The sequence below is a fragment of the Salmo salar genome, chromosome 22 (assembly GCF_965601325.2).
Source record: "Salmo salar chromosome 22, fSalSal1, whole genome shotgun sequence".
Taxonomy (NCBI): Eukaryota; Metazoa; Chordata; class Actinopteri; order Salmoniformes; family Salmonidae; genus Salmo; species Salmo salar.
This window is the reverse complement of record NC_138312.1, coordinates 40,134,760-40,261,097: the sequence shown is the minus strand read 5'-3', so window position 1 is coordinate 40,261,097 and position 126,338 is coordinate 40,134,760. Positions and strand designations below refer to the sequence as shown.

The 126,338-nt window shown below is 42.7% G+C and overlaps 2 protein-coding genes across 11 annotated transcripts; one reads left to right on the top strand and one right to left on the bottom strand.

Moving 5' to 3' along the window:
- Positions 1-8,202: 8,202 nt before the first annotated feature.
- LOC106583533 (prostacyclin synthase) lies at positions 8,203-23,628 on the bottom strand. Its single transcript, XM_014167834.3, has 10 exons — positions 23,504-23,628; positions 21,124-21,247; positions 20,663-20,838; positions 19,590-19,736; positions 19,238-19,365; positions 18,581-18,789; positions 16,111-16,276; positions 15,453-15,634; positions 11,302-11,453; positions 8,203-10,267 (listed from the first exon to the last, which is right to left on the bottom strand). Exons 1-10 carry the CDS (start codon positions 23,572-23,574, stop codon positions 10,117-10,119), a joined length of 1,506 nt encoding a protein of 501 aa, XP_014023309.1. The 5' UTR covers positions 23,575-23,628; the 3' UTR covers positions 8,203-10,116.
- A 12,714-nt stretch (positions 23,629-36,342) lies between these two features.
- Positions 36,343-97,543, top strand: LOC106583535 (SLIT-ROBO Rho GTPase-activating protein 3). 10 transcript variants are annotated; one of them, XM_082967608.1, is made up of 21 exons: positions 36,354-36,822; positions 56,245-56,440; positions 64,510-64,672; positions 68,541-68,603; positions 73,079-73,264; positions 73,596-73,724; positions 73,992-74,213; positions 74,397-74,498; positions 76,739-76,936; positions 78,349-78,433; positions 80,753-80,780; positions 84,167-84,197; positions 85,773-85,833; positions 86,128-86,205; positions 86,712-86,846; positions 87,332-87,437; positions 89,981-90,208; positions 90,459-90,713; positions 94,413-94,580; positions 94,828-95,128; positions 96,085-97,543. In XM_082967608.1, the coding sequence occupies exons 1-21, from the start codon at positions 36,756-36,758 to the stop codon at positions 96,586-96,588; spliced, it is 3,306 nt and encodes a 1,101-aa protein (XP_082823734.1). In that variant the 5' UTR covers positions 36,354-36,755; the 3' UTR covers positions 96,589-97,543. The 10 variants fall into 10 exon arrangements, 4 of the variants coding, with proteins under 4 accessions (XP_082823735.1, XP_082823734.1, XP_082823732.1 ...); XM_082967606.1 differs by lacking the exon at positions 84,167-84,197 and adding an exon at positions 83,023-83,173; XM_082967607.1 differs by lacking the exons at positions 68,541-68,603; positions 84,167-84,197 and adding an exon at positions 83,023-83,173.
- Positions 97,544-126,338: the final 28,795 nt, after the last annotated feature.

Here is a 126,338-nt window from a genome sequence, read left to right as displayed (position 1 = left end):
AAATAAAGTTAAGTAAAGGTTAAATAAAATAAATAAATAATAATGCCAAACATGGGTATACAGCACAAACAGATCTGGGAGCAGGCTAGTCATGTCCTAGTTCTATTGCAGCAATTTGTATTAGTATTTATTATGGATCCCCATTAGCTGGTGCCAAGGCAGCAGCTACTCTTTCTGGGGTCCAGCAAAATTAAGGCAGTTTATACAATTTTAAAAACATTACAATACATTCACATATTTCACAACACACTGTGTGCCCTCAGGCCCCTACTCCACCACTACCACATATCTACAGTACTAAATCCATGTGTATGTGTGTGCATTAGTACATATGTTATCGTGTGTGTGTGTGTGTGCATGTGTCTGTGCCTACAGCATGTTTGTGTTGCTTCACAGTCCCCACTGTTCCATAAGGTGTATTTTTAATCTGCTTTTTAAATCAAATTTTACTGCTTGCATCAGTAACTTGATGTGGAATAGAGTTCCATGTAGTCATGGCTCTATGTAGTACTGTGCGCCTCCCATAGTCTGTTCTGGACTTGGGGACTGTGAAGAGACCTCTTCTGGCATGTCTTGTGGGGTATGCATGTGTGTCCGAGCTGTGTGCCAGTAGTTTAAACAGACAGCTCGGTGCATTCAACATGTCAGTACCTCTCATAAATACAAGTAGTGATGAAGTCAATCTCTCCTCCACTTTGAGCCAGGAGAGATTGACATGCATATTATTAATTTTAGCTCTCTGTGTACATCCAAGTGCCAGCCATGCTGCCCTGTTCTGAGCCAATTGCAATTTTCCTAAGTCCTTTTTTGTGGCACCTGACCACATGACTGAACAGTAGTCAAAGTACAACAAAACTAGGGCCTGTAGGACCTGCCTTGTTGGTAGTGTTGTTAAGAAAGCAGAGCATCGCTTTATTATAGACAGACTTCTCCCCATCTTAGCTACTACTTTATAAATATGTTTTGACCATGACAGTTTACAATCTAGGGTTACTGCAAGCAGTTTAGTCTCAACGTGATCAATTTCCACATTATTTATTACAAGATTTAGTTGAGGTTTAGGATTTGAGGTTTTGACCCAAATACAATGCTTTTAAGTATTAGAAATATTTAGGGTTAACTTATTCCTTGCCACCCACTCTGAAACTGACTGCAGCTCTTTATTAAGTGTTGCAGTCATTTCAGTCCAATCAAATCCAATCAAATCCAATTTTATTGGTCACAATCACATGGTTGGCAGATGTTAATGTGAGTATAGCGAAATGCTTGTGCTTCTAGTTCCGACAGTAGAGTAATATCTAACAAGTAATTGAACAATTCCCCAACAACTACCTAATACACACAAATCTAAAGGGATGGAATAAGAATATGTACATATAAATATATGGATGAGCGATGGTGTAAGAGGTGCGTAACTGGCTGCAGAGAAGTCAGGCGCAGGAGAGCAGAACTAGGTAACAACCAGAGCAGTTTAATGAAGCAACACAAACTGCATTCAGAACAACAAAATACGGGTTAAAAATAACCCGTGGCAAACCAGTCTGAAGTGCACACACACTTACAACAAACAATTCCACACACAGACATGGGGAGAACAGAGGGTTATATACACGTCAAGTAATGAGGGAAGGTAAACCAGGTGTGCGGGAAAACAAGACAAAACAAATGGAAAATGAAAGGTGGATCGGCGATGGCTAGAAGACTGGTGACGTCGACCGCCGAATGCCGCCCAAACAAGGATAGGAACCAACAGCAGCGCCGACACCGGCCTCGGGGACGACCCGGAGGGCGAGGTGCAGCACGATCTAGACGGGGACGGTGGAACTCCCGCAGCATTGAAGGGTCGAACACGTCCTCCATCGGAACCCAGCATCTCTTCTCCGGACAGTACCCCTCCCACTCCACGAGGTACTGAAAGCCCCTCGCCCAACACCTCGAATCCAGTATGGAGCGAACGGCGTATGCCGGGTCCCCCTCAATGTCCAGAGGGGGCGGAGGAACCTCCCGCACCTCAGACTCCTGGAGCGGACCAGCCACCACCGGCCTGAGGAGAAACACATGGAACGAGGGGTTAATACGGTAATCGGGGGGGAGCTGTAACCTGTAACACACCTCGTTCAGTCTCCTCAGGACTTTAAACGGCCCTTCCAACCGTGGACTCAGCTTCCGGCAGGGCAGGCGGAGGGGCAGGTTTCGGGTTGAGAGCCACTGCGGTGATGGTCTGCGCTGGCTTTCTGGTGCAGCACGGTGCGCTGAAGGTGAACATGGGCGGCGTCCCATGTTCACCACGCGCCGGAACAAGTCGTCCACAGCAGGAGCCTCGGTCTGACTCTGATGCCAAGGGGCCAGAACCGGCTGGTACCCCTGTACGCACTGGAAAGGGGAGAGGTTAGTAGAGGAGTGGTGAAGCGAGTTCAGGGCCATATCTTCCCAGGGCACGAACGCCGCCCACTCCCCCGTCCGTTCCTGGCAATAAGACCGCAGAAACCTACCCACATCCTGGTTAACTCTCTCCATCTGCTCGTTACTCTCGGGGTGAAAACCTGAGGTAAGGCTAATCGAGACCCCCAGACGCTCCATGAACGCTCTCCAGACCCTCGGCGTGAACTGGGGACCTCGGTCAGACACTATATCCTCAGGCACCCCGTAGTGCCGGAAGACGTGAGTGAACAAGGCCTCGGCAGTCCGTAGGGCCATAGGGAGACCGGGCAGAGGAAGGAGACAGCAGGACTTGGAGAAACGGTCCACAACGACCAGGATCATGGTGTTACCCTGTGAGTGGGGAAGATCTGTGAGAAAATCTATCGACAGGTGAGACCATGGCCGTTGTGGAACAGGTAAGGGGTGTAACTTACCTCTGGGCAGGTGCCTAGGAGCCTTACACTGGGCGCACACCGAGCAGGAGGAAACATAAACCCTCACGTCCTTGGCCAAGGTGGGCCACCAGTACTTCCCACTCAAACAGCGCAGTGTCCGACTGATACCTGGATGACCAGAGGAGGGTGACGTGTGAGCCCAATAGATCAGCCGGTCACGGACAGCAGAGGGAACATACAGACGCCCAGCGGGACACTGGAGGGGAGCGGGCTCTGCACGTAACGCCCGCTCAATGTTCGTGTCCAGCTCCCATACTATCGGCGCCACCAGGCAGGAGGCCGGGAGTATGGGGGTGGGATCCATGGGCCGCTCCTCTGTGTCATACAGCCGAGATAGTGTGTCTGCCTTGACGAAAGGGTGAAAACAAAGCGGGTAAAAAACATGGCCCACCTTGTCTGGCGAGGATTCAGTCTCCTCGCTGCCCGGATGTACTCCAGTCTGCGGTGGTCAGTCTAGATGAGAAAAGGGTGTTTAGCCCCCTCAAGCCAATGTCTCCACGCCTTCAAAGACTTGACGACAGCCAACAGCTCCCGGTCCCCCACGTCATAGTTTTGCTCCGCCGGGCTGAGCTTCCTCGAGAAGAAGGCACAGGGGCGGAGCTTCGGTGGCATACCCGAGCGCTGAGAGAGTACGGCTCCTATCCCAGCCTTGGACGCATCCACCTACACTGTGAACGCCAAAGAGGGATTCGGATGGGCCAGCACGGGAGCCGAGGTAAACAGAGCCCTTAGGTGACCAAAAGCCCTGTCCACCTCAGCCGACCACTGCAAACGTACTGGGCTCCCCTTCAGCAGTGAGGTAATGGGAGCTGCTACCTGACCAAAACCCTGGATAAACCTCTGGTAGTAATTGTCAAACCCTAGAAACCGCTGCACCTCCTTTACCATGGTGGGAGTCGGCCAATTACGCACGGCTGAAATGTGGTCACTCTCCATCTCCACCCCTGAGGTGGAAATGCGGTACCCTAGGAAGGAGACGGACTGCTGGAAGAACAGGTATTTCTCAGCCTTGACGTACAGGTCATGCTCCAACAGTCGACCAAGCACCCTGCGCACCAGGGACACATGCTCGGCGAGTGCAGCGGAATATATCAGAATGTCATCAATATACACCACTACACCCTGCCCATGCAGGTGCCTAAAAATCTTGTCTACAAAGGCTTGGAAGACTGATGGAGCATTCATCAACCCGTACGGCATGACGAGGTACTCATAATGCCCTGAGGTAGTACTGAATGCCGTCTTCCACTCGTCTCCCTCCCGGATACGCACTAGGTTATAAGCGCTCCTGAGATCTAGTTTGGTGAAGAAGCGCGCACCATGCATTGACTCAATCGCTGTGGCTACGAGAGGTAGCGGGTAACTGTACTTCACAGTGATCTGGTTTAGGGCTCGATAGTCAATACAAGGGCGCAGACCAGTGGGGTCATGACAGGCTAACCAGGGTAGGCCTAGCACCACGGGAAACGCAGGAGAGTCAATGAGGAAGAGACTGATTCTCTCCTTGTGACCCCTTGCGTCACCATGCCCAGGGGAGCGGTGGCCTCCCTAATCAACCCTGACCCTAATGGTCGACTGTCTAAGGCGTGAACTGGGAAGGGCACAGCCACTGGAACAATGGGGATCCCTAAACTATGGGCGAATGATCTGTCTATGAAATTCCCAGCCGCGCCTGAATCGACGAGCACCTTATGCTGGGAATGCGGGGAAAACTCAGGAAAAGTAACAAACAAAAACAGGTGTGCAACAGAGGGTGGTGGGTGAGAATGGTGCCGACTCACCTGGGGTGACGCCAGAGTGCCCTGCCTGCTGCCTCGACCCCAGAGGAACTAACCTGGCACTGACCGGCAGTGTGACCTCTGCGGCCACAGATGGTGCACATGATGGAACCTCCTCCGGTCTCCCTCAGCGCAGCACCCCCCAGCTCCATGGGCATCGGAGCGGTGGTGCTGGGGGATGGAACCGACAGACCCCGCTCTGGACGTCCGCGGGTAGCCAGCAGGTTATCCAGCCGAATGGACAGGTCCACCAGCTGGTCAAAGGTGATGGTGGTGTCCCTGCAGGCCAACTCCTGACAGACGTCCTCGCGCAAACTGCAGCGATAGTGGTCGATCAGGGCCCTGTCGTTCCATCCCACGCCGGCAGCCAGGGTCCGAAAGTCCATCGCGAACTCCTGGGCACTCCTCGTCCCCTGCCTCAGATGGAAGAGATGTTCACCTGCCGCTCTTCCCTTGGGTGGGTGGTCAAACACTGCCTGGAAGCGTCAGGTGAAATCCTTGAAATGGTCCAGCGCTGCATCTCCAACTCCCCACACGGCGGTGGCCAACTCCAGGGCTTTCCCTGAAAGGCACGAGATGAGGGCGGACACCCTCTCACGACCCAAAGGAGCCGGGTGGACGGTTGCCAGGTATAGATCCAGCTGCAACAGGAAACCCTGGCAGCGTGTAGCCGTCCCATCGTACTCCCGGGGAAGGGCGAGACGAATCCCACTGGGACCAGGTGCAGGGGGGGCGAGTAGTGGAGACCCTGGTTGTGCTGGTGGGGGCGCTGGAGGAACTCCCTGTCTCTCCCAGCAGTCCATGGTTTGGACGACTCGGTCCATGGCGGCGCCGAGATGGTGGAGCATCGCCTCGTGCTCCTGGACGCGCTCCTCGACCCCTATAACAGGGGCACCTGCTCCTGCTGACTCCATATATAGGTGTGGAATTCTGTAAGAGGTGCATAACTGGCTGCAGGGAAGTCAGGCGCAGGAGAGCAGAACTAGGTAACAACCAGAGCAGTTTAATGAAGCAACACAAACTGCATCCAGAACAACAAAATACGGGTTGAAAATAACCCGTGGCAAACCAGTCTGGAGTGCACATACACTTACAACAAACAATTCCACACACAGACATGGGGGGAACAGAGGGAAATATACATGTCAAGTAATGAGGGAAGGTAAACCAGGTGTGCGGGAAAACAAGATATAACAAATGGAAAATGAAAGGTGGATCGACGATGGCTAGAAGACTGGTGACGTCGACCGCTGACCGCTGCCCGAACAAGGAGAGGAACCAACTTCGGCGGAAGTTGTGACAGATGGCCGAGCGTCATAGGCAAGATGCAATAGATGGTATAAGATGCAGTATATACATATGAGATAAGTAATGTAAGATATGAAAACATTATTAAAGTGGCATTGTTTAAAGGGACTAGTGAGTCTCTATGTAGGCAGCAGTCTCTCTGAGTTAGTGATTGCTTGTGGAATTTAAAACGTTCCACCTTCTCCACTACTGTCCCTTCGATGTGGATAGGGGGGTGCTCCTCTGCTGTTGCCTGAAGTCCACAATCATGTCCTTTGTTCTGCTGACGTTGAGTGAGAGGTTGTTTTCCTGACACCACACTCCGAGGGCCCTCCCCTCCTTCCTGTAGGCTGTCTCGTCGTTGCTGGTAATCAAGCCCACTACTGTTGTGTCGTCTGCAAACTTGATGATTGAGTTGGAGGCGTGCATGGTCACTCAGTCATGGGTGAACAGGGAGAACAGGAGGGGGCTGAGAACATACCCATGTGAGGCCTCAGTGTTGAGGGTCAGCGAAGTGGAGATGTTGTTTCCTACCTTCACCACCTGGGGGCGGCCTGTCAGAAAGTCTAGGACCCAATTGCACAGGGCGGGGTTGAGACCCAAGGCCTCCAGCTTAATGATGAGCATGGAGGGTACTATCGTGTTGCATGCTGAGCTGCAGTCAATGAACAGCATTCTTACATAGGTATTCCTCTTGTCCAGATGGGATAGGGCAGTGTGCAGTGTGGTGGCAATTGCATCGTCTGTGGACCTGTTGGGGCGGTATGCAAACTGAAGTGAGTCTAGGGTGGCAGTTAAGGTGGGGTGACATGATCCTTGACTAGTCTCTCAAAGCACTTCATGATGACAGAAGTGAGTGCTACGGGGCGATAGTCATTTAGTTCAGTTATCTTTGCTTTCTTGGGTAAAGAAACAATGGTGGCCATCTTGAAGCATGTGGGGACAGCAGACTGGGATAGGGAGCGATTGAATATGTCTGTAAACACACCAGCCAGCTGGTTTGTGCATGCTCTGAGGATGCGGCTAGGGATGCCGTCTGGGCCGGCAGCTTTGCGAGGTTAACACGTTTAAATGTCTTACTCACATCGGCCACGGAAAAAGAGAGGGGGGGAGGGCGCAGTCCTTGTTAGCGGGCAGCATCGGTGGCACTGTATTATCCTTTTCCGTGGCCGTCGCTGTAGTAGCTGACGTGTATAGTGTTGAGTCATCCGCATACATAGACACTCTGGCTTTACTCAAAGTCAGTGGCATGTCGTTACTAAAAAATTTTAAAAGCAAGGAGTAGCCTAAAAATCTACCCCAGGGAATTCCTGATTCTACCTGGATTGTGTTTGAGAGGCTTCCATTTAAGAACACCCTTTGTGTTCTGTTAGACAAGTGACTTTTTCTACACATTATAGCAGGGGGTGTAAAGGCATTACACATAAGTTTATCCAGCAGCAGACTACTGTATGATTGATAATGTCAAAGCTGCACTGAAGTCTAACAAGACAGCCCCCACAATAATTGTATAATTAATTTCTCTCAGTCATTTGTGTAAGTGCTGTGCTTGTTGAGTGTCCTTCCCTGTAAGCGTGCTGAAAGTCTGTTATCAATTTGTTTACTGTGAAATAGCATTGTATCGGGTCAAACACCATTTTTTTCCAGAAGTTTACTAAGGGTTGGTAACAGGCTGACTTGTCGGCTATTTGAGCCAGTAAAGGGGGCTTTACTATTCTTGGGTAGCGGAATGACTTACACTTCCCTCCATGCCTGAGGGCACACACTTTCTAGTAGGTTTAAATTGAAGATGTGCAAAATAGGAGTGGCAATATCATCTGCTATTATCCTCAGTCATTTTCCATCCAGATTGACAGACCCCGGTGGTTGTTGATAGACAACAATAATAGTTTCACCTCTCCGCAGTGACTTTACGGAATTAAAAAGTAAAATTCTTGTCTTTCATAATTTGGTCCAATATACTTGAATGCGTGGTGTCAGCATTTGTTGCTGGCATGTCAACCCTAAGTTTGCTTATCTTGCCAATGAAAAAGTAATAAAGTAGTTGGCAATATCAGTGGGCTTTGTGATGAATGAGCCATCTGATTCAATGAATGATGGAGCCGAGTTGGCTTTTTTCCCCAAAATGTAATTTAAGGTGCTCCAAAGCTTAATACTATAAATCTTTATATAATTGATCTTTGTTTCATTGTATAGTTTATTTTTATTTAGTTTAGTCACAACTTCTATCACGTTTAGGTAAGACCCAGATGCAGACAGTGTAGAAGTAACAAGAGTTTATTACAACCACAGGCACAGGTGAACGACAGGTCAAGGCAGGCAGGGTCAATAATCCAGAACGGTGGGGTAAGGTACAAAACGGCAGGCAGTCTCAGGGTCAGGGTGGGCAGACCGGTCAAAACCGGGAAGGACTAGAAAACAGGAAACAGGCAGGAGCAGGGAAACAAACGCTGGTAGGTTCTACGAACAAAACTAACTGGCAACAGACAAACAGAGAACACAGGTCTAAATACACAGGGGATAATGGGGAAGATGGGCGACACCTGGAGGGGGGTGGAGAAAATCACAAAGACAGGTGAAACAGATCAAGGTGTGACAATTTCTTCATTTGCAGTATGTTTGCCAATCAGTTGGGCTGCCAGACTTATTTGTCATACCTTTTGCCTCATCTCTCTCAACCATACAATTTTTCAATTCCTCATCAATCCAAGGGGATTTAACAGTTTTTACAGTAATTTTCTTAATGGGTGCGTGCTTATTAGTAACTGGAATAAGCAATTTCATAAATGTGTAAAGTGCAGCTTCTGGTTGCTCATCATTACACACCACAGACCAGAAAATATTATTTACATCATCAACATATGAATCACTACAAAACTTATTGCATGACCTCTTATACACAATATTAGGCCCAGCCTTTGGAACTTTGGTTTTCCTAGATATGGCTATTATATTGTGATCACTACATCCTATGGATTTGGATACTGCTTTAAAGCACATTTCTGTAGCATTAGTAAAGATGTGATCAATACATGTTGATGATTTAATTCCTGTGCTGTTTGTAACTACCCTGGTAGGTTGACTGACAACCTGTTCCAGGTTGCAGGCACTGGTTACAGTTTGAAGTTTTTTCTTGAGCAGGCAGCTTGATAATAGCCATTCAATATTTAAAATCACCCAGAAAATATACCTCCCTGTTCATATCACATACATTATCAAGCATTTCACACATATTATCCAGATACTGACAGTTAGCACTTGGTGATCTATAGCAGCTTCCCACAAGAATGGGATTTAGGTGAGGGAGATGAACCTGTAGCCATATTACTTCAACAGTATTTAACATTAGATTGTCTCGAAGCTTTACAGGAATGTGGTTCTGAATATAGACCACAACACTGCCTCCGTTGGCATTTCTGTCTTTTTGGTAGATGTTATAACCATGTATTGCTACCACTGTATCATCAAAGGTATTATCTAAGTGAGTTTCAGAGATAGTCAGAATATGAATGTCATCTGTTACAACCAAGTTGACTTCATGGACCTTGTTTCTTAGGCTACATATGTTAATATGGGCTATTTTTAGCAATTTTCTGGGTTGCTTGATTGTTTATAATGCTTTACTGAGAAGCTTATCAGAAGTAGACTTACTCATGTTATTTACATTGTAGCTGATGGTGAAGGATGTGCTGCACAAAGTGGTCTTCCTTCTAGGGGACACCGCCTCAGTGCTAACAGTGTAACTCTGGTTCGTAGGCTCATGATTACTGCATGCAATAGCTGTAGGATAAACAGAATTATTTGGTGCAATTAGGGGTACATCAATTAAATTACTTACATTGTGTTTGCCAATGCCCCTAGGATCATGTATATTTGATACAGCATTATGACGACTCATTGTCACAACGGTAGGAAAAGTCATTGTTTCAACACAGCCTTGAAATGCATGGACAGAGTCCAGGAGCCAAGATGATTTGGATGGACTCCGTCATTCCTGTAGAGTATCTTCTGTTTCCAGAAGGTGTCAAAGTTACTCCAGTATGTGTAATGCCAGCAGTCTGCTGAATCTTTCACACCCGCGGCCCAATGATGGTACTGGACCTGAAATGATTGGCCGTTTTTTGGAGTCTTTTAATGCTAAAATCAGGATGGTGTGTGGGGTCAGGGGTCATGACCTAGTGCAGAGTCTTGAGTCTGTAGTGGACCTCCAGGTCTCCATCGGGCTGGAGCATCCCGAATCCATATCGACTGGGGTTGACCGGAGGAACGGTGGCAGTCGGGTCACACAGCTCCAGGTCCAGCCGGGAGAGGACCATGAACGCAAACCTGACAGTCACAGAGAGGGGAGAGAAGCATGAGGTGAGAAAAGATTCAGACTTGAATGCATCTTTGAGTACACAGTTGTAGATAGAATGTAATCTGAATGCAGTCTTCCATGTAATACAATATTTGCATATCTCACATATGGTAAAGCCTAGAAATTGCGACCCCATACTGTATGTTTACAGCTGTTCTACCACCTGCCTCTTACTCTCACTGTGGATTAGTAGGATTTGACATTTAAACTACTAATATCTGCCACAGAAAGGCACACTCATCAGCAGTTTATGATTGTCTTCGAGGACCCCTATACAACTACACATCGATACAGCATTAACTATAGCACTCACAGCCGTTAATGGCCATTTCAATAATTTATGACAAATTTTAACTCTATAGAGATACAGGTGTAGGATCTTAATTTGAGTCAGTTTGCTACAGGAAAATAATCCTACAGCAACAGGACAACAATTATTATGTTGATTATAATTAATGGACATATTTGTATGGATTGATAATTTTTTTCTCAAGGGAAAAACAAGTCTGAAATTGCAAAATGACAAACTTCAGAATCCTTTTTAAACCTCAAAAACACTACAAGTAAAGAAATTCCTGAATTACAGGTACATTTTCCTACAACAGAGTGATCAAATTAAGATCCTACATCTGTACCAAACATTTGACAGCTAAGCAGACAGAATGATTAATATAAATAAAGAACAGATCCTGAGAAGTGGATTTGCTTAGTTGTTTTATACAGCACTACACACTACAGCTACATAGCCTAAGGTAGCGATCTTGATGTGGTTGTAAATGCCTCATGAATCATTAATACCTTACTAATGAACTCCTTCATTAGGGAAACATCCATCTTAAAAACGTTATGCAATAGCATAACAAACGTGGAGTGGTTAGGATGTACTAAGCTTAGTGTGAGGTAACCTGCCTCCGGATCTGATTGTGCTGTCTTGCCAACACCTATGGTCACTGTCAATAACACTGTCAATAACAACAGGTGGAGAATGTCATATTATACTCACTGTTTGATGCCACTGACTGCAAAGTGTCTCCCAACACACATGTTCTTGTCTGCACCCCATGGCATGGTGTAATATTTCAGTCTCTCCCCATCTTTATAGAACTTCTTCTTCTCTGTCCCGTCTGCGTTTAGGAAGCGGTCATATTGAAATGTCTGTAAAGCAGAGAAGAAGAAAAGACAAGTAAATTTGATGATGACACTGAGGTGCTACAGAACAGTGAGTGGTACAGTGCTGTGATGACACAGAGGTGATACAGGACAGTGCTGTGATGACAGAGGTGCTACAGAACAGTGAGTGGTGCAGTGCTGTGATGACACAGAGGTGCTACAGGACAGTGAGTGGTACAGTGCTGTGATGACACAGAGGTGCTACAGGACAGTGAGTGGTACAGTGCTGTGATGACACAGAGGTGCTACAGAACAGTGAGTGGTACAGTGCTGTGATGACACAGAGGTGCTACAGAACAGTGAGTGGTACAGTGCTGTGATGACACAGAGGTGATACAGGACAGTGCTGTGATGACAGAGGTGCTACAGAACAGTGAGTGGTGCAGTGCTGTGATGACACAGAGGTGCTACGGGACAGTGAGTGGTACAGTGCTGTGATGACACAGAGGTGCTACAGAACAGTGAGTGGTGCAGTGCTGTCATGACACAGAGGTGCTACGGGACAGTGAGTGGTACAGTGCTGTGATGACACAGAGGTGCTACAGGACAGTGAGTGGTACAGTGCTGTGATGACACAGAGGTGCTACAGGACAGTGAGTGGTACAGTGCTGTGATGACACAGAGGTGCTACAGAACAGTGAGTGGTACAGTGCTGTGATGACACAGAGGTGATACAGGACAGTGCTGTGATGACAGAGGTGCTACAGAACAGTGAGTGGTGCAGTGCTGTGATGACACAGAGGTGCTACAGGACAGTGAGTGGTACAGTGCTGTGATGACACAGAGGTGCTACAGGACAGTGAGTGGTACAGTGCTGTGATGACACAGAGGTGCTACAGAACAGTGAGTGGTACAGTGCTGTGATGACACAGAGGTGCTACAGAACAGTGAGTGGTACAGTGCTGTGATGACACAGAGGTGATACAGGACAGTGCTGTGATGACAGAGGTGCTACAGAACAGTGAGTGGTGCAGTGCTGTGATGACACAGAGGTGCTACAGGACAGTGAGTGGTGGAGTGCTGTGATGACACAGAGGTGATACAGGACAGTGCTGTGATGACACAGAGGTGCTACAGAACAGTGAGTGGTGGAGTGCTGTGATGACACAGAGGTGCTACAGGACAGTGCTGTGATGACACAGAGGTGCTACAGAACAGTGAGTGGTACAGTGCTGTGATGACACAGAGGTGCTACAGGACAGTGCTGTGATGACACAGAGGTGCTACAGAACAGTGAGTGGTGCAGTGCTGTGATGACACAGAGGTGCTACAGGACAGTGAGTGGTGGAGTGCTGTGATGACACAGAGGTGCTACAGGACAGTGCTGTGATGACACAGAGGTGCTACAGAACAGTGAGTGGTACAGTGCTGTGATGACACAGAGGTGCTACAGGACAGTGCTGTGATGACACAGAGGTGCTACAGAACAGTGAGTGGTGCAGTGCTGTGATGACACAGAGGTGCTACAGGACAGTGCTGTGATGACACAGAGGTGCTACAGAACAGTGAGTGGTGCAGTGCTGTGATGACACAGAGGTGCTACAGGACAGTGAGTGGTGGAGTGCTGTGATGACACAGAGGTGCTACAGGACGGTGAGTGGTGGAGTGCTGTGATGACACAGAGGTGCTACAGGACAGTGCTGTGATGACACAGAGGTGCTACAGAACAGTGAGTGGTACAGTGCTGTGATGACACAGAGGTGCTACAGGACAGTGCTGTGATGACACAGAGGTGCTACAGAACAGTGAGTGGTGAAGTGCTGTGATGACACAGAGGTGCTACACGACAGTGAGTGGTACAGTGCTGTGATGACACAGAGGTGCTACAGAACAGTGAGTGGTACAGTGCTGTGATGACACAGAGGTGATACAGGACAGTGCTGTGATGACAGAGGTGCTACAGAACAGTGAGTGGTGCAGTGCTGTGATGACACAGAGGTGCTACAGGACAGTGAGTGGTACAGTGCTGTGATGACACAGAGGTGCTACAGGACAGTGAGTGGTCCAGTGCTGTGATGACACAGAGGTGCTACAGAACAGTGAGTGGTACAGTGCTGTGATGACACAGAGGTGATACAGGACAGTGCTGTGATGACAGAGGTGCTACAGAACAGTGAGTGGTGCAGTGCTGTGATGACACAGAGGTGCTACGGGACAGTGAGTGGTACAGTGCTGTGATGACACAGAGGTGCTACAGAACAGTGAGTGGTGCAGTGCTGTGATGACACAGAGGTGCTACGGGACAGTGAGTGGTACAGTGCTGTGATGACACAGAGGTGCTACAGGACAGTGAGTGGTACAGTGCTGTGATGACACAGAGGTGCTACAGAACAGTGAGTGGTACAGTGCTGTGATGACACAGAGGTGATACAGGACAGTGCTGTGATGACAGAGGTGCTACAGAACAGTTAGTGGTGCAGTGCTGTGATGACACAGAGGTGCTACAGGACAGTGAGTGGTACAGTGCTGTGATGACACAGAGGTGCTACAGGACAGTGAGTGGTACAGTGCTGTGATGACACAGAGGTGCTACAGAACAGTGAGTGGTACAGTGCTGTGATGACACAGAGGTGCTACAGAACAGTGAGTGGTACAGTGCTGTGATGACACAGAGGTGATACAGGACAGTGCTGTGATGACAGAGGTGCTACAGAACAGTGAGTGGTGCAGTGCTGTGATGACACAGAGGTGCTACAGGACAGTGCTGTGATGACACAGAGGTGATACAGGACAGTGCTGTGATGACACAGAGGTGCTACAGAACAGTGAGTGGTGGAGTGCTGTGATGACACAGAGGTGCTACAGGACAGTGCTGTGATGACACAGAGGTGCTACAGAACAGTGAGTGGTACAGTGCTGTGATGACACAGAGGTGCTACAGGACAGTGCTGTGATGACACAGAGGTGCTACAGGACAGTGAGTGGTGGAGTGCTGTGATGACACAGAGGTGCTACAGGACAGTGCTGTGATGACACAGAGGTGCTACAGAACAGTGAGTGGTACAGTGCTGTGATGACACAGAGGTGCTACAGGACAGTGCTGTGATGACACAGAGGTGCTACAGAACAGTGAGTGGTGCAGTGCTGTGATGACACAGAGGTGCTACAGGACAGTGCTGTGATGACACAGAGGTGCTACAGAACAGTGAGTGGTGCAGTGCTGTGATGACACAGAGGTGCTACAGGACAGTGCTGTGATGACACAGAGGTGCTACAGAACAGTGAGTGGTGGAGTGCTGTGATGACACAGAGGTGCTACAGGACAGTGCTGTGATGACACAGAGGTGCTACAGAACAGTGAGTGGTACAGTGCTGTGATGACACAGAGGTGCTACAGGACAGTGCTGTGATGACACAGAGGTGCTACAGAACAGTGAGTGGTGCAGTGCTGTGATGACACAGAGGTGCTACAGGACAGTGCTGTGATGACACAGAGGTGCTACAGAACAGTGAGTGGTGCAGTGCTGTGATGACACAGAGGTGCTACAGGACAGTGCTGTGATGACACAGAGGTGCTACAGAACAGTGAGTGGTACAGTGATGCTGCATCATCCTCACCCCACAAGTAAGCACACACACACACACACACACACACACACACACACGCACGCACGCACGCACGCACACACGCACGCACGCACGCACTCACGCGCACGTACGCATACATACACACTGTGTAGACACGCTCGGCTGGCTACTGCCATCACACTAGGTAATAATTCAAAGCTATTTTGAAATGAAGGACTCTCTGATCCACCTAGTAGTCAATAGACCGGAATAACTAAGTAGGGTGGAGGTTAAGGTTAAAGACACTGTCACGCAGAGTCATTGTATTAGATTCATTGTATTAGCAGGTGGTGGATTAGACTGAATAGTAATGTAAAATACATCTGTATACTGGTATGCTTCCAGTGCTTAGATTATTATGACATTATTTCAAAACCAACTGGGTGTTTGTCAGGTAATAGTATTGTGCTGTATTACCTGTGGGTCGTGGTGTATCTGAGGGTCCATCTGCGGGCTGAGGAAGGGGAACAGACATACCCTGTCCCCCTGTCTGAGGTGGTACTCCTGTCCACTGGCCAGACGAAGGGTCGTGTTCTGGATCACCTCTCTGTTGATGAGGGCAGCAGCAGTCAGACGCAGGGTCTCGCTCAGAACACTGTCTATGATTGGGGAAAGGTATCATACACATGATGAGAGAGGGTTGGGAGTGTGTGGGAGTGAAGGGGATCATAATCATTACCTTTGGCCCAGATTGGTTTATAATGTAAAGCCAACTCCAGTGGTAGACAATGACCATATGAGTTAGCTATAGCACAAACAGACCTGGCACCAGGGTACTTAATCATAACACTAGAGGTATTCCCTTCTGGAAAGCTGTGGATACATAAGAAGAGGATAATATCACATATTTTAACTTCATTAAACCACTGCTAAAAACATATTCATCCATCTTTACTTATTCAGCTCTCTGAATCTCTTTCATTTTCTCACTGGTTATCCCCCCCTCAGTTCAGAGCTTCAGTTCAATATTTTACAGCATGTCTTTGGCTGGCTGGCAGAGCTAGGCAGAGAGCCCTGAGAGCTCTGAGGTGGAAGGGACAGCGAGTGAATAATAGAGGTTGCCTGGGGCTCTTACCAAAAACAGGTGTGCTGTGGTGCTCCAGTGTGTCCAGAAGGTGGTGCTGTAGGGAGCCGTCCTCCTGCAGAGCCAGGCCTCTGAGCTCCTCCTTCACTGCTCTCATGGCCTCAGGGTTGGTGAGCAGGAAGCCCAGCAGCCAGAAGGCAGCAGGCCCAGCGTTACCCTGGAATAAAACACAACATAGACTCAGAGTCAGTTCAGAAACAGCAGGTGTATTACAGAGCATAACTCTAAGGTTAGACATATCCAACACAGCACTTACTCTGAGCCCATCAAAGACAGTGAACCCATTACCAAGCATGATGTTGCAGTTATACTGTAAGGTTAGACAAATCAGACAAATCAGAGTACATATACTGTACTGTTTGAACACACTGCCAGAAGCCTCAAGGAGAAAATGGAAGTGTGTTTAGAGAAATCTATAAATGGATGTTCTCTTTTCCCCCCTTTTTTTCAGTCTTTTATTCTCAGTTTTAATCCTTCCTTACATCATGGTACTGCGGTAGTGTACTGTAGAAGTGTTCTGATCTGAGGGGCAGCGAGGAGCCTTTAGAGCTGTCAGGTCTGTGTAGACCGGGCGGTCAGAGTCTACAGAGGGCTGAGAAGTCTGTCTGAACAGTCAGACGATAATTGCTGTCGGTTCAGGGAGCCTCTCTCTTCACCATTTCCTCTCACAGGTCAGGTCTTCACTGATCCAATGACAGCCAGGGCTAATGCAAGGCAAAGACCAGGTCCAATGGCTCTCTGGGTGACTCACTGGCCTGTCCCATCACAGATCCCATATGATGAACACTAGGCTACACAAACTGGAAGGCTTCATCTCAGTTTACTTTAGGGGGAACAGTAGGAGTCTTACAGTATAAATAGTCAATGAATATGCTGCATGTTTTTACTGACACTTTAGTGTTTTCCTGCAAATCAAGAATAAATTAAGATTCAACAACTTGGAATTCCAATTGAAAATTCACTGGTCTACACAGTAAGACACTTTGTCTCCTCCTCAACTCTTCTGAGTGTGTATTTGTGTACTGGTGTAGTTGTGTTGACAGCAGGGGAGCAGTCAAGTGTGTGATGGACTGAGTATGACACTGGCTCAGAGATTCACTGGGCTGTGGAACTGCCTCCACCCCAATCCTCAACAACACATACAGAGCCATAAACATAAAGCTCTCATAACTATGTTGCAATACATTTTTATATTTTGTATCAACATGAGAGCATGTTGGGTGTAAAGCATGTGACGAAGCATCTGCGATGGAAGAGACTGACATTCAGTCAGTATTGTATTTTATACTGAGGAAGCCTACCTCTGCTCTGTGTGACTGGTCATGACAGAAACTACAACGCACTACCTTCTCCTCACCCTCAGTTGTAATATGTTTCAGTGGTGCTCCTCTTCCTGGCACTGTCTGACTGTGACTGGGCCAGATTCCCAGCAGAACAAACATCTATAAGCAGGATACACTGATGCTAAGGGACAAGCTGCCCTCTCCTATCCCAGCCTGGCAAGAGATTCAAGGTCCCGAGAGGCAGAGGTACCGTCTTGGCCAAGCACTCTCTAGCGCTCCCCTGGTCTGAGTGGGCCGACTAGGGCTCCAGTGCTCCAGGTTGAACAGAGCAGCCAAAGTGCCAGAGGGAGCAGAGAGGGCCTGGTACAAATTGCACCTGTGCGTCTTTGCTGCTCTGAAACTGATGGTGAGACAGACAGACAGACAGACAGACAGACAGACAGACAGACAGACAGACAGACAGACAGACAGACAGACAGACAGACAGACAGACAGACAGACAGACAGACAGACAGACAGACAGACAGACAGACAGACAGACAGACAGACAGACAGACAGACAGACAGACTAGCTCTCCCATCTGGTTTGAGGAAGGAAGCCACAAGGAACCTGTTATTAAACCACCTCTGGAGCTCATGAATATAGAGTTGGAGACAACTTCATTGATGTGATCTATATTGGATTTTGACATCAACATTTACAGATGATACCTCTAAATTGTCCTTCAATTTGCACACTAGGCCTATTGCTTGATATCATTTTGAGAACACATTCTGATGCCTCAGATGTATTCTGGCACATTTGTCCATTTCTGTTTGAAATTAGACAGGTTGGTTTGGGTGTCCTGCCAACTCTTCTTTTTTCCACAGAGGGCTGGGATCTGTGCTGTTCTGGAATGTGTGGACCCATTGTCTAAGACAACACATAACTCCAAACAGGTGCCATGGAAACACATGAATGGAAACTTTTTTCACATTTATTACTTCTCACATAATGGCATCATGAGTCAACTGTGCTGACATGGACATTATGAGTCATTGGGAGAGAAAAATCCTGTGAACTCATTCATGCCAGGGCCACTAGTAGCAAAGAAGGCACAGGAAGAGAAGGTGTATTTGGTCATCGGGGTGTGCCAGAACATTGTGTGAAAGGATTAGTCTGTTCTGTCTTCTGTCACCTGGGTGGCCCAGAGCTGAAGCAGCATGGCTCGTCTCTGCATCTCTGTGTCCACTCCTTCCCTCTGTAGATGCCTGAGGTAACTCTGCTGCCAGGAGCTGCTGTTTAACCCATGATCTATGCTCTCTGACCCCTTTCCTCTGCTCAGCCAGGCTGGGGACAGCAGCTCCCACAATCGCTCCTGGGACAGGCTTGCTGTCCTCTTCTCCTCTATCAACATAGAGAGAGAGACACAGATTAGAGAGGCCAGATCACACACAGAGAGACAGGCAGACAGAGAGACAGATAAACAGAGATATGTACACAGAGAGACAGGCAGGCAGAGAGATGTAAACAGAGACAGGTACACAGAGAGACAGGCAGACAGAGACACAGGTAAACAGACAAGTACACAGAAAGACAAGCAGACAGAGAGACAGGCAAACAGAGACAGCTACACAGAGAGACCGTCAGACAGAGAGCCAGGTAAAAAGAGACAGGTACACAGAGATGACAGGCAGACAGAGAGATAGGAAAACAGAGACAGCTACATAGAAAGACAGGCAGACAGAGACAGGTACAGAGAAACAACTGGTGTTTATGAATAGATAAATACTGTATACATATGAGTAATGTACGACTACATATTGTATATTAGATTAAACTCTGTATTATGTACCTTGCTTAAGGGTTGAACGAGCCAGTTTTGTGAGAAGACCATCAAACTTGCGGAACTCTTTGTAGACAGCAGCGAGTTCAGTGACGTTGCTGCTTTTCTCTGTACCAAACAGTGTGAGATACCCAGCCCTATAAGGACAGAAATAAGTGTAACTCTTGTGTAAGAGTAGGTCTTAACTATTCTGTGTAAGAGTTATGCAATTTGGTCCAAGCATGATACTCTAATTTGACCCTAAATTAACCCCCAGGCCAGTGACTCTGAAAAATGTCTGATGTTACCTGAAGAGCAGGATGACTATTAACACATGTACAGTAGCTGGCCAGCACAGACAGAATGTAGTTCTAGTTTTTACCTGAAGAGCAGGCTGTAACAGAGGCTGAAGAGTCCGTCCTGCCTCCACTCTGCTGGGCTACAGCTCCTCTCCTCTTCCCTTAGCAAGGTCTGGAGGTGGAGGTGCATGCGGCTGCTCAGTCTGGCCAGGCTGGGGCCTTGGAAGTGCCTGGACAGGGATAAGATGTAGAGGACATATTACAGCATGTTAACACAGAGGGAATTAGATGAATGTGCATGTAGTCTTCTGGTGGAGAAGAATTTCTTATTAGTTACAATATAAGAAAATAGAACATAAACTATTGTCCTTGTCAGGGAACTGTACATTACGGTGTGAGGTCAGGTGTGTGTGGATAGGTGTGAGATCAGATGCAAGGTCAGGTGTGAGGTCAGGTGTGTGTGGATAGGTGTGAGATCAGGTGTGAGGTCAGGTGGGTGTGCATAGGTGTGAGATCAGGTGTGAGGTCATGTGTGAGGTCATGTATGTGTGGATAGTTGTGAGTTCAGGTGTGAGGTCAGGTGTGAGGTCATATGTGTGAGGTCAGGTGTGAGGTCAGGTGTGAGGTCGTGTGTGTGGATAGGTGTGAGGTCAAGTGTGAGGTCATGTATGTGTGGATAGTTGTGAGGTCAGGTGTGAGGTCAAGTGTGTGTGGATAGGTGTGAGGTCATGTGTGTGTGGATAGGTGTGAGTTCAGGTGTGAGGACGGGTGTGAGGTCATGTGTGTGTGGATAGGTGTGAGGTCATGTGTATGTGAATAGGTGTGAGTTCAGGTGTGAGGTCATGTGGGTGTGGATAGGTGTGAGTTCAGGTGTGAGGTCATATGTGTGTTGATAGGTGTGAGTTCAGGTGTGAGGTCATGTGTGTGTAGATAGGTGTGAGTTCAGGTGTGAGGTCATGTGTGTGTGGATAGGTGTGAGGTCAGGTGTGAGGTCATGTGTGTGTGGATAGGTGTGAGGTCATGTGTGTGTGGATAGGTGTGAGGTCAGGTGTGTGGTCATGTTTGTGTGGATAGGTGTGAGGTCAGGTGTGAGGTCATGTGTGTGTGGATAGGTGTGAGGTCAGGTGTGATGTGCATACAGGTCTAGAACACCTACTGTTCCATCCAGGCCCTCTCTGTGTCTGGGTTGTGATTGGGTAGTCTCAGGTTGAAGATCCTCTGCTTCAGGACCTGGGCGTAGCGACTGAAGTCCAGAGAGGCTGTGTCATCGAGGACCGCGTCATAGGAGTTAGGGTCCAGCAGTACAGTGACGTAATGACCACAAACACGCACCTGGAAGACATTATTTCAAATGTTAAAGTCATGGCATTGTCTATGCACGACTGTCAGAGTCACATTACACATTACAATAGTATTGTTTGTGAAAGCAAAAGCAATGTGAATTGGAGATACACATAGCACTAGATGCCATAAAGATGAAAGAAGCGTTTGAAAGTCAAATAACTTCTACAGGTTCACAGCAACCCTTTCTATGTCACTAGCAAAGACATAAAGAAAGTGTTGAAGATTGACGAGGTAAACAGGTACCTGTACACAAAAATGTATAGAGAATCCTACCGTAAAAATGTCACCATGTTTTTGTTTCATCCGTGTTAGGAACTTTGCAGCATCTTTTCCAAACTCCAGGGCATGACCCAGCCATGGAATAATGCCTTTGACTAATGGTGGCTCATTTTTCTTTCTGGGAGAAACAGACATACAGTTGCCAACCAAGACTAACACTTCACCTCCCACACAAAACCAACTGGTTTCAGAGCTACAGTTCGGGAGATGCCCTAAAGTAGTTGGATGTGTGGGCTCTCCTTGAGCTGTTCTTGTCTATTAATATCCTGTATCATGTTATGTTTTATGTTTTGTGTGGACTCCAGGAAGAGTAGCTGCTGCATGAGCAACAGCTTATAGAGATCCAAATAAATACAAAAAAAATACTAACAATAGTACTGCAGTGTAGACATATGAAATATGGTTAACAATGGGTTTTGGATAACCATATAATTATGGTCTAATGGTCTATGCTGCATGTTCAACAATGTTGTATATTCAGTGAGACATTTATAACCCTGACATTCTTTTCATGAATTGATTTCTGTGTAGAAAGTCAATCTCTTTGTAACTGAGGAAGTAAGCAAAATGTTAGACATTGGTTACGGTTTTCACAACAATGTTCAATATTAGAAAGAGAACACGTTTACAATATCTTAAATATACAGTTGAAGTCGGAAGTTTACATACACAAGGTTGGAGTCATTAAAACTCATTTTTCAACCACTCCACAAACTTCTTGTTAACAAACTATAGTTTTGGCAAATCAGCTAGGACATCTACTTTGTGCATGACACATGTCATTTTTCCAACAATTGTTTATAGACAGATTATTTCACTTATAATTTACTGTATCACAATTCCAGTGGGTCAGAAGTTTACATACACTTAGTTGACTGTGCCTTTTAACAGCTTGGAAAATTCCAGAAAATGATTTCATGGTTTTAGGAGCTTTTGATAGACTGATTGACATCATTCGAGTCAATTGGAGGTGTCCCCGTGGATGTATTTCAAGGCCTACCTTCAAACTCAGTGTCTCTTTGCTTGACATCATGGGAAAATCAAAATAAATCAACCAAGACCTCAGAAAACAAATTGTAGACCTCCACAAGTCTGATTCATCCTTGGGAGCAATTTCCAAACGCCTGAAGGTACCACGTTCATCTGTACAAACAATAGTACGTAACTGTCATACCGCTCAGGAAGGAGACGCGTTCTGTCTCCTAGAGATGAACGTACTTTGGTGCGAAAGTGCAAATCAATCCCAGAACAACAGCAAAGGACCTTGTGATGATGCTGGAGGAAACAGGTACAAAAGTATCTATATCCACAGTAAAACAAGTCCTATATCGACATAACCTGAAAGGCCGCTCAGCAAGGAAGAAGCCACTGCTCCAAAACCACCATAAAAAAGCCAGACTAAGGTTTGCAACTGCACATGGGGACGAAGATCATACTTTTTGGAGAAATGTCCTCTGGTCTGATGAAACAAAAATAGAACTGTTTGGCCATAATGACCATCGTTATGTTTGGAGGAAAAAGGGTGAGGCTTGCAAGCCGAAGAACACCATCCCAACCGTGAAGCACAGGGGTGGCAGCATCATGTTGTGGGGGTGTTTTGATGCACGAGGGACTGGTGCACTTCACAAAATATATGGCATCATGAGCGAGGAAAATGATGTGGATATATTGAAGCAACATCTCAAGACATCAGTCAGGAAGTTAAAGCTTGGTTGCAAATGGGTCTTCCACATGGACAATGACCCAAAGCATACTTCCAACGTTGTGGCAAAATGGCTTAAGGACAACAAAGTCAAGGTATTGGAGTGGCCATCACAAAGCCCTGACCTCAATCCCATAGAACATTTGTGGGCAGAACTGAAAAAGCATGTGCGAGCAAGGAGGCCTACAAACCTGACTCAGTTACACCAGCTCTGTCAGGAAGAATGGGCCAAAATTCACCCAACTTATTGTGTGAAGCTTGTGGAAGGCTACCCGAAACGTTTGACCCCATTTATAGGCAATGCTATCAAATACTAATTGAGTGCATGTAAACTTCTGAACCACTGGGAATGTGATGAAAGAAATAAAAGCCTTAATAAATCATTCTCTCTACTATTATTCTGACATTTCACATTCTTAAAATAAAGTGGTGATCCTAACTGACCTAAGACAGGGAATTGTTACTAGGATTAAATGTCAGGAATTGTGAAAAACTGAGTTTAAATGTATTTGGCTAATGTGTATGTAAACTTCCGACTTCAACTGTATCAAATTACACTGACTTCATCCTTGAAATATTGTAGGCTATCCTTATTTGAACTCAAATAACCAAAATTATTTACAATGTTTTGTTTTGCAATCCAAATGTTCCAGAAATATGAAGAACAATTACCTTGAGCGGGAAGAGTAAAGCATGATGAGAGCGAGCAGACCACTGACCGTTAAAAGTATAGTCCATAACATGGTCCCTGTTAAAAAAGAGATTGACAGTGTTATGCGTTCCTCTGGAGTTGTTGGCTTTATAGTCAAGTGGCAGCCCTACAGTAGAACAGAGGCGTGGGGTGGAGGTGGGCGGGGTTGGTGACAGGTGTGTGTCATCTTTGTTTCTCTCTGTCAGTGAAGCTCTACCAACATGTTGTCTGCATGACAACAAGGGTACTGAAATGAACATCCTCCATAAGTATTTCTCAAGAATGATTCAAACATATATATTAGAGGGCTTTGGTCATTCTCTGCAGATGTTCCTAACAGAAAAGTTAATTGTCTTAAACATCTCCTTACTATTGTGTGTGAAAAAAAGGTAATAATTCTTGTCCTAAAATCCCATTTAGTCATATAATTAAAGGGCTTTGGAACTTGGCAGTTGCTTCTGAACAGAAAAGTACCCAATCTGAATCATCTCTCCTCTGTTGACTTATCCTGTCTCACTCAACCATCAGAGTAAGAACATTCCATTACAATGAGATAACCTAAATAAAGGGACTCCTCCTCTTCTAGTTCTAGAGCTCTTGTAAAGACATGCCTCTCTCTACTCTGCTGTCTACTTTTTCACAAACATCATTTTCAGCAATAAATCTTTGCAGCAAGGATTCCCACTGCCTTGAGAATGGTTGTGAATATTGTGTGACAGTTTGGCAAATGGCAGTTTATTTTTCCACACATGCTTGCTGATTAAGCTGACATTGAACCCACACAAAGCAGAACTTGTGCTGTTTCGATTATGCAATAATGAGAAGAAACACAGGAATCTCATCACTGAATTTTCCCTGGAATGAATTGTCATTAATTCCATGAACAAGAGTTAGTTGAATTTCCAATGTGTTATCACTATGCTTTCAACCATCCAAAAGCATAACCAAATTCCAGTGGAAAAACAATGTCTGATTTTGGTTTAGTTGTCACCCAAATGTCTATCACTGTGCTTTAAACAATTTAAAAATGGTTGAAAGTTCAAATGGCAATACAATGTCAGATATTTTGCTTATTTTTTCATCAGACTGAAGTGTTATCCCTGTGCTTCCTAATAGCAGAACCAAATTAACTGGATTGCAGATGAGAATACATTAAAACCTGTTGGGGATAGGGGGCAGTATTGAGAATTTTGAAAAAAATATGTGCCCATTTTTAACTGCCTCCTACACCAACTCAGAAGCTAGGATATGCATATTACTGTTCAGGTTTGGATAGAAAACACTGAATTTTCTAAAACTGTTTGAATGGTGTCTGTAAGTATAACAGAACTCATATGGCAGTCAAAACCCTGAGACAAATTCTGACAGGAAGTGGATACCTGATGTGTTGAATTACTTTTAAGCCTATGCCATTGAAACACACAGGGGCTTATTAATCGTTGAGCACTTCCTATGGCTTCCACTAGATGTCACCAGTCTTTACAAAGTGGTTTGAGTCTTCTACTGTGAGATCTGACCGAAAAAGAGCCTTGGAACGGTGGTGGCCGATAAGACTCTGGCACGCGAGTTCATGTTGGGTACTCTCGTTCCAATACATTTTAAAAGAGAATGCAATCGTCCGCCTTGAATATTATTCATGTTCTGGTTGAAAAAGGCCCTAATGATTTATGCTATACAATGTTTGACATGTTTGAACGAACGTAAATATTTTTTCTCCCCTCTTTCATGAAGACAAGTCCGGCGGGCTTAGATCATGTGCTAACAACACGGAGTTTTTGGACATAAATGATGAGCTTTTTCGAACAAAACTACATTTGTTATGGACCTGGGATTCCTGGAAGTGACATCTGATGAAGAGAATCAAAGGTAATGGATTATTTACATAGTATTTTCGATTTTAGATCTCTCCAACATGGCGGTTAGTCTGTATCGCAAAGCGTATTTTTCTGGGCGCAGTGCTCAGATTATTGCAAAGTGTGATTTCCCAGTAAGGTTATTTTTAAATCTGGCAATCCGGTTGCGTTCAAGAGATGTAAATCTATAATTCTTTGAATGACAATATAATATTTTACCAATGTTTTCGAATAGTAATTATTTAATTTGTTGTGCTGATTTGACTGGCGGTATTGGAGGGAAAAGATTTCCTCAACATCAACGCCATAGTAAAACGCTGTTTTTGGATATAAATATGAACTTGATAGAACAAAAAATGCATGTATTGTCTAACATAATGTCCTAGGAGTGTCATCTGATGGAGATTGTCAAAGGTTAGTGCATAATTTTAGCTGGTTTTCTGCTTTTGGTGACGCGTGTCTTTGCATTGACAAAACATTACACACAGCTATTTTCAATGTACTGTCCTAACATAATCTAACTTCATGCTTTCGCCGTAAAGCCTTTTTGAAATCGGACAACGTGGTTAGATTAAGGAGATGTTTATCTTTCAAAGGGTGTAAGATAGTTGTATGTTTGAGAAATTTGAATTATGACATTTAATTGTTTTCAAATTTGGCGCTCTTGATATTTCACCTGTTGTTGATAGGGTGTACCAGGGGTGGGACGCTTGCGTCCCACATAGCCCATAGAGGTTAAAAGTACATGGTGCAAGTGTTCCAAGACATTCGAGATTCTGTGCAGATTATTACAGCATTTGTGAAGATGTCCACAGACCTGCGTTGTCCTATGTATGCTATCTTGAACATGCACGCTTTATATGATTGCATAAGAAGACATTTAAAGTTATTGTTACCTCAAAATGTGGCCATGGATGTGTTACTCATTTTAATGTTGAATGTTAATGTTAATGTTGAATATCCGGTTGTAGCAAACTGGCTCTAACTAAGATCCTACGTATGGATACTCAGAGTCGATATTCACATCACATGAAGGATTTCCCTTCGACCCCGCCCACAAATTGGGGAAAACAACTTCATCGTAGATTTTTTGTTATACAGAAAGAATAAACACGAGGAAAAGCTGCTGTTGTTCCTCTGTGGAGAAAAGGTACAATCTCTCCAGCACACCACAAATCAGGCCTTTATGTTCGAGTAGAAAGACGGAAGCCACTCCTCAGTAAAAGGCACATGACAGCCCGCTTGGAGTTTCACATGACAGCCCGCCTAAAGACTTTCAGATCACAGAAACAAGATGCTCTGGTCTGATGAAACCAAGATTGAACTCTGTTCTGAATGCCAAGAGTCACACCTGGAGCAAACCTGGCACCATCCCTACCGTGAACAATAGTGGTGGCAGCATCATGCTGTGGGGATGTTTTTCAGCTGCAGGGATTAGAAGACAAAGATGAGCGGAGCAAAGAACAGAGAGATCCTTGATGAAAACCTGCTCCAGAGCGCTCAGAACCTCAGACTGGGGTGAAGGTTCACCTTCCAACAGGACAACAACCCTAAGCACAGCCAAGACAACACAGGAGTGGCTTCGGGACGAGTCTCTGAATGTCCTTGAGTGGCCCAGCCAGAGCCCAGACTTGAACCCGATCGAACATCTCTGGAGAGACCTGAAAATAGCTGTGCAGCAACGCTCCCCATCCAACCTGACAGAGCTTGAGAGGATATGCAGCGAAGAATGGGAGAAATTCCCCAAATACAGGTGTGCCAAGCTTATCAAGCTTATGCCACACATATCTCCCTCACTAGCCTGTTTAGGATAGGGGGCAGTATTGACACGGCTGGATAAAAAACATACCCGATTTAATCTGGTTACCACTCCTACCCAGTAACTAGAATATGCATATACTTATTACATATGGATAGAAAACACCCTAAATTTTCTAAAACTGTTTGAATGGTGTCTGTGAGTATAACAGAACTCAAATGGCAGGTCAAAACCTGAGAGATTCCTTTACAGGAAGTGGCCTGTCTGACCATTTCTTGAACTTCTTTTCCATCTCTATCATTTACTAAGGATCTCTGCTCTAACGTGACACTTCCCACGTCGTCCATAGGCGCTCAGAGCCCGGGAAAAAACAGAATGTCGTCATTCCAGCCCCAGGCTGAAACACATTATCGCCTTTCTCAAGTGGCCGATCAAGGGACACTGGGCTTAGGCGCGTGACCCGACCGCCCCCGCCTTTGGGATTTTTTCCTCTGTTTGCCGAAAAGGAGATTCCCTGTCGGAATATTATCGCTTTTCTACGAGAAAAATGGCGTAAAAATTGATTTTAAACAGCGGTTGACATGCTTCGAAGTACGGTAATGGAATATTTAGAATTTTATTGTCACGAATTGCGCCATGCGCGCGACACTTCTTTACTATTTCGGATAGTGTCTGGAACGCACGAACAAAACGCCGCTATTCGGATATAACGATGGATTATTTTGGACCAAACCAACATTTGTTATTGAAGTAGCAGTCCTGGGTGTGCATTCTGACGAAGACAACAAAAGGTAATCAAACTTTTATAATAGTAAATATGATTATGGTGAGTGCTAAACTTGCCGGGTGTCTAAATAGCGAGCCCGTGATGCCTGGGCTATGTACTTAGAATATTGCAAAATGTGCTTTCACCAAAAAGCTATTTTAAAATCGGACATATCGAGTGCATAGAGGAGGTCTGTATCTATAATTCTTAAAATAATTGTTATGCTTTTTGTGAACGTTTATCGTGAGTAATTTAGTAAAATGTTAGCGAATTCCCCGGAAGTTTGCGGGGGGTATGCTAGTTCTGAACGTCACATGCTAATGTAAAAAGCTGGTTTTTGATATAAATATGAACTTGATTGAACAAAACATGCATGTATTGTATAACATAATGTCCTAGGGTTGTCATCTGATGAAGATCATCAAAGGTGAGTGCTGCATTTAGCTGTCTTCTGGGTTTTGGTGACATTATATGCTGGCTTGAAAAATGGGTGTCTGATTATTTCTGGCTTGGTACTCTGCTGACATAATCTAATGTTTTGCTTTCGTTGTAAAGCCTTTTTGAGAGTCTTGTCTTTAAATAGCTGTAAAATAGTCATATGTTTGAGAAATTGAAGTAATAGGATTTTTAAGGTTTTGAAAATCGCGCCACAGGCTGCCAGTGGCTGTTACGTAGGTGGGACGAATTCGTCCCGCTTAGCCCAGAGAGGCTAGCTTTAAGCACCAGCTGTCAGAGCAGCTCACAGATTACTGCACCTGTACATTTCCCATCTATAATTTAGCCCAAACAACTACCTCTTCCCCTACTGTATTTATTTTGCTCCTTTGCACCCCATTATTTCTATTTCTACTTTGCACTTTCTTACACTGCAAATCTACCATTCCAGTGTTTTACTTGCTATATTGTATTTACTTCGCCACCATGGCCTTTTTTGCCTTTACCTCCCTTATCTCACCTCATTTGCTCACATTGTATATAGACTTATTTTTCTACTATATTATTGACTGTATGTTTGTTTTACTCCATGTGTAACTCTGTGTTGTTGTATGTGTCAAACTGCTTGCTTTATCTTGGCCAGGTCGCAATTGTAAATGAGAACTTGTTCTCAACTTGCCTACCTGGTTAAATAAAGGTGTAATAAAAATAAAATAAAATAAAATAAATTATAGCATCATACCCAAGAAGACTCAAGGCTGTGATCGCTGCCAAAGGTGCTTCAACAAAGTACTGAGTAAAGGGTCTGAATACTTATCTAAATGTAATATTTCTGTTTTTATTTTGAATAATTTAGCAAAAATGTCTAAAACCTGTTTTTGCTTTGTCATTATGGGGTATTGTGTGTTGATTAATGAGAGAACAAAAAAAATTAAGACATTTTTTAGATTAAGGCTGTAACCTAACCAAATGTGGGAAAAGTACGGAATACTTTCCGAAAGCACTGTACATGTAATCAGGACAAAAATCCTGACCTATGGTTCGTAATGTACCCATGTAGGGAAATAGATCCTGCGAGAAGAGCCTCGTGGCTTCAGGCTATTCGGTCTACACATAGGTGTGGCTATGTGTGTGGAAAACATTTAATCAGAGGTAAGACATTTAACTTGTTTATTACAGTCCATTTGTAACTCAACTCACTAATTGTAGATGTTCAGTCTAGCTTAAAGGTGCTACACATAGGATGTTTTTTTGCATTATAATTTCAGAAAATGTCCATAATACCCAAAACATTAAGTACACTTCCTCTTTCCATGACATAGACTGACCAGGTGAATCCAGGTGAAATCTATTATCCCTTATTGATGTCACTTGTTAAATCAAATTCAATCAATTTAGATGAGGAGACAGGAAAAAGAAGGATTTTTAGGAAGGATTTTTAATCCCTGAGACAAGTGAGACATGGATTGTGTATGTGTGCCATTCAGAGGGTGAATGGGCAAGACACTAAGATTGAAGTGCCTTTGAACGCTACCTTGTCTCAGAACATTTTGTATTATTCTGTACGTAAATCTAAGACATTCCATTTAGTATCATATGCTACGTTTGGTATGGTTACATAAGATAGACGGTTACATAAGGAAAAATCAAAAGTAGGGTGGTTGGTCTGGTGGATGATTGGGGGTTGCGAGTTCAAATCTCATCACAGACAACTTTAGCATTTTATCTAATTAGCAACTTTTCAACTACTTACTACTTTTTATCTACTTTGCAACTACTTAGCATGTTAGCTAACCATTCCTCTACCCCTACCCCTAACCTTAACCCTTTAACCTAACTCCTAAACTTAACCCTAACCCCTAACCCTAACCCTAACCCTTACCATAGCTAAAGTTAGCAAGCTAGCTAACGTTAGCCACCTAGCTAGAATTCGTAACATATCATACCTTTGCAAATTCGTAACATATTGGACATTTGCAAACTTGCAATATATAACACGATTTGCTAATTCATAACATATAGTACATTTTGCAAATTCGGAACATATAATACGAATTGTAATTCTTAACATATCATCTGAAATGGGTGATGGACATTCGCAAATTAATATACCAATACGAAACCTAACATATCATACTAAATGGAGTGTCTCAGATTTACATCACAGAATAATATAAAATGCTCTGGTGCCAGGTTGTTGAACAGGGTATGGTAGTAGATGCCAGGCGTACCAGTTTGTGTAAAGAACTGCTACGCTGCTGGGTTTTTCACACTCAGCAGTTTCCTGTGTATCAAGAATGGTCCACCACCCAAAGGACATCCATTCAACTTGACAGAACTGTGGGAAGCATGGGGAGTCAACATGGGCCAGAATCCCTGTGGAATGCTTTCGACACCTTGTAGAGGCCATGCCCAGATGAATTGAGGCTATTCTGAGGGCAAAATGGAGGGGTTCAAGTCAACATTAGGCTGGTGTTCCTAATTTTTGGTATACTCAGTGTATACCTGCAGTAATAGTGGAATTATAGTTTTTCACAGAATTACTTACCCGCCAGTGTTGTGATTGGCTGTAATATTCGCCTTTTGATTGGACCAAAACAGAAAGTGAAAGGCTCAAGCACTAATTGAGCCTTTTACTTTCGGGTTTTGGTCCACCAGCTTCGAACAGCTATAAAAACAATATATATTTTTTAGATGGTACAATGATTCCCTACACTATTCACTATTCTTGTTTTCTCACATAAACTGAAATTGAGCGAACAGTGTAGAATTTTAGCAACCAGGAAATGATAGAGGGATTTCCACTAGATAACACAGCCACAATGTCAAAACAGCTTTCCCATTTTGACAACAGATGTTGCTCCAGCGGGAGAAATCAATAGGTGAAAATCACAGCCAATCACAACACTGGCAGTGAAGTAATACTGTGTAAAACTATCTTTCTACTATTAGCGACAGATATGTCATTATCCAAGAAGCCCTAGACCCACTCCAATTTGCAAACCGCCCAAACAGATCCACATATGATTCAATCTCCATTGCACTCCGCACTGCCCTTTCACACCTGGACAAAAGGAACACCTATGTGAGAATGCTACTCATTGACTACAGCCCACATTCAACACCATAGTGCCCTCAAAGCTCATCAATAAGCTAATGACCCTGGGACTCAACACCTCCCTCTGCAACTGGATCCTGGACTTCCTGACGGGCCGCCTTCAGGTGGTAAGGGTAGGTAACAACACATAAGCCACGCTGATTCTCAACACAGGGGCCCCTCAGGGGTGCATGCTCGGTCCCCTCCTGTACTCCCTGTTCACTCACGCGCGGCCAGGCACGACTCCAACACCATCATTAAGTTTGCCGATGACGAAAAAGTGGTAGGCCTGATCACCGACAGCGATGAGGCAGGCTATAGGGAGGAGGTCAGAGACCTGATCGTGTGGTGCAAGGACAACAACCTCTCTCTCAACATGATCAATACAAAGGAGATGATTGTGGACAACAGGAAAAGGAGGACCGAGCACGCCCCCATTCTCATCGACAGGGCTGTAGTGGAGCAGGTTGAGAGCTTCAGGTTCCTTGGCGTCCACATCACCAACAAAGTAACATGGTCCAAGCACACCAAGACAGTCGTGAAGACTGCTGCTCTTTAATTATATGTTATTCTTATCTCTAACTTTTTTTTAGGTATTTTCTTAAAACTGCGTTGTTGGTTAAGGGCTTGTAAGTAAACATTTCACTGGAAGGTCTACACCTGTTGTATTTGGTGCATGTGACAAATACAATTTGATTTGGATTTCATATGTCCAGGCTGTCACGCCCTGATCTGTTTCACCTGTCCTTGTGCTTGTCTACACCCCCCTCCGGGTGTTGCCCATTTTCCCTATCATCCCCTGTGTATTTATACCTGTGTTCTCTGTCTGTTTGTTGCCAGTTCGTCTTGTTCGTTCAAGCTAACCAGCATTTTTCCTGTCAGTGCCCATCGTTTCCCAGCCTCTCTTTCATCGTCCTCCTGGTTCTTGACCTTTGAATGTCCTGACCCTGTACCCGCCCGTCTGACCTCTCTGCCTGACCCTGAGCCTGCTTGCCGTCCTGTACCTTTGCTCCACCTCTGGATAACAGAACTCTGCCTGACCCTGAGTCCGCCTGCCGTCCTGTACCTTTGCCTTACCCTGGATCTTCGACCCCTGCCTGCCGTGACCTGTCTTGCCTGCCCCTGTTGCTACAATAAACAGTGTTACTTCGACAGTCTGCATCTGGGTCTTACCTTGATTCCTGATACAGGCTGTATCACAGCCCAGCGTCGTCCGGGTTTGGCCGGGGTAGGCCGTCATTGTAAATAAGAATTTGTTCTTAACTGAATTGCCTAGTTAAATAAAAAAAATATACACATTTGTAAAAAGTATTATGGACATTTTCTGAAATTACAGTGCGAAAATAAAATAAAAATCCTAATTGTAGCACCTTTAATGTTGCATAGTGTGAACGCTCAGGAGCAGGCAATGTTGAAAATGAGTCTTTAGACATGTTGAACTTTTCTTTAATGTTATCTTGTAATTAACTAAAACAAGCAGACAACAAGAAAATTGTGTTTGAAAAATGTGAGTTTTTTTTCCTATGAGCCAATGGGGTAACCTAGGTAACCACAGCTTGTTTCCCCACAGGCGGGCGGGACCATAACATTCTATCTAATACTGACTGGGACTATAGAGGGGCTGGAATATGTGAAAACCCACATTATTTATATAGATTATGTGAAATCCTATTTAGATCACTGTCTCCTTGGCTCTGTTTACTGCTGAGTGTTCTGTGGTGTGTACTATGATGTGTACTGGTACTGCTCAGTATGCTGTGTGTGTGTCATGGTAGAAGTTTCCACTTGAAGCATATTCTGTCAGTGTATGTTTTTCCCAGCAGAGGGCAGCCTGATGCTGGTTGACCATGTAGACGCAGCACAGTGAAATGCCATGCTTTGTAACCACTTCAATAACCTGCCAAAATAAATATCAGGAAATCTACATACACTGATAAAAACACATGTGCATGATAAAGACTGTGTCCAGAGAAGTAGGGGACTCATACATAGCCTAAACCTATAGGATGCCAGGGGCTTATAATGTGATAATAGATTATAAAATAGGCTTACCATTTCCACAAGACAACACCACATTCCGTTGTGCTTTGGAGCAATCACAGTGAACGCTGACATTACACAAAATCCACTAGTATTATCAAATGTAATATTTGTCTAACTTATTATGGACCATCTTCAAACAGTCGAGTCATGAAGCACTAATACAGAAGGGAGTTTAAAATGTAATCCAGTTGATTTAAGTATTTTCTCCCAAATCTACTGAGGCATTATTAGACTATGCCAAGAGGCCCTGTGGAGATTCCGAAAGAATATTGTAAGTGAAGAAGAATACTACTGTCACTCAAGAGGGTTCTGTGCAGTCATGGAAGTGGTGGACTCATAAGAGCAGAAAATGTGTCTGTGCCTGAAGTGAACCGTTGCGGCTTAATGTACTGTGTTTCATATAATGTGCATTGTGCACAAAGTATTCAACTCTGAGCACAGCAAGTGGAGGTTACTAACACACACTGTAGTAAAATGTATACACCCAGAACAATGATAGGCAATCTGCTGTTTAGAAATTTGTTCATTTCAATGTGTCCTAGGCCTAATATTTCCTACTAGGAAATCCAAGTAATAAAGTTCTCACCAAAGTTATAGACTACAATCTCAATAATATAGCGACTAGATCAGGATCTAATCAGTGCTATAAAGTCACTGTAAATGTGACAGATTCCACCCCATACTGAGAGGAGACATATTACAGTAAAGTGTCTTGAAGAAACCTTGACATTGTCATCCTTTTTCAACCTAAAGTGACCTGTACTAATGATCTGGCACTTAACCTTGTGTCAGCAGTCTAACCTATCAGTGTTACCATCCCAGGGGTCAGTTCAGGGTCAGTCATTAAAAGCCTGGGTGTCTCTCCTCCACTAGTGGCTCATCTCACGGGTCAAATGTCATTTTACCAGATCCTGGCTGTATCTAAAAACATACAGTTGTTCACTAAATAAATTCCTCACCTCCCTCTCAAATCTTATCCGAGAGCAGCCAGACCTCCTCCAATGAGCTTTGAGAGGGAGGCAAGGAATTGAGGGATGAAGCAAGGATTTTACAGCTAGTAATGTTTTCAGACAGTCCCACCACACTGCATGGGATCCCCTGCTCCCCACTGGTCAGTCAAGAAGGTAAAATGGATAGAGGTCAGTTCCCATTGGCAAGGGAACCACTGTATTAATGAGACCATTGAGAGATATGAAGAGTAGAGTGAGGTATTACTCAAAGGATATGTTATTACCAGGATAAATACCAGCAGGACAGTAAATTATGTGAATTAAAGTGGCATGACTGAAAATAGAATTGGGTAAATGTAATGCAAATGCTCCAGTGCCTCGCTCGCTTTCTGACTTCTTATTGTGCATTGTGCTTAAATATTTTTTATTAAAAACCCTGGGAGTGAGAGAGGATATTATATATAATGTGTTAGTCTTCAGACGCTCACTACAGTAGAGGTTGACCAGCATGGGCTCCCAAAGAGGCTAATGTGTTAATGAATTACTCAGGATGCGTCCCAAATAGCACCATACTCCCAATGTAGTGCATTACTTTTGACCAGAGCCCTATAGGTCCTGGTCAAAGGAAGTCCACTAAATAGGGAATAGGGTGCCATTTGGAATGCAGATTGAATGGGAAATGGACAATGGAGCCTTGTTGGGCCTCAAGAACATTGATGATGTCATTGTTTCCCAGGATCCTTCACTGCAATACCTTGGGGCTCTGAGTTGAGTTAGGAGAGATTGCATTTGGGAAAGAGAAGCTTCTCATTCAAGATTCACAGAAATTGCTTCTTGGCTATGTTCAAAGTCCAGTTGTTGGCTGCCACAGGTCAATATCTTGTTCCAAGTGTCTGAAAGAATGCTCTTCTAAAAAATACCACTCTGGAACCATGTGCTCTATTCATGATTTCAAATGCAGTGCCACTGCCAACATACTATACTGATTTTGATCCTGTCTTTTACTGTGATTTTAATGCTGTCTTTTTAATGCCCTTCATTGCATGACTGCTTATTTTGGATGATATTACAACTAATATCCTAACAGGAGTCATAGCTTTACTTGGAATCAGATATGACATGCAGTAATAGAATTTTAGTAAACTCTTCATATCATTCGTAGATAACATGAAACCTCCAGGCAATACAAATCTGTGGAACATGTCTTTAGACATTCGACCCTGTGCACAAGGTTTTGAGAAACAGCAATGCTCAAAAACAGAACGCCTCATGACACAGAATGGTAACAGTTCAAAGTCATCTTCTTTCACTGACTTAGTGGTAAATCTAATCTTCAAACTGTCTTTGAAATGAAGGCTATGTGAGTCATACAGAGTTATTGCTGAGTAATATTTTCCACTGGAGAAACATGAAAACCTATTAGCTTTCATCATTCAGACAGCTGTGTCAAAACATAGCATTCAGTATCATTGACAATTTTTACAACTGTCAACATTGTTGTTAAAAACATCAGCCATGTTGAGGTTAGTGATATTATTAGGCCTACATCAGATAACAAAAAAGCCCTGTCTGTTATGAGGGACATATTCAGAGGGCTGAATTGAGATCTATAAAGCAGCCTTTCCAGGTCACCAGTGTCTGTGTGCTAACGATGATGTGCCTCTTTCAATCTCATCATTTTGAAATCTGTCAACGTGTATCAGCAACACTGCTAAATATCTTTGTCAGATTCATGTGCATAACCACTGTAGTGTAATTACCCTCTCTGCATGTGTGTGTATGTGAGGGAGTGTGTCTGCATGCACGTGTACGTGAGGGAGTGTGTATGTGTGAGTGAGAGACTGAGAGTGTATGTGAGCGTGTGAAAGAGTGTGTGAGGGAAGGCGAGTGTGGGAGGAGTCTGAGATGACTTTAGCATCCAACTCTTCCTGGCTTGCTGCAGCAGACCGAGAACTTGCAGGAAAAAGGGCGGCTGGAAGACGCATTGGAAATCGCACGATGCAACACTTGCGCATACACCCTGCTTCAAGGCAGTGGTTATATTGAAACATATCATTTACTGAACATGCAGTAAATGCAGATTTTTTTTATTTTGTATTTTTACAGACATTCTAAAATGTTATGTTGACGAGGGGAGTTATCCTTATTTGTTTTGCAGTTCAAAATCGCATTGATCGCCTTGCAACCTCAAGTGCAATTTGGGACACTGAAGTTCTCTGAAACGCATGAAGCCCACCCTGCTTTACGCATCTGCCGAAGAGATTTGTAGGGTACGTTGTGGTGTCTTAAGGCGAAGTCTACAGGCTTCCATAATTAATACCTAAAGAATCATGTCATCTCATACGAGAGTCAAGAAGGACAAGGAGATTGTTGGGGATTACGAGACTCAAGTGAAAGGTTGGTACATAGAGATCCCATCAAATTACAAATGTCTATCTGTTGGTATTTGCTTGTGTTTTGACGGTTAGGTTAGACTAATTTATTAGCCTAAATGCATCTAGAGGGAGCAGCAGTAGCCAAGAGTAAACTTGCATAACTTGGAATTCGGGAGTGAACGACATTGATGTTATCAACAAGATGTTGTTTTTACTTCACCATAAATATAAGCATTTCTTTTACGCGCAATGGGCTGTTTTTTGTTGTCGTGTGAATTCCCATGGTCAAGAGGTCCCTGAAGCCAGATAAACATCTATTTTCATCAGATAACTCCAATTCAACATCATTTCAGTAAAAGCTCTGCACAATGCACCTTACGTATTTGCTAGGTGAGTAGGTCTAGTCTGCCCTACCAAACAAAAGAGACAACTGCATTTTATACATTAAATGCATGCTTTATCTTGTGGACAAATATCCTGCCTCCATTGTGTTGTGTATTGGAGAAAATGGGGGGTCATGTTTGCAGTAACTGCAAAAAGTTAAGGTGAAACCAAGGAAAAAGTCAGTAACTGTCATCACACACGTCAGTTACTTACTGCCTTTTACCTTGGTTTCACTGAGCTTTGTGCTGCTGTGTCTACGCTTGACCTTGGTATTATTTATTGTTCTTCGTTGATACAAGTATCAAACTATATGACAAGGACAGCCACATACAAATAAATATATTAACACAAGTTTACGTTAAAAACGTATTCCAGTGGGTGTGCCAAGCAAGAAGGCAGTAACTGCCGTCTAGGGACAAAGGTCATGTTAGAGGGCAGGGTCAATATGAATAAAAAATAACCTCATAGTAAGACAACAGACAACCACATCTCCAATGTTCTGCCTACAATTCATTTGGCTGGACAATAAAAAAAGTCATTTTTCTCAGTTTCACTCTATGAGCAGTTACTGCTCTTTTGCTTGGTAGGGCAGTAGTGCATGGACACTTTCCCACGGAATAGTGAAAATGCATAACCCCACATTATGCAGCAATAACATGGTCCACAATATGTGGGGAACTTTATCATTAATTTGTCCTTAACAAGGGAGAGAGATAGAAAGTGTGTTTGTGTGGCCCGTTTTTCCTTCATTTATAGAATGTAATAGATTACTTTCAGAGCCGAGGTCATCATTACACCAGCTGGTCTGTTGTAGTAGCCTAGTGTCTCAGAGACTAAAGGTCATGACCTCTGACCTGATCACAGCCTTCTCTGACCTATACAGTGGATCATCATCTTAATGCATGACCTGGTGAATCCCAAAGTAGCCCCTCGCCACTACCAACTCATTCTGAATGGCCTCCGTGTCACGTGTTGGTGACAACTCCTAGGGGTGACTTAAATAGAGTAACCTCGTATGAACCATCCTGATCACGCATGCTTACATTCTGTTTGCTACACAGATAGCAGAATGTAAGCTCGTGAGATCAGGGTGGTTCTATGGGGCTATCAATAGAGTGGCGAGGGTATTATTTAATAAACCCATCAACTTTTGGACACACTTGTGATGCAATTTATTTTCCACATTTAAATAATAATGAAATTCTAATTAACAAATCCCCCTTGCCATTTAACAAGAAGTAAACCTCGGTAACAGTTAAACATTCATTTGGGAGGTATTTCATTGGTTTTATGTATCAAGCCTCAAAATCAGGCACAAACAAACATACCTGTTGGGTGTCCAATCAAAAACATGTATTTTGACCAATGGGTAAAATAATATGTAAATTGTGTAGATAATCCTTTAAGAAAAACAATGGTCCAAAGCTCATGTCTCTATTACCCTTGTAGGATGTTTTACCCATGTAGGATGGCCAAAATTCGGGTGACTAAATCAATGGCCAGAGAAAAAGGTGGTCAAAAATAAAGACCATTGCAGAGCATTGTGTCAGCTAGGCTGGATGCTTTGCGAGAATGAAGGCTACCTAACAGGCTTACTTTCCTGTTGAATTCGTCATATTTCTTCTCGAATCCGCAGGATTTTAAACTATATAGAGGTCAAATATATATTGATTTTGAGACATGACATGTAGTATTTTCACATTTTAGTACACGCTTTTCATATTAATGCTAAATTCCTGTTCTTTTTCTATGATTTGTCACAAAAACAAGTGTATCTGTGTGAAATGTCAACAGAGCAAGGAGCACACCACAAGCATTTTATTTACAAAGCCTTTTACATTTATTTCAGCTCATGTTATGCTAATTTAGCTTTTTGCGACCGGCGGAAACAACTTTGAAGACGCCCACCACAACATGTAAAAACCTTATGTCGCTGCGAGAAAGCTGCATAATCATATGTTTTCCCGCACTTTGGGCAGACTGGGTGGACACCATAGCACATGTAATATAATTTGGCACACCTCTCAATTCTTTAGTATGAAATTGCGCAAACTCCAAACATATGTGTTGGGATAGCACTTTGCTCTGGAACCTGCATCCATGCTGGCTCGGTTGAAGTGGCTATCGAAGGGTCTAGTTAGCCAATACACCCTCGATTATTTTCACTCTCTAAGCTTTGGGACACTTGCGCATATTGCGGAGGTGAGTGTGAACACACAAATGGAGGGCCTACGGGAAGTGGGTGATTTGGGATTGAGCCACCATCTTTTCACTTCAGTGTCATTTCAGTAGAATTCATATGATATCCATCTATTCAAAGAAAAAGATGGGATGAGAAGAGATCTTTCAAAGATGTCTTGGGATGACAGTGACCAGGGATGGCCTTGTTAATCAGTAACATCCTATCATGTTAGGCCCCAGAGTAAGTTAATGCAACATAAAAAAAAATGTACACTCACAAATAGGAAACTGTTAGTGCTGGAACTATAGAGGGTCTGGCTGCGTAATCTCTCTACCAGCAAATAGCTCAGAAACACCATAAATAATATATGTTGTCAGCATAAATTATGGAACCATGAAAGGGTTTTATTGTCTGACTACTGCTGCTAAATATGTGAGTGCATCTCAAATGGCACTCTATATCCCTACATAATGCACTACTTTAGGGTGCCATTTGGGACTCCGCCTGTGACTGTAGAAGACCATCTATCTAATTTGTGGTCTCCTGAGTGGCGCAGCAGTCTAAGGCACTGCATCTCAGTGCTAGAGGTGTCACTACAGACCCTGGCTCGATTCCAGGCTGTATCACAACTGACCGTGATTGGGAGTCCCATAGGGCGGTGCATAATTGGCGCAGTGTCGTCCGGGTTGGGGTTTGGCCAGGGTAGGCCATCATTGTAAATAAGAATTTGTTCTTAACTGACTTGCCTGGTTAAATAAAAAAAGATCTAAAGTCAACCCAGCAGAGTTTAATATAGTGTAGCTAGCTGTAGATATCTCTACTGCACTCCTCTAAAGCTGATCGCTGCTCCAAGTTGATGCATTAAGAGGATGAAGGTTCAGTACACCCTCTTATTCATGTAAAAAGCCACTTATAGTACAGTGAGTGCATACATTTTTAGTAAGTGTATATGATCCCTATAATAATTGAACCTACAACCAACCTTGGCATTGCTATAGCCGTGCTCTTACCAACTGAGCCACACAGGATCACATATAGAATCCTCTACCCTCCAGCATGTTTATTGAAGAAGCTTGTGGAAGAACAGCTGAGCAGACAATATAGCACTCAAGACAATAATAGTCTAATGAAGTCCAGAATTACATAGTTTGATAGATGACACAATGGAAAGACCCTCTGTTAGAAATGTTTCTAACCAACAACAATCTACACACTTTTTCTCTGTCAATCTATCTTTTACTAAAGAAAGATATACATTGATCTTTTCTCTCCACCAAAGTGTGAGATGCTGTGTTAAGTAGATACCAGACACGTGTAGGGTATTATCACACTTGGATTGAAATATTGTTACTAATTTTAGACTGTACTTGCAGCAAACACTGAAATCCTTTTATCACCCCTTGTGGGGGCAGGGTATGACCGTAGTGCATCATGGACAATTTGAGCTGCTCTCGCTGCTTTTTAATGAGACATGGAGGTACACACTGTAGCATGTTGTGTAGTTTACTGAAGTCTTGGTTGACTCCGTGAGTGTGTGTTTGTACGCTCGTGCATGTGTGTGCGCATGCCTGCATTAATCAATGTCTGTGTACGTGTGTGTGCTTGTGGGTGTGAGAGGACGTCTCAGTTTCAGGAAAAGCTTGTAAGTTGACAGCTCATTTGCCAGGCTGTCTGGGATCAGTTCAGTTGGGTGTAAGAAGGGCTATAAGGGCTACACTCTGGCATCGGGGTCAAATAGTGCTGAGTAGGTAGCTGACTAAACAGAATTTACTGTAGTGCAGTCAGCTGTCAGCCCTCCATTTATAGACCTGCAGCAGATTTCTATACAATTATGTGTTCTTTCTTGGTAGCCTGGTCTCAGATCGGTTTGTGCTGTCTTGCCAACTCCTATGGTCAATGTCACGTCTCCAACATTGACCATAGGAGTTGGAAAGACAGATCTGGGACCAGGCTACTTTCTTTGGAGAATTTGTCTTCAACATTGTTGAAGGACCAACCGACAGAACGTTTCCATGATGAACAGTCAATGGCGCTATACCTGGCTATGTTGACATGTCATGACAGATGATGTCATTAGTTACCTTGTCATGACACTGGATGTTGTATGTATGGTATGTGGTCCAACCACTTATTAACAAGCCAGTCACTTCCTATGAATGATACGTCAACTGGTATGTGTCAGAATGAACCGAAACCAAGCGCCATTAATGGTGCAATGTGTAAATATACAGTATAGTACAGTACAGTGTGAATATACAGTATAGTACAGTGTGAATATACAGTATAGTACAGTACAGTGTGAATATACAGTATAGTACATTGTGAATATACAGTATAATACAGTACAGTGTGAATATACAGTATAATACAGTACAGTGTGAATGTACAGTACAGTGTGAATATATATAGTACAGTACAGTGTGAATATACAGTATAGTACAGTGTGAATATACAGTATAGTACAGTACAATGTGAATATACAGTATAGTACAGTACAGTGTGAATATACCGTAGTGATTACACAGTATAGTACAGTACAGTGTGATTATACAGTACAGTACAGTGTGAATATACAGTATAGTACAGTACATTGTGATTATATAGTACAGTACAGTGTGATTATACAGTACAGTACAGTGATTATACAGTATAGTACAGTGAGATTATACAGTATAGCACAGTACACTGTGATTATACAGTATAGCACAGTACACTGTGATTATACAGTATAGTAAAGCACAGTGTGAATATACAGTATAGTACAGTACAGTGTGATTATACAGTATAGTACAGTGTGAATATACAGTATAGTAGTGTGAATATACAGTATAGTACAGTACAGTGTGAATATACAGTATAGTACAGTGTGAATGTACAGTACAGTGTGAATGTACAGTGTAGTACAGTACAGTGATTATACAGTATAGTACAGTACAGTGTGATTATACAGTACAGTACAGTGTGATTATATAGTACAGTGTGATTATACAGTATAGTACAGTGATTACACAGTATAGCACAGTACTGTGTGATTATACAGTATAGTACAGTACAGTGTGAATACAGTATAGTACAGTACAGTGTGATTATACAGTATAGTACAGTGTGAATATACAGTATTGTACACTGTGAATATACAGTATAGTACAGTGTGAATATACAGTATAGTATAGTACAGTGTGAATATACAGTATAGTATAGTACAGTGTGAATATACAGTATAGTACAGTGTGAATATACAGTATAGTACAGTACAGTGTGAATATACAGTATAGTACAGTACAGTGCGAATATACAGTACAGCACAGTACAGTACAGTGATTATATGTAATGTACAGTGTGATTATACAGTATAGTACGGTGTTAATATACAGTATTGTACAGTGTGAATATACAGTATAGTACAGTACAGTGTGAATATACAGTATAGTACAGTGTGAATATACAGTATAGTACAGTACAGTGTGAATATACAGTATAGTACAGTGTGAATGTACAGTACAGTGTGAATGTGTGAATGTACAGTATAGTGTGAATATACAGTGTAGTACAGTACAGTGTGAATATACAGTGTAGTACAGTACAGTGTGAATATACAGTATGGTACAGTACAGTGTGAATATACAGTATAGTACAGTGTGAATATACAGTATAGTACAGTGTGATTATACAGTATAGTACAGTGTGAATATACAGTATAGTACAGTGTGAATATACCGTATAGTACAGTACAGTGGGAATGTACAGTACAGTGTGGATGTACAGTACAGTGTGAATATACACTGTAGTACAGTACAGTGTGAATATACAGTATAGTACAGTACAGTGTGATTATAGATTATACTACAGTACAGTGTGAATATACAGTGCAGTACAGTGTGAATATACAGTACAGTACAGTGTTAATGTACAGTACAGTGTGGATGTACAGTACAGTGTGAATATACACTGCAGTACAGTACAGTGTGAATATACAGTATAGTACAGTACAGTGTGAACATACAGTATAGTACAGTACAGTGTGAATATACAGTACAGTACAGTGTGATTATATAGTACAGTACAGTGTGAATATACAGTATAGTACAGTGTGAATATACAGTACAGTGATTATACAGTACAGTAGTGTGATTATACAGTATAGTACAGTGTGAATTACATTTACATTTACGTCATTTAGCAGAGGCTCTTATCCAGAGCGACTTACAAATATACAGTATAGTGTTAATATACAGTATAGTAAGTACAGTACAGTGTGAATATACAGTACAGTACAGTGTGAATGTACAGTACAGTACAGTGTGAATGTACAGTATAGTACAGTACAGTGATTATACAGTATAGCACAGTACAGTGTGATTATTCAGTATAGTACAGTAGTGTGCATATACAGTATAGTACAGTGTGAATATACAGTACAGTACATTGTGAATGTATAGTACAGTGTGAATGTATGTATAGTATAGTAGTGTGAATATACAGTATAGTACAGTACAGTGTGAATGTACAGTATAGTACAGTACAGTGTGATTATACAGTATAGTACAGTAGTGTGATTGTACAGTACAGTGTGCATATACAGTATAGTACAGTGTGAATATACAGTATAGTACAGTAGTGTGATTATACAGTATAGTACAGTGTGAATATATAGTACAGTACAGTGAGAATATACAGTATAGTACAGTACAGTGTGCATATACAGTATAGTACAGTGTGCATATACAGTATAGTACAGTGTGATTATACAGTATTGTACAGTACAGTGTGATTATGGAGCAGTTAAGGAGTTCAGACTGGAATAGACCACATTCCCTTGTTCTGTGCACTGATGTCTTTGCATGAGCGCATGTACAGTATATGGTATTTTGACAATACATTAATGTTTATGGAATTACTCAGCCTGCTTTCATATTAATTTCCAATTTTAGCTCTAGCTCACTATACTAGCCAGACTTGAGAAAACAGTTTTGAGTGTGTTGGAAATGGAACCCAGCTGCAGTCTGTTAGCTAACCTTGGTTTGCTTCCATACACATATTTGCCTGTATTCCAAAGAATCTCAGTCGACCAGCTCGACTCCAGTCACACGCCGTTAAACAAACCTCTGGATGTACTGCATGCAGCAAGGCACTGCCGTCTACCCTCAGTAGCACTATCTTCTAGTACCCCCCCACTCCTACTCAACTGAATGAGGGTTGTTAATTGACCTGGATCATGGGTCATTTCCATGCCTAGAGAATACTCCCTCTAATGTCATTAGACCCTTTTGGAGTCAATCCATTTAGGTCTTACGCTTAAATGCTTCATTTGGTTTGATCTAATTAGATGCATGCATACATTTCATAGATAGATAAGCACATAGAAACCATGGCAATTCAGGAAGCATTGGTGTTGTAGATCTGCCCTTACCGAAAGATCTTTCAGATTGGAGGATAAAGTAAGAGCAACACATTTTCCGACAAACTGCCTTGTTGGCGCCTTGGGTCGTAAAAATGACTGTGGTGTTGCAGCACGGTTGCGCAATATGTTAATAAGTAAAGGTACTTTACAGTAGTCTTGCCACAGAGGAAGACATTATTGCAGTTTTGTTTCCTTTGATCATTGTAGGAAGAAAAATGAAGAGGGTGTGTTTGTGTGTGTCTAGCTTGTGTTCCTCCTGTCTGTCTCCACCCCATAATACATGTATTGCAGTAGATCTGTATTCCATGACTGTCTGGGCCAGTTAACACCCTTCTGCTCATCAGTATTATTCATGATGGAAACATGCTATGACTTACACTGTCATGAGACATTATGGTTTAATTGGAATAATGTACCCTGGTCTTATATCTGTTTGAACTGCCTTGCCAATTCCTATGGTGTTTGACGTGACAATTACCATAGGAGTTGACAAGGGAGCACAAACAGACCTGGGATCAGGCTAGCAAAAATGCTACCCCCCCGTTCCCACCTATACTGCAGCCTGCCACCCACTCTGTGTGCTATGCTTTCACCCTCACCCCTCTCCCTTCTCCTCTCTCCTTCTGCACTTCTGGTTTTATGTCTGCTGCTATGGTAACATCAACAATCAATGCAAAAATCAGCAACAGATTAAGGCTGAATTGAGAGAGAGGAGTAGGTAACTGAGCTGCACTTCCTAACCTCCTGCCAAATGCATGACCACATTAAAGATACATATTTCCCCACAGACTCACAAATAATTTGAATTTGTGAATTCAACCAAAGAGTGTGTAAAGACATACAGTACTATAGTAATTACTGGTCACCCAAGACAAGCGTTCACAGGAAACGGCCTCACTGCCATGCTTTGTGCCAAATGATGTTGGAGTGTCAGTCTGTGTTAGGTGTCATGTGATCAGCCACGCATGGATAACAGTGGAGAGCGAGACAAGCCCAGAGAGAATGACACTGGCCCACAATGTAGGCTACCCCTCTGCCTGTTGGCTTATTTGCATATTCAAGCCTGTCTCAAAAGACGGCTTGAAATGTAGCCTACACGTTTTGTGCTTTTGTTGGAAGCAGTAACTCCCCATACGTATCTATAACTGGGCTAATAACTTGCTAACTAGCAAAGAACATCAACAAATGGGGTGGCAGGTAGCCTAGTGGTTAGAGCGTTGGGCCAGTAACCGAACGGTTGCTAGATTGAATCCCTAAGCTGCCAAGGTAAAAATCTGTCGTTCTGCCCCTGAACAAGGCAGTTAACCCACTGTTCCTAGACCGTCATTGTAAATAAGAATTTGTTCTTAACTGACATGCCTAGTTAAATAAAATGTGCACACTCTGTGCTCTTATCTGAACTGATCTGAAATGCGCATTCACTGAAAGACCGCTCATGGGCTACCCCTGCCAATAGAATTTTACTCTGTTGCTCTTTGGCTCTGCCTACAACAAAATCACAGACTCAATCTTGCAAAGTTAGATTTGTTTGTTGCATTGAAAAGGGGCTGATAAAATGTTGATTCGATCATAGAAAAAACGTTGATCTATGTAGTGCAAACTAATGGGGTGAACTCAGTGAAGTTAAATCTCTTATCTTCTGCTTCTTCTATGATATCATGGCAGTCCAGTGTACGATCGATCATGATCTGGCCAATTCTGTACTACCATGAAAAAAAAAATCTAAACCAAATAAATCCCTAACTTCTACCACACCCTCCCCCCCAAAAACCCTCCCCAACCCATTAAACTTCATCTATATCATGCTGAAACACTCCACCCTGTTCAGTATGTCAACCATTTCAACAGTAACACATGATACTCCCAATATCTCTTTTGCCATCTCCACAATAACCTTCAACCTGGCATTTCTGCTTTCCACAACCCGAGTCGTATTGATAACCTTACCAATACAAACTATGAAGTCAACTTTATTCATTATCAAAGTGTCCTTTGACACCACACATTCATGAGCACAAGATTTCTGAACAGGCCTCTTAACCCTGCCAGGACCATCAGAAGCACCATCCCCGACAGTAGGTCCACTTCTGTCCATGTAAGCTCCGTCAGTCCGCACTGTAGTTCTACCAATCTTTTTTACGGCCTCTGCATATGATACATCATGAATGGTGCTATGTCTCTGAGCCTCTCTAGCCTCTCTCTGTACATGGCATCCACCAAATGCTGCACGGTGTTCTACCCCACAGTTACAGCACTTAACCTTCACATTGCTTCCACATTCACCGTAATCATGTACCCCTCCACACTTGGCACATCTCTTATTTCCTTTACACTGAGCAGCCACATGTCCCATTCTTTGGCATTTAAAACACTGCAGTGCATATGGGACAAATTCTCTAACATTTAAACTAAGGAATCCTATCTGTACTTTTCCCGGCAAGACTTTCTCAAACCTCAGCATCACTGATAAGCTTTCACTTCTTTGACCCTCTTTCCTACTGATCAACCTTTTGGCCTCAATCACTCTGCCTTCCTTCACATTTTCTTTAATATCATCTATGGACATAGATATTGGGATTCCAGTGATGACTTCCCTTTTCTTTAATATCATCTATGGACATAGATATTGGGATTCCAGTGATGACTTCCCTTCAATCTTCCAATTAAGCGTTTCCATTTTCATAATCTTCTTTTGCTGAGCCCGGCTACTACACAATATTAATAATCTACCATTTCCAATGAACCAAGCTAATTTCACTTCACCTACCTCTTTCTCTACGGCATTAGTTAGTCGGACAAGTGAGGCCTTGTGGTCTCATCAAACACTATCACCACTTTCCACTCCAACACATCATTACTCTTGCTTCCTACCTTACCTTGCTTTCTTTACTAGACGCTCCACTGCTTTCAATATCATGATCTCTCTTCTTCCTATGTCTTTCCACAACCAACCATTCAGATCATTGACTCTCATCCTCCAGCTCCATATCATCAGAACTGACCCCCATATTGCTCTCATTCCAGCACAGCTGTTGCTTCACCAACTTTTTCTCCATTTCCTCCATTTTGTCCTCGCTACTCACCGCCATTTCCCATCACTGTGTTCGGTCTGTTAAAATGTGTCAGAACTTTGGCGCCAATCTCTTATGTGTCTCCGCAGCATGGCATTTCTTCTGCGTGGCAGTCCTGGAGGAAGTGGGCAGCCGTGCACGTGCACAGTTTAGTGGGAACATTGCTCTGCAGCAGGGTTATTACTAGCCAAAGCTATTTTCAAGATAAGCAGACCTCAGGTTTGTGTAGGAGTCTGGACAGGCAGCAGGGTTGGTTGGCGACCAGACAGAGGTCAAGATGTTGCAGCACAACAGCTGAGCCCCAGACAGACCGAACAGGACTAGCTACTACAGTAATTTTGGGAAGGAGAAAAGTGCATTACTGCATTACTGTATCTCTAAACAAATCTGCTACTCCCTATTTCAGGTTTTCCCAAACTCGGTGTTGGGGCCCCCGCTGAGTGCATGTTTTGTTTTTTTCCCTAACACTAAACAGCTGAATAAAATAATCAAAGCTTTATGATGATGAATTGGTGGGGGGGGAAATGCAACACTGGACTGACTTAATAAGTGTCTGCAATTATAGTAATGGATAGACCAATTCAGAGACACTGGTTACGGCCGTGGTGATAGAAATCACCTTCTATTTGGGAAAATACCTCCATAAATGTAAGCACATTAGCTACAGGACAAAATATCTGCTCTGTATATATGTACTGTACCTGCTGCACAAGCATCCACATTGCACACAAAAATACATGTAATTATATCCGTACGAATCCAACTGTGTGTGTGGTGAAACAACAGCTGTAAACATCCACCCTCTACTCAGCCCAGAGAACTGACTTGTCTTAAGCAACCAGAGGCTTTCTTTCTGTTTTTTTCTTCATATTTCATTCTGTTTTTAAACTTACCCTCAGGTTTCTGGGAGTAATTCATATTTGGGTTCAAATCCTTGTGAAACCCACCAGACCAGAGCTGCAGCCACTCAGCTTTTACTGATGAAAACAAACACTGTGGATCCGTTCCAAATGGCACCCTATAACCCACATAGTGCACTACTTTTGACCAGAGCCCTATGGGCCCTTGACCAGAGCCCTATGGGCCCTAGCATTTGACAGGCAGACAGGCTTTGTGCACTCATTAATGAAGTCTCACTGACTGTGCCATGGGCTTTGGAACATCTGAGTCATTTTGGCAAAACACATCAGCTACCAATTAGAGATGTTAGTCTGAACTCACCATTAAATAAAATAAACATTGCTTCAAACTACCGTGATGCCTGACTTGACTAAATCAGATCACATTTTGTTATTCTAAGGTAGAAACATCAAGCCCTACATTACATTACATTACATACATACCTGTACGTACCTGTATTCCTGCAGGCTTGAAGAAAAGTCAGTGCTCCCAAATTACAGGTATTTATTCTAGAGGTCGACCGATTAATCGGAATGGCCGACTAATTAGGGCCGATTTCACGTTTTCATAACAATCGGTATTTTTGGCCACCGATTTGCCTATTTATTTATATGATTTTTTTTAGATATTTTTTATTATTATATATATATTTTTTGACCTTTTTATTTAACTAGGCAAGTCAGTTAAGAACACACTCTTATTTTCAATGACGGCCTAGGAACGGTGGGTTAACTGCCTTGTTCATGGGCAGAACAACAGATTTTTACCTTGTCAGCTTGGGGATGCAAACTTATGGTTAACTAGTCCAACACTCTAACCACCTGCTTTACGTTGCACTCCACGAGGAGCCTGCCTGTTACGCGAATGCAGTAAGAAGCCAAGGTAAGTTGGTAGCTAGCATTAAACTTATCTTATAAAAAAACAATCAATCAATCAATCATAATCACTAGTTAACTACACATGGTTGATGAAATTACTAGTTTATCTAGCCAGTCCTGCGTTGCATATAATCGATGGGGTGCGCATTCGCGAAAAAGGACTGTCTTTGCTCTGACGTGTACCAAACCATAAACATCAATGCCTTTCTTAAAATCAATACACAAGTATATATTTTTAAACCTGCATATTTAGTTAATATTGCCTGCTAACATGAATTTCTTTTAACTAGGGAAAATGTGTCACTTCGCTTGCAAACAGCGTCAGGGTATATGCAGCAGTTTGGGCCGCCTGGCTCGTTGCGAACTGTGAAGACTATTTCTTCCTAACAAAGACAGCCAACTTCGCCAAACTGGGAATGATTTAACAAAAGCGCATTTGCAAAAAAAAGCACAATCGTTGCACGACTGTACCTAACCATAAACATCAATGCCTTTCTTAAAATCAATACACAGAAGTATATATTTTTAAACCTGCGTATTTAGCTAAAAGAAATCCAGGTTAGCAGGCAATATTAACCAGGTGAAATTGTGTCAGTTCTCTTGCGTTCCTTTGCACGCAGAATCAGGGTATATGCAACAGTTTGGGCCGCCTGGCTCGTTGCGAATTAATTTGCCCGAATTGTACCTAATTATGACATAACATTGGAGGTTGTGCAATGTAACAGGAACATTTAGACTTATGGATGCCACCCGTTAGGTAAAATACGGAACGGTTCTGTATTTCACTGAAAGAATAAACGTGATAGTTTCCGGATTCGACCATATTAATGACCTAAGGCTCGTATTTCTGTGTGTTATTATGTTATAATTAAGTCTATGATTTGATAGAGCAGTCTGACTGAGCGGTGGTAGGCACCAGCAGGCTCGTAAGCGTTCCTTCAAAATAGCACTTTCGTGCGTTTGCCAGCAGCCCTTCGCAATGCATTGCGCTGTTTATGACTTCGAGCCTATCAACTCCCAAGATGAGGCTGGTGTAACCGATGTGAAATGGCTAGCTAGTTAGCCGGGTGCGCGCTAATAGCGTTTCAAACGTCACTCACTCTGAGACTTGGAGTAGTTGTTTCCCCTTGCTCTGCATGGGTAACGCTGCTTCGAGGGTGGCTGTTGCCGATGTGTTCCTGGTTCGAGCTCAGGTAGGAGCGAGGAGAGGGACGGAAGCTATAATGTTACACTGGCAATACTAAAGTGCCTATAAGAACATCCAATAGTCAAAGGTATATGAAATACAAATTGTATAGAGAGAAATCGTCCTATAATAACTACAACTTAAAACTTCTTACCTGGGAATATTGAAGACTCGTGTTAAAAGGAACCACCAGCTTTCATATGTTCTCATGTTCTGAGCAAGGAACTTAAACGTTAGCTTTTTTACATGGCACTTAATGCACTTATACTTTCTTCTCCAACACTTTGTTTTTGCATTATTTAAACCAAATTGAACATGTTTCATTATTTATTTGAGGCTAAATTGATTTTATTGATGTATTATATTAACTTAAACTAAGTTTTCATTCAGTATTGTTGTAATTGTCATTATTACAAATAAATAATAAATAAAAAATCGGCTGATTAATCGGTATCGGCTTTTTGGCCATCCAATAATCGGTATCGGTATTGGCGTTGAAAAATCATAATCGGTCGCCCTCTAATTTATTCACATTTCCTACAATAATGCAGCTGTTAGGGCCTTATGGTTGTATTTATTTATTTAACCTGTATTTAACTAAGTCAGTTAAGAACAAATTCTTATTTACAATGACGGCCTACCAAAAGGCAAAAGGCCTCCTGTGGGGACGGGGGCCAGGGATATATATAAAAAAAAAAAATACAATATAAATAAATACAATATAAATATAGGATAAAACACACATCACAACAAGAGAGACACAACACTACATAATGAGAGACCTAAGACAACAACATAACAAGGCAGCAACACGTGACAACACAGCATGGTAGGAACACAACATGGTAGAAACACAACATGGTAGCAACACAACATGGTAGCAGCACAAAACATGGTACGAACATTATTGGGCAAAGTCAACAGCACAAAGGTCAAGAAGGTAGAGACAACAATACGTCATACAAAGCAGCCACAATTGTCAGTAAGAGTGTCCATGATTGAGTATTTGAATGAAGAGATTGAGTTAAAACTGTCCAGTTTGAGTGTTTGTTGCAGCTCGTTTCAGTCGCTAGCTGCAGCGAAGTGAAAAGAGGAGCTACCCAGGGATGTGTGTGCTTTGGGGACCTTTAACAGAATGTGACTTGGCAGAACAGGTGTTGTATGTTGAGAATGAGGGCTGCAGTAGATATCTCAGATGGGGGGAGTGAGGCCTAAGAGGGTTTTATAAATAAGCATCAACCAGTGGGTCTTGTAGAATAGTATTTTGCTGTGTTATACATTTACAATTTACATTTTAGTAACATTTAGCAGACGCTCTTATCCCGAGCGACTTACAGTTAGTGCATGTAGTGTGGTTCATGTGTGTGTTTCACAGTTCTCACCTGTGCATTGATTCTGTATGTGTTTTTAGGGCTGTACTGCAACTCTGTATAGGCCTGCAGCATCCAGAGAATAGTGCCCATCAAGTGTACCCTCCTTCCATAGCCTTTACTGTTCTATACATAACTAGAGCTAGGGCTCTAGGAAGGGAAACATCATGAGGCTATTATCTTTATCACACTGATCACATTATAATATCAACCAGTCATTTGATCTTCACATGGACTACATCCCAAATGGCACCCTATGGTCCATAGTGCACTACTTTTGACCAGAGCCCTATGTAGGGAATAGGATGCCATTTGGGATGTACACACAGATTACATGATTTGATTTTTCCACTAATTTATCAGAAACTACCCCCAAAACAGATAAATAGTTGACAGGTAGGGAAAGTATTACCCCCAAAACAGATAAATATTTGATAGGTAGGGAAAGTATTACCCCAAAAACAGATGAATAGTTGATAGGTAGGGAAAGTATTACCCCAAAAACAGATAAATAGTTGATAGGTAGGGAAAGTATTACGGCTACATAATAAGGAAAAAGCATGCTGTTTGATACTCTATTTTCACATAGTAGGGTTGCGAGGCTGCCTGACACTTTATTACTGCTCCTTTCAGCAGCAGATACAGACTATTAATTGTCTATTGAGAGACTCTGTCCCTTTTTCCTATTTAATGCAGTACCTTTGAGCAGAGCCCTGGTCAAAAGTAATGCACTACATAAGGAAAAGGGTGCCATTTGAGACACAGCCACAGAAAGTTGCCCTTGTCCCAACCCATGACTGTATATATGAATGGACAAAGCCATCAATCATGTGACACCATTCATTCCTATGTGAAGACTTAATAGCGCATTGAAGCCAAATCAAGTTGATTAAGATGGCATCTAATGGACACATAACATGCGCAGTTTGAACTACTCTAGGAAGTGTCTCATTGAGTACCTCAAGTTGAAGGCTGACCGGGGTACTGCAGGCTGCCATTAGTAACTAAATGATCCTTACAACTCCTTCGGTTCAAGGACATTCATCTGGTGTATTAGAACCAATTATTGGTACAATAATTCTTTTTTTTCTTCTTTTTTTTATACACAAAGATGTTTCCATTCACTATAATGGGGGATCCTGTTTTCTGCTAACAATGCCTGAAGTACCGTGGTCGGCCTTACACTTCCGTGGCTTCAATGAGAGGGGGCAGTCATTCTCCCCTGGTCCTAGCCCAATATGCTAATAAATAGAAGGGCTGCTGGGTGGGAACAGAACACAGAACATACTGGAACACAGAAGAGGAACTCTGGCCAGGCCAGTGGAGATGCCTCCAGGGTCCTGTATCCAGGCAACTAGGCAGCCATGGAGACCATGTGGATACATTTCCAACAAGGCGGCTGAGAGAGTGAGGGCACACACTTTTGCTCTCACACACACACACACACACACACACACTTGCTATTTTAATTCTGCTTTATTCATCAATACAGAAACGCCATTGAGAAGTAAACAAAAGTGCCTTTCATATGCAGGGAGCAGAAGAATCTGGTTCATTGATATATTTCTACAGACTTCCTGTCTGTTTGCTGAGTAGTGCATGATGAGAAAAAGGCTGCCAAGCTGGAGACTTGGAGTGGCTCAGTCATGAGCTCCATATTTTTGGACAGGTTCTGTTAAGGGAATCAAGAGAAAAGCTCACCACCACTTTATGATGGGAATACTGCTTTGGACCATCTCTTCAGAATCTAAAATGTAGAATACAGATTTTCTTGTTTTTGTTTTGTTTTACAGTATTAGTTGGATGATGTGTGGATATGATTTTACAGAGCTGCGTGTGTGTAAGAGTGTGTGTGTATGCATGTGCGTCTTTGTCTATCTGTCTGTGTCCACATGCATATGTGTGTGCATCTTTGTGTGTCTGTTTGAGTGTGTGTTTGACTGCTCATAGCTGCAGTAGCAGCCTACATGTGAGATGCATGTCTGCTGATTTAGGCAGACAGGATGGAGAATAGAATGTAGGTCAGGCCTCTGAGATCTACACATTGTGCTGCGAGGGACCACAAAAAAAAGAGTTTGTCATTGTCATGGATCCCTCTGGAACTTTCATTGCGCACACCTGGCCCCTATTCCCGATGATTGTATTTGTATATATGTGCCCTTTGTTCACCATGGTGCTGTCGATTATTGTTACAATGTCCGTTGGTGCGTGTGAGTACCTGTGCTGTGCGTTTTGGTTTTCGTGCCCTTGTGGATTACGCAGATGATTACGGGTCTCGTCCCGTGGGTTAATCATTGTGTTATTTATTCGAGGTACTCCTCGCTCTTTTGTTTGGGTTTCAACCCTGTGTTTTTGTTAAGTGTTTGTTTGGTCTTCGTCCCCGTGCCCTTACCCGGCACGCCGTAATTTGGGGTATAATAAAAAAAACGTATTACACATTCCTGCGCCTGTCTCAATAATATCATATTTGAGAACTGATTATCACCAAAACAATAGCTTGAATGTCAGGGAGAATCAAAATCCCCCAAATGATGCATTCAGGAGTATTTTTGTCATGGCATGGGGCCCCAATTGATTTTGTTATAATGTTTGAGTCACTCAGATAGCATAAGTCATGGCAAGATGTGTATAATTGCAGGAAATTTGCTTTAAAACCGCACACTGTTCTCTCAGCCACATGGCAAAATGTGTAGAATATATAGACCTGAGAATGTAAAAACCGTTGCAGTCTCACATCGCCATTAAAAATATTAATATATTTAAGCAGCATATATAGGTCAAACTCCTACAATACACTATAATATGTTTGAAGAAGTTACCAAGAGGAATATTAATACATTTTTGTATAGTAACCATGGTTATGTAGTTACTGAACGCCTGTATCTCCAAAGCTCTGGTGTAAGCATAGCCACACCAGTGCCACAGTGACTTACAATCGCTTGAGTCCTATTAGGTGTGTGATCAATCTGGGCTGACAGTGTGAGGTGATGCTGATATAGTCTGCTCTCTTGCTTTCTCTCTCTGCTGGCTGCAGGCTCACAATCCTGCTCTGGCCTGAGCTGGCCAGCAACTTGGGTACAGTATTCTACAGCAATCATGGCGAGCCCAGCCCAAAACAGCATAGGACGTGACACCCCAGCCGGAAGCATAGAACAATCGCCATTCGCGGAGGACCACAAGATCAAACACACAAACAAACAAACACAGACACAGACACACGCATTCCCCATCTAGGTCTAAAAAGGGCCTAAAATGGCCACTTTCATAATTTTTTATAGTTTGTGATACAAATGTAAAAAGCATGTCAAACATCCTTCCTACCAATGAAGTTTCTATGTGAGAATTACCAGAACAATCTAAGATCCCAAAAATAATTTGGGGCTACGCTGGCATGGAATCGCCCATATTTGATATTAGCATTCAAAAGTATGGATTTGACTTTTTAAATTTTTCTAAGGTATTATCTTAGTTGTACTGGGAAACTTTATGTAAAGTGACATTTTATATCATTATGTGAATGTGTCTAAATAAAATACCATAGACATTAGGTAAGGGATAAATTGTAACATGCGTTACAACTGACCCACAATTACTAATTTGAGTCTAATCTGAGTCTTGAGAAAATACAACAATAATTATTTTCATCAGCTATACCAATCAAAATACCTCTTCTTACTGATTAAAACGATATATGATTAGATATAGTAAATGGGGAATGTTCTATAGGTCAATAAAAAAAAGAGGTGGCAAGAATATTCACTTTAGGCCTCGAAAAACTAAAACAACAAATAATTGATGGGTACTCCTACGCTAAAACTTCTCAGATATGTAGAGACACTAACCAAGCATTAGCAAATTGAATAACAACTTTCTATGTGGTTTTTAATTTGAGTTATTTGGGTATTACTACTGACCCTGTGTTACTTTTAGCCCTGGTCTCCCCTACCATTATTTTTGTGAATAAAATAAATATTTTTTTGCACCTTATCATTTACCTCCTGCATGCCTGCCCTTACGACCTTTTCACACTGCCCCTCTTTGAATCTGTCCTTTCCTCCTTTCTAATTGGCAGAGATCCGTAACCAATTGGTGGAGCAGTTCCGTTGTCTTGAACAGCAGTCGGAATCCCGGCTACAGCTGCTGCAGGACCTGCAGGACTTCTTCCGCCGCAAGGCCGAGCTGCAGCTGGAGTACTCTAGAGGCCTGGACAAACTGGCTGAGCGCTTCTCCGCCAAGATACGCTCCTCCAGGGAACACCAGCACTTTAAGTGGGTACTGTCGAGTGTGTGTATGCGTGTAGGCTACTCTCTGTCTGGTAACCCTGTAATCGTGTTATTGATGTATATTAGGACTGTATGATGAACAGGAATTATATATTTTATACTGATAGAAAGGGAGGTGTGTGTACTGTCTGTCTGGAAATCCTATCTTCTTGTATTAGTCTAGAGAGAGGGAGAGAGAGGAGAACAGAATGGCCAAGAAAGCTTGTGGCTTCAGACCACTAGAAACTACTGTGCCTTTCCCATCTAGGTCAAACTCATTATTTTCTCCTTCTCTTTTTATGTGTCTTGATGTCATCCCCTGCTCATTTACACACATTCCCTTACTATAACACACAGTATCATATGGGCAATTCTAACAATGACGATTTGTGCGGTTGGTGCAGTCATTCTGTTACCAAACTTTGTATCTGCACTGTTCTTAAAGCAAAGTCTTTTTTGCAAAATGTTCTCTGTACATTGTTAGAAGTAGTCCTTGTGCTTAGAATTGTATGGTTTGTTAGTCTATGAAATCAATGGATTTTGTTCGGCATATATTTTGAAGTGAAAAATCAGAGTCTCGGTGTAATTCCGTTACAATGAAAAACAATGGAAAAACGCAGTGGAACTGGCTTCGAGGTCCAGAGTTGAGTTTTAGGGCTATATAGTTTCAAACTTCATTTTTATTGTTACGTGCACAAGTACTGGGAAAAGCTTTTCTTGCTTGCTCTTTCCCAACAATGTAGTAATCCAATTCAGCAGTACTCAAAAATGCATATAAAAAAGGTCAAAAACACACGAGAAATAGAAATAAGGAGAGCACAAGAACGTAGGTCAGCTACAGTTGAAGTCGGAAGTTTACATACACTTATGTTGGAGTCATTAAAACTCGTTTTTCAACCACTCCACAAATTTCTTGTTAACAAATTATAGTTTTGGCAAGTCGGTTAGGACATCTACTTTGTGCATGACACAAGTAATTGTTCCAACAATTGTTTACAGACAGATTATTTCACGTATAATTCACTATATCACAATTCCAGTGGGTCAGAAGTTTACATACACGAAGTTGACTGTGCCTTTTAACAGCTTAGAAAATTGCAGGAAATGATGTCATCGCTTTAGTAGCTTCTGATATGCTAATTGACATCATTTGAGTCAATTGGAGGTGTACCTGTGGATGTATTTCAAGGCCTACCTTCAAACTCAGTGTGTCTTTGCTTGACATCATGGGAAAATCAAAAGAAATCAGCCAAGACCTCAGAAAAAAATTGTAGACCTCCACAAGTCTGGTTCATCCTTGGGAGCAATTTCCAAACGCCTGAAGGTACCACATTCATCTGTACAAACAATAGTATGCAAGTATAAACACCATGGGACCACGTAACCGTCATACCGCTCAGGAAGGAGACGCGTTCTCTCTCCTAGAGATAACGTACTTTGGTGTGAAAAGTGCAAATCAATCCCAGAACAACAGCAAAGGACCTTGTGAAGATGCTGGAGGAAACAGGTACAAAGTATGTATATCCACAGTTAAACGAGTCCAATATCGATATTAACCTGAAAGGCCACTCGGCAAGGAAGAAGCCACTGCTCCAAAACCGCCATAAAAAAGCCAGGCTAAGGTTTGCAACTGCACACAGGGACAAAATCATACTTTTTGGAGAAATGTCCTCTGGTCTGATGAAACAAAAATAGAACTCTTTGGCCATAATGACCATCGTTATGTTTGGAGGAAAAATGGGGAGGCTTGCAAAACGAAGAACACAATCCCAAACGTGAAGCATGGGGGTGGCAGCATCATGTTGAGGGACTGCAGGAGGGAATGGTGCACTTCACAAATGGCATCATGAGGAAGGAAAATGAGGTAGATATATTGAAGCATTATCTCAAGACATCAGTCAGGAAATTAAAGCTTGGTCACAAATGGACAATGACCCCAAGCATACTTCCAAAGTTTTGGCAAAATGGCTTAAGGACAGCAAAGTCAAGTTATTGGACTGGCCATCACAAAGCCCTGACCTCAATCCCATAGAAAATGTGTGGGCAGAACTGAAAAAGTGTGTGCGAGCAAGGAGGCCTACAAACCTGACTCGGTTACACCAGCTCTGTCAGGAGGAATGGACCAAATTTCACCCAACTTATTGTGGGAAGCTTGTGTAAACGTCTGACACACTTGGAATGTGATGAAAGAAAGTAAATCATTCTCTCTACTATTATTCTGACATTTCACATTCTTAAAATAAAATGGTGATCCTAACTGATCTAAGACAAGGAATGTTTACTAGGATTAAATGTCAGGAATTGTGAAAAACTGATTTTAAATGTATTTGGCTAAGGTGTATGTAAACTTCCGACTTCAACTGTATATACAGAGTCAGTTCCAGGGTCAGTGCCAATACCATATTTACAATGTGTACTGATACTGGAGTGGAAGGGTTAGATATGTAAGGGGGTAAGGTGAAGTGCGGTCCCGTGTGGCTCAGTTGGTAGAGCATGGTGTTTGCAACGCCAGGGTTGTGGGTTCGATTCCCACGGGGGACCAGTACAAAAATAATTATAATAATGTATGAAATGTATGCGTTCACTACTGTAAGTTGCTCTGGATAAGAGTGTCTCCTAAATGACCAAAATGTAAATGTAAAAAATGTGACTGGATATATGATAAACAAACTAGAAGCAGTGTATTGTGTGTGTACGTGTGCAGAGTCAGTGTAATAATACAAATCTAATAGAAGGGTCAGCTCAGATTGTCCATGTAGCTATTTAACAGTCTTATGGCTTGGGGATAGAAGCTGTTACGGAGCCTGTTGGTGTCAGACGTGTTGCTCCAGTACTGCTTGAAGCGGAGAATAGTCTTTGGCTTGGGTGGCATGAGTCTTTAACAATTTTCTGGGCTTTCCTCTGTCACCGTCTGATAAAGAGGTCCTGGATGGCAAGGAGCTCTGATATATTGGGCTGCCTGCACCACCCTCTGTAGTGCCATGCGATCGAGGGCAGTGCGGTTGCCCTACCAAGCAGTGATGCAGCCAGTCAAGATGCTATCAACAGTGCAGCTGTAGAACCATTTGAGGGCCCATGATAAATATTTTCATGACTGTTTGTGTGTGTGTGGACCATTTTCAGTCCTTGGTGATGTATTTGGACACCAAGGAACTTGAAGCGCTCGACCCGCTCCACTGCAGACCCCCCCACATTGACTGGTGGGGGCAGAGCATTTGGGAGCAGTTATTTAAAAAACATCCTATGTGTGTGTGTCAGCTCTGGAAGAAAGAATCTTAACATTACAGCGGTAAAAGCGAGGTGGGGTACATCATAGGGGGAAAAATGTGGGTATACACCAGCCACTGTGACCAAAAAGTGCATTTCCCACCTTGGCCGTGCATGGCCACACAGTCGTGGGTGAACCGGGAGTACAGGACGGGACTAAGCACACACCCCTGTGGGGCCCCCGTGTTGAGGGTCAGCGTGGCGGAGTACCCAGTTGCAGAGGGAGGTGTTTAGTCCCAGGATCCTTAGCTTGGTGATGAGATTGGAGGGGACTTTGATGTTGAACGCTGAGCTGAAGTGAATGAATAGCATCACAGATGTACAGTATTCCTCTTATCTATGTGGGTGATGGCAGTGTGGAGTGCAGTTGAGATTGCTTCATCTATGGGTCTGTCGCAGTGATGATGGACTTGATGTGTGCCATAACCAGCCTGTCAAAGCACTTCATGATTACAGATGTGAGTGCTACAGGGTGGTAGTCATTGTGGAAGGTAGCCTTGGAGTTTTTGGGAACAGGAATGATGGTAGTCAGCTTGAGACGTGGGAATTGCAGGCTGGGACAAGGAGAGTTTGAAAATTACCGTGAATATGCATGCCAGCTGTTCTGCGCATCCTCTTAGAATGCGCCTTGGAATACCACACGGCCCCATGGCCTTATGAGTGTTGACCGGATTAAAAACCTTTCTCACGTCGGCCTCGGAGAGTGAGATCACCCAGTCCGCTGGGTCAGCAAGGAACCTCATAGATGGCTCAGTGTTGTTTTTGTCAAAACGTGCATAAAATGCATTGAGTTCGCCTGGTAAAGAGGCATCGTTGGGCAGATCACAGCTGGGTCTTCCTTTGTATTCCATAATGGACTGCCACATGCGATGGGCGTCGGAGCCTGTTTAATAGGATTCCACCTTGTTCCTTTATTGTCTTTTTGCTTGTTTGATGGCTCTGCGGAGGTCGTAGCGGGACTTCTTGTACTTGGGTGTGTCCTCAGCCATAGCCTCAAGGTTGGCTGCGATAGCCCTGTGTGCTGTAGCCCTGTCCTTTAGCTTAGCGCTAACCTCTGTGTTAATCCAGGGCTTATGATTGTGGAAGCAGCAAACCTTTACTGTGGGGACAACATCGGCGATGCATTTCCTAATGAAGCCGGTGGCGGAGGTGGTCAGCTCATCAATGCTATCCGCAGAGTCCGGGAACGTTTTCCAGTCAGCGCTAGCAAAGCAGTCTTCTAGCGTAGCTTTTGATTCGGAGGACCATTTCTCAATGGAGAGCGTCATGGGTACTTCCTGTTTGAGCTTTTGCTTGTAGGAAGCAGGAGTATATAGTCATGATCTGATTTGCCGAAGGGGGGACGAGGGAGGTCCTTGTGTGCTTGCTTGTGGGTTGACTAACAATAGTCTAGGACTTTATCGCCCCTAGTGGCGAAGGAGACGTGTTGATGGAAGTTGGGTATTACACTTGTTAATGACGTGGAATTAAAATCACTGGCAGTAAGGAAAGTAGCCTCCGGGTGCATGGTTTCCTGCTTATTTATAGCCTCATACAGTTTAAGTGCCAGCTTGTTGTTTTTCTTGACCTGAGGTGGAATATATACAGCAGTCACGATAACAGGTGAAAACTCTCTCGGGATGTAGAAGTGTCGGCATTTGACCATCAGGTATTCCAAGATGGGTGAACAATTTGTCAAAACTTCCACTTTGCTAGTGTCTGCACACCATTTACTGTTGATGAAGAGGCATATCCCTCCCCCTCTCAATTTCCCTGAATCTGATGTCCGGTCTGCTCGTTGAATGGAGAAACCATTCTGTTGGATAGCCATGGGGGTATCTTGTCTGAAAACCATGTTTCAAAAAAGCAAAGCATATTGCAGTTACGAGAGTCATGTTGATAGAAAATCCTTGATTTGGAGGTCATCCATATTATTATCAAGAGACTGTACATTGGCCAATAGAAGGTAGGGAAGAGGTGGCCAATTTTCCCTTTGCCTGAATCTCACCAGGGCTCCCCTCTCCTGGCTCTTTTTCACCTGCTTTTCCTCTTGGATAGCCTGAAAATAGCGTTGGAATTACAGATGGGTCGAAAAATGAAGCTGGTATTGAGGTGATTATCTGCCGATCTTATGTTCAAAAGTTCTTGTCGATCATAAGAAATGATAGCTGAGACATTTTGTGCAAAAAAAGTAAATGTAAACATCAAAAGAATCACAAAATAGCAAAGTTCGGTCTGAGCTTGCAAGACGGCAGCCATGCAGTAAGGCGCTACCTTCTTTGCGGCTTCACTGAGCTAATGAAGCCTGTAGTGACTTTCACATGAAGCTCTACCAAGCTGTCCTTTACGTTGACATACTCCTCAAGACTAAACTGTCCTTTGCAATGGCAGAATCTCAAATGGCACCCTATGATATTGACATACTTCTCAAGACTAAGATGTAATTTATATTGACATACCCCTCAATACTACTTTTAAAAAGTAGATATTCCAACAGGGGTCATACTGTATTCACTCACATATTGTCAGTCGTTTATTACAGTTAAATCATTATAAACAGTATAGTGTGTAGTGCAGTGCTATTAGCAAGGAATACTCAATCAGCAGTATAATGTCAATGAGTATAGTCACAGTATAACCTAAGGTAGCAGGTGTAAAATAAGTTGTATTTCTTTCTTTCTGGTCCTGACGAGAGAAAAAAAAAACTCTTCTGCACCGTTGAACCAATCCAATAAATGTGTAGGAGAAGTTAAGATGAAGTGTCGCCTTATTAACATCCTAAAGTGGAAATCGCGTCACGGACTCCCTTTCCAATTCCCTTGAAAACTGGATGCATTGACCCCACAGAGGGTGGCCACAGTACAGTAAGTGCAGACGTTAAGGCTGAACTTGACCAAGCCATCCTTACACGGAGTTGACCTGACTATGTATCCCCATGCTTATCATCCTCGTTGTCTTTTAAGCAGACTCCTCCATGGTCAATTTGTTTTAGATGAGGCCACCCCACTGTCTCAGTTTCTCCCTCCTCACATTAAATGGTCATCATTATTTCTGACTTTCACAGACAGATTGAGAACTCACTGAGTGCTGCACTCACTTGGCTGTTTGAATCTCCACATTTAATAATTCCATCCATGCCTCCCTCCCTCGCTCCTTCCCTCCAGAGTCCATTTCTGACAATTGTTATTGTATTTCTAGAGGGACAATCTCAAATTGTCCCTCCAATTTATGGACTTCATGTCTTCAAGTTTACTCTAAATAAACTTGAAGACATATGAAGTCCATACATTCCACTAAGGTCTTTCATCTTAGCATAATGTTGGTTGGAAATAGCCAGCGTCTAAATAAGATGTTTTCTCTGTCTTCCCAATAATGTTGAATTATACAATATGCTTCTAATCTAATGATGTGATACAGAATGATTGTCAATCGTCTATCTATGTTTCATCAAAAGCCTTGTAGTGGCTCATTCCCCCTGCTAGGAAACAGGGACTGTGTTCCAAATGACAGCCTATTCTTTATTTAGTGAACTAATTTTGACCAGGATCTATAGTGCTCTGGTCAACAGTAGTGCACTATATAGGGAATAGGGTGCCATTTAGGATTGTCAGGCAGTAAGTCACCTCTACCGACTATTGAACAGATGTGCACTGCATCTCCAGTTCCCATGCAGTGTTGTGCCAACTGTCCAATGCTGCAGTGCAGTGCAGATCACTGCAGTGGTGCTCCTCTCCTAGTGCTAGTGATCTGTTATCTGCAATGAACAGCTCTATAACAACTTCTTAGACTCTATAATTCTCCCAAGATAGTTTACTTTTGATTCAGAGCAAAGCTACTTGCTGGGTTGGGCCCCAATTTGAGTTCCTGGCAGCAGGTTGTATGTCTAGGATCAATCATTCACATCCTCCACCACAGATAGTGAAGTTTTAATCAAAGAATCCTGGATATAAAGAATCAGAGCCCCAGAGGTGTGGACTGTGGAGTAGTCTAGGCTACCTGGAGCATCACTTTAAAGCTAGTCTTTTTTACCTCTCTAAACCAGGAACCTCTTTCCTTATTCTTTTATTCTCTGTTTTGACATCTTTTCCCTTGTCTGGTTTGAGAGAAAGGCGCTGGAGTCAGGAGCCCTTGTTGTGCAGACTCATCCCAAGTCACTTGTTCATTACTCAACCTGTGGTTATTGATGTCTTAGTAGATAAGACAAGAGGTTCCTTACCAAATACGCTTTTGATTGTGAAGTTATAGGACGAGAGATGCATGCTTAGCAAAAGATCATAGTAGAAAAGGTAACTCCTGCTCACACAATATTACCTTAGCCTGCTTAGCAGAAGATGCCTATCTGACCGTATGTGAAGTTATATAAAGAGATGTGCACGCTCAGCCAAAGACGTCTATCTGACTGTGATAGTGAGAGTTAGTTTCCTTCTTTCAGCGTGTTCTACTTTCTTCTTCTACAGGAAATTAACAGAATGTGTTAAACGTTTATCTCACCTCCACATCCAGGCTTCCTCTCACCTCCAGGCTTTCATTTATAAACACCTCACTTGATCTGCTGTTAATTTCTACACTATAGTATCTGTTAACCTACGCTGGTTGATTCCAAAAGCTAAACGATAGTGACCACAAACTATAATATTGGTTGAATAGGAATGGTTCCATACTGTGGATGTCAACTGTTAACCGGTTTGAACGACTGGAGAAAAAAAAAACTTATTTTCAACCATACTCTACACCCAAAATTGCTTTTATGTTAATGAGACACTTGACCTACACTGTGATGTTCCTTTTGCATGACACTCTGACCTGTGATCTCTAACCTGTTCTTCCAGGAAGGACCAGAACCTGCTGTCGACAGTGAACTGCTGGTACCTCGTTCTGAACCAGACGAGGAGAGAGAGCAGAGACCATGCTACCCTCAGCGACCTCTACAACAATAACGTCATTCTCCGCCTGGCACACGTCGGAGAGGATGTCATCAGACTCTTCAAGAAGGTCAGGAAAGAATGTTTATGTTTACTGGAAATTGAAAATTTGACATCCTGCTGACAACTTTTAATAGAGCACTACTGCATAACAAATTTAAGATTTGTTTTAAGAGTTCCCACAGTTATAATAGTGTCAGTCGGGCAATTAATTTGCCATCCAATGCCCCCCCCCCCCCCCCCCGCACACGCGCGCACACACACACGAACTTTGAGACCTGATAACTGAGGGCCTGGCTGGCTATATCCCCACTGTGTTGTCATCTGGCTGGGCTAGCACCAATCTGCTTTACATCTGAAGGTCAGACCTACAGCTGGGAGATCAGCCATATGTGCTACCTCTTCATCTTTCCCACCTTCATATTCCTTTCCTTCCCTTTCTCTGTATCACCTGCTTCTTCCTCCGTGTCTTCCTTCTCCAGCTTCTCCTCCTCCACCTTCTCCTCTGCACCACGTGTGCCTGTCCATTTACTGTATGTTACCAAATGTTATTTCTTAAGTGGTAAACAAACTACATGGTTTCAACATAGAAGATGGTCTCATTCTCAAAGTAAAGTGTAATCTCGGTTTCTGTCCGGTAATTTCCATATCCCTAAATGACAGAAGGATATATTGCTGCATGAATTGTCCCTGTTAATCAATGCAACTGTTTTATCTCAATGTCAAATAATTTCTGTTTAACAGTTAGGTACTTTACTGTGATTGTTTTTAAGTAAAAAGATTTAAACAAATAAAAAAAATTAGCTTCTTATCAAAGAGCAATTACTCAAACTAGGACTGTCTGGGAGTTTTCTGAGTGGGAGGGGAGGTTTGGAACTGTCTTTATTATTGGTTTATTAACTAATTTATTGCCTGGTAACGTCACCTGTCAGGCAAAAATTCCATTACACCAAAACAGCCTGAAATTTAAGGCGGTATTTTCAAACGGCACTTACACTAAAAGGGCATTGTCATTTTCACAATTTCACAGTATTATTTCAACTTCATCGTGTGGAAATACATATAGAACACAGAAAAATCGAATTTCTTGACTGCACTGGGCATTTAAGTGTACACATTAGACCAATCAAAGCTATAAAGCATGTCTGAGAAAGAGAGGCAGAGGGCAGAGCAGAGAGCAGAAAGTGGCCATGGTTCAGGGACTACAGTATGATGGAACGGTCTGCTGGGGAAAGCACAGATCAGTATTGATCCACAGGAACCAGGTGGAGTCACATGATTTATGTCTTCTTGGCATGGATATGCTGTCAGGGGTGAGCTGTGATGAGGCTGGGTTACTGTAGCCTGGTGGACTGGGTTTGGCTGAGCTGCCTGGTGGGCTGAGCTGCCGAGAGGTGGCTGAGTAACTGCCTGCTGAAAAATGATCAAATGTCTCCCTCAGCAAAAGGTTTCAAGTTGTGGCGTAAAGTTTGTTACAATGCCTAGGCTGATAGCAGTACCACCATCTACTTTATGTGATATATACACACACACCATCGCATTTCAATGTAGAAGCAAATGTTGTGCAACATGAATAAACTAACCTAAAAATAGGGCTTCTGCTAATGAATTAACCATTTAAGTTGTCCTTAGGTGTAAATGTAGTGTTGTTGCCATAGCAGCACCTATCTCTCAGAGGAAAGTTCAATTAATTAGGCCTAACTCACAGCTGCTGGGCCTAACAACAATGACAACCATAGCCGTGACAACCTACCATCACTGACATACTCCACCTTATATACTACACTAACAACACACTTACCTGTGCTTTCACTTGAGGGGTCTGTCTGTAATGTATTACTGAAGAGGAAAACTGTTCCTACTGTTGACGACTGTCTGACTGGAGCCCGTTTTGATCTGTTTATAATTGTATAATAAGCCTAGCAGTAGTAATTCTCATGTTATGAGTTAGATAGAAAGATCTATGTGCATTGTATTTGGGCAGAGGGAAAGAATGTATCTATAAGGGTTGAATAGGAACCATCTGTCTGGAGTTAGAGCTGATAGATTAGATTACTGTTCTTTTACACTGTCTTTACGGATTTATATTTATATTATTAATATGAATTTACAGTGTTTATATACTGTATTCTTAGAGATTGAAAATAGTGTTAGGTTTAGACTCTTTGTGTAGGAGAAGTGTAATTATCTAGTGGACTGTAGGAGACTAGGAATGTGTACTCCCATAACTCAAGACCAGACTGATTAGAAGACCTGTGAAAGGCTCTGGACGCTGATACACGATAACCAACATATTCAGTTCCTGCAGAGACTGATTGTTCATCCTAGACGAAGAAGGGGAGTCTAGTTGGAAACCGGGGCCTAGTCGGAAGATAGAAATATAATGCTTGTGACCTGTATGTGTGTTTTTTGCAGCTGCGACAATCTACAGTAGCTTGAGTTTCTTGGAGTCTGTGTGGATTATTGTACCAGAAATTAGAACCTAACACCACTTTTACAGGATTTCTTAAACTACTCTGTTCTAGCTGCCTTCCGTACCCTCTCATTGTTGGCTGTACATTCTATCACTGTCCATCACAAACACTCCGCTCCTGCGAGTTACAGTAACTGAGTTGGAATCGTGACTGTGTGATTTGAATATGGTCAGTAGGAGACATTAGAAATGTATATTCTTAGCTGCCTGTAGGTACACTGCAAAGTATTCTATAAGGCCTTTTCACAAATAGAGGGAAACAACATTTCACACTGTTCAGTCATCTCTCAGAAACAGACACATACCCAAGGGAAACACATATCTCCCATACAGACACATACCCAAGGGAAACACATATCTCCCATACAGACACATACCCAAGGGAAACACATATCTCCCATACAGACACATACCCAAGGGAAACACATATCTCCCATACAGACACATACCCAAGGGAAACATATCTCCCATACAGACACATACCCAAGGGAAACACATATCTCCCATACAGACACATACCCAAGGGAAACACATATCTCCCGTACAGACACATACCCAAGGGAAACACATATCTCCCGTACAGACACATACCCAAGGGAAACACATATCTCCCGTACAGACACATACCCAAGGGAAACACATATCTCCCGTACAGACACATACCCAAGGGAAACACATATCTCCCGTACAGACACATACCCAAGGGAAACACATATCTCCCAGACAGACACATACCCAAGGGAAACACATATCTCCCATACAGACACATACCCAAGGGAAACACATATCTCCCATACAGACACATACCCAAGGGAAACACATATCTCCCATACAGACACATACCCAAGGGAAACACATATCTCCCATACAGACACATACCCAAGGGAAACATATCTCCCATACAGACACATACCCAAGGGAAACACATATCTCCCGTACAGACACATACCCAAGGGAAACACATATCTCCCGTACAGACACATACCCAAGGGAAACACATATCTCCCGTACAGACACATACCCAAGGGAAACACATATCTCCCGTACAGACACATACCCAAGGGAAACATATCTCCCGTACAGACACATAACCAAGGGAAACACATATCTCCCGTACAGACACATACCCAAGGGAAACACATATCTCCCGTACAGACACATACCCAAGGGAAACACATATCTCCCGTACAGACACATACCCAAGGGAAACACATATCTCCCATACAGACACATACCCAAGGGAAACACATATCTCCCATACAGACACATACCCAAGGGAAACACATATCTCCCATACAGATACATACCCAAGGGAAACACATATCTCCCATACAGATACATACCCAAGGGAAACAGATGTATTCATGCCTCAGTGAAACAAAGCCAGGTCTATTCAAGGTAAGATATTCTTCCAGTCACCTGTGAGATTGATTCACATGCCTGTTGTTCCTGTTTTTTGTCCCAGAGCAAAGAAATCGGGGTGCAGATGCACGAGGAGTTAGTGAAAGTCACGAACGAGCTCTACACTGTGAGTAAACAACAAAATGTAATTCTCTCTCTTTCTCAATCTCTCTTTCTTTTTTTCTCTCTTTCCTTCTTCCCCCATCTGTCTGTATTGTACAGAATCTCTCCTTCCATCCACTCCCCATGTTTGTTAGTTTGCCTGAAGCTAACAGGCTAACTCCATTTGGCTAGGCCCACCTCAGACCCTCTCAGACTCTCTGCTCTGTAGTGTCTGGATAGAACAGGACCTGCCCAGAGCAGAATAGCTTTATCAGCAATCGGAAGGTAACCTAGCAGTTAGGAGCGTTGGGCCAGTAACTGAAAGGTCGCTGGTTCGAATCGCCGAGCCGGCAAGGGGGAAAATCAGCCTTTGTGCCCTAGAGCAAGGTAGTTAACCCCCAACAACAACTGCTCCCTGGGTGCGGATGACGTGGATGTTAATTTAACACAGCCCCCACTCCTCTCTGATTCAGAAAGTTAGGTTATGTGGGGAAGACAAATTTGTGCAACTGACTAGGTATCTCCCTTACAGCCTTGCTACACAGGTCATTTGGTTCTACACCGGAGGACATGATTTGTTTTTTTTACTCCCGCCGTGAGAGAAGATGCAGTTGAATGAAAAACTCTATATGCCTTGGCTCTGCTCCAAGCCGACTCACTTCCCTTGCAGTGGAGAGCTGCTTACTGCCAAGGTGTCACACCATCATCACATAGTCACATTTTCAGTGCAAGCTATACAAAATCAAACACAGATCTGTCATTAAAGTTATTAGTCATCCTTCTTTTCTCTCAATACATTGACTGTGTACATACATAGAAGAGTATGCATACACACGCATGCACACACACACACACACACACACACACAATAATGTATGCTTGAACACACTCACACAAGCCTGTCTTTGATGCTTTGACATCAACGCTCCCACGCCACCTAACCACCCACACCAACCACATTGAACCTTCAAAGCCTACCCTTTCTCGCTTTCATGATTTCATGTCAGTATATATATGACTCTATTTCCATTTTCCATATATGACTCTATATCCATTTCCAATGTGATGCCTATGTTTGCAATAACAATAAAGACAAACAATGAGCAGTGAGCACATGCAGAGCAACATAGGACAAGTAACATGTAGCAAGCAGGCAGACAGAGGAACAGCACAAAAAGCATTGATTGATTCAATGGTTGTAAAGATGGGGAGAGGTCTGTCCGTGATAGAGATGCTCTGCTTTTTTGACAACACAGTCCACAAAGCAAGTCCTTTTGGCTTTAGTTTTATCTTATCTTAATTATTATCCAGTCATATAGTCAGGTGCTGCAAAGAAAGACCTTTGTTAAGCAACAGCTGGCCCAGAAAATAGCGGCACATTTTGTTCTTCATTGTAATCAGAGGGCTAATATCAATAATATGCATGCCAGTTTCTCTTGGCTAAGAGTTGAGGAAAGACTGACTGCATCGCTTCTTGTTTTTATAAGAAACAATGTGTTGGAAATTCTAAATTGTTTGCATAGTCAACTTACACACAGCACTGACACACACACACACTTACCCCACCAGACATGCCACCAGGGGGCTTTTCATAGTCCCTAGGTCTAGAACAAATTCAAAGAAACGTAAAGTATTATACAGAGCCATGAGTGCAATGTAGAAAATAGTAAAAATAAAGAAAAATCCTTGAATGAGTAGGTGTGTCCAAACTTTGGAACGGTACTATACATTGATGTGCTGTAGGCAGGCCAGTGTGCATTGGTGTCACGGCTGTCGAAAGGAGCAGACCAAAGTGCAGCGTGGTTGTAGTTCCACATTTTATTAAATCCGTGAAACTTTGCAATACATAAATAACTGAATTGACAAAACAACAAAGCGTGACGCAGCGCGAAACAAACACTACTGAAAATATAATAACCCCCAAAACCCAGGAAGAAAAACCCCTACATAAATATGATCTCCAATTAGAGACAATGAGGACCAGCTGCCTCCAATTGGAGATCAACCCAAAAAACAACAACATAGAAATAGAAAAACTAGAACTTAAACATAGAAATACAAAACATAGAAAAACACAAAACACCCCCTGTCACGCCCTGACCTACTCTACCATAGAAAATAAACTCTTACTATGGTCAGGACGTGACAATTGGAAGGTAACACTATCACACTGTGCAGCAGGCATTGCTACCCATAGAAATACTGTCACTTAAAATACATGGCTTAATGGCCACAAGAGAATGATTCTGCATGAAAAACAGCATAATACATTGATGCAGATGTTCATTTATTGGCCTTTTCTAAACAGCTTTCTCTCTGTATGTCTCATACTTATATGTTCACATACACGCAGTAGGTGACATCATTCATAGTACTTGTACAGTGCTTTCAGAAAGTATTCACATCTCTTGGCTCTTTACAAATGTTGTTGATGTTTTTTTGTCACTGGCCTACACACAATACTCCATAATGTCAAAGTGGAATTATTTTCAGAACATTTTTTGACAAATTAATAAAAAATGAAAAGCTGAAATGTCTTCAGTCAATAAGTATTCAACCCCTTTGTTATGGCAAGCCTAAATAAGTTCAGGAGTAAAAATTTGCTTAACAAGTCACATAAGTTGCATGGACTGTGTGCAATAATAGTGTATAACATGATTTTGGAATGACCACATCTTTGTACCCTACACATACAATTATCTTCAAGGTCCCTCAGTCATGCAGTGAATTCAAACACATATTCAACCACAAAGGTTTTCCAATGCCTTGGAAAGAAGGGCACTTATTGGTAGATGGGTAAAAAAGCAGACATTGAATATCTCTTTGACTTTGAGCATGGTGAAGTTATTAATTACACTTTGGATGGTGTATCAATACATCCCAGTCACTACAAAGATACGTGTCCTTCCTAACTCAGTTGCCGGAGATTAAGGAAACCACTCAGGGATTTCACCATGAGGCCAATGGTGACTTTAAAAGAGTTACAGAGTTTAATGTCTGTGATAGGAGAAAACTGGATGGATCAAGCCCAAATCTACACTGGAGTTGCTTGCCAAGAAGAGTGGCTGAGTTACAGTTCTGAAAATATGTGACCTGGAAATAGTTATCCAATTTGACAGAGCTTAGAGAATTTTGAAAAGAATAATGGACAAATGTTGCACAAGCCAGGTGTGGAAAGCTCTTAGAGACTTAACCCAGAGATACTCACAGCTGTCATCGCTGCGAAAGGTGCTTCTACAAAGTATTGACTCAGGGGTGTGAATACTTACGTAAATTAGATATTTCTGTATTTCATTTTCAATACATTTGCAAAAAAATCTAAAAACATTGTGTGGATGGATATTGTGTGTAGATGTGTGAGACAAAAATGTATTTAATCAATTTTGATTTCAGGCTGTAACACAATAAAATGGGGAATAAGTCAAGGGGCATGAGTACTTTCTGAAGGCTCTGTATATTCTTGTACATGTTTTATGCACTGTATTGATGTATTATGCACAATGTGAGAGCTTTGCATTAACATGTCTCCAGCCTTTTCTGGCTTCCAGTCAGAATCAAGGGCTCCTCTCTTGTTTCACACCCAGCAACAGTCAGAGGAAAAAGGAAATGTTCTCTATTACATAGTTAGAGGAAAAGTTCTCTCTAACAACCAGTACTATGTGAGTACCTAACAGTGTGTGCCATAAGCACATCTGAAGTATCCTATAAGTATAACTGTAGAACCTTTTTTTTGGGTGTAGACTAGAGGAATGGTTCTCTGTCTCAACTAGAGGAAAGGTTCTCTGTACCGTAACTAGAGGAAAGGTTCTCTGTAACTTCGCTATGACAGACTTCCTGTTGATTGATTTCACTTGCTCTTTCCTCACATGTATTACTTAAATCAGAGTTGTTAGTAGACCTGTAAGAGAGAGGATGATATTTTAGTGTGTGAAGGGAAAGGAAATCAAGAGAGGTAACCTAGTTTTAGCACTTAGTCACACATCCACAACATATCTGACAGTAGCTGTCTTTCTGTCTTCTTATTCAGTGTACAATATACAGGTGGATTTATATGCTGAATCCTCTTTAGATATCCATGTCTAACTAATCTTCCATTGACATTAAAGTGATTGAACGGGATCTTAAGCACTTTTTCACAATATATTGTACAAATTGAAATTCGTAACATATCCTACGAATTGCAGGGGAAAATGATTATAATTATTTTAGAAAGAACATTTGCAGTTACATATCATGAAATGGATGATGCCATACACAATTGTGCACAATTTTCTGGGACCTACTTGCGCTACTTTCAAACTGCTGGCGGAAATTATAAATTATACAAAATATTCATGCTTATCGTGAGTTTGGTGTTTATTGTGTGGTTACTCCATTGAGATAGGGAGTTTCCCCTCATGACCAATGTAAACGTCTAGACCCAGAACCTTCTAGTGAACTTAGTGTGCATGTAGTTGACTTTAAGGTATGTTTTGTATGTATGTTTTGTGTCCTGGGCAGGTGATGAAGACCTACCACATGTACCACACAGAGAGCATCAGCGCAGAGAGCAAGTTGAAGGAGGCGGAGAAACAGGGAGAAAAGCAGATTGGCAAGGCCAATGATGTCAGCACCAGCCTCCTGCGCCATGACGACCGCCAACAGCGACGCAGCGCTGTCAAGAAGATGGAGAAGATGAAAGAGAAGGTGTGGCTTTAGCTGTGTGTGTATGTGTCCAAATGTATGTAAAAGCTCGGAGAACTTGGATGCATTAGCCTTTAAAATGTAATGAGAAAAAATATTAAGTGGTTTTGTTGCCATGGTAAGACTAGACCTCTATTGTCTCATATGGCACATGCACATTTTTTTGATAAAATTAGACTTCTTTAGATGGAACAAACTGTATTACATCTTTAGTATACAAATCCATTTAGAGAGAAATCGATATTCTATGGTATACTGACGCTCTCTCTCTGTCTCTCCGTCTCTCTGTCTGTCTGTCTCTGTCTCTCTCCCTCTTCTTTCCCTCTCTCCCCAGAGACAAGCCAAGTACTCAGAAAACAAGCTGAAGTGCACTAAAGCACGGAACGACTATTTGTTGAACCTGGTGGCAACCAATGCTCTGGTGGCCAAATATTACATCTACGATGTCTCTGACATGATAGACGTGAGTGGTACAGTACATGCTGATTCTAACAAAGTGAGAATAGTAGATACACAGGAAAAATGCATCCATTTGATACACAAAAGCTCAGTAGCATCTTGTAACACATTATTCTAAGTTACCGTTCTATTGATTGCAATGACAAATAGATACAGTAGTTTGATCAATTGAAGCATAGCAGCATCTTGTAACACATCATCTCTCCCCATTGGTCTGTAACTAACATTAAGGATTCCCAATGGTGGTAATGCTGTCCATGCCTCTCCCCAGAGCTGTGACATGGGCTACCATGCCAGCCTGGCGCGGACCCTGAGGACCTACCTGTCTGCAGAGTACAGCCTGGAGACGTCCCGGCACGAGGGGCTGGACCAGCTGGAGGGTGCCGTGGATGCCATGGATGTCAGGGGGGACAAACACAGGGTCATGGACATGCACAGCCAGATCTTCTGCCCGCCCGCCCACTTCGACTACCAGCCACACATGGGCGACGAGGTGAGGGAGAGGTGATTGGAGGGGTGATTGTGCCTCCCACTATGTCTGTGTTTCCTCGGTCTGGTCCTGTGTGGCTTGCATCAGCAATGCCAGCATCTTGGGTCAGTTCCGTTCTGGCATCCCAAACAAACACTACTGTAAAATCTCTTTCTCTCTTCCCCTCCCTCCCTCACTACCTACTAGGTGTGTCAGGTGAGTGCCCAGCAGCCGGTGCAGACAGAGCTCCTGATGCGTCACCACCAGCTCCAGTCCCGCCTGGCCACACTCAAGATCGAGAACGAGGAGGTGAGCTCTGAAACCCTGGCCTTTACCCAAAACCTGTCTCATTATCAGTCAGTGAACTCCCCACCTGGGCCATGTTCAGTAGGTAAAATTGTGGAACATTTGCCGTCTGCCTGTCTGCCTACCTCCCTCTGCTGCTTCAGTGAGTCAGACAGATGTGTGTGTAAAGGTCACCATATCGCTCCTATGAATATGGAGGGGCTCTGTTCATTCAGCCACTTCCTCTGTACCCCTCACATAGACAGAACACAATTTATCTTTCTATTTATCTTCACACAGTCACACGCGCAACCGGATGTCCCCTACCAGGTTGACTGAACTTTACATTATATATATTATGCATGCGGTTGGTGTCTGTGCAGAATCCATACTAGTATATGGGTAATTCCATGAAATGAGTACCTTTTGCATCCCTTTGATATTTTAAGTAGAAATTGTCCACAAATATTGAATTTTAAAAGCTTGTTATATTAAATAAAGTGCCCTTTAATATAGAACACATGAAAACATTTTAATATGAATAAAGACTTGCTAAAGTGCCAAAATTCAGCATTTTGACATATCCCTCTGTGCATCCTCTGTGACTTCTAAGAAGATATTACCCCACTTAAACCCAACATTTCTCCAAGTTTTCCCCATCATTGTAAAGCCCCTGTTATTTTGTTGCTTTGACAAAGTCATATCTTAAGATTTTTATTTATTTCATGTTGTTAGTGATTCATTTTAAGAGAAAAAATAACAACCCTGTCCCTCATTTTAATTTCAACCCTGTTACATGAACTGAAATCTCATTTTAATATGGTGAAACTATTCCTTTTTTAAATATGTTTTTTCTAAAGAGACATTGCACATCTAGTAGTCAAACCATAGTTTAAAAGTAGGTGAGCTGGTTCTACTCTTTTTGGCCATTTGCTGGTATTCTGAAGTAGAAAACTGAGTGGGTCGAGCATAACACGTCAAACCTATTACCCATAGATAGACAGGAAATACATATTTTTTCAATTTAAATGTTTTAGTGAAGTTTGCATTCAATTGCCCCTCACTGTTATACATACACAACAAGCGTCCATTCCCCCTGTCAATAAGGGAATTTATGGATGAGTTAAGAGGATGTTGTCAATCCTGTTAGTCTATCCTGTTACATTATTTGGCATTTAACAGTGTTTAACAATGTTAAAATTATATGAAATGAAACTTTTTTTTTACCTAGCTGGACTACTAAAAGGCACTGAATTGAATTGGAACGACCCACATGTGTGATATTTGGTTCTTCAATTTGAAATTGTGCCCTCAAAGAGCATTATACCATTCCATTTCCCATTACAATCTTTGATGTCTCATTAGCTATGTTTCCATTAACTTGTCCATGGATTTTTTGTCGACATAAGGAAAGTTTGTATAGAAAATAGATGCGACAATAGCCTGCTAGGGTGTTTCCATTGAACTATCTGGTGTTGATAAAAACAGCTAATGACGTCACACCTACAAAAAAAAAGGGTTTTTTTTCTCAAAAATCTACAGTGTCAAATAAAAATGTAGTGGTTGAGGTGTTTCCATTACCCATTTAGGGAAATTGCACATTAATAAATTGGCGACAGCCTGTATGCCCTCCCACCTATCTGTTTCATGTCTCAGGTAGCCTGTGAAAGCCAGCATGTATAGAATGCAATCATTTATAAATATTTTAATTTTCATATTCTCATGTGCCAAAGCATCACCATGGTCCGTGCCATGGTGAAATTTGCACTCCTGTAGATCTGAAATAATTGGATGATGAAACTTGTATCCAGCCAACCAGAAAAACAAGGCGAAGTAATTCAGGCATTCTTGAAAGTCAAGAAACATGATTTCTATAGTTGAAACATTTCTTTTGCAAACAGTAGGCATTTAGATTTAAATTGAAGCTTTATAGTTACACTGTAAAATAACGTGCCCCGCATACCTTCAAAAATATTTGGTAATCATATTTTATTTAAAAAACACAGTTCCCAAAAAGAAAATTCGCAATAAGGAAGGTGTGACAAAATAAAAATCCACCCCTTTCGAACGGATAAATGTTTCTCGATCTTTAGAAAATGTATCCTAAATCAGGCATACCCATTACACATGGTGAAAATATTGCTTTTGTCGAATAAACCTGGATCAATGGAAACCTGCCTATTGTGTGCAGGGAAAACACAGTAAATATTAAAGTTGTAACCCAGCTAAATGACTCTCCTCTCTTTCCCTTCTGTCTTTCATAGGTGAGGAAGACCCTGGATGCCACCATGCAGACACTGCAGGACATGCTGACGGTGGAGGACTTTGATGTGTCTGAGGCTTTCCTACACAGCCAGTCCACTGAGTCGGTCAAGTCTGCCTCGTCCGACTCCTACATGAGCAAAGTCAACGTTGCTAGGAGACGAGCCAATCAGCAGGAGACCGAGGGCTTCTACTTCACTGTGAGTGGCTCTGACAACCAACACCACTTAAAATGTATTAGAAATGCTTTTTCAATTCTATTTGTATGAATGCATACTGGTATTAAGTACTTGCTCTAGGGTTCTGACAAGGTCTTGTGTGGCTCAGTTGGTAAGATCATTGTGGTCATTGTAGCTGGATGTTCTACAGTACCCATAATGCTTTTGCACTATATCCAGGTTTATCTTACTTAACACCTTCCTAATGCTAACACTATAGTGTCCTGTCTCCTTATTTTTACAGTCATGGTATCAATTACCGCAGGGATCACAAACACATAATACAAATGAATGCACTCACTGTAAATGTACTGGAAGTCACTTTACAAAGAGTGTCTGCTAAGTTGCATATTATTATTATATTCCCACAACTTAAAGTGTAATAGAAATGTTTTTTCTATGTTTATGAATGCATTGCATACTGATATTAGAGTACTGAGCAACTCAGGTTTAGTGGCTTGCTCCAGTGTTCATCAATTTGCAGTATTATGCCCTGTGGAATTCAGACAGGCAAACTGGTTGTGAGTTCATTCTACTGCTATTGGCATCAGGCTTTGGTGATACGAGTCATTTAAATTAATTCTGAAGTTAACCTTTTGATGTAATGACATAAAGCAGTAGTCACTGTAGCCTACAATCACAAGTGTGGTCTTGTGTGGCTCAGTTTGTAAGAGTGTGTTATTAGCAAGGTCATGGGTTCAATTCCTACAGGGATCACACACAAAAAAAAATGTTTAAATGTGTCAACAATCTACACAAAATACTCTGTAATGTAAAAGTGGAAGAAAGGTTTTTTTGTTTTTACTAATGAAAAATAAAACACTATCTTCATTAGATAAGTATAGTAAATAATTTCACCATGCTCAAAGGGATATTCAATGTCAGCTTTTTTATGCCCTTCTTTGTGAAGCATTAGAAAGCCTCCCTGGTCTTTGTGGTTGAATCTGTGTTTGAAATTCCCTACTAGACTGAGGGACCTTACAGATAATTGTATGTGTGGGGTACAGATATGAGGTAGTCAGTCAAAAATCCTGTTAACAACAATTATTGCACACAGAGTGAGTCCATGCTATTTATTATGTGTTTTGTTAAGCAAATGTTTAATCCTGAACTTACTTGGGTTTGCCAAAACAAATGGGTTGATTACTTTTTGACTGAAGACATTTCAGCTTTTCATGTTTTATTAATTTGTACTTTGACACTGACATTATGGGGTATGATGTGTAGATCAACGATACTAAATCTAAATTTTATCAATTTTATATTCAGGCTGTTACACAACAAAATGTGGAAAAACTCAAGGTTGTGAATACTTTGTGAAGGCATTGTAAGTAGCATTGGATCAAAGTGTCTGCTAAATGTCATATTTTCTACTTTTCTTTTGCCTTGTATAGAAATTCAAAGAGTACCTGAATGGCAGCAACCTTATAGTGAAACTACAGGCCAAGCATGATCTACTGAAGCAGACTCTGGGAGAAGGTGAGAACACTTCTTCACATGGTTACAACATTGTTGTGTCACTACTGGAGCACAATGCCATTCATAGGGTCATTACCTTCCCTTTATCACTAGCAGCAGCTTGCCAATTTGAGTCTTCATATGGTTCAAACATTGTTGTGAAATTGTGTAGTTAATTAGTGGGAATCTTAACTGCCATATCAACCACCAGTAATAAACCATATTGTATCTTTAGCCATATTTCTTTCAGAAAATTGTATGATGGTCCAGCAGCAGCCAACCAGTTGGCTCCAGTATTTCCAGGAATTCATTGTGGTCAGACAGACAGACAGACAGACAGACAGACAGACAGACAGACAGACAGACAGACAGACAGACAGACAGACAGACAGACAGACAGACAGACAGACAGACAGACAGACAGACAGACAGACAGACAGACAGACAGACAGACAGACAGACAGACAGACAGACAGACAGACAGACAGACAGACAGACAAACAGACAGAGGCTTTGTTGCTGGAAGCTGTTTTATTAGACATGACATAATCCCTGAATTCAACCATTCGAGTCACTGATCAAATAGTGTTATCAGGGGATATCATATAATCTTGTATTCTTGTTTCTTCTGTAGTATACAACCCCCTAATGCAACCCCTCTGTTACAATAACAAGATGATATACACTACATGACCAAAAGTATGTAGACACCTGCTCGTCGAAAATCTCATTCCAAAATCATGGGCATTAATATGGAGTTGGTCCACCCTTTGCTGCTATAACAGCCTCCACCCTTCTGGGAAGGCTTTCCACTAGATGTTGGAACATTGCTCTCGGGCTTGCTTCCATTCATCCACAAGATCGTTGGTGAGGTTGGGCACTGATGTTAGGCCTGGCTAGCAGTTGGCGTTCCAATTCATCCCAAAGGTGTTCGATGGGGTTGAGGTCAGAGCTCTGTGCATGCCAGTCAAGTTCTTCCACACCGATCTCGATGAACCATTTCTGTAAGGACCTCGCTTTGTGCACAGGGGCATTGTCGTGCTGAAACATGAAAGGGCCTTCCCCATAGAATCGTCTAGAATATCATTGTATGCTGTAGCGTTACAATTTCCCTTCATTGGAACTAAGGGGCCTAGCCCAAACCATGAAAAACAACCCCCGAACATTATTCCTCCTGCACCAAACTTTACAGTTTGCACTATGCATTGGGGCAGGTAGCATTCTCCGGGCATCTGGCAAACCCAGATTTGTCCGAAGCATGACTCATCACTCCAGAGAACGCATTTCCACTGCTCCACAGTCCAATGATTGCGAGCTTTACACCACTCCAGCCGATGCTTAGCCTTGTGCTTGGCCATGGAAACCCATTTCATGAAGTTCCCGACAAACAGTTATTGTGCTGATGTTGCTTCCTAAGGCAGTTTGCAACCGAGGACAGACTATTTTTACGCGGTACGTGATTCAGCACTCGGAGGTCCCATTCTGTGAGCTTGTGTGGCCTACCACTTTGCGGCTGAGCCGTTGTTGCTCCTGGGTCTTTCCACTTCACAATAACAGCACTTACAGATGACCGGGACAGCTCTAGCAGGGCAGAAATTTGACGAACTGACATGTTGGAAAGGTGCCATGCTATGACGGTGCCACGCTGAAAGTTACTGTGCTCTTCAGTAAGGCCATTCTACTGCCAATGTTTGTCTATGGAGATTGCATGGCTGTTTGCTCGATTTTATACACCTGTCAGCAACGGGTGTGGCTGAAATAGCCAAATCCACTCATTTGAAGGGGTGTCCATATACTCATGTGTATATATAGTGTATCATGTTACAGTATATAATTACTGCACAGTTACTACTATATTGCACAAACCCAATGCAGCCAAATGCGGCCTTCCTCACACTCACTCAACCTTCCCTCCTCCTTCCCGGTTGTCCCTGGATATGCTTACTTTCATTGACATTCCGCTCTGAGTTGTCAGGGTCCGCCCCCTCAGGCTCTCTATCTACGGTTTCTAGGGCGACCGCTAAATGACCGCTGCCTGGCTGGCTGTATGTGATTCAGAGAGGCGGTCATGGAGCCCGCACCATTGAGCCTGTCTGAATAGGTGCCCGTGTTCTCATAATGCCCTTCATCCCTCGCCCCTCGCTTCTGTCTGCCCCATCTGCCAGCTCTGTAGACAACCAGGTCTGGCTCAGAATGTACTCAACCATGTATCCAAGCATTGTCTTTTCTCTCTCTCACAGACACATGCACGCAAGCATGCACACACACACAAACACATTCTAATTTTCTCTCGCTCTATTTCTCCCCCTCTCTCTCCATTTCTTCCCTCCTTTCTTTTAGGGGAAAGGGCTGAATATGGAACAACACGGTAAGAAAAGAGGGTGAAAAGAGGAGGAATAAAAGCATGTCAAATCTTTCCTGTTTTCTGGGAAATAGAGGAGATGATGTCATGTTAAAGTGAATAGCAGTTTGGTCCCGAGCCTCTGGAAAATCAGGGGTGGAATTCCAAATAGGGAGAGGGGATGTGGTCTGTCTGTTGATGAATAAACAGACTTCTGAGCAAACTGGAGTTTGCAATGAAGCAGCTATGGGGAGATGAGCTGGCTGTAAGACGATCTGTCACCTATCAGTCACTACAGTGGCCATAAGTGGCCTTGTTAAACACTACAGTATTGTACAGGTATCTGCTAATCAGAACAGTACTGTATATTAACCACAGATATTAGTCATATGAACAGTAGTAGCAGAGTTGAGACGTTGATATCTCCTCTCAGCTCACAGGCCTGTTACAGTGTTTATATTGAATTCTCTGTGTCATTACTCATGTGCTTTGACTGTAATCATGTTTTTATGAACTGACTTATTTGATAAGTTGCCCAGAGTCTTTCAAGTCAGGTTGTTCAGGGTTTAGCTGAAACAGCTGTGATAAAAGTCAAAGCATACTTCCTCTGCTCTGTGACACCACTTGTGTGTTAAAATAATATTATGGTTTGTACTGTGAGAGGAGGGGAAGGAATAGGACATGCACAGTTAAGTCGGAAGTTTACATACACTTAGGTTGGAGTCATTAAAAATTGTTTTTCAACCACTCCACAAACTATAGTTTTGGCAAGTCGGTTAGGACATCTACTTTGTGCATGACACAAGTAATTGTTCCAACAATTGTTTACAGACAGATTATTTGACTTATAATTTACTGTATCACAATTCCAGTGGGTCAAAAGTTTACATACACTAAGTTGACTGTGCCTTTAAACAGCTTGTAAAATTCCAGAAAATGATGGCATGACTTTAGAAGCTTCTGATGGGCTAATTGACATCATTTAAGTCAATTGGAGGTGTATCTGTGGAAATCAGCCAAGACCTCTGAAAAAGAATTGTAGACCTCCACAAGTCTGGTTTATCCTTGGGAGCAATTTCCAAACGCCTGAAGGTACCACGTTCATCTGTACAAACAATAGTACGCACCATGGGACCACGGAACCATCATACCGCTCAGGAAGAAGACGCGTTGTCTCCTAGAGATGAACGTACTTTGGTGCGAAAAGTGTAAATCAATCCCAGAACAACAGCAAAGGACCTTGTGAAGATGCTGGAGGAAACAGGTACAAAGGCATCTATATCCACAGTTAAACGAGTCCAATATCGACATAACCTTAAAGGCCACTCAGCAAGGAAGAAGCCACTGCTCCAAAACCACCATAAAAAAGCCAGACTAAGGTTTGCAACTGCACATGGGGACAAGATTGTACTTTTTGGAGAAATGTCCTCTGGTTTGATGAAATAAAAATAGAACTGTTTGGCCATAATGACCATTGTTATGTTTGGAGGAAAAAGGGTGATGCTTGCAAACCGAAGAACACCATCCCAACTGTGAAGCGCGGGGGTGGCAGCATCATGTTGTCGGGGTGTTTTGCTGCTGGAGGGACTGGTGCACTTCACAAATGGCATTATGAGGAAGGAAAATGATGTAGATATATTGAAGCAACATCTCAAGACATCAGTCAGGAAGTTAATGCTTGGTCGCAAATGGGTCTTCCAAATAAACAATGACCCCAAGTATACTTCCAAAGTTGTGGCAAAATGGCTTAAGGACAACAAAGTCAAGGTATTGGAGTGGCCATCATAAAGCCCCGACCTCAATCCCATAGAAAATGTGTGTGCAGAACTGAAAAAGCGTGTGCGAGCAAGGAGGCCTACAAACCTGACTCCGTCACACCAGCTCTGTCAGGAGGAATGGGCCAAAATTCACCCAACTTATTGTGGGAATCTTGTGGAAGGCTATCCGAAACGTTTGACCAATGTTAAACAATTGAAAGGCAATGCTACCAAATACTAATTGAGTGTCTGTAAATTTCTGACCCACTAGGAATGTGATGAAAGAAATAAAAGCTGAAATAAATCATTCTTAAAATAAAGGGGTGATTCTAACTGACCTAAAACAGGGCATTTTTACTGGGATTAAATGTCAGGAATTGTGAAAAACTGACGTTAAATCTATTTGGCTAAGGTTTTTTTTAAACTTCCGACTTCAACTGTATCTCGAAAAACATCCCACTGATTATACAGAATGAAATACATGTTTCAGTCCTTTTTGTTTTTCATCATAGCTCATGTGTATCTGCACACCCTTCACCAACCTCCTCCTCCACCATCAGCCCCCCCACTCTTCCCGCTAAACCCAGGAGAATGCAGAAGCCTAGACCTTGCTCCGTTTTTAATCATAAACTCTTTAACGGCAATTTGGAGGCCTTCATCAAGGTACTGACTGACTGGCCCCTATGTGGCCCCTCACTGAACTCTGTGGTCTCTCTCTCTCTGTCTGAATGTCAGCAATCTCTACTATCAGCTCTGGGGGTTCTACCTTTATGTTCTGTCTTTGACTGCTCTAGTCTACTCCAACTTTAGCTTAGCTCACTGACTATCCCTTCTTTCATGGCCCTGTGCTGGGCACAACAACTGTTTAAATAAATAGACTAAACGGCTGAGATTCCTCTCCATTCATTCCTATAAGGGAATTCTCTGACTGGGCAGTCCATTGGCTTGACAGCTAGGAAAGGTAGTGTTTGTCTCTCTGGTCTGGAGAAAAGGCAATTCCACAAAGCTAAGTTTCAAGGTTGTTTAAGTATCAAATGTAGTCAGACTCTGGTCGTGTGGGGTTTGCTTATGACATTAATGCCCATGTTATAGCACCTGAATCCTGAACTCTAGACGTTAAACACATTTTGGTGACGGGCCAGTTGCCCCAGGACTAAACATGTCAGGCTATGGAAATAAACAAACAGGGCCGTTTCCTCTGCATAAGTCAGGATCCAACATTGGCACACTGACAGAAAGAGTGTGTACACATCAGTGGAGTCCACTGGGGCTGTTAGTGTCAGACTGTCATGGTCCTAGTGCCGCCAAGTGACGTCTCAGGTGTATTCTCAGAGATAATAAAATTGCCCCAGTCAACCATGGTGTAAAAACTGAGCCTCTCTTGCCACTCGTCCACAGTCCCAGGCCCATCGTCCTTGCCTTCACCAGAACCCCCAACCCTCCCCTCCCCCCAGCCCCATTCTACCCAAGCCTCCCCAAGCTTGGGTCTCTCCTGTTGGGCCTCCCCCATCCTTCTCTCAGGCTTGACCTCTTACCCCCTCCCTCTAGAGGTCATATCTGTTTCCCTTTGCTTCTCTAACCTTGTTGTGGTTCTTCTTGCCTCTCTTCCTCTGTTCTGTTCATCCTGCTGCTGCCACTGCTTTCTGCCTGCCCCAGGGGAAGACGGAATACCCGCGCCCGCAACCAGGTATTCTGGTTATTCTGTCATAGAAGGGGTGAAGAGTAGCCTGGTCCCAGATGTGTTTGTGCTCTCTGCCAATGCCAAAGTCTATAGGAGTTGGTAAGACAACACCAACAGATCTAAGAATCAGGCGAGGGGTGAATATGTTTGTGTTGTATGTGTACACTAACTAAACAGCGTCTCTCTGCCTGCCTGGTCCCTCTGTCCTTTATCATGTGATAACCAATGAATAATGTACAGTACCAGTCAAAAGTTTGGACACACCTACTCATTGCAGGATTTTTCTTTATTTTTACTATTTTCTACATTGTACTATTTTCTACATGATCCCATATGTGTTATTTCATAGTTTTGATGTCTTCATTATTATTCTGCAATGTAAAAAATTGTAAAAATATTGAAAAACCCTTAAATGAGTAAGTGTGTCCAATCTTTTGACTGAGACTGTATATATGAATATACACTGACTGTACAGAACATTAGGAACATCTTTTTAATATTGAGTTTCACTCCCTCCTTTTGCCCTCAGAACAGACTCAATCTGTTGAGGCATGGACTCTTCAAGGTGTTAAAAACGTTCCACAGGGATGCTGGACCAATGTTTCCTACAGTTGTGTCTTTGGGTGGTAGACCATTCTTGATACACACGGGAAACTGTTTAGCGTGAAAAACTCAGCAGCGTTGCATTTCTTGACACTCATACCGGTGCACCTACCACCTACTTCCGTATCCTGTTCAAAGGCACTTAAATATTTTGTCTTGCCCATTCACACTTTGAATGGCACATATACACAATCCATGTCACAGTTGTGTCAAGGCTTAAAAATCCTAATTCAACCTGTCTCTTCCCCTTCATCTACACTGATTTGAAGTGAATTTAACAAGTGACATCAATAAGGGATCATAGCTTTCACTTGGAAAGAGCAGGTGTTCCTAATGTTTTGTACACTTAGTGTATAGCGTGTTTATGAATATGGTGGTAACCTTGTGAGGAAACAGAGGGTATCAGAAGAACACCACAATCACTGATGCCCTCTGCGGACCATATGTGCTTGCTCAGTCAGAGAGTTGACAGTCTCTCAGTTAATATTTAAATTATGTAAATAGTCTTGTGAAATGGTTATATGATAATGTACTTATCTTTGGTCATTATTCATGCAATTAGTTGGTTAATGGACTCATTTTACACAGAATTAAAGAGACACATATTGTATCTCTATGGTAGTTGCCATGATTATACATGATTCATTCTGTGTACCTAGACAGATCATTCATTTATTCATGTGCTTTGTTCACACTCATAACCTGTTGAGTCACCTTAGTCACATTACCTCTCCCTCCCTATCCCTCTCAATCCCTCTCTCTCCATCCCTCTCAAACCCACCCTCTCCCTCTCAATCCCTCCCTCTTCTCTCTCTCTCGTTCTCTCTCTCTGCCTCTCTCTCTCTGCCTCTCTCTCTCTCTCTGCCTCTCTCTCTCTCTCTGCCTCTCTCTCTCTGCCGCTCTCTCGCTCTCTCTCTCTGCCTCTCTCTCTCTCTCTCTCTCTCTCTCTGCCTCTCTCTCTCTCTGCCTCTCTGTTAGGACTCAGGGCAGGCTATACCAGTGGTGGTTGAGAGCTGTGTCCGCTATATCAATCTATACGGTAAGAGATTAATTGATAGATACTGTATGTAGTCCATGTAGTTGAATATACTACTGTAAAGCCTCCATTTTGGATCTCTGTGATGTAGTTTCTCATCTTGTAATATTGAATATTGAAACTACCATGTAGTGGACAGACAGAGAATATGTTTCTGCTGTTTGGGCTGTGGATATACTACACTCAAGTTTCAGTTTAGTGTGTGTATGTGTGTGTCCGTGTCTGTTCCTGCCTGTGTGTGTGTTTTCCGGATATGTTTCCATCTTAACGCTGACTTGGGGTGCTCTGCTCCAACAGGCCTTCAGCAGCAAGGCATATTCAGGATTCCCGGCTCCCAGGTCGAAGTCAACGATATAAAAAATTCATTTGAGAGAGGTCTGTCCCAGCGAGGCTCCAGCGCGGCTGCCACAGACCTTCGCTCTAGGACTGTAAAGTGCAGACAGATACATAGAGAGCACATTGGTCATGTATGACACTTGTCATGGACAAGCTATTTGAGATGTACAGCAGCAGTACTTACCACATTCTTAACAGGAATGCTATAGTTGGATGAAAATACTGTAGTGACAAACGTACAAATATATCTTCATTATTTTTGTCGGCTAACTAATATGTTTATAGAGAAAGCTTAGGCAAATATTTTCCTACAGACTAGTTAATGAGGTGTTATATTGTATTAAATGACAGCTGACTGTGTTCTTACAAGCTTACACAGTTTACAAAGCAGATGTACATTCACAGTTTTACAGATTTACTTTTTCAGCATGACTTGGGTTATATAGATTCAACATTCACAGTTGAATATCCAGCAAGATTAAAGCAGTGTGACTGGATGATTGACAGCTTGTGTGACTCTGTGCTGTATCATGTGATGCCCCAAGGTGAGGACCCATTGGTCGACGACCAGAGTGACCATGACATCATGGCGGTGGCGGGAGTTCTGAAGCTGTACTTCAGGGGGCTGGAGAACACACTGTTCCCCAAGGAACACTTCCTCGACCTCATGTCTACCATCAGTAAGTACTACTAATGTACTATGACCTCATAGCAACCATCAGACTACTGTACTCCACTGGGGTGGATGCAGGATTTAGATCAGGGTGGGCAATCTTTTTGGCTCAAGGGCCAGACCGGGATTGTAAAATTCAACGGGGGTGGTCCAGATATTTTGGGACTGATTCGTATGTCAAAATCTATTTGCGTGCCAGAAAAAGGGCAATTATTGTAAAATATACAGGTCCATTATCATTTCTACATGCTTTCTATTTGGTTGTAGATGTTCAAGAGTGGCCTTGAGAGTTTTCTAACCCCCAACAAAATGTTTTTTACTTAAACCTCTGTAGTTTGCCCACTCATGGTTTAGATAGTAATTGATTTAATAATTGATTGGATTTATATAGTAAATAGGTTTACTATCGTAAAGTAGATATACATGTCATATTGTATACATCAAAAATGATTGTATGCCTCTGTCTCTCTCCCCCCTTTCTCTATCTCTCAGAACTAGACTCTGGTGCAGAGAGAGCTCATCACCTTCAGCAGATTGTTGTAACTCTTTCTCACCCCGTCATCATCGTCATGAGATATCTGTTTGCATTCCTCAACCAGTAAGTATATATTAATCAGTAAATCTAAACATCAATCAGTAAGTCTAAACATCAATCAGTAAGTCTAAACATCAATCAGTAAGTCTAAACATCAATCAGTACGTCTAAACATCAATCAGTACGTCTAAACATCAATCAGTACGTCCAAACACCGATCAGTACGTCTGAACATCAATCAGTACGTCTAAACATCAATCAGTACGTCTAAACATCAATCAGTACGTCTAAACATCAATCAGTACGTCCAAACACCGATCAGTACGTCTAAACATCGATCAGTACGTCTAAACATCAATCAGTCGTCAGTCGACCAGGACTGGTCGTCTAGTACGTTCGGAACAGAGAGTAAAATGAGAAGGTTTCTGGGCACGTAGAATAGGTTCAAGGCATAATGTACAGACAAAGTTATGGTAGGATGTGAATGCAGTGGAGGTAAACCTATGCACTGAGTGACGATGAGAGAGATATTGTCTCTCAAAACACAATTTAAACCAGGTGAGGTCACCGCATGTGTGGGAGGTGGAATTAAAGGGTTAACTAAGGTGTATTGAGCAGGGCTAGAGGCTTTACAGTGAAATAAGGCAATAATTACTCACCAAAACAGCAATGGACAAGGCATATTGACATAATTGAGAGGCATGCATAGCCGAGTAATCATAGGGGTCCAGTGAGTGGCTCGGGCCGGAGACACGGCGATTCAGGCAGCTAGCGGGACGGGACTAGCAAGCTAGCAGTAGGGCCTTAGAGGGACGTCGCGACGGAAGAAAGTCTGTTGTAGCCCCCTCGTGCTGTTACGTCTGCAGACCAGTCGTCGTGGATCAGCAGGGCTTCGTGTGGTAAAAGGGTTCTAGGCCAATTGGCAGAATAGGTATAGTGGCCAAAGGATTTGTCCGATGGGCCTCTTAAGCTAACAGTCCGATATGCTCTAGACAGCTAGCGGGCCGCGGCTAGCAGGCTAGCAGATGGGCTTTCAGGGGACGTCACGACGGAGGAGCCAGTTGATAAACCCCCTCGGGCGAATTACGTCGGTAGTCCAGTCGTGAAGTGTCGGCGGGGGTCCAGGCCAATTGGCAAAATAGGTATTGTAGTCAAAGGAGTGGCTGATGGACCTCTTCGGCCAGCCGGGAGATGGGCCTAGGAAGGCTAGCTCCAGGCTAATTGGTTCTTGCTTCGGGACAGAGACGTTAGCCAGGAGTGGCCACTCGGATAGCAGCTAGCTAGCTGCGATGATCCAGGTGAAAAGGTTCAGAGCTTGTGGTAGGAATCCGGAGATATGGAGAAGAAAAATAGGTCCGATTTGCTCATCGGCCAATGGATGACCATCTAAGTGCCTTGACAACGTGGGGGAAACATCTCCATGGTTGCAGCTATCTCTGAAGATGGTCTGGTAGGACGTAGGCCATTACTTGGATCCTACAACGCTGCACACCTCATTGTGTTTCGCAATAAAATTGAGCAGACCGGCATGTTAAGGTGAATGTCATTGCGTGGGACAATGTCAGGTTCCACCATGCAGAGTTGATTCAGGTCCATCATCGATTAGTGACCCTATACCTGCCCCCATACTCTCGTTTCCTCAACCTTATTGAGGAAATGTGGAAGGTGGACGATCGCCATCCCCATGAGCGTGCCACCCTCCTTCTGGCCATGGATGAGGCATGTGACGATATCAATGCAGACCAATGTCAAGCTTGGATTCGCCATGCCAAAGGGTTTTTCCCACGGTGCATGAACAATGAGGATATTCACTGTGATGTGGAGGAGAAGTTATGTTGAAATGCTCAAGACAGCCTTGATGCAAATTAATGGGTACTAAATGTTATGTTTTATTTTCATTCATTTAATTTGTTTCATTTAATTTCTTACATTTGATTACAGACACCTACAGTACGTAGCAATTATATCTGAAAAATACAATGTTTTTTTGCACTAATGAATGACTGTAGAGGACGTCTGGATAGATATTATTTTGTTGGGTAATACATGTAATTTAGATGTTTATACTTTACAAACACACATTTCACTGTTCCCCGGGCGCCGAAGATGTGGATATCGATTAAGGCAGCCCTCCGCACCTCTCAGATTCCGAGGGGTTGGGTTATATTTGGAAGACACATTTCAGTTGAATGCATTCAGTTGTACAACTGACTAGGTATCCACTTTCCCCTTTTATTTCTGTAGCTCTCAAAATCCATATATAGTAGACAAACCAGTTCAAAATCTATAGGTTTAGTGATTAACCGTTAAGCGCAGTTGGATTAAGTGATGGTCAAATGTATTTAAACAAATGAGAAGAGAATCATATGAAAAGTAATGTGAGCATTTCATTGTGAAAGGCAGTGACTTTATATGAAAGGTATTTCTAGATGAAACACTGATTTAGGTTTGGTGAAAAAGTTACTGTGTGATTTTGTGTGCTGTACTTAGTCAAATGAAAATGTGCATAAACAAAAAAAATCTGCCTTTTTTTAGTTTTGAACTAAAAGTTGTGAATTTGTACCAAAGTGATAAAAGAACTGTAATTCCCCATTGTTTCTCTCCAGTCTATCCCAGTACAGTGATGAGAACATGATGGATCCTTATAATCTGGCTACCTGCTTCGGCCCGACTCTGATGCCGATACCTGATGGTCACGATCCTGTGGCCTGTCAGACACACGTTAATGAGGTCATCAAGACCATCATCATCCACAACGAGGTCATCTTCCCGAGCCACCGTGAGCTGGACGGACCAGTCTATGAAAAGTGCATGGCTGGAGGAGAGGAGTACTGGTTAGTGATGTTATAGTATACTGGGCCTTGGATCTGCTTGTATGGGAGAGAAGATGGAGATTAACCAATGTAGAGAAGGGGGTTAGAGGACTGGATCCAGTTCTGTGTTTCAAATGACTTCACCCTCTTGTTGGGCTAGTTTAGTCAAAAGCACTATACTATGTCCTTCTTTATCATTATCTGAATCTATCAATCAATGTATGTATCTATCTACAATATATTATTGTATCTATCTCTCTACACCATTTAGTGACAGTCCACAGAGTGGGCCAGGTGCCATTGATGAAGTGGACTATGGTACAGGACCTCACACCAGTGATGATGAACTGGAGCAGATCGAGGCCATCGCTAAATTTGACTATGTGGGGCGTACTCCCAGAGAGCTGTCCTTTAAGAAGGGGGCATCACTGCTGCTGTACCTGAGAGCCTCTGATGACTGGTGGGAGGGACGACACAACGGAGTGGACGGACTCATCCCACATCAGTACATTGTGGTGCAGGACATGTAAGTCCAGTATTTCTGTGTAACTGCTCAAATGCTACATGCCTCTGTTTAGGATAAACACTTCTATTGTAATAGTCAGTAGACGAGAGACAGACTGTGCACCCCGACCATGGGGCCTCCAGGTCATGTGAGTCCATGTCAATAACAGTGAATTGATATGTCAATAGTCAATAATAGTGAACTGTGCCCAAAGTGCATTAGTCTGATACTGTGTCAATGCAGCAGTTGGCATACAGTAAGCACCAGACAGTATGTTATTGTATCAATTATGCAGTTAGCATTTATAATCACCAAGCACTTCAAAGCAAATAAATCCCCAATTAGTAATTAAACGAGATGTCCTCTCCTCAGTCTCCTGAACCAACACTTCCTCATGACAAGGATGGAACATTAAGGTCACTCTGTAACTGGTAATTTATCCTTCCCGGAACCCTACCCGACAGCCAATCACCGTCCATCACCGTGGAGATGGCAGAACTAAACCCTAATTAGGGAAAAGATACAGGATGCGTCCCAAATTGCACCCTATACCATTTATAGTTCACTACTTTTGTTTAGAGCTCGTGCACTAGTGCACTAGTCAAAAGTAGTGCACTATAAAGGGAATAGTGTGTAATTTGGGATGCAGGCACACTCATCTCCAACTGATCCTGGTGACCAAAACTGGGATATGCTTAACACCTCAGCCATCCTACAATCTAAGCTAGATGCTCTCGATCTGACACAGATTATCATGGAACCTACCAGGTACAACCGTAAATCCGTAAACACGAGCACCCTCATAGATATCATCCTAACCAACCTGCCCTTTAAATACACCTCTGCTTTCTTCAACTAGGATCTCAGCGATTACTGCATCTGTAATGGGTCCGCGGTTAAACGACCATGCCTCATCACTGTCAAACGCTCCCTAAAACACTTCAGCGAGCAGGCCTTTCTAATCGATCTGGCCTGGGTATCCTGGAAAGATATTGACCTCATTCCGTCAGTACAGGATGCCTGGTTATTCTTTAAAAGTGCTTTCCTCACCATCTTAAATAAGCATGCCCCTTTCAAAAACTTTAGAACTAAGAACAGATATAGCCCTTGGTTCACTCCAGACCTGACTGCCCTTGACCAGCACAAAAACTGTGTGTACTGTGGCATACTGCATTAGCATCGAATAGCCCCTGCGATATGCAACTTTTCAGAGAGGTTAGGAACCAATATACACAGGCAGTTAGGAAAGCAAAGGCTAGCTTTTTCAAACAGAAATTTGCATCCTGTAGCACAAACTCCAAAAAGTTCTGGGACACTGTAAAGTCCATGGAGAATAAGAGCACCTCCTCCCAGCTGTCCATTGCACTGAGGCAAGGAAACGCTGTCACCACTGATAAATCTACGATAATCGAGAATTTCAATAAGCGTTTTTCTACGGCTGGCCATGCTTTCCACCTGGCTACCCCTACCCTGGTCAACAGCTTTGCACCCCCCACAGCAACTTGCCCAAGCCTCCCCCATTTCCCCTTCACCCAAATCAAAAGAGCTGATGTTCTGAAAGAGCTGCAAAATCTGGACCCCTACAAATCTGCTGGGCTAGCCAATCTGGACCCGCTTTCTAAAATGATCTGCCGCAATTGTTGCAACCCCTATTACTAGCCTGTTCAACCTCTCTTTTGTATCGTCTGAGATCCCTAAATATTAGAAAGCTGCCGCGGTCATCCCACTCTTCAAAGGGGAGACACTCTAGACCCAAACTGTTACATACCTATATCTATCCTACCCTGCCTTTATAAAGTCTTCGAATAAAAAGTTAACAAACAGATCACCGACCATTTCAAATCCCACCGTACCTTGTCCACTATGTAATCTTGTTTCCGAGCTGGTCATGGGTGCAATTCAGCCACGCTCAAGGTCCTAAACAATATCATAACCGCCATCAATAAAAGACAGTACTGTGCAGCTGTATTCATCGACCTGGCCAAGGCTTTCGACTCTGTCAGTCACCGCGTTCTTTTCGGCAGACTCAACAGCCTTGGTTTCCCAAATGACTGCCTCGCCTGGTTCACCAACTACTTCTCAGATAGAGTTCAGTGTGTCAAATCGGAAGGCCTGTTGTCCGGACCTCTGGCAGTCTCTATGGGGGTGCCACAGGGTTCATTTCTCAGGCCGACACTTTTCTCTGTATACATCAGTGATGTCGCTCTTGCTGCTGATTCTCTGATCCAACACAGACGACACCATTCTGTATATTTCTGGCCCTTCTTTGGACACTGTGTTAACAAACCTCCAGACGAGCTTCAATGCCATACTACACTCCTTCCGTGGCCTCCAACTGCTCTTAAATGCAAGTAAAACTAAATGCATGCTCTTCAACCGATCGCTGCCCGCACCCGCCCGCCCGTCTAGCATCACCACTCTGGACGGTTCTGACTTAGAATATGTGGACAACTACAAATACCTAGGTGTCTGGTTAGACTATAAACTCTCCTTCCAGACTCACATTAAGCATCTCCAATTCAAAATTAAATCGAGAATCGGCTTCCGATTTTGCAACAAAGCATCCTTCACTCATGCTGCCAAACATACCCTCGTAAAACTGACTATCCTACAGATCCTTGACTTCAGCGATGTCATTTACAAAATAGCCTCCAGCACTCTACTCAGCAAATTGGATGTAGTCTATCACAGTGCCATCCATTTTGTCACCAAAGCCCCATATACTACCCACCACTGCGACCTGTATGCTCTCATTGGCTGGCCCTCACTTCATATTCGTCGCCAAACCCACTGGCTCCAGGTCATCTATAAGTCTTTGCTAGGTAAAGCCCCGCCTTATCTCAGCTCACTGGTCACCGTAGCAGCACCCACCCATAGCACGCGCTCCAGCAGGTATATTTCACTGGTCACCCCTAAAGCCAACTCCTCCTTTGGCCGCCTTTCCTTCCAGTTCTCTGCTGCAAATAACTGGAACGAATTGCAAAAATCACTGAAGCTGGAGATTTAAATCTCCATCACTAACTTTAAGCATCAGCTCTCAGAGCAGCTTACCGATCATTGCACCTGTACATAGCCCATCTGTAAATAGCCCACCCAGCTAACTCATCCCCATATTGTTATTTATTTTTTTGCTCCTTTGCACCCCAGTATCTCTATTTGCACATTCATCTTGTGGACATCTATCACTCCAGTGTTTAATTGCTAAATTGTCATTATTTTGCCACTATGGCCTATTTATTGCCTTACCTCCCTAATCTTACTACATTTGCACACACTGTATATAGACTTTTATATTGTGTTATTGACTGTATGTTTGTTTATCCCATGTGTAACTCTGTGTTGTTTGTGTTGCACTGCTTTGCTCTATCTTGGCCAGGTCGCAGTTGAGAACTTGTTCTCAACTAGCCTACTTAGTTAAATAAAGGTGAAATAAATAAAAAATCAGGGGCCCGGGGAAACCAGAAAACCGGGGAATGGGTGCTGTACTTGTTAATAATAACTTGAAGAGGTCCAACATCTGGCAGCAGGAGATGAGTTAGATTATGATTCCAAAGGATTGTTTGTTGACATAATAATTTCGGATCATCTCTGGTGTAAGGGTATTCAGATGATTTGCAGTGACTCGTTAATAAAATTGTATAATTGTTTATGCATTTTGCCAGCATACAAAGAACTAATGAATAAAGCCCCCGTCTGCTCTCTGTCTCTCCGTTACCTCAGGGACGATGCGTTCTCAGACAGTCGGAGTTGGAAGGCTGAGAGTGAGGCCAGTAGTGGACCCCACCAGGAGGACAGAGACCGAACCTCATCCAGGAACCGTGACCGCAGCTCCCCCTGTGAACACAGACAACATACCCCTGAACATCACTATGGAGATGCTCTTGGAAGGTGGCTACACATTGACTTTGTGATGATTCATGCTCACAGTTCACAGAATCTAAAGAAATGCAGGTTAACACAGGTTTTCTAGACACATGCAGGATGAGATGTTTTCCTCCATGAAGAGGCTACAAAATAATGGTTAATTTAGTGTAGTTGTATTGAATGAGCTATATTTTATTTCTGCACCATGCCTTCTCTCTGTCCTTGATGCTGTCTTGAGAGTCTGTCTGCTCCCTGTGTTGTGGCCTTTCAGGGTGAGGGTTCGTTCAGATGGTGCTGTTATCCCTCACCACAGGAGCACTGCCGACACCCACAGCCCCACCCGAGGTATGGACACGCCCCCTAGGGTCATGCCCCGCCCCTGCAGTCCTCACAAGATTGCTGTCAACAGGGGCCGCATGGACAGTCCAGAGAAACGCCATCTCAGCACGTTCAGCAGCACAGGAAGTATCAACCATCCAGATAGAAAGTGCTTCCGTGATGGCCCCGCCCTCAGACCCTCCTCCGGCTCCACCCGCCACGGTAGCCTTGGCGACCAGAAATCACTGGCAGAGGTGAGCGTCAATGAAGTAAAGAAATAACAAAACGCACACCCGGCCTAATGGTGGGGTGCTGACTAACAGAAAATAAACTAACCAATTAAAAAAAGGTTGCCCACTCTTCTCTCGTTACTTGTGGATTTATTTAACAAACGTTTTGTCAAAAGAGCATTTATCAGGGTATACAGAGGTGAGAATCTAATCACTGCAATAAAGACTTAACAATTATCAAAGCAATTGATTTAGTGGGTGAAGTCAGGCAAGACCGAACTTCCCTTGTTATTCTTAATATAACTATTTCCTGCCAGTCCAGCCATGCTTGGAGTTGTGCAGTCGAAGCTAATGAGGATATTCTCCTGTCTGTTGTTCAGAGAGATGACGAGACAGGCAGACAGACAGAAAAGACCGACAGACAGAGGGAGAAATATTTCCAGTATAGTTTATGGATCCCAGCCAGTACTCAGAGGGACAAAGTCAGTGGGAAGGACATCTGAGAGAGAGGCCCACATTGCCCTCTCTCTCATCTCCTAATTACTGTTCAGTCTGTTAGCTGCTGCTAGCTCCACATTTCAATATGGCTCCCTTTGTGTGCTTCATTAGAGAGAGAATATTGGAACCATTTGTGAAGTGTTAATTTGTCCATTTGTCCCTGCTTTCAAGAAGAAACAGTTTGGTTTTTATTGGGAGGACTTGGTATGTCAGTATTTTGTTTGAGGATGAACAATAAGAGCAGATGTCTGAATGGCCATTCTTTTGTGTGTGTGTGTGTGTGTGTGTGTGTGTGTGTGTGTGTGTGTGTGTGTGTGTGTGTGTGTGTGTGTGTGTGTGTGTGTGTGTGTGTGTGTGTGTGTGTGTGTGTGTGTGTGTGTGTGTGTGAGAATTGTCATCTACTACTATGGACAGCCCAGATGGAGTGTGTTGCAGGACATAAGACACTGGATTAATATCAGTGCTGAAACTGTGTATTACAGGACATAGAGAAGACCATGAACACTGCCCTGCATGAGCTGTCTGAGCTGGAGCGGCAGAACGTGGCCAAGCATGCCCCCGACGTGGTCCTGGACACCTTGGAGCCCCTGAAGCAGCAGCACCTCTCCTCCTGTGGGTCCAAACCCCCCTCTGAGCCCCCTGGCAGCCCCCTCCACACCAACACCATGGCCATCCGGGACCCTGACGCCGCCCTGCGCCGTAGCAGCAGTTCCTCGTCCTCCGAGACCATGAGCACCTTCAAACCGGCCCTGACTACACGGAGGCCCAGCGCCCCACTCAGGCCGCCTCCGGTCAGACCGCTCCGGCCTGCTCCCATCCACCTGGGACATGGCCAGGGACAGGGGCAGCACAGGTCCAGTAGTTCCAGCTCCTCAGGCCTGGGTAGTCCAGCATCTATCACCCCCACAGACAGGGTGTTCCCCAAGGCTCCGTCCCCGTCCCCCTCCACTTCCTCCTCGTCCTCAGACAAACAGGGTCACATGTAGCCTGGCTAAGCAGGCTGCTGCAGTCACAGAAAGAGCCCAGGAACTAAAGAGACAACTGACTGAGCAGGCTGCAGCACACAGCCACAGGTCAGGATATGCATACAGTAGTAAGAATGGAGTAGGCTGCAGCCATAGCCCTGTACAGGAGCTATAGTAGGAAGTGACTAGACGGGGCACAATCTGATCACAGCCACAGCCCAAGAGATACAGTACAGAAGGAAGTGATTCTGCAGAGCACCAACTGACTGCTCATAATCAGCATCTTCTTCATTTCCTTCTGGCTGTGACAACAGACACATTGAGACCTTGTCTCTGTGGGAACAATATCGACCACTAACTAGTAGGAGGTTGGATTCAACATGTCGGATGAAGGCTGATTAATTGGTTTATTGACAGCTGAACGTCCACCAGTATTAACTGTCTGCTTGTCGGTTGAGATTATGAATCACTCAGAAGAAACATGAACTGTACTATGATAATCATTATAAAGGATTTTTCTACTCCCTCCATGTGGCACAGAACTGCCACAGAACAAACCTGATCAAAGGGATGCACTGGATAACGCTTTGTTTACTGTTATAGCCATCTGTGGTTGTAGCCTTCTAGTTTGTCTGAATAACAAACTCTCAAACGGAAGTTTGGTGTTTTTGAGCTGGTAGTCTAAGACTAGCGCCTTCTTCGTCTGCAGACTGGAAAACTTAATACACTCTCTTGATCTGTCTTTGTCGCTCTCTCTCCCTTTCTGTCTCACTCTATCTCTCTCCCCCAGATTAGCCATGGTACCTCAAGAAAAGAGCAAACACCTTGTCATGATTCGACCCAGTCTACTAAAGATGCACTGATCTGGTCTGGTCATTTTCTATGAGCCTGTACTAGTTGATCCTGCATACTGTGTGTGTGTGTGTGTGTGTGTGTGTGTGTGTGTGTGTGTGTGTGTGTGTGTGTGTGTGTGTGTGTGTGATATATGTGTATATATATATATATATATATATATATATATATATATATATATATATATATATATATATATATATATAGGAGAATCAATGTGTAACAGGGTTAGTTGTGCTGTTACATGTGGACTGGGTCTCTTACTTGGTGAACTAGATTGGATTCTCAATTCAGGCATTGTGTGTAACCACAGTTTTCTTATAGTACTGCTTTGGAGTTATACAGTATGTAGATGGGCTTGCTTGCTTGGTGGTATGTGTTCCTGTATGTATTATATGAGGGATTATTATTCAGCAAAACACATGTTTAAAGTGTTATAGATATGTTTTGAATGGAAAATAATATGCAAAACGTTGAAAACTACCTGTATGTATGAATAACATGGTATGCTAGAAACGGAATATATATTATCATTAACCTTGCAAAGACAGTAACAGAACAAGATAATAAATGTGGGGAATCTGTATCCGAAATGCCCTTTTGGTACTATTTTGTTGAAATTCTAACAAACTGACACATAGTGGTGAAATGTTGCACGTATATCTGTCTTAACAGTACAGCAGAGTCCAGTTGGTAAATGGTTTTGTAGCTCCTCTTAGTGGTAAAGATAGAAAAAACACTTAGTGTTTTACCACCGTAGTAATTTGAGGCATTTGCATTGTCCCATGTCTCATTATCTGTCACAAGGTGGCGACTGTGTTACACTGAGATTTTAATTCCAGCTAAATCCCAGAACAACTAAAAACCTGACATGTCAGTACTTCCCACAAATCTAAAAGCTTTGGATTGGTGGAGGTGTTGGCTAGTGGGAATTTCCACCATATATCTTATACCAGTCATTTCCTTTCAAATAATTTACATTTTTGTCATCTAGCAGACACTCTTATCCAGAGTCAGTGAAGAGAAGTGAACAAGTGCACACTTTGAGAGGAAGAAGAGATAATTGGGACGTAGTCCCAATCTTACTGTAGATCCATCAACTTGAGAAATTGGTATTGGACTATTATAGCATAACAAATCATACACTTGAACAGCAACGTATTTCCTGAGTTTGAAAGCAAGTCAAATAATGTTTACATACTGTACGTAGGTTAGTGATGACATCATATCCTCTTTGGTTCACTTATTCCTGTCATGCCTGCTCCCACTCTTCCCTTGAGCGCCAGGCTCCCTAGCATAATGCACTCCTGCCACCATCATTACGCACACCTGCCTTCCCCCGTCACACACATCAGCGATTATTGGACTCACCTGGACTCAGTCACCTCTGTCATTACCTCCCCTATATCTGTCTGTTCCCCTACTTTGCTCCCCGCTTCAGCATTGATTTTCTTATGTCCTTGTATACCTGTGTGCTGATGCTGTTCCTGTCTTGTTCCATGTCTTTTCCGATTAAATGTTTGACTCCCCGTACCTGCTTCTCATCTCCGGGAACGGTCCTTAAAATTCCAGATAATTTCTCCCTATGAAGTGGTCGAAGCAGGCATGTAAAAGTGGATAAGACTTTCCATGTGGAGGTCAATGCCCTTAAAAAAGTGCTGACAATATCTCAATGTATCTACCAACTACTCAGACATTCAAAGAACCCAATTAAAAGGGCTTAAAATGAAGTTGGAGGATGAAAGGAAACCATTTCGGAGATTGTTACACACTCTGAAGTTAAATACCCCATATTTCCATACTAATTTACCATAAAAAAGCAATCCGAGGCATTTAATTTGTCCTTCAGCATCCTGATCAAAGTAATACTGTGGTTGTGCTTTTGGGCTTTTGTCTTGTTCCTCTTCTTGTGCTGCGCTGTGGTTTCTCGCACCTCTCAAAGGGAGTCTGGCCTGGTGTAATCACTTTATGTATGTATGGTCACAGAGATGACTGTGAGGAACCAATCAGATTATGTCCCGGCCAGAGGAAAGGCCAGTGTGTGTGACAGCTGTAAGGCGCAGGCCACCCACCCAGAGAGACTAAGACCGAGTCGTCACCCAGGTAGTACAGAACCAGGCTGTTCCAACCGTCTGTGTGTGGCTCTTACAGTTCAAAGGACTTAGCTAATTGATAAGGGGGTATGATAGGTCAAGGCACAATCGATATGCCAAGTGCAACGTCAAGGCTTTGGGTCTAAGCCATGTACTGTTTAAGTGTTGTGTTCTCAAGCATGTGTTGTGATCCGGCCCACTGTTAACCCATTAGTCACGTTGTAACACTGACATGGCATCAGTGATTAAGGTCTTTCTTTGAAAATAGGATTTCTCACTTGCTTTTTGGCATTTACTAGGTTCTTAGAATTAGAAATGTTGCCATGGAAATTACAGCCAGAGCAAAAAAGGAAATCTCTACGACAGTTATGGGGAGGTAAGGTGGGGTTGGGAAAGGTCAGAGGGGAGGAGAGGACAGGACAGAGAAGAGGTGGGGTGTATAAAGAACAGAGGAGTAGAGGTAGGATGGGGCTCATCCCATACGACAAATAGTGAACGTCATCTATGCAAAGTTGTTTTTGTTCCTCACTTCTATCATTCTGATCCTTTTAGTGTTGTTTTTCTAAGTTAATTTGAGTCCAGAAAACGGAAACAATCACACTTATCTGATCAGTGGAATCTCCCATAACCTGGCATCAGATTAACGTTTCTTGAAACTGAGATCCGCATTTGGTGAAACAGCGCCACTGTTCACCCCAGGCGCATTTGTTATTGTTTTTGTTCTGTTAATGAAACGGGGCAGAGGAGCATCATGGTAAAAAAAAAATCATAGAACATACTCTGCTGTTTTATTGTGCAATGTTCTCTTAGGGAAAAAAACGGTGTTCGTTGTTTGAAAAAAACATATTTGTTCTTGTAATATTGCAAATGTAGGTGGCAGTTTCACCACTACAGATTACAGCTTTCATTTAATTGAATTCAATCTGCCTGAGGCACTCTAGGGGGAGACAGTGGTCCAGACCTATCTCTACCGCGGTCATCTAAACATAAGCGAACACAGACACAGGCTCATATGCTGACACTCGCCTCTATCTGCCTGCATGTATTAATAGGTTAATGAACAGATTGTAGCAGATTGTCATCATTCCTCCAGATAGGAATGGTCCATCAATAACTGCTCTCTGCCTCTTCCTCCTCATTCTGAAGAGGGACTGATTATTAAGATCCAAACTGTAGAGTTGGAGGAAATATAAAAGCTCTACACTTTATACAATGTTTGACTACAATTCAATTGTGATTTGCCATACTGCTCTTTAGAAGTGTGTTTGATTTGCACAGCAGTGTGTGGAGGGAGATAACATCAGACCTGGGTTTCACATTTTATTTATCTTTTATTTAACTAGGCAAGTCAGTTAAGAACAAATTCTTATTTACAATGACAGCCTAGGAACAGTGGGTTAACTGGCTTGTTCAGGGGCAGAACAACAGATTTTTACCTTGTCAGCTCAGGGGTTTGATCTAGCAGCCAAATACTTCAACAATAATTTCAAATGCTTTATCTTTAAAAAATATATATTTATATTTCACATTTATTTAACCAGGTAGGCCAGTTGAGAACAAGTTCTCATTTACATCTGCGACCTGGCCAAGATAAAGCAAAGCAGTGTGACAAAAACAACAACACAGAGTTACACATGGGATAAACAAACGTACAGTCAATAACACAATTGAACATCTGTATACCGTGTGTGGAAAGGCAATAAATAGGCCATAGTGGCGAAGTAATTACAATTTATCAATTAACAGTGGAGTGATAGATGTGCAGATGAGGATGTGCAAGTAGAAATACTGGTGTGCAAAAGAGCAGAAAAAGCAAAAAACAAATATGGGGATGAGGTAGGTAGTTGGTTGGATGGGCTATTTACAGATGGGCTGTGTACAGCTGCAGCGATCGATAAGCTGCTCTGACAGCCGATGCTTGAAGTTAGTGAGGGAGATATAAGTCTCCAACTTCAGTGATTTTTGCATTTCGTTCCAGTCATTGGCAGCAGAGAACTGGAAGGAAAGGCGGCCAAAGGAGGTGTTGGCTTTGGCGATGATCAGTGAAATATACCTGCTGGAGCACGTGCTTCTGGTGGGTGTTGCTATGGGCTTGCCTGGCTTAATAAAGCAATAGAAAAGTCCCCAAACTGCAAACCCCGCCCATTTGGCACTTCAGGCAGACTCAAGCGAATGCTCAAAGTATTTAAAATAATTTTCAAGTATTTGAGCCAGGTCTGGTAGACACTCAATTTAGGAATCACTAATACTGTTTCCTGTGCCCGATTACTTCTCAGCCAGTTTGTGTGGTGGCAGGTGACGCCATGGGATTTAAGATTTCTAAATAAAGTGTAAACTAAAATCCTTCCATCTGGACAGTGCTTTGCAAATCCATCATACACACTTCTGAAGGTTTGTTGCAGAAAAATAACCCTATGTCTTGAATCTCATGCCACTTCAAATGATAATAAAGAGATACATCATGTTCTTTCTTGGTATGAAACAGTCCTAGAGGGATGGGGGCTTGAAATCGATTTTGCAACCATGTTTTGACAACACATGTTGGACATAACCATGTGAATGACTGCTAGAGAGAGAGCCGTCATTATTCATATTTTAAGTGGATAAAGTTTCAAGGATTACTTCGATGGACGACTCCATATTTCTTCTCAGATTGCTTTAGTGAAGATCAAACCTCTGATGTGTTTAATTGGTCCCATCCCCGTGAGCTACTCATGTTGTTCTACTGTTTTCAAAGCACAAAGATCACTAGATGTTTGATAGATATTGAGAATTCTATGTTTCTTGTTTCAGCAGAACCACAAGATGTCATATTTTGTTCCCATCTACAACATTCTTCTCTAGAAAGTTAATATTCTATTTGATGATAGACCCCAGCACTAGGGGACAAACTTCAGGACATTATTAGCGGCACACTATGAAAAGCCAGTTACGGCTTTACAATCTTCTGTGGATTGGAGCTGGGGAAAAATCAGCGATACATCACATTCTCTGCCCCTTCTAAAGCGCCAGTATTTTTACCCTTTCACATCTTGATAAGGTTTGTCCTCTGTGCCCTCCCTACTACACGGTCCTAAGGCTGTTTGGCTCCAGGGGCCTCGCTGCTTGCTAATATGAGTTAGTACTGTCTTCATCCTCCTTCTCCTCTTCCTCTTTTTCTCTTCTTCATCCTCATCTCCTCTTCCAATCTTTCTCTTCCTCCTCCTTGTCCTCCTCTTTCACCCCTCCTCCTCCTCCACTTCCTCCTCCACTTATTAGAAAGGTCAGAACATGGCACTTTATATGTAATTAATTGATAAGGAGCTTATTAACACAGGTCTGGCAGGCAGCAGTAAACTTCAAACTTCTTTATGCAGTATTGACTTATTACACTGCATTAATATGACCATTCGATCTGAGAGTCGTCAGGACTCAGGAGTATTCCACTACACCCGCAATAACATCTGCTAAATAAGCGTATGTGACCAATATAATTTGATTTGATTTGTGAGTTTTTCACTACCATGAGACTAATTGGAAACCGGAATTTCAACTTTTTAATAAAAAGTCTTGCCTTGGAACAACATGTTAGGCAAGCTGTGATGGGATGTTGCATTAAGGTTCAGGCCCATTAACCCCTGTCTATGTGCATGCTGTCGTGCGTTACCCCCTTGATATCCACTCACAGGCTGTTATGTGCTCTATCTCTCTCCTTCATGCTCAATTTCGCTCTCTAACTCTCTCTTTCTTCCTCTCTCTCTCTCTCTCTCTCTCGCTCTCTCACTCTCTCACATTGGCTCAGGGATTAGAGCTATTTAAACAGTTAAATCACACTGGGTTAAATCAATTGAAATGACTGAGAACATTGCGGTGGTTATTAGTGTGAAACATCCTTAATCCCTCTAATTCACTCTGTCAACATCAAGGTCTTTGTACCAAGGCAATCTGTCCAAAAGTATTTTGGACAGTGACACGTTTTGCTGTTTTGGCTCCAGCGCATTGGATTTGAGATGATACAATGACTATGAAGTTAGAGTGTAATTTGTGTAAGTGTAAGTTTTAGTTTGAGGGTATTTTCATCCATATAGGGTGAACCGTTTACAAAATACAGGACATTTTGTGCATAGTCCCACCATTTTAGGAGACCTAAAGTATTGGGACAAATTCACTTATGTGTATCAAAGTAGTCATAAGTTTAGTATTTGGTCCCATATTCCTAGCACACAATGATTACATTACTGCTGTTTGTTTTGGTTGTGTTTCAGATTATTTTGTGCCCAATAGGAACTGAATGGTGAATAATGTATTGTGTCATTTTGAAGTCACTTTTATTGTAAATAAGAATATAATATGTTTCTAAACCCTTAACTACCATGATTTATGGATAGTCCTGAATAAATTGTGAATAATGAGAAAGTTACAGACACAAAAATATCATACCCCCAAGACATGCTAACCTCTCACAATTACAATAACAGCAGAGGTTAGCATTTTTGGGGAGGTGTATTATATTTGTGCGTCTAACTCTACTTAAGGATATCCTATCACCCTCCTTGTCTTCAAGAAAATGTTATTCCCCTGACTTTTCATGGATGGTGCAGGACAACTGTTTTATAAGTCAATGTGGAGACAATTTACAGTGCATTTGGAAAGTATTCAGACCCCTTGACTTTTTCCATGTTTTGTTACGTTACAGCCTTCTAAAATGGATGAAAACGTTTTTTCTCCTTATCAATCTACACACAATACCCCATAATGACGAAGCAAAAACAGTTTTTATTTCATTCTTGCAAATGTATTACAAATTAAAAACGGAAATATCTAATTTACATAAATATTCAGACCCTATACTCAGTACTTTGTTGAAGCACCTTTGGCAGATATTACAGCCTCGAGTTTTCTTGGGTATGAAGCTACAAGCTTGGCACACCTGTATTTGGGGAGTTTCTCTCATTCTTCCCTGCAAATCCTTTCAAGCTCTGTCAGGTTGGATGACGAGTGTCGCTGCACAGCTATTTTCAGGTCTCTCCAGAGAGTTATTATCAGTTTCAAGTAAGGTCTCTAACTGGGCCACTCAAGGACATTCAGAGACTTGTCCCGAAGCCACTTCTGCGCTGTCTTGGCTGTGTGCTTAGGGTCGTTGTCCTGTTAGAGGGTGAGCCTTCACCCCAGTTTGAGGTCCTGAGCGCTCTGGAGCAGGTTTTCATCAAGGATCTCTCTGTACTTTGCTCCGTTCATCTTTGCATCGATCCTGACTAGTCTCCCAGTCCATGCCGCTGAAAAACATCCACACAGCATGATGCTGCCACCAACATGCTTCATCGAAAGGATGATGCCAGGTTTCCTTCATCTGTGACGCTTGGCATTCAGGCCAAAGCGTTCAATCTTGGTTTCATCAGACCAGAGAATCTTCTTCCTCATGGTCTGAGAGTCCTTTAGGTGCCTTTTGGCAAACTCCAAGCGGGCTGTCATGTGCCTTTTACTGAGGAGTGGCTTCCGCCTGGCCACTCTACCATAAAGGCCTGATTGGTGAAGTGCTGCAGAGATGGCTGTCCTTCTGGAAGTTTCTCCCATCTCCACAGAGGAACTCTGGAGCCATCGGGTTCTTGGTCACCTCCTTGACCAAGGCCCTTCTCCCCCCATTTGCTCCATTTGGGGGTGGGGGCGGGGGTGGTTCCAAACTTCTTCCATTTAAGAATGATGGAGACCACTGTGTTCTTGGGGACCTTCAACGCTGCAGAAATATTTTGGCACCATTCCCCAGATTTGTGCCTCAACATAATCCTGTCTCAGAGCTCTTAGGACAATTCCTTTGACCTCATGGCTTGGTTTTTGCTCTGACATTGCACTGTCAACTGTGGGACCTTATGTAGACACGTGTCCAATCAATTGAATTTACCACAGGTGGACTCCAATCAAGTTGTAAGAACATCTCAAGGATGATCAATGGAAACAGGATGCACCTGAGCTCAATTTCAAGTCTCATAGCAAAGGGTCTGAATACTTATATAAATAAGGTATTTCTGTTTTTCATATGTAATAAATGTGCAATCATTTCTAAAAACCTGTTTTCCCTTTGTCACTATGGGGTATTGTGTGTAGATTGCTGAGGAAAATGTTTTATACTATCCATTTTAGAATAAGGCTGTAATGTAACAAGATGTGGAAAAGGTCAGGGGTCTGAATAATTTCCGAATGCACTGTATATAAATTGTGCAATAGGTAACCACCTGGCTTTGCTTTGAAGCAGCCAGCCTAGCACACAGTGTGAAACCGTCTCTTGACGTGATTGTTGCCGCTCTGATAAAAACCTGACTCCGGTAATGTTTTGTACAGAGGTAATTAAGCAGAAAGATAAGGGTTTCCTGCAGCGAGCGAGCCTCAGATAGGCAGGGGGTCTCTTATGTCCCACGTCAAACACACCAAACATGTGAATTCATATGACTTTAGGAATTACCGCCTGGCTCATTAGCTTGTGAGTGAGCAACACAAGGAGGGTTGTTTAATAACGGTGTGTGTGTGTGTTTGTGCGTTATCAACCGTTAATCGAGAATGTAAAGTACCACCTTTTAGATACAGTTGAAGTCAGAAGTTTATATACACCTTAGCCAAATACATTTAAACTCAGTTTTTTCACAATTCCTGACATTTAATCCAAGTAAAAATTCCCTGTCTTTAAGTCAATTAGGATCACCACTTTATTATAAGAATGTGAAATGTCAGAATAATAGTAGAGAGAATGATTTATTTTAGCTTTTATTTCTTTCATCACATTCCCACAGGGTCAGAAGTTTACATGCTAACAAATACTAATTGAGTGTATTGCCTTTAAATTGTTTAACTTGGGTCAAATGTTTTGGGTAGCCTTCCACAAGCTTCACACAATAAGTTGGGTGAATTTTGGCCCATTCCTCCTGACAGAGCTGGTGTAACTGAGTCATGTTTGTAGGCCTCCTTGCTCGCACACGCTTTTTCAGTTCTGCCCACAAATTTTCTATGGGATTGAGGTCAGGGCTTTGTGATGGCCACTCCAATACCTAGACTTTGTTGTCTTTAAGCCATTTTGCCACAACTTTGGAAGTATGCTTGGGGTCATTATCCATTTGGAAGACCCATTTGCGACCAAGCTCTAACTTCCTGACTGATGTCTTGAGATGTTGCTTCAATATATCCACATAATTTTCCTCCCACATGATGCCATCTATTTTGTGAAGTGCACCAGTCCCTCCTGCAGCAAAGCACCCCCACAACATGATGCTGCCACCTCCATTCTTCATGGATGGGATGGTGTTCTTCGGCTTGCAAGCCTCCCCCTTTTTCTTCCAAACATAATGATAGTCATTATGGCCAAACAGTTTTATTTTTGTTTCATCAGACCAGAGGACATTTCTCCAAAAAGTACGATTTTTGTCCCCATGTGCAGTTGCAAACCGTAGTCTGGCTTTTTTATGGTGGTTTTGGAGCAGTGGCTTCTTTCTTGCTGAGACTTTCAGGTTAATGTCGATAAAGGACTCGTTTTACTGTGGATATAGATACTTTTATACCCGTTTCCTCCAGCATCTTCACAAGGTCCTTTGCTGTTGTTCTGGAATTGATTTGCACTTTTCGCACCAAAGTATGTTAATCTCTAGGAGACAGAACGCGTCTCCTTCCTGAGCGGTATGACAGCTGTGTGGTCCCATGGTGTTTATACTTGCGTACTATTGTTTGTACAGATGAGCGTGGTACCGTCAGGCATTTGGAAATTGCTCCCAAGGATGAACCAGACTTGTGGAGGTCTACACATTTTCTTCTGAAGTCTTGGCTGATTTATTTTGCTTTTCCCATGATGTCAAGAAAAGAGACACTGTTTGAAGGTAGGCCTTGAAATACATCCACAGATACACCTCCAATTGACTCAAATGACATCAATTAGCCCATCAGAAGCTTCTAAAGCCATGACATAATTTTCTGGAATTTTCCAAGCTGTTTGAAGGCACAGTCAACTTAGTGTATGTAAACTTCTGACCCACTGGAATTGTAATACAGTGAATAATCTGTCTGTGAACAGTTGTTGGAAAAATGATTTGTGTCCTAACCGACTTGCCAAAACTATAGTTTGTTAACAGGAAATGTGTTGAGTGGTTGAAAAATGAGATAAGTGTATGTAAACTTCCGACTTCAACTGTAAGTTACGATTACACCCAGGCAAGGCGTGATGTGATGGAGGAGGACATTTTGTGAGAACGAAGAAGTGTACCCACCGTTAAGACTAATTACAGGAGAAAACACACACACACACAGCAGCGTCTGAACATTCACACACTGCATGGATGAATGGCTTGGTGAATTTTTTATTTTATCTTTATTTATACAGGTTTTTCTCATTGAGATAACATCTCTTTTCCAAGAGAGACCTGGTCCAATAGCAGCAGAGGGAACAACGTTTCAGACAAAACAACTTACATACACTAACACAACATTAAACATAACTATAAAAACACACATACAGTACAACAATTACATATTATGTTAAAAACACGAAAGTCTTGACTAAAAACAGCTGTCCTAAAGACAATTACACTCTTCTATGATATATTCATCGATCAAGTGTTTAAACTCCACCAACTAAACTAGATCATCAAATTTTAAAATGTTCAGGAGAGAATTCCAGGACAACAGAGCTAAGTAACAAACTATTTCTACCATGACCTGTTCAAATTTTTGGTACTGTTAGAAGCAAATGAGAATGGGACCGTAACTGATATTTATTTACCGACCTGACTAAAAAAGAACAGAGATAAAATGGCATTTTACCCAATATGGCCTTATAAATCAGTGTATACCAGTGTTGAAGCCTACGTAAGGTCAATGACGACCAGCCAACAGAGATCACAATGATGTGTTAGACATTTTTGATTTGTAATGAACCTGAGGGCTGCATGATACACTGAATCAAGTGCTCTCAGGGTAGTGGTTGAGGCCTGCATATATATATAACATCACTAAAATCTAAAACCGCCAGTAATGTACATCATACCAGCTCCTTCCTGGAACAAGCCTTTATGCCGGTAATAAAAACCTATTCTCAGCTTGAGCTTCCTTATCAAGTTCTCTACATGCACAGTGAAGCTCAGCTTATCATCAACCCACACACCCAAATATTTGTACGCTTTAACTTGCTCTATAGTATGTCCAGCCAATGTAGCAATGACATAATTAGTAACATGCCTGGCATTTGAAATACCATGCATTTTGTTTTACCCAAATGTATGGGTAAAACAACCATCCGCCATTACACATTGTGTACGATTTGAAAGATAATTTATAAACCAATCTAGAGCATGACCAGTAATTACACAACATTTTAACCTTTGCACTAACACAGCATGGTCCACAGTTTTAAAGGCCTTCAACAAATCAATAAAGACAGACACACAATGTAACTGCTTATGAAGAGCACAATGGATGTCATAACCTTCAATGTTGCTGAAACAGTGCTGTGGCCAGACCTAAAACCTGATTGCATTCCATTTAAGATGTTGTTTTCTTGGAGGCCTTTAGCTGCCAGCTAACTAAGGACTCCAGTTCCTTTGACAGTACAGACAGCGTTGATATGGGCCGATAGTTGTCAAGTAGTGAAGGATCTCCACCTTTCAGGAGAGGCAGTACAAAAGCAGATTTCCATAACTTGGGGATTTCCTTAACATCAAGCGTGAGGTTAAAAATACATGTTAAGGGGGGAGCAATGATGTCTGCAGCTAGGTGTAGGAAGCGGGGTCTAGTTCATCAGGGCCACGGGATTTTTTTCCATAAATTTCTTTCAGGGCTTTACACACTTCTGAAACAGAGAAGGTTGAAAATGAGAACTGTGAAGGAGTGCACAGGGGTGTCAGATAAATTCATGGGGGCTCAATTATACCTAAATAAATAAATAAAAATAAATAAACTGCCTGCATCTAAAAAAATGCTGATTCAAGGCTTTCAGAATGGAGGTTCTCTCAGTTACAATCTGTGTCTACCAACAATTGTTTGGGAAGCTGTGTTTCTTTTTTGTACTACAAACCTTTCACTACTTGCCAAAATTTGGATGGATTATTTAAATTATGTGAAGTAGTAAATTATGTGAGTGGCTCATGCAATAGCATAGGCAACAGTAGAGAGACAGGAAATGACAAACATCTCCTCTCACCGATGTCCCTTAGAGCATGAGTATTACAGGTGATGGAAGTCAATACATACCCCCCCAGACACAAATATGAATACTTTGGGACTGAGAGAGGTACTGTGTGTCTATGGCCTGAAGCTGGAAAGATATTCAGCAACTCTTGGTGCATTAGTCTGGAAGTGTGTTAAAAAGAACATCTATTTGTATTATTAAAATGTAAGCTCTATGGCCTAAAAGGATAGGGGAAAGAGACAGGAACCTACTTTCCCCCCTTCATGCAGTATCTATTTCTCAAACTCTGCCTAAAATCAAAGCATGCAGGACCTCCGTCAACAAAATGCATTGATTCAGGTCCTGAATACAAGCCACATGTACACAATCTGCTACCTGTACAGCAGCACACATTGACAATTTAAAATGTGTGGTCACACATGACATGACACATGAATTTACATAAGAACATTGAATTAACATGTAGCATGTCAACAGGGTAAACATGTCAACATAGCAGCACCTTAGTAAGGGAAGGTAGCAGTCGTGAGGGCAGGGAGTAAGTGATTTTGCTGTAGTGGATTTGCTCTGTGTGTGCGTATGCGTGGGGGTGTGGGTAGGTGAGCTCCAGGGAAGCTCCACAGTGTGAGCCCCCGGTCAGGTGTCATGTTAATGGAGATAACGTGACACTTCCTTTCAGTAGCGTTTTGCAGGAACCACAGAAGGATTAGTACAGGGGCCTCAGCATGTCTATATGTACAGTATCCCTCACGTCTCATATATTGAATATATCGATTATTTGGACAGGGCCAATACATTGATGAATTGAATAAAAAGTAATCTGATGCGTTGCTCTACAGCCTATATATAGCTAATGTTCAACTCCTGTCCTTAGTTACAACATACAACACAACATACAACATAACGTACACTATATATACAAAAGTATGTGAAAGCCCTTCAAATTAGTGGATTTGACTATTTCAGCCACACCCGTCGCTGACGGGTGTATAAAATCAAACACACAGCCATGCAATCTCCATAAACAAACATTGAAAGTAGAATGGACTTACTAAAGAGCTCAGTGACTTTCAAGGTGGCACTGTCATAGGATGCCACATTTCCAACAAGTCAGTTCATCAAATTTCTGCCCTGCTAGAGTTGCCCGTGTCAACTGTAAGTGCTGTTATTGTGAAGTGGAAATGTCTAGGAGCAACAACGACTCAGCGGCGAAGTAGTAGGCCACACAAGCTCACAGAACAGGACCGTCAAGTGAAGCGCGTAAAAATTGTCTGTCCTCGATTGCAACACTTACTACAGAGTTCCAAACTGCCTCTGGAAGCAACGTCAGCACAAGAACTGTTCGTCGGGAGCGTCATGAGATGGATTTCCATGGCCGAGCAGCCGCACACAAGCCTAAGATCACCATGCGCAATGCCAAGTGTTGGCTGGAGGGGTGTAAAGCTCGCCGCCATTGGAGTCTGGAACATTGGAAACGCGTTCTCTGGAGTGATGAATCACACTTCACCATCTCGCAGTCTGACTGACGATCCTGGGTTCTGCGGATGACAGGAGAACACTACCTGCCCCAATGCATAGTGCCAACTGTAAAGTTTGGTGGAGGAGGAATATTAGTCTGGGGTGGTTTTTCATGGTTCAGTCTAGGCCCCTTAGTTCGGGTGAAGGGAAATCTTAATGCTACAGCATACAATGACATTCTAGACTATTCTGTGCTTCCAACTTTATGGCAACACATTGGGGAAGGCCCTTTCCTGTTTCAGCATCACAATGCCCCTGTGCACAAAGCGAGGTCCATACAGAAATGGTTTGTCGAGATCAGTGTGGAAGAACTTGACTGGCCTGCACAGAACCCTGACCTCAACCCCATGGAATGTCGACTGCGGGCTTAATCACCCAACATCAGTGCACAACCTCACTAATGCTCTTGTGGCTGAATGGAAGCAAGTCTCCGCAGCAATGTTCAATCATCTAGAGGAAAGCTTTCCCAGAAGAGTGGAGGCTGTTATAGCAGCAAAGGGGGGACCAACTCCATATTAATGCCCATGATTTTGGAATGAGATGTTCGATGAGTAGGTGTCCTCATACTTTTGGTCATGTAGTGTACGTACCAACATACAACATACAATGTCATAAATATGTCAGGCCTTTCTTTGAACATAGGATTGCACACTTGCTCACTTTTTGGCAAGCACCAGGATAACAATCACACATTTTCAACCATTGTGTCACAAATGTTAATTACAGATAATTAATAGTTCTCATGATTCTCTTCATAAATCCTTTTAAGTTCATGTTAATGGAAAGTGTTTACCTGTTTGATAGTTCATTAACCTCCTCACCCCGTCCCCAACCTCCGTCTTCAACCCCTGACCTCAAAATCCGTCCTCAACCCCACCCTCAACCACCGTCCTCAACCACATCCTCTATCTTTTAATAACTGTGAAGTTTGTGTCCTGTCCAAGTTATGGAGTGGTAGGAAGCATAGTGGTTAAGAGAGTTGGGCCAGTAACCACAAGGTTGCTGGTTTGAATCCCCGAGCCGACTACGTGAAAAATATGTTGATGTGCCCTGGATCAAGGCACTTAACCCTAATTTATCCTGTAAGTTGCTCTGGATAAGAGTGTCTGCTAATGACTCCAATGTAAAATGCACATCCTGTGTTCTGTGTACAATATAGGTTACATCAAATCAAATCAAATGTATTTATGTAGCCCTTCGTACATCAGCTGATATCTCAAAGTGCTGTACAGAAACCCAGCCTAAAACCCCAAACAGCAAGCAATGCATGTGAAAGAAGCACGGTGGCTAGGAAAAACTCCCTAGGAAAAACTCCCTAGAAAGGCCAAAACCTAGGAAGAAACCTAGAGAGGAACCAGGCTATGAGGGGTGTCCAGTCCTCTTCTGGCTGTGCCGGGTGGATATTATAACAGAACATGGTCAAGATGTTAAAATGTTCATAAATGACCAGCATGGTCAAATAATAATAATCATAGTAGTACATCATGTGGACCCATACTTTTTCTACATAAACAGCTATGTAGAGCTGGAACCCCACCAGGGTTTAGATTTGATACGGATACAGTTTCACATGTTGTCACCACGTCATAGTGATGGGAGAGTCCCCTGCATCGCATTGATTTCACGGGTATCGTCTGTCTCTGCCGTTTTATATCAAATGCAGATGGAAGTTTATATCCCCTTTCCCACATTTGCTTGGGAATTCCATCTGGCTTATGAAAGCGTTATGAGATGTTTGTTTGTCCTCTGCTCTGTCCTCCTTCCTTTGTATGGTTAGCAGAGCGATAGACAGTGGCCTGTGCGGTGTGGTATCAGGTTGCAGTAGTCTCGTGATAGCCTGGTCCCAGATCTGTTATTGTACATTCCTGAAGAGCCAACAGTATCATAGGGATCAGAGGGCAGAGTGTAATTGGCTAGGTGTGTCTAAACAGTACTGATCCCTTGTACCTCAGTCCTTTCATCCGTGTGACTGGAGACACTAGTCTGGTCTCAGATCTGTTTGTGTTATATACCACCTCTATATGGTGGTTGTCTCCTATGTATGGCATGACAACAACCATAGGAGTTGGCAAGACATACTATAGGGGTTGGCAAGACACACTATAGGAGCTGGCAAGACATACTAAAGGAGCTGGCAAGACGTACTAAAGGAGCTGGCAAGACGTACTAAAGGAGTTGACAAGACATACTAAAGGAGCTGGCAAGACGTACTAAAGGAGCTGGCAAGACGTACTAAAGGAGTTTACAAGACATACTAAAGGAGCTGGCAAGACATACTAAAGGAGTTGACAAGACGTACTAAAGGAGTTGACAAGACGTACTAAAGGAGTTGACAAGACATACTAAAGGAGTTGGCAAGACATACTAAAGGAGTTGACAAGACATACTATAGGAGTTGGCAAGACATATTATAAAGCGGAAAACAGAAGCCGGCGAAGCAAGCAGAGCGATGCGGGTGGAAAGAACGGGACATGTAGAGCAGTGACTGTATGCTAGCAGGATAGTCCATATCTCCAATCATCTTTGCTGATAGCGATGTTGTTTCCATAAGTGGATGAATTAGTCTAATTTTGCATGTATGGTAAAGCCTCAACCCTTAGCTACCTCTTCCATTTCAAACATTGTTATTATTTCACGTGATTACAGCACCAGCGATAAATCGCAAAACAAGTGTTCCGTTCTAATTGAGCAAGGCGTCAAAGCAGACTAACCGCCCGCCCGGCTTCGTTTGGGTCATTAGAATTTCAAACAATGCATTCTAAAATAAACCACACACACACCTCACACACTCGCCTTTGGTGACTTTAGGACATAAGAGTTGGCAAGACAGTACAAACAGATCTGCGACCAGACCAGACTAGTCCAGTGACTCCAGCCCCATGGATGGGAGGATGGGAGAAGGACAGTAGGGTTCAGGTATGAGAGATCAGAATATGTTTACACACTTAGTCCCATTACACTCTGAACTCTGACTCCTATGCCCCTTACTGACCCATAACCACTGCTTCTCATGAATCTCCTCCAGGCTCGTGCAATAACAACACACTAAAAGGAAAATGTGTGTTTCTACATTACAATCATTTAGGATTGTTCACCCTTCTTTTAGAGATATTACTAAATTATGATTTATTATTATATGAAGTCATGAAGTGTCCTTAATTTAACTTTTTGGCTTTGCAGTTGCTTTCACAGAATAATTAATTACAATGTTTTTGAAGTTTTCATATTCGGACTCAGATATGTCAGTATTTGTTTTCTTATAGTAGCACATTCATGCATTTGATAAAATATGTTCATTGTAAGTGAATCTAAGCGAACTGAAGAAAAAAAATGTTTTATGGACTAAGTTTCCTGTCATCACCAAAACATTTGAGTTGCCCATTAATCCTCCCGTGCTCGTGTCTTGCATTATGTTTCAAAACTTTTCTTTCAAATCTACTGACACTAATCAAACACAAAGCTAACAATCTGTTTTATCTCTTTAGACTCCAGAACTCCTTTATTTTCAGGATGTCAACTGTGACGTAAATTAAAACAGATGCCTGTGTCTGGTAAGGTGTGCAGAATTGGAGGTTTGATTGTCAGGGGCGGGAGGTAAATTACCTCTCCCAGAGACAAACCAATTCTTTTTTCTTTTTTTTCACCTTTATTTAACCAGGTAGGCCAGTTCAGAACAAGTTCTCATTTACCACTGCGACCTGGCCAAGATAGAGCAAAGTAGTGTGACACAAACAACACAGAGTTACACATGGGATAAACAAATGTACAGTCAATAACACAATAGAAAAGTCTACATACAGTGTGTGCAAATGTACTAAGATTAGGGTGGTAAGGCAATAAATAGGCCATAGTGGCAAAATAATTACAATTTAGCAATTAAACACTGGAGTGTGGGATAACAAGGTGAGACAGCTCATCCATTGCTAAATAGTTTGTGGTTGTGCCCTTACCTGTCTGTCTGGATTGAACCATGTATGGCTGTGAGATAAAACATCACTTAACCGGTGACCCTTGACCCCTGACCTTAACCTGTGATCAACTGTCCTGTGTGATCTTTCCATCACACACACCTACTCAATTGACTCTATACAATCCCATCAACCATAAATAATACAACATGAAACCCCTTTATCCATAACGTTATTCATTCCACAATCCACTTTCCGACTTCTTGAACCACTTTCTTGACTAACATGCGGTGTGTAGCATGGTGTCTGCTAGTGTTTTGCTTTATTGTTTGGATGGTAATCGACATCCTAAACCCAGCATGACATCTACAGGAGGCCACAGGAGGCCATCAACATAGGAGCTTATCAGAGAAGTAGCAGAGAGCAGACCACAATAGGGATTCATCATGGCTGGGATGGGGCAGACTTACTTTGTTCCTCTGGTGAAGTGGTAACACTGTTTTTTTGAGAGGACAGTAATCAACATCCAAAACCAGCAGGTCATCTCCATTTAACAGGCCCAGGTCTATACAGAGTAGGAGCTTATCAGTGAAGCAGCAGAGAGCAGACCGCAGTAGGGTATCATGTCTGGGCTGAGCTGAGTCAGACGTCATTCCTCTCTCATACCTCTGATAGAGAGGTTGTCTGGATGATTAAGCATTATCACCATTGAGAGTTTAGGAACAGTATATTAGGAAAGATAGGGAAACAGCAGGGAAAGCTTGTGTTCTCATAAATACGTGGAAGAACAGTCTCGAGATCAAAGGCTCTCTCTGGCATATTTACTTGGACAGCAGCAATAAACACAATCTTTTCTGACCTTTCATTGCATTCCAGAACTTTTGTTTGGAATGCATGTGGACTTTTCTCTACCTCCATCTATCTCCCAACAGTACATCTCTCTCCATCTCCCCTCCGCCCCCCCGATCACTCTCTCTCTCGCTTCATCTTTCTTTTTCCCTCCCTCTGTCTCACCATCCATCCTTCTCGCTCTCTCTTTCTATCTCTCACCGTCTCTTATATAAGTCTGTTTAGCAGCAGTTTTATGCATGTCACCAGTGACTCTGTTCAGTGTGTTGTGGCTGCAGCGCCAGAACCATATTGCTCTGATGTAGATGAGATTAATCACATGCATAACACGACATGTAGTGACACAGACCGTAGACGGGTCCTAAATGGCACCCTATTTCCTACATAGTGCACTACTTTTGACCGGAGCCTTATGACTGGTGCACTATAAATGGAATAGGCTGCTACTTGAGACACAGCCCATGTCAAAGGACAGGCCAACCAAAGCCAACCTGCTTCAAGGCTTTAAAGCTGCCATTGTACTGGTTCAAGGCAGAGGCAGTGCACAGAGGTACCTGTGTAGAGCAGGAAGTGCCTAAGGGGCTGTAGGTCTGGTATCACACATCACTGGAAGCTAAAGTATAGAAGCCACCCAAGCACAAAATACTGTAACGCACACACTCAAGACGTATAATGTTTTCTGATTATCGTGTATGTAATCACTTTTCTGTTCAAGAAAAATTGTGTTTAATGTAGGCTAGTTCATATGTGAAGAACAAGACTGGAATACTAAACAAACTATATGTCACGCCCTGACCATAGAAATATGTTATTTTCTATGGTAGAGTAGGTCAGGGCGTGACGTTTTTTTTTCTAGTTTAGTTTATCTATGTTGTTATGTTCTAGTTTTGTATTTCTATGTTGGGTTTTGTTTGGGATGATCTCCAATTAGAGGCAGCTGGTCCTCGTTGTCTCTAATTGTAGATCATACTTAAGTAGGGTTTTTTTCCCACCTGGGTTTGTGGGAGATTGTTTTTGAGTAGTGTATGTTTCAACTCTGCGTCACGGTTTGTTGTTTTTGTTCGTTTAGTTTATTGTGTATGTATTGCATAGTTTCACAGTTCAATAAAAATGTGGAACGACACACACGCTGCACTTTGGTCCGCTTCTCCTTACGACAACCGTGACACTATAAGCCCTGCGGTGCCATGTATTTGGCTTTGCTCTACCAAAGCATTAGGGATTAATATTTTATATTTTCTGAGAAAGCTCCCACTAGACTTAATGGATTGAATTTGGATTCTTAGGGATACACACACTAGCTTGACATCTCATTTGTCTTACAGACTATAGTTTAGTTTAGGTTTAAATACAGGTAAAGCCACATATGTGTGATGTGAGTCAGGAGATCTCTGGAAAACTATTTGAAGAATATGATTAATATCGAATAAATCACCGTTTTAAAAACAGTTCATGTCTTTGGCATAATCTGCAACTCCTAGTTAATTCAGGAGAAAATGTTTCCAGTAAAGTTAAAACATTTTTTGGGAGGGTTACATCATGTGAATGACCAGGTGCAGTACAGGAGAGTAAGCTCATTAGCTGGTCTGGCATACCGGACACCCCTGAAGCCCCGACAAGGCGGTGAGGCCCACGACCTTTGACAGTAACCCTCCAAAAAGTAATTCATAAACCTTCTTTTTTAATTTCCATATGTTCTAGGAAGGTACATGTTTGTTTCTTAAGCTTCAGGAATGTGACTGAAAAAGAAAAAAGAAAGTATAAGGGGATATCAGTGAACAAATGCCATGGTCAAGGCAACTACTGCGCCAGTGCAATGAGTGGCACATTATCAGGTGTTCAAAAGCTCTTGTCAGACCGAGAGCCTAATGCTTCTTAGGTAGTTCTTTATGAGTTTTAGTTTAGAAAATGATCTCTCTGTAGTATCTGCTTGATTGCCATAGCAACATCAGGAAAACTGTGCAGAAGGGAGTTGTGCTTGAAATACAGCAGTTCTGTAACATCTTTAATTGAGCGTCTCATTCTCCTTTTAATTGCCAGCCTCAAAATGTTACAGAAAGAGATTAACTGTATAGGAAGCTCTGGGGACAGGTCGTCTGGATACTTGACAGCTAATAAATTGGCAGATACAAACAGATGATCATTTTTAGCAGACAACAGTTCTTGAGGGCTTCAACAAAAAAATCTGTTTGCGATTTTGATCATTCTGGTGAACCAGAGTTTGAGTTGTGTGGTTGCAATATCAACAGCCCTTTATCTCTGGAATATCTTGGCATGCATCATTCAAGACATATAATGAATGATACGATGTCTCAGGAAAGATTGTCTGGGTTGGCAATAGTCATTATAGAAAACAGTCAGATCCGCAACCTTGACCTACAGGCTGTGGTGAAAACATTTGCACACAAAAAAGTAGGACCTCAGGACACCAGGGGAATCTCTCAAGTTGGATTTAATTTGATTTAATTTTCCTTGATTATTGCAGCCCATTTGTGTCGGCTATTAGCCAGACAAAACCCACTGAGTTCAACAATGAATAGTGGCAGAATTAATCCTCAAGCCGACTACTGTATTCCTCAATGTCAGGCTACTTGATGTGTAATTTGTATCAGAAAATAGTGTATAAATAGCAGCTAACTACGGTATATATCTACACTGAGTGTACAAAGCATTAAGGACACCTGCTCTTTCCATGGCATAGACTGACCAGGTGAATCCAGGTGAGAGCCATGATCCCTTATTGATGTCACTAGTTAAATCCACTTCAATCAGTGTAGATGAAGGGGAGGAGGCAGGATAAAGAAGGATATTTAAGCCTTGAGACAATTGAGACATGGATTGTGTATGTGTGCCATTCAGAGGGTGGATGAGAAAGACAAAAGATACATAGTAAACGTAAATCCGGGACACTGAAATTAGTATGATATGTTACATTTGGAATGGTTATATAAGACTTTTATTTAAAAAATATTTAACTAGGCATGTCAGTTAACTTCCCTGGGCAAGGTGGGACGCTTGCGTCCCACCTAGTCAACAGCCAGTGGAATCGTGTGGCACGAAATACAAATACCTCAAAAATGCTATAACTTCAATTTCTCAAACATATGACTATTTTACACCATTTTAAAGACAAGACTCTCGTTAATCTAACCACATTGTCCGATTTCAAAAAGGCTTTACAGCGAAAGCAAAACATTAGATTATATCAGGAGAGTACCCTGCCAAAAATAATCACACACCCATTTTCAAAGCAAGCATATATGTTACAAAAACCAAAACCACAGCTAAATGCAGCACTAACCTTTGATGATCTTCATCAGATGACACTCCTAGGACATTATGTTATACAATACATGCATGTTTTGTTCAATCAGGTTCATATTTATATCAAAAACCAGCTTTTTACATTAGCATGTGATGTTCAGAACTAGCATACCCACCGCAAACTTCCGGTGAATTTACTAAATTACTCACGATTAACGTTCACAAAATACATAACAATTATTTTAAGAATTATAGGTACAGAACTCCTTTATGCAATCTCGGTGTCAGATTTTAAAATAGCTTTTTGGCGAAAGCACATTTTGCAATATTTTGAGTAGATAGCTTGGCCATCACAGGCTAGCTAATTTGACACCCACCAAGTTTGGCGCTCACTAAACTCAGAATTACTATTAGAAAAATTGGATTACCTTTGCTGTTCTTCGTCAGAATGCATTCCCAGGACTTCTACTTCAACAACAAATGTTGTTTTGGTTCCAAATAATCCATAGTTATATTCAATAGCTCCGTTTTGTTCGTGCGTTCAGGTCAGTATCCGAAGGGTGACGCACGAGCGCATTTCATGACAAAAAAATTCAAAATATTCCATTACCATACTTCGAAGGATGTCAAACGCTGTTTAAAATCAATGTTTATGCTATTTTTCTCGTAAAATAGCAATAATATTCCAACCGGGCGATGTTGTATTCATTCAAAGGCTGAAAGAAAAAAATGGAGAATTCTCATGAACGCGCATCTCCAGTGTCACTATTTCCAGCCTGACCACTCACAAAATCTCCTGCTGTTCTTCGCCCAGAGACAGGAGACACGTCATTCCACTTTCTGGCGCCTTCTAAGAGCCAATGGTAGCCTTAGAAAATGTCACGTTACAGCAGAGATGCTCTATTTTTGATAGAGATGCAACAGAAGGACAAGAAATTGTCAGACAGGGCACTTCCTGTATGGAATCTTCTCAGGTTTTGGCCTGCCATATGAGTTCTGTTATACTCACAGACACCATTCAAACAGTTTTAGAAACTTTAGAGTGTTTTCTATCCAAATCTACTAATGATATGCATATTCTCGTTTCTGGGCAAGAGTAGTAACCAGTTTAAATCGGGTAAGTTTTTTATCCGGCCGTGCAAATACTGCCCCCTAGCACCAAAAGGTTAAGAACAAATTCTTATTTATAATGACGGCCTACCCCAGACAAACCCAGACGATGCTGGGACAATTGTGCAACATGGGCCAGCATCCCTGTGGAACGCTTTCGACACCTTGTAAAGTCCTTTCCCGGACTAATTGAGGCTGTCCTGAGGGCAAAAGGGGGGAGTGGGTCTCAACCCCGCCGTGGGCAATTGGGTCCTGGACTTTCTGATGGGCCGCCCCCAGGTGGTGAAGGTAGGAAACAACATCTCCACTTCGCTGAGCCTCAACACTGGGGCCCCTCAAGGGTGAGTGCTCAGCCCCCTCCTGTATTCCCTGTTCAACCACGACTTTGTGGCCATGCACGCCTCCAACTCAATCATCAAGTTTGCAGACAACACAACAGTAGTGGGCTTTATTACCAACAACGAGTAGACAGTCTACAGGGAGGAGGTATGGGCACTCGGAGTGTGGTGTCAGGAAAGCAACCTCTCACTCAACATCAACAAAACAAAGGACATGATTGTGGACTTCAGGAAACAGCAGAGGGAGCACCCCCCCATCCACATTGAAGGGACAGTAGTGGAGAAGGTGTAAAGTTTTAAGTTCCTTGGCGTACACGTCACAGACAAACTGCAATGGTCCACCCACACAAACAGTATGGTGAAGAAGGTGCAACAGCGCCTCTTCAACGTCAGGAGGCTGAAGAAATTTGGCTTGTCACCTAAAACCCTGACAAACTTTTACAGATGCACAATTGAGAGCATCCTGTTGGGCTGTATGGCGGCCTGGTACGGCAACTCCACCGCCCTCAACCGCAAGGCTCTCCAGAGGGGGGTGCGGTCTGCACAATGCATCACCAGGGGCAAACTATCTGCTCTCTGTTGCACCTTGCCTATGCCGCTCGGCCATCGCTCATCCATATACTTACATGTACATATTCTCATTCACCCCTTTAGATTTGTGTGTATTAGGTAGTTGTTGGGGAATTGTTAGATTACTTGTTAGATATTACTGCACTGTCGGAACTAGAAGCACAAACATTTCTCTACACTCTCATTAACATCTGCTAACCAAATAAAATACAATTTGATTTGATTTGATTTATTTGATATGAATATTAGAATGGTGTCCTTAATGCTGTGTACATGCGATGTATAGATCGTACACTGCATAATGAAACAATCCCTAGTAAGCTAGTGTTTTGTGGGTGGACTGACTGTATTATTTGGCATTAATAGACTGGTTTTATGCACAACTTTCATACCAAGCTGGGATAGAGTGCAAGGACAGCTCATGTCATTCAGGTTCAGGTAGCCTACATGACAGTTGTATATTCAAAATAATCTATTGGTATTGTTAGTATGCTGTTGCATCTAACAATTATTTACAATCTGTAATGTTTGAATTTCCTACTTTAATTACTGAACAAGTAATTACAATATTACCACCAGCCAGCAGTCTAAAAATGGCAGCATTGCGACACCATGTATAGCTTAGTGAAATGTTAGGCTTAACATGAGAAAATGATGACCAAATAGCCCTACCAATAAACATTTATCCTTTAGCTAAAGCAAAGCTATTCATGCCCTGGCACCACAGAAAGCCTATCATCGATTCAATCGGTCTTGCAGGCGACTATAGACGTCACAATTTCAGCACCATGGACAGCTATTGGTAGTCTATACCAGAGAAACTAGGTTATGCCATTGATCAGCTGTACAGTAAGAGGGGAGAGAGGGAGGGAACCATGGTGTGAACACACTCAGTTGGAACATATGTGTTTACAATACAAACTTCCACTTAAGTTCTTCCTGCCTGGCTATCTGTGAAGCATGGCTCCAGCATGACCATGCCTGGAACCCTGGAACACTCTGTTTGCGTAACAAATGGCACCATATTCCCTATATCGTGTACTACTTTGACAAGAGCCCTATGAGACTTTTAGGGCTGGCATCAGGTCACCATCTGGAGGAGATGAGCTGAAAAATGAGGGGTTCTTATTTCAATCTCCTCTTGTGTTGCTGCAGCCTCAGCCCTCTTCCTCTTCCTCTCCTTCTTCCTTCCTTTACATCAATTACAAATATCTAGCAGTGTCAATGGGAGGGAGGAGAAATAGATAGATAGAAACAGAGAGAGAGACAAAAAGAGAGAGAAATACAGAGAGAGTTGGTGGGGGTTGATGGATGCCACATTACATCACAGGGAGGGTCTGAATACCAACACTACAGAACTGTAATTAAAACAAGGAAACCATCCTTCAAAATGTGTAGGGTCCTGAGTTCTCCTCACCATGTGGCTTGATCAGATCAGGAAATGAACTTGAGATTGGGCAGACACTCCTCTATAGAGGTTTACTCTGACAATTGATACATCAAATGCCTTCTCGCTCCTGCTCCAGGTAACAAATTACAACCCAGTTTAAAATCAAAGAACAGATGTCAAAATGGAAAAGAAAATGCTTTCAACAATGTGATTTCATTTTGTTCAGTACTTATCCACCATACACAGTGATGGAAATATTGTCACATCAAAGTAACCCGAGTCACTACATTACAAGACTACGAAACAACTTCATGTGTTTTAATCCATTATTGACCTTGGAAAAACCTCTCCCATGTCAAACCATTTGAAGGAAATGCTCAACACATTACAGTTATAAACATATATTATAGTTGTTAGAATAGTGTGGGAGAGCTGTTGAGTACACACTGGCTGTCATCAAGGGGCATGGATCACTTCATCACGTTGTGTTGATTAATGACCGCTCTATATTCTGATGAGTGGACACAGAGCTGACTGTAGATTTGATAATCCGTCTGACAGTAATATATTAGTGTGTCAAACTTGGCCCTCGACAACATTTGGTTTGACCTGCCAGAGGCTTTCAGAATTATATTATCTATTGATGAAAATGACACCAAAAATGGGCACCCCTGGGTTAGGGTAAGATTAGAATACACAATCACATCAAAACAAAAACACTCCAAAGTTATTACCGCCACAACCACAATGTTATGCCATCCTGTCACCTGTGTGATGGTGGGAACGAGTGGAAGTAGCCAAAAATAATGTGCTCCCAAAATACATGCTATTGAATTGAGCCACAAAAGCTGGCTGTTTCCCGAAACGCCATTGACCCAGAGGAGAGTGTGTCTGATGTTGTAGTTGTATATATATATACCCGTCGCAAGACACACTGGTTGATGCTTATTTATAAAACCCTCTCAGGCCTCACTCCCCCTATCTGAGATATCTACTGCAGCCCTCATCCTCCACATACAACACCCATTCTGCCAGTCACATTCTGTTAAAGGTCCCCAAAGCACACACATCTCTGGGTCGCTCCTCTTTTCAGTTCGCTGCAGCTAGCGACTGGAACGAGCTGCAACACACACTCAAAAGGGACAGTTTTATCTCAATCTCTTCATTCAAAGACTCAATCATGGACACTCTTACTGACAGTTGTTTCTGCTTTGTGTGATGTAGTGTTGTCTCTACCTTCTTGCCCTTTGCGCTGTTGTCTGTGCCCAATAATGTTTGTACCATGTTTTGTGTTGTGTTGTTTTGCTACCATGCTGTGTTGTCATGTGTTGCTGCCTTGCTATGTTGTTGTCTTAGGTCTCTTTCTATGTAGTGTTGTGTTGTCTCTCTTGTCGTGATGTGTGTTTTGTCCTATATTTTATTTTTTATTATTTTTAATCCCTCGTCCCTGCAGGAGGCCTTGTGCCTTTTGGTAGGCCGTCGTTGTAAATAAGAATATGTTCTTAACTGACTTGCCTAGTTAAATAAAGCATAAATAAATAAAACATGTAAAACATAAAAAATTCAGCAAAGCGATGCACCATGGTGGAGGAAAGTGTTGTTTTAGAGAGACACTGTAGCTCTCATTCACTTCCTGTTGTTGCTCTCTGTTCTGCGCTCTGTGCCATGTGTTCCCCTGTGTAGAGAGTCTGGCACAGTGACAGTTGTGTTTGACACTTGTCACCCCCCCCACCCCCCACCCCCCCTATGGCTGTAGTGCCATAGAGCAGGGTTTCCCAACCCTCTCCTCGGGCCTCGCCAGACGTTTCACATTTTTGTTTTAACCCTAAACTGGCAGACATAGGTTATTTATTAAATGTTCACTCCCTGTACTTGCTTCTCGTCTCCCAGCGTCTGTCTTTACAGAATGCTGACAACAATTCGAAGCATCAATGAGTTATTGTTTTTTTTTATTTTTGTTGGTGAAGTTGGGTCCGGGTGCCGCTGCCGGAGGAACTAGGGGTGCCTCAGCTGGCTCGTTGGGCTTCCCCACCTTAGCTGGCTCGAGAGGTTTCCTTGCCTCGGTTGGCTCGGCAGGCTCCCATCCCACGTCATGCCTCAGCCAGCTGGTCGGGCTCCCACGCCTCAGCCGGTTCATCAGGTTCCCATCCCACGTCATGCCTCAGCCGGCTCCCACGCCTCGGCCAGCACGTCAGGCTGGTGGCATCCCTAGAGGGGGGTACTGTCACGCCTGCTCCCATTCCCCTCTCTGGCACTCGAGGGCGCCAGGCGGCCTTCATTATGCACACCTGTCACCATCATTATGTGCATCTGCGCAATATTGGACTCAACTTACTTTGTTGATTGCCCCTCTATATCTGTCTGCTCCTCAGTTTGTTCCCTGTGTCAGCATTATTGTCGTTATGTTTCCCCTGTTGAGACGCTGTCCTTGTTTGTTTCTTGTTGGTTATTTATTCATTGGTCACTCCCTGTGCTTGCTTCTCATCTCCCAGCGTCTGTCCTTACCAGATACTGACTGGTTTTCTGATCCAAACCCCTACCTTTTTTTTAAGGTATCTGTAACCAACAGATGCATATCTATATTCTCAGTCATGTGAAATCCATAGATTAGGGCCTAAGGAATTTATTTCAATTGACTGATTTCCTTATATGAACTGTAATTCAGTAAAATCTTTGAAATTGTCTCATGTTGCATTTATATTTTTGATTAGTGTAGTTTGTGCTTTTCTATAAAATAACAATTTATGTACTGTGTATTCTTTTTCCATTAGGCATGTTAGCTTCCTTGCTAATCTCAGAATTGCTAAATCATTGCATTTATGTTTCTAATGATCCATAAGTTATGTTTCTGTAGGTATGAGGGAGTTACATGGCTATGTCTTGTAGATATGAAAGTGAATAGATGGAGTCAGAGTCTTATATTGAGACAAAATATATTGCTCTGGATAGAGCTATCATGTGTGCTATCCTAATCCACCACCCTGTCTTTGAGTTGTGACGTGGACTATGGGAACTAACCCCAGACACACAGAGAAATCATCTCTCTGTTTACCACTGAATCAATAGCTACAAGCTCTGTGCTGTATATGTCCACTGACTGAAGGCAATACGCAACACATTCACTTGCTATATTTTATCTTTCAAATTGAATTTTAAGTATATTAGGTTTATAGCCTAGACAAAATCCTCACAATCCCTTACTTTGTTCTACAAATCCCTGACAATGTCAGTTAATTTATAACTTTTTATTGGGGTAACATGGTCTCCATAACTTTCAGTCTCATGCTATAATGTAGGGTTTAGGCTTTGCTCTATTGTTTAGTGTAGATGATCCTCAGTATTCACTGTCATCCAGAGGGATAATGTTGAGCTTGTGTCAGATTTAGTTTCTGTGGTTCTCTTGTTTTTGAGAAAACTAATTCTCATGAGCCAAGCAAGAAAAGTATACAGTATTGCATGTGCACTTGAAACTCTAGAAAAAAAATGTTGTCGCCAGAACTGATTGTAATTGAAAATACTCTCCATGTGGATTGTTTAGTGAAAACAAAACAATGGTGTCACGAACTTGATGAGAGACGGACCAAGGCGCAGCGTGATTAGAGTTCCACATCTTTTAATAAAAAGTGAAACTTCTACAAAACTATAAACCAACAACAAAACGTGAAAGTAGTGGTGCTACATGCGCATACGCAAAACAATATCCCCCAAATGCAGGTGGGAACAGGGACACCTTAAGTATGA

Coding starts and splice junctions, on each gene's coding strand:
- LOC106583535 (XM_082967606.1), top strand. CDS start 36,756: ATGTCATCTCATACGAGAGTCAAGAAGGACAAGGAGATTGTTGGGGAT. Junction 56,441..64,509: donor AGGGAACACCAGCACTTTAA/GTGGGTACTGTC, acceptor CTGTTCTTCCAG/GAAGGACCAGAACCTGCTGT. Junction 74,214..74,396: donor AGCCACACATGGGCGACGAG/GTGAGGGAGAGG, acceptor ACTACCTACTAG/GTGTGTCAGGTGAGTGCCCA.
- LOC106583533 (XM_014167834.3), bottom strand. CDS start 23,574: ATGTTATGGACTATACTTTTAACGGTCAGTGGTCTGCTCGCTCTCATC. Junction 21,248..23,503: donor CTTTACTCTTCCCGCTCAAG/GTAATTGTTCTT, acceptor TGTTTCTCCCAG/AAAGAAAAATGAGCCACCAT. Junction 15,635..16,110: donor CCACAGCACACCTGTTTTTG/GTAAGAGCCCCA, acceptor CCCCAATCATAG/ACAGTGTTCTGAGCGAGACC.